Here is a 144179-nt window from a genome sequence, read left to right on the forward strand (position 1 = left end):
AAGTCATTCTGAAAAAGACAAAATTGCCAAGTGTTTGTGCGTAAACCAATAAGGGAGAGAAGAGAGCAGAGCTGACTGCTCTAATCTGAATGGTACTAATGCTGGTTCAGACGCACTGTGTGTGTGTGTGTGTGTGTGTGTGTGTGTGTGTGTGTGTGTGTGTGTAGCCTCTACTGAATGAATCGGCCAGGAGAAGGGGTGTGTGTTTGATAGGTGGCGTAGACACAGAGGGGTCTGCATGATTGGTTCCTTCCATATGCTTATCTCAGAGAACGACGCTCAAAATGATTGTTTTACATCCTTGCACAGATGGAATTTAGATACATATTTACATATATATAAACATATTTACAAAGTGTCTTGAAAGAAAAATGTACCCAGGTATACAAACAGGCATTCATACAAATAGCAGAGTATAATTTTTTTAGACATTGCTTTTTAGTGGTTTTAGAAATGAAATCGTGCTGCGTAAAGCATGATTGATGAATGGGTGAACGGATGGACGGATGTTGAGGTGTTTTGTACATGTTTAATGAAGATGGTTAAAATGAGAGAACATTCCAGAACGGTTTCCAAGGTGGATGAATGGGTATGTGAATCGGGGCTCTCACAGAGACCATCGAAGTCAGACGAAGACCAGCGGAATTTCGGCCTCGTCTGACGCCACGTCTTCCGGAGGCCCCCGGTGCGGAGGGGGGAAAAAAAAAAGGAAATGATTGTCAAGATTTTGTCATTTCTTAGTGGATGGCTTTTCAGAAGAGGTTGATTAATGATTCAAAACCACTTCAGTAGGAAGTTTTTGTTTTAAAATAGGGTGGTGTCTTACATCTTTTTTTTTTTTTTTTTTTAAAGCTCATATGTACATTCCTGTGAGGTTGTTCTTTTTTGTTTCGTTTTGTTTTGATTCTGTTGTTTAGTCTTGCGACTAGCATTCCCCTCCAGTCCTGTTAATTCACCGCCTTGCTGCTAATGCTATCGTTCACTCATCTGCCTGAAACATCAAACTGAGTCAGCCTTTAGAGCCACCCCGAGATGCTGCTTGTTCCAGAGGTGATCAGCCATATCTGCTCTTTTCAAATGCATGTTACACAAAACAAACAGAACAAACAAACAGAACAAACCCACCTTTTGGCTTCTCAAGATGACATATTAACAGTCTTTGTGTTGTTCATGCATATGAAATGTAACATTCAGTGTCAGCACTGTTTTCTCCTGTTATAATCAAAATAAGAAAAAAAAATTTAGTACAATCGTTTTTACATTTGAGAGGAATCGGCTTCTTTCATGAAAAAAACTACACCGTTTTGATAGCTATGTTGTTGTTTTTTTGTTTGTTTTAATTTTTGTTTCTTTTTTTTTTATATATATATATATATATATACAAAAAAAACTAAACAGCTTTTTTATAGTAGAGAAGCATGGTGGCTCAGCCCTTTTTTGGAGAGAGAGAGTAATGTTTCAGTATTTTTTTGCTGGAGTACTTCATAAACTACAAAAAGTAACAGACATTGTTATAATTAAGAAATAAAATGTGTACAGAAAACATGGGTTCTGGTTCTTCCTCTGGTTACTTTATCCTTAACATTTTCAGTGGTGAGCAGAATAATACAGAATAATTCCAGACCTGTGTGTGTGGTGTTTCACTGTTACTAGTCCCTTCCATTCTCATCACTAACCAAGACATTCTGCTCCTACAGAGCTGGGTTTCTTCGTAATCTTTCCCAGGTTCAGTTCTCTTTATCCTGCTGTGTGATGAGCATCTGTAAGATTCACAGAAGTGATGAGCTGAGAAGAGCCATGAGTTAATTCTCTCCCACTCATCAGCTTAACCCAAGCTTTGCAATGCATATCAATAGTTTCCCATAAAGAAGAATCATATATGAGCTTTTTTTCATCTCAGTCTTCAGTCAAGCAGGAGTACCCATAATCGTAGTCATTTCTGCTGCCTCTGAAACATTATGCGTCAATGAGCAGCATGTCCAGGGGGAGGAGGGGTTATGTTATCATACAAATGTATGTTACTGTTAATGATGTAAACACGGTCACCATCAACACTTTGGATTTGTTCAGTGGTATTTCTTTATTTGGGTACTGTAATGGCACGGGGTTTTTTTATGCAAATGACATTCATATTTGAACACGGGGTTTATCTGAAACGTGAAGTTGTAAGTTGAAAAACCACAGAGCTAGTGTTGCATATGTCTTTCTCCTCTTTCCCATGTTAAGGCAATGAGTAGTGTATTACTTCATACTGGTCCCTCCCTTTCACAGACCTGCCATTCTTAGTCAGTGGATCAGTTTGGGAGTGCACAATCAGTTGGCTTAAGGTACATGGAAAACAAAAAACAATGGGTTATCCATCTCTATCATCATTAACAAAACTATTATATTTCCGCTTAAATCCAAGAGATTTGCTAAACCCACTGGAGCAACCAACAATAGTTAAATCTACTGGAAGATCAATCTTAATTCATTGTCTTTTCTTCACTTTCTGACTGTCAAAGGCAGTGTAACAGATAGAAAGCATTGTCAGTCACTGTGGAACAACAGAGATTCTCTGCTGAACCACCTCAAAGTGTCAACTAATCCCATTCAAAACTATTAAACAGAAAAAAAAAAAATTTAAAAAGTGTTCCACTTCAATCATGATCTGGATTGTAAAACCTCTAAAGTCAACTGGAGGTTGAAAAAAAAAAAAATCAGTTACATTCATTAGACTTTGTTTTTGCTCAGTTGTATGGGCCTGAATAGTAAGAGGTATATTTGTGCTTAGGCCAAATGTTGCTAATGATATTCCAAAATTAAAGAAAAAGGTCTACCCCTTTGGGTTTATGCTCCCAAAGGGAGTCCCAAGATCATTTGTTGTATTGGTTGACGAAGTATTTTGTTATGAAGATTACACTGCAATCAGAGCTGACTAAACTGAGCTTTTTGCTTTAAATGTTAATGGCGGTAAACATTCTCGACACAGGTAATTCAGCCGATATGTGGATATTAGTGGTTTTACAATCCAACACTTCATTTCAAGGAATGAACAAAGAAATTACAGAAGGCAGATATCAAGAATCTGCAGACCACAGAGTTAATTACTTTTATGTCCTTAACATTAAAAAAAAAAGTTTAGAAAAAGCAAAGAAGTTCGATTAAAGCAGAGATTAGATTTCATCACGGCTGCATATTCTATTTACAGTATTTTAAGATTCTGTTATGATACAAAAGTAGGTACAAAAAAGAGATCAAAAGAAAAATATATATACCTTAGATACTTAAAAAAATGGCTAAATGTATTAAGCAATAATACTGTCAAAAAAAAGAAGGCACTTTCTTTTAGAAACAAGAAAAGACAAAGACAGAGTTTTGGTTTGACTAGCTTGATCCAAGCAGTTAAAGAACCAGGGGGGTAGAGGGGGAGCTCTTGAGTCTAGATATCTGCAGAGAGGCAAAGACAAAAAAAAAAAACAACAACAACACAGGCAAGTTCTTATTGGGACAGATATCACGATGACAATGTTTTTGTCTTTCGATATCCAGTCCCAGTCTTGCGTCGATTGCACAATATGAGGAAATCCTTGGAAATGAGAGACAATTTCAGGTTGGCAGGCGCTGCAGGGGTTAACTGGGTACCCCTCCCCTTCTGTTAGAGGCAAGTGTCCCTAGAACCTCAGGCACCCAAAAAAAAAACCCAACCGGTTCTATACACTCTCCTTCTCATGGAAATATCTCTTCCTGTTCCAACAGCGTAACACACTGATGCTCGCTGAATTTTCCATGTTTTTGTGAGTGTACGAGAGAAAGAGAGAGAGAGAGAGAGAGAGAGAGAGAGAGAGAGGGAGGGAGAGAGAGAGTCTGAAGAAGGAAAGGGTGGGTAACCCTAATGTCTGTGCTTTTTACGGTTTGTTGAGAGAAAAAAGAGAGAGAGAGCCTCCAGTGCAGTGTCCATACAGGATTTCCATTAATAAATAGCAGAGCCTTTCTCCTCATCTCCCTAAAATGAAAAACATTAGGTGAGTCCAGACTTCCTGTCATTCCGTTGTTCCGAATCGGAGGAAGACGGAACCTCAGAGGCAAGCAGGAGAAGGGGGAAGACCGAGGAGGGGGGTTTGGGAAGGGGTGAGTGTGTGAGGGGGGGTGACAGCGGTTTAGGGTCGTTTCCATCCATTCCGAATCAGTGCATCAGCTCGCAGGAAGGGCTGGCTCCGCAGATCTGTCAGTGGGTAACGGAAACAGTTAAAGTTAGACAAGGGAGCACTCCAGTTATCAAAACCTGACCCCGAGGCATCACACCACATCCAAATTAAACACCAAACTACAACACAAGCTCTGCATAAACACTACATCTCATTCTTTTGATTCTTAATATCTACAAAAATATCCATCACTTGATTTCTGTTCAAGGATCTAAAAGTCAGAAAGTCAGATGCGTGTCTGTGAAAGGTTTGATGCCTGCCAATGGCCTTGCATTTAGAAAATCAACACAGTGTCACAGACAAACAGAAAATCCAACGCAACGGTTTTTGTGGCAAGTTAGAGGAAAAAACATAGTTATAATTTTACAGACATTATAGGATGTAACATCTCTTTAAGAGACAAACAATAATAGCGATCAGCAAGCTCTTGAGAAGCTCCAAAGTTAGCGTTTTATACTCAGATAAGATACAACTCGGTGAAGAATGGGGAAAAAAGTGGTCTATGAAATTATGTCTCTGTGTTCCCCTTTGAATTATGCGGTTATGTGTAAGACAGGCCTTCTGTTCGAGCTTGTTGAACACCAGACAGACGTACATGCTGGACATCACAGTTAGCGTAGCACTGAAGCAGACGTTTACAGACATGCTAGCGAAAAATGACAGAGTGCATACAGCAGTTGGACAAACAAGATGTTCCATGCAACAGTGAGTTCATAGACCAGAAATGATATAGAGTCACTTCTGAACTATTTTTTCCTTTCCAAAAGGATCTGATCTCTCTGTTTACGCACGTACTGGCTTCATGCAGGAAAACCTTGTGGGAAAAGGCTAAATCAATTATTCAGGCTGGAGCCACAGAATTTGTCAAAGTCCTATGGTTATCAGTGTACATATTCTGTTCCATATAGCACTGTAACAGGCAGTAATACATACTTATTCAATAAATCTGTACGATTTTTACAATATACTTTCCTCGACTACACACATATAACTAGCTTGCGAGCACTAACATGCAAAGAAAGACAGACTAGAATCTGCACTTACTGTTGAGTAGTCCTGACTCGTTTAATGCTGATACTACTAGGGTTGGTATAACAGCAAACATTATGCATAACAGAGACTTTCTGAAGTGAAGCATATATATGCCTTAGTCTCTCTCTCTCTCTCCCTACTTTTATTATGTAACACGCTAGCTGAAGCAGCTGACACCACAGCCAAGGCAGACAGGAGCGTAACGTAGCCAACCTCCGCACTGCCTTCCTTACCCTTGGTTTAGTAACAGCCCATATTTACTCAGACCAATCCTCTGCTCTGTTGGAAAGGTATAAGAAACAGTTCAGGTGGAAAGAAATGTGACTGACATGTTTAAGAATGACAAACCCAGTGTATCGCAATAAGGACCAATAATAAAGCCAAACCTCTGAGATAAGTATGGGATATTTAGAATAGAGACACACTTTCAGCAAAAAAAAAAAAAAAAAGATATTTTCCATATTCTCTGTTCTGCCACTCTGACGAATGGAACTGGCGTTTGGAAACATTGTCTATTTATGGAAGTGAAGCTTGGAAAAATCCTCTATTTATGGACTGGTATTTTACCAATTCCATGTATGATGCCCAGCTCCACTGGAGAATTTACGGAATTTTGGATTTCGGCTGTGGAAAATCCAGTTGTATGCTCACTCATAGTTCCTGTAGGAGCTCTTCATTAAAATGCATACACTAAATACAAACATAACTACCAAATATAATTTGAGAGTGGGGATTGCCAATCATTCCCAAAGCAGAGGTTTGACTAGTCTGGCCCTTATTTGATAGCACCCCACACAAATAAAACAGGAAATCCCCATTCTTTCATATAAAAAAACGGGTTAGTGAGATGATGTGATGGTGGTGATGGAAGTTTTTCAAGGTCATGTGAAGGTCACGTGGAGGTCATGCGAGGGCTTTGGTTCATGCGGGGGAGGGGGGGATAACCGAAGAGAATATAGACAACCTTAGCATTAGGGGTGTTTTGGGGGGGGAGTTGGGTTGGGGGGGCTAGCAGTTGGACTCGTCGTACAGGTTGGTGTCACAGAAGAAGCGCGAGCCTCGCTTGGCCGTACGTGCTGTGAAGGGCACGCTCTTCAACACTGAGAGGAGGGGAAGGGGAACAGTCAGAGAGACAACACATCATGTCTGACACTGTGACAGTACATGTCCTTTGAGGGGAAAGCAAGACCTGTAAACAATACATATACCATTAGCCTAGAACATGGAGAGCTTTTTACTTTGGAAGTTTATCTCAGCTGTCCTTCTTAACACCAGTCCTATGCAACTCAGTAGACAACAGATTTTGATGTTTTGGCTCAGCGCGAACACATCTGATTCAACCAATCTATTAACAACAAAGTTTGTGTTTGGCTGAGAAAGCTGTGTTAGCATGTAGCTAACACAAAAAAGGTACTGTCTAATCTTCTGCCTGAGGGACTGGACTCCAGAATTACTGCAAGTGGACTATCAGCTAACAGCAGCCAATAACTCACCCCACTCCTTATCAGCACACTGGCACTGAGAAACTGAAAAAATTAAAAAAAAGGGTCATTTCTGTGGATTTAGTGGCTGCTGTTTTCAGATGGTACTTTACAGGTGGATAAAGGAGACAGTGTTCATCCAGTGTTAACCCTTTACCCTTAATGTGTTAACCAAAATCTCCCAGCCCTCTATGACATTGGAACAGGCCTTAATTTCCCATTCAGAGCCCAGTTAAGACACGCCATTAGAGCCATTCAAGAGAGAAACACACAGGGTCACAAGCTGCACTGTATGGGAGTATTATGTGTTTAGATGTATTGAAACACATACATTAATGCTGATTAATGAAGCCTCCCTGCATAATGAAGAGATAGGAAGAGCTGGTTACCAGTTCTATTACGACCCTGAGGTTAAATCTGTCAATACTGCTTCTCTATGACCTCATAATGCAGATTCCCCTGAGTTTGTGACACCAGATCATTGGCTGATTCGGAGGTGAAACGTGTCATAATTCTAAGCACTGTGGTGTTCTGAGCACGTAGCACAGTGTGCACTGCTGTTGGCTGGAGCAGTCAACCACCACAGTGATTCTGGCCCCTGCGCTGTAACCGTGGCAACGGAGATGGAGGCCTGCAGGGGTTCCGGTCAGCCCACCTGTGATGATGTCTTCGATGGTGCCGTCCTTGCCCTCATAAACGGGCCGGTGATCTTTGGCTTGGCGTCTGCGCAGCTCTGCAATCAGCTCCTGCTGCTGCTGCCTCTTTTTCTGTGCCTGCACCTGCACGGCATGCACACACACGTACAAACACACACACACACACACACACACATTCACCATCCCATTTTGCTGATCTGCATGTATACCTAGTTGCCAAGCCTAATAACTGCCAAACTAAGTGGTTTTATTGCTCATCTTAAAGTGCACTAATTACAGTCAAACATACTGATTAAGATGAGTTAAGTGTAATCTTTTGAAGGCTGTAATGAATATTGTGGCTTAAAAAAGAACAACAGAATAGCAATTAGCCTTGAGGGAACAAGCTCTGAATTAGCTTTTCAGCATGTAGGTACAGTTTAGTTGGGTCATTTTCATTTCAGTTCAGTCATTTTAACTTTTAACTTACTGAAAAAAATCCAGCAGTTCAATGGGCTTTAATTTTCACGTGCCATTTTTCATGGTTTTTGCATTATCATTAGTTTTGATGAACTGGTCCATATACAGTATTGACGACCCATCGTGTTTAGTCTTAAGGTCTCCTATAATATTTTTTTTTAGGGTTTTTTCGTGCTTTTGACTGAATGTGAAGGAGCTGGTACCTTGGGGTCCTGCTGCTTAGCTTCTTGTGCAAGTAGTTTCTCCCGCATGATTTCCTCTTGTCTTTTCCTCTGTTCATTCTCTTCCACTGCCTCCTGCAGAGATACACACACACACACACACACACACACACACACAGCTTTAATCACAAGAGGGCATTAACAACCCTGACACAACACCTTCCACATCAGCGGTCAGGGAACTCTGCACTTTTCTGAGGAAAAGAAGAAAATTACAATGACAGGGATCTAAGTCATTTGAACTGGATTTGAACGCGCACACACACACGCACGCACACACACACACACACACACGCGCGCGCGCACACACACACACGCGCACACACACACACACGCGCACACACACACACACACACACACACACAGATTTCCTCAGTCAGATTCATAAATCCAGTTTGAGAACAATCTGAGGAAGAGAGCTGTAGGTGGGGCGGGCTGGGGAGCAGGGGGAGAGGTCAGAGGGGTGGAGGCAAGGTCCACTCTTAACTGACCAGCTGCTCCTGCACAGTGCCCCAGCTGCTCCTTCCTGTTATTGGAACACAGACTGACTCTCTACACCTTCTGCTCCTCCTCCTTCTGCAGTTCAGAGAGGAGGACCTTCTCCAAGGGCTAAGAGCAGCCACAAACACACAGACACAGAGACACAGAGACGCACACTAACACACACACACTTACACCCTGCAGTGCAGATGTCCTCATAAACACAGGGGTCTGTACTGAGTAGTTTTGAGGTAAGACCAATGGAAATTATGTATCACGCATAGTTCACATTCCTGGAACTGTTTCTATTCCTATTTTTAAGTCGTCGACAACAAAAAAACAAATTATTTCATTCTTTGTGTGCTCAGGTGATTAGGGTGACTTACTGTTTGGAGTCATTTTCATGGTGTGTGTAGTTACCTTGTAGGATTTGATGAAGCGCACAAAAACAGGGAAGAACACGGATGGGGGTGTGGTCTTCGGACTCTCGCCAAAATAAAGCACCACATTGTTAAAGGCCTCCTGAAAAGAGAGGAGTTAACGTGTTAGTACAGGAACAGGGTGAATTTCACTGCAAATATAGGTCTGTCGCGACAATAAAACCATGTTAAGTGGAATACGAAATGAATAGTCTGTTGTTATATTGAACTGTGTTGTGAAAAACAAAAATCTTTCACAGTCCACAGACACCAGTCTCAAAAGTGTTTGGGCCCAGTGTCAGTTTGAGTGAGATCTATATGACTGTGTGTGTCTCCTGTCACTGAGGTATTGTGAACTGGTGAAGAGTGTCTTTGTCTGTGTGAATTGTGTTGTGGAGTACAATGGCTTTGTATGTATGCATGGTGTAATAGTGAAGAGTGACCCGGTGTCATGACATCTGATTGGTTCTGCTGTGAATGTCATCTGTGTGTGTATTGTAATGTATTGTTGTGATGGTCTGTGTCTGTGTATGAGCATTGTGGGCGCGTTGCGTGCGGTCACAGCACCTCTGCGGTCTTGGCGTCTTTCTGCAGTTTGTCCAGCTGTGTGTCGCTGGTCTGCAGGAAACCCTTCAGCACAGCGTGGTCATGGAGACTGCACTCTCTCTTAATCAAATCCATGCCTTTCCCCAATTCCCGAACATCCAACAGAACGTTCTCCAGAGACACTGCACATGTGCACACACGCACGCACGCGCGCGCACACACACACACACACACACACACAGGGTACAAAAATGAGATCACATACATTCACATGTACTCCTATGTCCATATATAAGCATGAATATTTACACTCCAGCATATTCACATACTCAAATCATACTCATGCAGTGTAAAAAGATCTCTCCAGTGGGAGATAATCACTAGCTGGCAGTGTATTGTTCTTCAGTGAAGCCTGGTTGTATGAGGGCGCTTACCTGCAGCAGCTTTGTCTACAAAGTGCAACTCATTATAGAAGTTAGCAAGCTCAGGGTACTTCTCCTTCACTATGAGAGCTATGTAGTGAAGCAATGTCATCTTCCTGTCCGTGGACTTAGTGTCCAACAGCTGAGAAAGAACAAAATATGTCACAACAGCGTTATTCCACTTCATAGGCGTTTAAGAAGTCCATCACAACGACCGTGAAAAGCTAGAACCGCATGTTACAAATCTGCTATGACATAATTACGTGCCATGGCACGCATTACACTGATTTACTGCTCTTAAGATAAACAATAAAAGCAGTTAATGGTAATATTTATGCATGTCGTAACAGAGTTCTATTGATCTTATGAAGGTGTGACTCTATGATAATCCTCTTTAAGCGGTTTGGTTCTGGGAGTTCTCTTACCAGATCCAGGCTCTGCAGTTTAAAGCCATACACAGATCCTCTCTTACTGCTGTTCATGTAGTTTCCCAATGCAAGAATGATCTGAACACACAGACGGAGAGAGAGAGGGAGAGAGGGAGAGAGAGAGAGAGAGAGAGAGAGAGAGAGAGAGAACAGATACAGTGGCGTTAAATTAGCATCCAGCTGTCATTCAGTAAAAAAAAAAAAAAAAACTAAAACAGAGATTCTCTGATCACTGATAAAGCAGGTAGAGATAAGAAAGGAGTTTACCTCAAGCATTCTTTTTAACTTGGGAGACGTCTTCACTGATGCAGATGCCGCAATAATTGCGTTGAGTTGCTGTAAAATAAAAAAAAAATTAATAATAAATTACTAAATCACAACCTGCTCATTACTTCATACATTAACTGAATGATACATAAGGTGACAGTCCTAACCACAGCATGTAAAAATTAGACCTGGTAATCAAGCCTATCTTACTCAGTAGTCAGCACAGAGACACACATGATCTTCCTCACAACTCAGAGATGGTCACACACTGACTGGCTGCTGACTGGCTCACAAGGGTCAACCTGCTGACATTCTGACAACTGACTGGCTCACCAGGGTCAACATGTTGACATTCTGACAACTGACTGGCTCACCAGGTTCAACATGTTGACATTCTGACAACTGACTGGCTCACCAGGGTCAACATGTTGACATTCTGACAACTGACTGGCTCACCAGGGTCAACATGTTGACATTCTGACAACTGACTGGCTCACCGGGGTCAACATGTTGACATTCTGACAACTGATTGGCTCACCGGGGTCAACATGCTGACGTTTTCGCTGAAGTTACCAACGAAGGTGATGATGTTCATTCTCTGAGTGAGCCGTTCGATCTTGCTGAAGTACAGCATGAAGCGATCCTCCTCAGCCAGCTGCTCCACAGGCCTGCGCTCCTTCTCGTACTGTTTCAGAGCCTTGCTCTCTGCTTCAGTGGGCAGGAAACGCATCAGGCACTCCACAAAGTCCACCGGCAGCGCCTTCAAGTCAAACCTGATCAAAACACAGCAGATGTCAGGAATTGGGTCGGTCTGATTTGAGGAGGTAGAATGAGTTGAATTTTGTTGACTTTGAAAAATCAACCAAAGAACCTCAGTCTCTCATAGTATTTCATTCACTGAACATTAGAGCAGAGCTCTGCTTGCTCCCAAATGGCCTGGTATTACCATAAACTGGTATTCCATATTGTGAAGAAGCGTGTGAGTGTGTGAGGATTGTCCTTACGTCTGAATGGCTTTGCAGATCTCCTCTGTGCTCTTGTTGGCCTTGCGCAAGGTGATGGCCAAGTTCTTGGAGCGGTTGGCATCCAGGAGAGTGACTTTGTTCATGGCCTTTTGTGAGACTTTGTTTTTAGTGGAAGACAGGTCCACCACTGGGCCCTGAGCTTTGGTCTTAAACAGATCCTCAAACTTCTCCAGATCCAGTTCCTACAGGTAACCAGTAAACACACATTCATACAAATAACACCAAAGAGCTTCTACTTGTACTTATGAAGACACTGCATGATTATATTTTGTGAGTTCTCTACTCAATGCAAATGACCACTGCAATTTCTGCTTGGATTAGACACGGTGATGAGTGACGAACTTCAATGCACCTCAAGCACGCGTTCATCGTCGATCTCGTTGAATACGGTGCCGTTAATCTGATTGGGTTTCAGAGCCGTCCAGTTGAACACCGGCAAACGGAACTTGGTCTTTATTGGCTTCTTAATGCGGATAGCTAAAGAACCATTAGAATTAGAGAGACAGACAGCATATGCCAAGTTCAGCCTTTAGCATAGAGTCCCTACAACACATATTATTGTTACACACACACATTTTACCCTAAGTCAGTTCTCACCTGACAGTCCCACACTGAGAACCACAGATGGAGATGGTCCAGGTAAAGGTGGAGCCGCAGGTGGAGGTGGTGGGACAGGAACGCCTGTGAAGCAGACGACAGCCAATGACTCAAGCATGAGAAATGACGTTAATTAGAGGTAGGAACTAAGTGCATTAACATATAGACAGGAACAATATCAGCTATTGTTGGGCACAGATGATCATTAATAAGTCCAACACAAGCCAGCTGTTTCCTCCATAGTGTGGGACTCAGTCCCTTAGCTGGAGTCTCTTGGCTCTGCAGAGCTGAAGGAAACTCCCTTTGCTTTTCCTTTTCCTGTGAAAACTAGTACAACCCTTTCAGAATAGAAAGTGCTGTTTCAAGAAGCTCTGGGACGTCTGATGAGCAAGAAACATCTTGATGAGATTTTGAATAAATCTTTTTTGAATAAATTTAATAAATCTTTGAATAAATCAAACATAAAAGCAGATTAAGGGATTGATTTCAATGCTTGACACGTATTACAGTTTGACATCTATCTAGTGGGAGTAGTAGCAATGAAACAGCCGAGACTCCGAGCCATGCCGTCCTCATTTGAACCTCAATGCTGTTTGAAGATTCAGGATCTCTGGCTTCATCATTACCTGAAGCAGGCGGCAGGGGTGGAGGAGGTGGAGGTGGAGGAGGTGGGGGAGGAGGTTCTGGGTCTTCGACCATGGCAGAGGAGCTGCCTTCAAGACCTCCAGCTCCTGCTGAACCCAAAATGAACTGACCCAGCTCTCCCAGGGGTATCCCAGCCCCTCCACCACCACCACTGCCACCTCCACCCAGGGCCTCGATGGAGATGTCTCCGTCAGGCTGCTTGCGCACACGGATGGTGCCCTGCTGTTCCAGCTCCAGCAGGCGTTTCTCGATGATGCTGTGCTTCTGGAAGGCAGCATCCTTCTCCTGGATCATCCGCCGCAGCGTGTGAACCTGGGAACTTGTTGATTCATACGTCTCCTATTGGACAATGGCGGGGAGAAGAGGAGTGAGGGGAGAACAGTGAGGTAGTGCAGAGTGAACCAGACTTTGATGTTGAGATATACATCTGACAGTGGTGGATGCCTGTTATTAACTGTAATAAGACAGCAATCTGATACCTCTAAAGTATTCAGTCACCAATGTTTCCAACCAATTAGTTTAAGATCAGTTAAACAATGCCATTAAACCCAGTGCTGGAAGCACTAATGAGTCTCAGAAAACACCAGAATAACGTCACTGCTTTTAAATCTGAACAAATTAAGTAAAGAGAAATCTTAGTCATTCTTATAGACCCAAACGAACATGTGTTAAAATCCTGACTGATAACATCTTAAATTACAGAGCCATATGATTGTAAACAAGACGTCCGACATGACATGATGAGTCAGCTTTGCCAAGTAGTGACTTCCATTATAAAACATCTTCACAAAGATCTTGTCCTAAACACATGGTCCTACTGTACGATACATACTGCCCATTAAAGGCCATTTGAGTGCGTAACAACACAGAGTTTGACTGATCTGATTACACTGATAATATATGATGCTGACAGTATAAAGACTTTTGACATGATGACATAAACAAGCAGGCGGGATGATTGACAGGTGACCTACCCTGATGGCACTGAGTTCCTTATCTTTATGTAGGAGCTGTTTCTCCAGCTCTGCCACTTTCATCATCGTCTCATTCTCCACATCCAGAAGCTTCTCCGTCACCTAAGCCATGCAGGGGAGGAACGAGAAAGTGAAAGAGTCAGAGGAGAGACTGAGGATAGGACGAGAGGCACTGGGAGGGAGGAGGGGGAAATCCAATTATTGATCTTGCAGTCTAAGTAACTATCCCGCATCTACTCTTCTCTTCCCTCTTTTCTTGCTCTTCTCTCTTTCTTTCCCTCCCTATCTGATTTTCACTTCTCTCTCTCTCTCTCTCTCTCTCTCTCTCACACACACACACACACACACACACTAGCATTAATAAGGGATGAGATTCAGCTGGTGGTATGACACAGCAGTAATGGGTGTGTCAGCAGTTTCACTTTTGGATGTGAAGATTCTGACACACTGCAGGGAATATTTGGGGAATTCTTTTCACTTATCCTCCCCCATAATGCCTGACAGTCTGAGATCACACAGGTTGTTTGGGGATATTCTCTCAGCGAATGGGAGCAACAGGCCCGTGACCTTTGCTACGACAATACGCCGTAGCTCTGAAGGCCAGCCCACAACTCAGACTGTCCCCACATTAACAATCTGAGGAATTGTTTTCATTTACTGGCATTTACAGCCCTCTGAAACAAAGTCTGACTCAGATTCTTAAACACACACACACACGCACACAGACACACATGCACACACTCGCCACACGTGTGAGTAGGGTAACAATACACAAGGCGAAGGAGAGGAAAGCCTGAACTAAAAACATGACCTATTTGAAAAGCAGAGTTGATTGCACTGGGCAGATAAGAGTACACTGTGCGTGTGCTACAGTGCAACGCTAGCCAGGAAATCTTGCCAGTACAAGTTTATCACAAAATAACTGTCATAATCTGAGAGGGGACATGGGGTAGCAAGACAAACGACATACTTCCTGTGACTACTGTTATAAATTCAGGTTGTTACTGAGCTCTTACATGAGACAGGTGCTCCTCCAGCTCCTCCACTTTCTCCAGAGCCACGTTTTTGGTCTCTGCGTCCTCCAGAAGTCCGCCAACATCAAACACGTTGTCCAGGTAAGCCTGGATCTGGACAGACAGCTTATCGCTCTCTGTGTGCTTGGATTTCTGTTAGGAGAAAAGACAAGAGGTCAATTTGGACTTCTCTCTCACTCTGATTCTTTTCACTGTGGCTCATCATTTAAAATATTTTTAAAAATCTTTTTTCTTGTTTTTTATGTATAAAAAAGAAATGAATCAGAAAACAATGAGTTTTCCTGATGAGCCTTTCTTTGTGCTGTTTCTAGTTTTAATTCTAATAAATATATTCATGCTTCTTTAAAGGCTCATGATAGTCAGACTTCATTTTTTTTTACCTCCAGGAACTCATCCAGGCCAAGCTTGGTAAACTCATACTGCAAATGGACACGAAAATTCATGTCCTCCACAGAATGGACCACAATGTTGATGAACTGCATACAGGCCACCTAGGACAGAAATGACAAACAAGGCTGACAATTACGCTCCACTGAAAGAAAAAGACCACCTTATTTATCCTTTGTTATTGTCTCTTACCATGAAGTCAATGTTTCCATCCTCACTGCGGAAATAGCCCATCAGCTTTTCAAAGCGATGCTTCTCTTTACACACCTGCAACAACATGACCAATTATATTTAGTCACCAAGATCTACCATGCCTTCCCCAAAAACGTCATCTTAGGGATCTTTCTTTTAATGGACGGGATATGAAAGGTATGTTTGAAAAATTTAAACTGTCATGATATTCAACTGAGAGGCTGTTATGTACTCATATATAACCATTCAAACACTCCACAGTATACAGTCGGTGCCTCTTCTGTATTCTATCATTTTATTGTTTTGTTGATAGTGGTGAAAAATATCGTCTCAGACAATTTTTCATAGTTCAAAAGCACTCGACTGGGTTGAAATGTGGTGACTCAGACAACCACAGCACACTGTTTTCATCTTCACTCAACTATCATCCCTCTGTGTTTGGATTTCCACTGGGAGAAAAAAAGAGACGTTTAAACAGAGGTCAACTTGGACCACTCTTTCACTGTTTGTTTTCGTGGTGGTTCATCATTTAAAATATACATATATAAAAAGAATCCTTTTTCTCATTTTAACAACGCAATGTGACCACCTGTGCCCGGTGGACGGGCACACCGTCAACCTGGAACCAATTCAGGTCATGGCTGAGGGCCACCGGAAAACTTCTCCATGTAAAACAGATACTCAGGCCTGTGGGTTCCTTTTGGTGTGAGCCACATACTCACCCGTCCACATGTTGACGATGAAGGATGACTCCTCTGACCGTATGACTGTTATTCAAACTAGACCACTGCCTGTGTTCCTTGCGACGCTTCATTCGTAAACGTGTATTTTTAGATTTCGAAACGTGTGCGGCCCCAACAATCACCTCTCCTGAAAAGCCATGGAGGCCTCTTCCCCTAGCCACCTGATACATGACCCGGGGCAGGATAGGATGCTAACTGCTCAATCAACCAAGAAACCACACCTATGTAGAAGCGTTTGTTCTCCACATACTTTGTACCACTCATTTACTCAGATTGCTCCATCTGTATATGAAAACGACTATTCTGTGAATTTTCGCTTTCTAATGACCCTGACTATTGTGTCGGGTTACTGCCCGACACTAGCATGTGTTCCACAGAGAGGTCACTACAGTCCAGTGGCAGAGAAAATCTGCCCTAATTATAGAATATTCATGGGAAGAGAACCGAGTCAAAATAGCGGTGAAGGGATAGAGATCTGCGCCAAAATTCTCCCACACGCGGCGAAAACAGGGAGTGAAAGGGACACCATCGTTGCTTTCCCAGCTCCAACTATGCTAATCGTGCGCTAAATTTAAATATGTACGCTAACCGCATATCTGAACAGCACATTTTCTTCTAGTCACGAGCCCCAGTGCTTTTCAGATACTCGCTTGCTTCCTGGAGCAACATATTCTGAGTTATGCCCTTTAAACTGTCCAGTTTCTGTGAGCAGATTCAGGTATGTAGAGAAGCGGTTCTCACGTTGTTACACGTTGTTATGACTGTTTGTCTGATTAGCTATACGGGCTGTTGGGAGCGACGATAGCACAGTAATTAGCCAGTTTTTCCGGCATTAAAAAGACTAGGCAAGCAGCGAATGTATGTGGTCTGCAGTAACTCTCTCCCACCAAAAACTGATTCTTATCACAGATCAGTTAGCCACATCTGTGCGTTTAATGAAACAAATGGACAAAGCAAGGGGTAGCATTTATAAGTCACACACACACACTCACACCACAACCACTATACAAATGCAGCTCTAGTCTCCTCAGTGCAAGGCCATTGTTTGTGACCCACATGCTGAACAGCAGGACAACAAGCAATGGTCACTACCTGACATATAAAAGCTTTAAAAGACACTCAGTGAAACTAAAATGTCTTTTTCTTTCCATGAGACACACTGAGGGGAGTTTTCTGGGGGCTGTACCTCTTTAAAGTTGTCAAATGCTGAGAGAATGATTTCATGACCTCCTCGAACCAGACACACAGCAGCCAGCAGCTCCAGAACTAGTGCTTTTGTCCTACACAGACCAAAAGAAAAAGAAAAAAAATCAGTCCATCCAAAGTGGGAGAACAGGATCCACACAAAAGCGAGGTATACCATTACAGTTCCAAGTGAACAGTATCCTCACACACAGCAGCTGGGACATGGTCTTTAACTGAAAACCAGTCCTTTGTGTGCATTGTCAGATTTTCCTTTCTTTTTCTTTCTTTTTAAATTGAAATATAATATCTAGGATTGAGAGCCATTACCCAGTTCCATCTCTATACTGGGTCATTCTGTCAGCAGAGTACTGAAAAAACAGGCCATAAAATTCACAGGAAACTTCACACTTTGAGGAAGAGTTTGTGTTCCTGTGTAATGGAGTGGTAACTGTGCAGTTTACTAAACTGCTTCAGTGAAATTTTTTTTTCTCCATTTGTGATAGTGTAAACCCAAAAGAAAAGGAGCTTTCTCAAGGTTCACTTAAAAGCTTATATGAGTCCTCATTTAAAGTCCCTTAGCTTAGCCGGATGCTAATCTTCGCTAAAGTGTTTATTCTGACAGCCTGAAAACGCCTCACTCAGTTACATTTAACTGGCTGATCAGGTCGTTCTAGCATTATTTTCTCACAGGTCTTTTGTCTGGTGGTGTTAAGGTGAGGTGTAAAGTCTTACCTGGGATTCTTATTGTTCAAGCTTAGGGCAATCTCATTGACTGCATGTTTGTGGGACATTACCAGATTGAAGCCATACTACAGAGAGGAGAGAACAGGAGATTTTTGTTTAACATGTGACTATATGAAGTTTCAGTTGCAGTGTAATTCTTTCACAAACCACTAGGGGAGGAAGACGAGACAAAGTTTGTGTGTTGTGTGTTAGTTTCATAGTATTAAGACACATCATTAACACTGTACCTGGTAGTTCATAATTGCTCTCAAACACATGATGCAAACATGTACATCATCCTTTTGACTGACTAGTCTGGAGTTCTTGATGGTTTTGCTGTTTGTGGCTGTGCTATAACTGCAATGGAAAAACACACACCAACCACAGAGTTTAATACGTCTTTTTTCATATTTCATCTCTCTGAGGTCAAGTCATATTTATGATCACAAAAACAAACAGAGTTCTGTTTAGTATAAAGCCTAAAGGTTTCTTAATGCATTCATCTCTTTTGACATGATTTGAATCTGCACACACACACACACACAAACACACACAGAGTAAGTCATTTCATCATTTGCGTGTGTGTCCCCAGCACAGGAAGTGAGGTTTCAGCTCAGTGCGCTGAATCTGGCGCACATGTGACCGGGGGTTTGAGCATACATCTCAAAATGTGTCAGCTCTTTACACACAGGATCCAACACACACGAAATGGAGCCATGTGGTTTTTTGGTGCGTGCTGGGAGCTGCAGAAAAGCCTCAAGCAAGAGGTAGATGAAGTCAGATTTCTGATATCAGTCTGAGTTTAAGGTGTCATAACGGTGTGTCATACAGTCTGTGGCAGCCGACACACACAGTCTTCCACATCCTCACCTTATTCATGGTGAATATATCACCTGCAGTAAAATGTTTTTTTTTTCCCTTGGTTTTTTTTTTTCTTAACCTAGATTACTCAGAAAGGAGCTTCCACCCAGTACTAAAGCACTCTCAACTTAAAACCTCCCAGTGCATGTAATGTCAATCACCTTGAGGCATATTTTGTCAGTAATTTAAAAAAAAAATGTAACATGTAATGTGCATATCCCACGACTGGACAACACGTCCAAATCCTGACTTTAACATTGTTTTCTATGGGTGAAGAACTATCCGGTTGAACAGGAACAGTATGTGTGTAGAGGAGATGAGCAGTAGATAATCTGAAGGAAGGAGATGAGATGGTGATATTCCGTGAGATTCAAATAGCAGAGAGACTCTGACAGCTCCTAGAGTCGCTCTACCTGTTGTAACACACACATAAACACACACAGACGTCGGAGATGCCATGCAAAGAGCACAGATCTGATGATCTGTCGCGTTCACTTTCAGATACTGATTTTAAAACAACAGACAAACCCATGAAAGTGGTTAAATGTGCAGGAAACCACTGACGTGCAGAGGAAAACCTGTGTCTGCTTTACTGCAATGTGACAAGCAAGACAGGAAAGGTTAAGGTCTGAAAAAGAAAACTCTTTCAGAGTAGAGGTCACTGATCCACTCTCTCTCATCACAGAGAGCAGAAAACCTTAGTCAGTGAAAAGTGAAAACACAGGCCAGCAGAGGACGGATAAAGGATCTCAGACAGGCAAGGGTGTCTCTGAAAACAGTTTGAATTTCTATGTATATTTAGGATTCTCCAATCCCCAAATCACACCAGGAAGAATGATACTGAATATTTATTACCCCCATATACACAATCATTCCTCCTGGTACTACCCCTACTTTTTTTAAGTTTTCCATTTCAGATTTTTGACACTTTCTAAAGGTTTAACATATAAGATATATAAGAAAAATACAGACACCCAACATTCCCTTTCCCAGCATTCAGAGGGCGGTATGGGAGAGCAGGCTAGGTTAACAGAGTTAGCATTACAGGCAAAGGAAGCAAGGGGCCAAGGCACAGCCAGAGCGTACGTACCGCAGGACCGACTGCCTCGCCGAGCGCACCAGCGTGTTGCAGAAGGGCTGGCCTCCGTTCTGGTGCAGATCCTCGATGGACCTGCTCCAGGACTTAGCCTTGTCCAGAGAGCCCTCCTCACCATTCTCCAGCCCCTCAAAATCCAACCTGAGCACCACACACACACACACACGCACGCACACACACACACAAAAGGGGCCGGCAGAGACGTGGGGTGGGACGGAGGGTAGAGTTAGCGACATAAGATCAGTAAGGGGAGGGGTCCAGGGTTACAAAAAGCAGGAGGACCAACCAAGCACATTACACATAAGCATGGCACATTATAGCATATAACAAGATATAAAAGAGCACAGCATATGTTTCATCCCAACCACAGTCCAAACAAGCCCCAATGCCCAACACACAGCAATGCGCGCACGCACACACACACACCAAGTCACCACAATCTCATCCTGATTCTCCATCAGCCCCTATCAGACACTGGTCCAGATGACTAAGGTGTTTCTGGAAGGATCCAGATAGACCTAGTAGGAATCTTTTGAATCCCAAAGTGGCAGGATGCGCACAGTTGATTATCATAAGCATTTGACTATGAGGTGCTGGATACTCACATGACGGCACACTGGGCGAAGGAGAGGTACTCCACCAGAATATCCAGACCTCTGTTCTCATCGTTCAGGAATTCCCGAACCCACCTGTGACAGAGGAGAGGTGGGGGTGAGAGTGGTGAATGGAGGACAAAAAAATGAGACAGAGAGAGAGAATATGAGAGTAAAAGAGAGAGAGAGATAGGGAGAGGAGACAGGGGATACGAGAATGAGAGAGAAGGAGAACTGTTCTTATTAGTCATTAATCAAGCCTCAACCTAAAGAAAGTCTAAATCTACAGGCATTTTTAAACTAAAGGCAGTCTAGTCTAGAAAGGACTCCCCCCTGACTGACTTGGCAAGACTGCAACGGAAAGAAGAAAAAAAGAGTCCAGCTTCAGATTTCCTCCATTTAGCTGAAGTTTTGTGAGGAGGGAGGGGGAGAGAGAAAAAGAGAGAGAAGGAGAGAACTCAAAGCAAAAGGAATTCCCATTGCGTTCAGCGAAAGAATGTGGAGGGCATATGGCTGAGAGGAGAAGAGGAGGTTGAGCCCTTGACGGCGGGTGTATTTAGTCTGCCTCCCCGGCGTGAGTGTGTACACACACACACACACACACACACACACACATGCACATGCTCACACTCACACAATGATTACTGAGGCAGACAAACTGACACCTCTGTTTGCTTAGTTGCCAGTGGTGAGTGGGGAAGGACCCTTCTTCACCACCGAAAGAAAGAGAAAGGGGGGCAAGAGAGAGGGATGGGGGATGGAAAGAGAGAGAGAGAGAGTGACGAGCAATGAAATTGTATGAAAGGGTGGGGTGGGGAGGGCTCTCTTCATCATCAGTTTCCTGTCTACAACCCCCCTCCCCTTCTCCTCTTTTCCTGTCCGACCAGATGCTATTTCAGATTGTCTTGGCAAAGTGCAGAATAACATATCGGAAAAGGGCCAGAGTTCGGACACATGCAATAAACAGTCCCCTGTTCTACTTCGTCCAGCCCAAAGAAAGTCCCTGAAAATAGCTTGTCTATTCTTTTTTTCCTGCGGATCTCTATGGGAAACACATTAGGGTTGGCTTTTTAGGCGAATAAAGAACAAGGACTGTAACAGATTATTTTTGGCCTCAGAGGACAAAGAGAGCTATCAAGTGTAATATTTATTTATTTGTTTGTTTGTTTGTCTGTTTATTTTTGCTGTTGTTTTTGTTCTTCGATTCAAACGGCACTTGCAGAGGAAGAGTGAATAATGGACTTACAGCATGCATGCATGTGTGTGCCTGTGCATCTCTGCCTGGCACTTGAGTCAGTGATGATGCCACAGTGAATGGGCATTCTGATGTAACACTCCGTACGTGTCCCTGTGTATAAAGCAGGCTATGAAGCCCATTGCTCGGATCTCTGGGACGTTTTACAAGGTTGTGGGTTATACAATATCTATTTGAGTACATACAGGTGTGTGCATGTGTTTGTGTGTGTGTTTGTGTGTGTGTATGTGTGCCTGTGCATTTCGTTTGTATTCATAAGCTTTAAGTCTTGAGCAAGTGTGAACTGTGTTGTGTTTGTGTCTTTTCACTCAGTCCATTGTTGGACGCCCAGGCTTCCTGGCCCTCCACAGCATACACAACAGAGCTTCCTGCTGGCTACAACTGCTGCTCGGGCAGCAAGGGGTTGGGGTTTGTGGGTTGGTGGGGGTGGGGGGTGGAAGAAGAGCACAATGAGAACCATCTGGGCATTGCTGAAACCTCCACACAGCTCTACAGCAGGGGAGACTGGCAGAGCAACGACAGCACAGAAGAGCTGTGGTCTCCAGCAGAAACCATGGGCTAGGTCTTCCCAATAGGAAACCCCAAAAGAAAAGAGTCTTTCTTTAAAAGGGGAAAAACACTCAACAATAGAACTGCTTTCCTCTGATATCACTAGTGGTGCTATTGTCAACACACTATCCAGTCTTAGCTGTGTAACTTATTTACAATACTGGTGGTGCCAGTTGAAGACACAGACTTGGAGAGGGAGGTGTTCTTAGCGTAACTTAGCTTAGCTTAGCGGGTGTTGTAAGACACACTTCTCTGTGAAAGGAACTTTTGAGATCTATGTAAAGATTAAGAGATTTAGTTGAAAAGGGGAGGGACAAAAAAATGGCTCACCCGATGTGATTGGTCCTCAGGGATATCTCCAGCTCCCTCAGGACTTTGGTGGATTCCTGCACTCGCCTGCGGAATTTCTGGAAAAGGGAGAGAGCTGATTGTTATCGTGCTGGTTGGAGAAATGGCTTACAACTGCATTTTACAACAGCGAGCACAAATTGCTAGCTTAAAAATGCGCAAGAGGGACAGCAACAACTACCATTTCTCTTTTCAGAGACCAAAGAGTCTCCAAACAGAGTCAGCATAATTGACCTCCAAGCAGAATCTGCACATGATACAATTACAAAGGGAAACAAGTCTACAAAAGTGAAATGTGTTACACATGAGTTTAACAGTGCAGTCAATTATAATGTACCATATGTATTAAGCTAAGAAAAACAGCCATACGGTGTGACAACGTTCCAGCGACCATAGAAGGGAGAAATATATGGGGCTGGATGTGAAGCAGCTGGTTCATTCACCTTGCGTGTGACTCCTGGATCTAAGTAGCCACGCAGCTTCTGGATGTATGTATGTGGAGGGTTCTTCACCTGGAAACGCTCCTAAAACAGCAGAAAGACAACAACGAGTAACTACAAACGGCCCCAAACGGCAGGCTTCAGCAACACTGTGGTGAACTGTTACGATCCAAACAGTGAGAAAATTTCAAAAGTTTGGTTTTAAATTCCTGTGCAGCGACATGTCATCTCCTCTCTGAGTCATCACAAATTCTTAGAAAATTTGGTCTCTGATTCATATGATGTAATTCAGTGGGTCTAAATATTGTGTCTAGGGAGTTTTAGTGTTGTATCACATGTTATGGAGTTTAGACTCCGAATGGAGAACATCAACCATACCTGGTCACAGATGAGGTCCCATTTCTTCTCGTTGTCGTACTGCCGAAGAAGGCGAGCTTTATCCGGAGGGAGGTTCATAGAGTTCTGGAAAACGCCAAGGGGGAAAGAATCAGTACGTGGAGGAAGTCATACGCTCCTTTCCGCAACCAGGGAGACGACCTTGCCCTTTACCAAAACGTCTCTGTGTTCCTCTGGATCAACACAGTGTGTCCTGAAACATGCGTAGTAGTCTATGACCTCAATTCCTGTGTTGATTTCCTAGCATCCTGGAGCCTGAGATCCTTTTTCTCTTCAGTGGCACACAGTCTCTCTCTTTAGAGCAAGGCTAAGCTCTCATCTTGCCACCTTTTCATGTTTATCTTTTCATCTCTATCTATCTTTATCCCGGATCTCCTCGCAAATAGAACACGCTTACACACGTCACACACACCGCCAAGTCCGGACCCGTAACAATATATAGTATTTGAAACTGTGCAATGGGTGCTACAAAACAAAACTTTTAGTTTACTAAGCTTTTTTGTTAGCATTGATAACACGAATGAATGTTTCAAAAAGGCAGAAAATTCAAGACTGTTGGCTGAATTGGTATCAGCTCATATTCTTCCTTATTACTGAGACTCTTCATTCTTAAAGAAAAAAAAAATCAGTTGTACCCGGCAAAACTTCTGACCATCCAAAAATTACCACCATCAGCAACTCTATATGTCTAACCCACAAAAATCTGAAAAACAGTCTCTGTGAAGTATAAGGTATGAAGTACTTCTGTCAGATGACCCAGTGTAAGTAACAAACCTTGAAAAAACCCATCTCATAAACAAGTTTAACCTCTGCTTATCTGAAACAGTATGTTATGACAACACAGCAGATAATGGAGACATTTTGTTGAAATTCAACAATGGCTATGCAGACTGTCACAGCGTATATCTCTGTGTATCTCTCAAGGCTAGCTCTCCTTGAAGAGCAGAAAGGGGTTGTTTATTCCTGAGATGCCAATAGCACACTGATCAACACTACCATTGAGACTCAACACTCTAGATTTCAAAACACCCCTTTATCATGACTCAACCCTCCCAAACACACACACACACACTCAGCCTCAGAGGCGAGACCACAGACAAATTCTCTGTAAGATCTCAAGATTAGCCTTGGCGCTAACTTTGCGCAATAGCTTGCCCCTTAGCAATACAAGTCTCGCATTGTTTCAACAATATTGCCTCCATGATTTGTGAAAACAGAATGTAGTCCATCAATTCTTTTTATGTGCAGTTTCCACTGTAAAGCGATTACATCTTTCCACAAGTCCGTACAAATCGCAATCATCCAGACAGTCTTGTGGGAAAACAACAGTGTGTTATCCCTCTGTTCATCAGGGCCACCACACTGGCTGTATATTAGTCAGAACTCAGGTGTCTGGTCAGTCTTAGCATGACACTGTTCTTGTTTCCCACAGCGTGATACAGTACTATACCAGACAGCCAGCCTTAGTGCAGCCAAAACAACTGGATAGTCATTTTGCATAGCTTAAAATCACATCAGTTGAAAAGACAGACATTTCATAATGGTTTGTAATGAATGTCAGTAAATCACACACCCTAAAATCTAACCAGAAAATAAAACCATGGAAAAGAAACCGGTAAGTGTGACATTTCAGTTTGGCTTTTTGCAAAAGCAGCAAGGGCTTGCTACGTTTACTCCTGTCTGTCGGGGCCCAGTTTCCAAAATGAACTTTATTTTCTCGTACTATTCTTTCTTTTTTTAAAAAAAAAAGAGAGACGTCATGCATTGCAGATGTCCACAATTAAAGAAAGAATGCCTACTGTTTATAATAGTAACAAATTGGCTATAAATTCTCACTCATTCTCTCCCTCTCTCTCTATATTTTTCTCTCCTTCCTTCTGTTTTCCACCCTCCCTTTTTCTCACAGGGTGGGATGTAGTTTAACCTCCCAAACTGTCTTTATGACCAGCAAGGTCACTCACTCGTGTGTGTGTGTGTGTGTGTGAGAGAGAGAGAGAGAGAGAGAGAAAGAGAGAAAGAGAGTTTGTGAATGTGAGTGTGTGTGTATGTGGTGTGTGTGAGGGAGAGTGAGTTCTCTCTTTTTCCACACTGAAATGTCAAAAATGGGGTGGGAGCCACCCACGGGCTCCAGCATTCTGTAATATGTCAGTTTATAAAAGGCACAAACAGTGGCCCACACTCTGGTACGCTCAGAGCATCCCAAACATTAGCACACCATTTTAACACAACAACACAGTCCTCCGCCAGACAAGGATGAACCAGCTATTGTCTATGTGGGAATGCAGACAGCAATTCCAATGAAAACAGAAAGAGAGGGGAAAAAAGAGAGAGAGAGAGTCTAGAGACGAAACTGTGAGAGCAAATGGATTCACACATGCCAAGTCAACACAAGCGCATTGAGAGACTGTGTAAACAACAATGCTAACGCCATGACAACACCAATAAGAGCCGACATGGCGACACCAATCACAGCCCAGACCAGTGTGATACAATGAATTCAGCTATCACGCTCCAGACTGGCTGAATCTAGACGTGTGTGAGTTGTTGCCCTCAGGTTGCTAAGGGGGAGTGTGTATTACTTAATTAAAGAGTTAGTGTACACTCAGAGCTAGTAGTTCCTTTTTCTCGGGCTGTACACAGTCCCCCGATGCAGGACTAGTGATTAAATAAATTGATAAGAGCTATAGAGCCTTTATCACGTCTTGCATCTGTCCCAGCCCAAACTCTGTGGCCGTTTGGTCTTCCACCCCTGCTATCAGTGCTAGTGAGGAGCCCAAGGGCTCTTGCCATGTAAGTCTGGGATACACTTTACTGATTCAGTTTTGCACAACGCGGTCTGAAATGGATTTCATAAGGTCTGCAAGGGTCCTGCATAGACATTATTAAATCAATCTGTGAAAAACCACACACCCCCTCACCGAATAAAATGGAAATATTTCTGTTTATCCGTTACTCGTTCGTCATCAACAAATGCTCTTTGCATGATCCAATTTGCACATATTTCTTTCTGTAAGAACTCACTAAAGACACATCAAGGGCTGAGGACCACTGGGTTTTAGCTGTGGTGTCTCAGATGTCCAATCCAGACCTCAGTCTGCTCCAGTCTGAAATAACACAGCTCCCAGTTCACTTCCAGCTACTGACATGGCACATGACTCAGCTAAAGGACTACGATTCCTCGCATCCATTCTCAAACCAGGGAAGGCCAGTTTTCCTTGGCTCACAGTGGTCTCTCCAGTCAAGTTTTAGCCCTCTAAATGACTACTTAGCGGTAAACATTAGTAGCCATAAGGCCACACACACAGGCATCTGTGTATTTCGAGTCTGCATAATTGCATGATGAGGAGCACAGAAAAGCAGGGACACTGCACTGCTTCTCTCCAGGTCTACAGATAACACAACCATGCTGCTGCAGTCCAGAGAAGGTTAGCTGTCCTACTGTAACCTAATTTCAATAATCTCATTTGACTTTTCTTATTAGAGATCTAATCTCTCTCTCTCTCTCTCTCTCTCTCTCTCTCTCTCTGTGGCAAGATGGGGAATTGAGAGGATCTCTTTGGGCAAGTCTGGCAGAAAAAATACGATCCTTTTTGACAAATTTGGAAGCTACTTCAGAGGCTTTTTCAGTCGAAGGATTACAGGGATACTAAGGTCTTAATCAACGTCAAAATAGGTTTTTCAGTTTCATAATAACACAATGCAGCCTACGACGTTGACGAAAAAAGCCTCTGTTGTTTGATCCCGTTTTAGTTCATGAAAAGAGTGACTGTTGTGGGTATAACAAAAAGCCATTCCCATCCTCTGACTATTTCAGTTCTTCTTTTCCAATATTCTAAACAAGAGACTGAACAATAGGCCCCTAATTCAGTGCTTCAAACCAGTCTATTCACTTTATCTTCCCTGTGTGCAATGCAGGGATTCAAATTCACCCTGACGTAAAAATGGCTATGCTGGTTCAGCCCAACTTATAATTTTCAGTAGAACGTTTATGTAAACTTGCACAGATTCATCATATTAGTGCTGTTTCAAACTGTTGTTTTAGTGCTTGAAGGGGAAATTTAGCCTTTAAAAACATTCCCCCAAAGTGATGACAGCTCTGAAAATGACTGTCAACCATGAAATGCAAAAAGAGAAGCAAAACAAATAAAAGTGGGTGGCAGAAAGGGGAATAAATTAGGAAAGTACAGAATCTAAACCTACTAAAAAAAGGACCAGTAACCAACTTGCTGCTTTCGCAAAAAGCCAAACTAGCCCACAAAGGGCAATATTGCACATTTGACAATGAAAATGAAATGAAAGCTGTTGTTCTCAAAGGGGAAGGAAGAGAAAGGGGAATTCACCAAGATCGCACGCTGAGGCTCATTCACATACACAAAGGATCTGACTTTCACAGCACGGCAACTCCAGTGCTCACTGGGTGTAAAATCACAAGAGATGAGGTGATAAGGGAGAACCCAAGAGACACATAGTCATGTACCGGTCAAAAAAAAAGAAAAAAAAAACCTCTCTGGACTCAGTAGAAAGCACTAAAGACGCAACTGTGGAAAAGAAAGAAGACAGGAGGAACTTAGTCTGGGTTTTCACAGTTTGCTTTACTCCTGGCTCTCTTATTGAGGCTGCTTTCCAATTAGTTGTGGGGTGTGTTTACAACTTGCAAGAGAGTCAACAATTTCCAAATAAATTGTTTAGGGCTGGGAATTTAACCTAAAAGAGCAACAGGAAGTTTCCCATACACATTTCAACAGATCAGTGCCTATGGATAGATATCACAAAGTGGAAACTAGGGACTGCCTTCACACTGTTTTTTTTTTTTTTTTTTAAAGAAAAATTTTGAACCTCGGAAAATAATTTCTAAAACAGGGCATTCACATTCCAACACACTTTTTTTTGGTATCGTCTCAGAGGGCAGAGAAAGTTTCTGTCAGCGAAAAAAAAAGTCCACGAAACATCCATAAACAAAAAACTACTCAAAGAAGGTTTGTTTGGTCTCAGTCCCATACATGGCTTTGGAGAGTTTTACATGGTGAAATCTAGATACTGGTAAACATCCAAAGTAAACTTCAAAAGAGTTTTTTAAAGTCCATCACCTAAATTCTACAACAAAACGGTTTAATATAGCTTTAATGGCATCCGCAAGCAAACAGGGCTAATGGAGACCCTGATTATTCAGTAACTGGCTGGACCCCACCTCCCTCCTGTCTCCAGTTTATAGGTAAAGCATACAGGCAGCCCCTTGTGGGGGGGGGGGGGGGTACAGGAGTCATATCTCTTAACCATTCAATGGCTCTAGCATGTGTGCATATTTGACCAGCCCAGAACTTCAGACATACACGTACACCCTTGGATCTCTACATCACTCTCAGAGGAGGTCCTTCAAGACAAGTCTTCACACAATAAAGCATACACACAGAAGGAATGTAACTCTCCACCATTGATTAATGGACATTGTATTTTGCTAAGAAAGCACTCTGAATCATAAAGTAGATCACTCACAAAATGTTTGGATCCTGTTTAGAAGAAAAAGTCCACACACACACACACACGCACACACACAAAAGTAAGAGCTACATTTTGGAAGCAAATATCTCCTTGAAATACACAATTACAAAGCAATAAAGCTCTTTGAAGTTTGCTTTTTCAAAGAGGGCGGTATTATTCTTGCTACATATAACATATGCTATTGTGATATCAAACTGAATCCAACAAGAATAAATGGTCTCTATTTCATTTATTTAAATTAATCTTTCTCATAAGTAAAAAAAAAAAAATAACGAGGAGGTGAATAACAGCATCAGGATAAAACCTGTCCCCAGATGCATTTATTTTTCTTTCATACATTTTCGCTAGGCATATCTTGGGCACGTCCGATGAGAAAAGCAAACCCAAATGAGAGAGACTGTTCTTCTATGTGCCAAAGCCGACTGGATCAGGCTCAAAATAAATGTCTCTTAGAACGCAAATCCAACAGGAGTGACATCCAAGAGGTCATCTTTTCCCTCCCAGGAGATGGTTAAACCCTTAAAACTCCCTTCAGCGCTTAATGTCTGGTCTGAGGTCAGTTCTGATGCTTAGCATACAAGGTCAGCAGGTTTGGGAGAGTAGTCTGTGGTAACTTTGCTGAATCTAGCATTTGGCAGCTTCACCAGTTACATTAGTAAAGTCTGAGTAACCCTTCACTAAGCTAAATGATGAAAAGAAATTACATTCACATCAGCCTGAATGTAATTTTTTTTTTTTATGTGTGTACCAGTCAGCATGACTCTGAAGTCTGTGTGAAATCTCAAGTACATGCTAATGTTTTTGTTCTTTTTACACTTTCCTAGAAGTCAAACACAGCATGAGAAACAAAGTAAAAGGAACTTTTGCTGTCACTGTCAACAGCGACACAGAGGGATTTCCTTGATGTCTTATTGGCAGATGTACTCCTCACTCTTTCTCATGAAGATATTTCTTGTGGGCTTTTTCACTGATATCATGCTGGTCACTTCAAGGGAATGCCAAGAACAGGTTGGGGTTTTCTTAGCGATTCTCAGGCCACTCTTGGGCAAGACTAAATGGGGTGTGAGAAAAAGGCTCTTCCTTTCTCTGCCCTGATACCTGATATCTGTCAGCTGTAACACAGTAACCTGAACCAGGCAATCACAACAAAGCAAAGCCACCTCCACCTCTCCGCCAGAATGAGAGAGAAAGACACAACAAACCTCTCTACCAGAATGAGAGAGAGGGGGTGTGTGTGTGTAAAGGGGTGTCGGTGGGCGGTGTCTGTCCCCTACTGATCCTTGTTTGGAGAAGAAACACAAACATGTTAAGAGAACTGAGGAATGCGGTTTATTCATTACATGCTAATCAATCCCACAGCCACAGATTCCTACCCTGAGTTTCTGATGCCATGACGTGTTACAATCCAAAATCTACACCCCCCCCCCCCCCCCCCCCCCCCCGAACACAGCTCTCACCATGTTCCAAATAAACACATTCATTAAAAAAGAAAATCTGTCAACCTCACACTGAGAGCACAATTTCTCTTAACCGGTCGAAGTGTTTTAAAGTTTAGTACCTATGAGTTCTCCCAGTATAGGCTACCCACCATTGTAACTACCTTTGACATATAGAGCTTTTTGTTCATTCCTGATGACTTGCGACGAGCTGTGGTAAACCGAAGTGCTAAAACCATAGTTTTATAAGGTCCTGTAACACTGAACAGATGACAAGTCCATGTTTATTACTTCTCTTACAATGTTTAGAAAAAGATACATAAAGAGTGAACTGGGGCGCTTTGTGCTGCCTGAAAGATTGTAGTGCACAATAGTTGCAAAAATTGAAAAAAAAAAAAAAAAGTGACCCGCTACTGAAGTTTCACAGAGAAACGGTGTTTAAAACCTGTTAATACGAAAACAAGAAACTGTGAAAGCACCGTGACGCTATGTTGATTCGGCCGTTAACGACTACACAGTTTGCAGCTGTGCTGTGAATCCAAGCACCAAGTCTTCGTCACTGCGAAGATCCGGCCATCCTAACTATTTTCCTCCCCACGCCTCCCCTTAGATGGAGCTAACCAAGGAGGTGCAAAGGAGGCCTTTAGAGATGTCTACAGCAATCTAATTTCTCAGGCTTGGAGACAGCCTTTATTTCCCTCCGAACGCCGAAAAAAAGTGAAAAGGATCACAAGACGTTGTGGGACAATACTGTAAATTAGACCGGTTGATAATTAACTTCTCTTATCTACGCTGGTTTCCTCGAGTTTCCTGGGGTTTAGATGTTTTAGAAATGACCAGTTTTTACCAACCTGTGTTTCATGGCAGGTTTATGCAGGATAGCCCCCGTACCCGCACCACCAAGAGCTCAAAAATAAAAGATGCAATATGTTTTAACTGACAAACGCACAGTTATGGTATAGACAATTCAGTCTGAAGCCCAACTAAGAACACCAGCAGTACCCTGAAAACTATAGCACATTTCTCGGTGAGTACATCTCAGAAAAAAAGAACTCTGTCAAAAGAAAGAAAGAAAGAAAGAAAGAAAGAAAGAAAAAATCATATTTGCTACAATATGTCAAAGCACAGAATGGACACCTTAAATGCAGGGTTGGGTATGTGGGTTGGGTATGTGTGTGTGTGTGTGTGTGTGTGTGTGTGTGTGTGTGTGTGTGTGTGTGGGTGGGTAGGTTGGTGGGGGGTCAGTGGTGTCTGTGTGTTCACCTATCCTGTAACTGGTCTGTGGTATGGTCAAACTCTCCATCTCCTCCCAGTCTGTCATGCTGGGTCCAATTTAAAGACTATTATCATTAGTGGCATGGGGCTTTTGAAGTCTGCCCTGCAATGAGAAAGGCTTATACCAGTGTCAGCCACTCAAGGTCATGCCGAGGCTGCCAGATGTGTGAGCGTTAAACTAGAGACAGTGCATATTCCCTTTCACCTCTCTGTTTTCACTGCTTTCAGCCACACAAATGACCTATTATGTGTAAAGAAACCTGGCACATACACCATCTTCCGCAATGAGAGGTCATTGTACTTTCAGCCTACAAAAGAAAATAAAAAAGTAAGTGGACTAAAAAAAAAAAAAAGGGAAAGATTTAATTTGACGTAGTGATTATGTCATGTGTGCGGATATGTACCGCTGTTGAAGAATGCGAAGTATGAAGGCGGGATTGTAAACAGTTTATTAATGTAACTGGGGGTGAGTAAGAGACCCTCATTCATCTCTGTAAAGAGGATGTCCTGTTTGTTTCTGTGGCTGGCCATACAGGAGCCTGGGAAGGGGGGGTTGGGCTGCGTGCATGTGTGTGTGTTTGGGGGGTTGGGGGGTTGAACAGCTACAGCGGATACAGGCAGGGCACGTCAGGAATGCAGGTACAAGAATGCTTCAGTGAGTCAGAAACACTCATCCTCCCACACACTCCAAAACACACGAATACACACGCACTAACACACACACATACACCCCCCCCCCCCCCCACACACACACACACGAGCAAATACCTGCAGATTAAAACGACTCTGCCAACTGTCACTGCTCCATCCTAAGGAAAAGAGCCAAAACTATCACATTTTATTTGGAGATTTGTGTAAATGTTTGATAAACTAAATCATTTGGCATCGAAGGCCTACTGTAAATCCACATTAATAACTTTCTGTTAACAGTTTATAACCTTCTATTTTGACAAGCGTTCATATCATGCAACCTTTCCTTTTTGCTTACAAGCAGAATCTCTACAGAGCTGTAACGGGAGCCAAGTAATTTGGAATCAGGGCTCCCAGAGCTTCTGTCTTTGGTTCAGGCGTCCGTCAGGCTCTCCAGCTCAGAAGAAGATCTTCTGAACCACTGGTTTTCCAGGGAAGGAGTAAATGAGGCAGGAATACTGCCATACACCAAATAACTCATGACTGGAAAACTACTTCATGGATTAAGATGAGTAATGTTTGAATGTAACCACCGTAGTTGTATGAACAGTTTCCCTGCATGTCATCCTTCAACCTTTGACAGAGGGTTAGAATAAAAGTAAAAAGCTGAAGCAGTGACTATGTCCCTCTCCCATACACCCCCCCCCCCCCGCCCCCCTGTGTGTGTGTGTGTGTGTGTGTGTGTGTGTGCGTGTGTGTGTGTGTGTGTGTGTGTGTGCACGTGCATATAAAAATAGAGCAAGAGAAAGAGAAAAAGAGGATGTTTTATCTTCCATAGTATCAGCACATAGTTTTTGCACATAACTCTTTCACCGCATGCAGATTACTAATGCCTGTCTGTCAAGATGTGTTTATTTACAGGTCTGTGTAAAAAAAAAAAAAAGAGCGTACTTATTCCTATAACCATTAAGAACAGCGACAGTTTTACTGCGACTTCTCAGAGCGTAAAAGAGTGAAGCACAAAAGGCACAGAGGGGGTGAGGCCCACTTTTTAAAACAACACGAATGGACAGAGCCCTCATTGTACTGGAGAGGAAACCACTGCACAGAGTAGACCCTGCAACACAGCTGCATCAATGCAGAGCAACACATCTCTCCCTCTGTTATCCTCACAAAAATTTGTCCCCATGCATGCCCACACACACACACACACACACACACACACACACATACAGAACATATGCATACACGGACAGATACATACACACACACACACACACACACACACACACACATACAAAACATATGCATACACACACACACAGGCACAGACTCAGACACAGACAAAGACAAACACACACACAGAGAGAGAGAGAGAGAGAGAGAGAGAGAGAGAGAGAAATCAACACAGCAAAACATTAAAACAACAAAAAGTTCACATCTTGTACATTTACCCTGTAGAGCATCTATATTTGTATTTATTAACACAAGGTGGCTGGATTAGATAGTTCTAATGAGAGTATAAAAAACACTCCTCTTTGACTACGTGAATTAAGAACCATGTTTTAATGTGCTTGAATATCAAGCCTGTCAGAACTCTAGGCAAGATAGGTGAAACTGTTGGAACTAGACAACATTGCACCTCTGTAACATGAATTTAGCATGGCATCATCTCCTGACACTTTACACATTTAACATACCAACAAACCTACACTGGTTTGCTGAGCGAACAGATTAAAGCCAATGGCTTGAGTTTGTGGCAAAACAGCCAAACAATGGTTTATTCCATCTTATTCGTGGGTTCTTCTTGACCCACATACACACGCACTCAAAAACAAATTAAAAAAAAACAAAAAAACAAATAAAAAATTGGCCCAAGTGATAGGGTCGTCAGACATGCCAAAGCAGAAACACGAAAGGCGAGCCAAACAAACGAAAATGATTTAACTTCAATGTCCCATAAAGCAGACGCACAGCTTGGCTCCATTAGTTCCACGTGAGTGGCATCTATCAAACATTCTGGCTTTTGGTCTTGGGTCCTGTGTTTGGAGGTCAGAGAGAAAAATGCAAAGGCTGAGAAGGTCACTGTGCAACTCATTTTTTCTCTCCGACTCTCTGGTTAAACATTACATCATGAATCTCGCACGGACATGCACGTCACATATGCATACACTCGCAGCAAACTTTTTTTTCTCCTTCAAAATAGCAGCCATGAGCCCATTAAACTCACACTCGCAAAGTGTCACAATCAAAACGACAACAGACACTGGGCCACTACATCGCTCTAATCCTGTCACTCAAAGGCAACAGCAAGTATATACAAGAAAAAAAAAATTAAAGTGGCATATCCCCTGGGTGGAATACCAATGTAATCAGGCAGAGAAAATAATAATGTCCAACCCTTTTTTTTTGTTTGTTTGTTTCCAAGAAGTCTTTTAAGATTATTCTACTGTTAGAAAAGTTGGTAAAGTCATTACAAAGCAGCAGAGTGGCAGGCAGCCAGTTCAAAGGGAATTTTCCCTCTCTAAAGTTCTCCAATGGCCCTCGCCGAGAGTCGACCGCAGGAATCTGGTGCTGCGAAGCCATGCAGGGGCCACTCTGAAAGAGGATCTCAACACACACACACACACACACACACACACACAGACCTCTGCTCCTGCACTACACCTCACTGAATCCCCACCACTACATCCAACCAATTTCACTGAGGAGTGGGGAAAAAAATGTCTGTCTGTTTGAGGAGAAGTTTAGTTAGCGAGCCAAAGCCCTCACGACAGAATCCGAGGCTAGATGGGGTAGTAGAGTAAGAAGTTCCATTCACTTATACACTGTCTCCATATGGATATACTCTTCCACTCCCCCACAAAGACAGCAACTGCCTAATATACCCCATATTAAGAGACTGGAAGGGGGGGGGGGCTCTGGGATTCAATTCCACTTGAGTCCATTGGAATGAGGAGGGGAACAGGAAAAATATAGTTAGCTTTTGGAACAAAGGACGTTGTTTGTCTTTGATGTGAAGATGGGTATAGATGTGTCTACACGTATGAGTGTATGAAGCCTAAGTGTGCCAGTGTAGATTTTTGGCTCAAGTTAATGATGTCTAATGAACCAGCAGTCTCTCTCTTTCAACATACTGTGTACAGTCGGGACAAAAAAAAGAAAAAGAAATCCACAGCAGCCAAGTGCCGACAATGCAATTTCCTTTCTGAAACGGGAGAGCAAGAGAGAGAGGGAGAGAGAGAGAGGGAGACAGAGAAAGAAATGTCAGGCAGCTGTCTCTAGCCAAAGAAAAGTTGAGACAAGGCTGATTCTGAGGAAGCTGAACAAAAAAACGAGGGAGAAAAAAAAAAGCTAGAGAGATGCTTTTAGCACATGCGCTTGGTTAGACCTGACCCATACGTTTTATTAGTGCACTGCATGAAGGAGTCTCATTTAACCCTTGGGTCTCATTGTCCCCTTCAGCATCACCACCCACCAGCACCGTCAGCAGACCTTGCTGCTAAAGCCATTAGCATTCAGCTAGTCTAGTTCTGGCACGCCTTGCCTCTATGACATCATAATGTGCTGGCATTCTAACGGGACATCTAAGAACAGTATCGAAAGACTAGAGAAGCTGCATCAAGACACTCACACACACAAAACCATTCACACACACACACACACACACACACACACGCATACACATAACTACAGTCACATGTGTGGTACACATTCTCAAACAGGAAATCTAACCCAGCCACCACAGACTGGTACGTCATTGACTACCATTTCTGTGTTTGTTTGTTTGTTTGTTTGCTGGTGTGCCTTGCTGGGGGAAAAAAAAGAAAAAGAAGAAGACCAAGGCTTTGCAAAGCCAAACTCATGGCTTGCAAAGTTGATTTCTCTCTCATATACTGTACTTAACGGAGGACATGACAATGTAGATGAACAGAGAAAGCCATGTCTGTGAGAGAGGAAAGTCACACTCTGACCCTACACATAGCCACAACTGAAGGCACATCCCTCTCTTCCTGCTTACTGTGACCTCTCAGAGAATAGCTTTCATCTGCACTTATCTCCCAGCAAATCCCAGGCAGAGTTCAGCACAGGCCATTGTCCGATAAGAGGACTGAAAGACACAGGCATGTTTTTCTTTCCCACCAATTTAAACCGATGAGAGGAAATCTGGAAGGTCTGTACTAAGTCTGAACAGACCCCATGGAAAAGCCACTCACATTAAGGAATGGTCTAAACCCAAAGGCACAGGTCAGATTTTCCACCCTAGAGTTCACTATGGAACCAGTGAGGTTTCTTAAACATCACTCAGAACTTCTACTTTAGTTTTTGGTGACCATAGTTGCTGTAATTACACAAGCTCTATATGGACAAGCTCACTGATGTATAGTAAGAGGCAATTTCTCATCAAATGATAGCCATTTTTGGCACTTCAGAGATGTTATTTTAATTAGGAATATGACAGTGTTTGAACACAGGGTCTGTAATAAGTTTTCAGATGACTCAATAAAATTTACACAGTAGGACTTCCAAGTCAAGGCTCAGGACATTGATGTTTTTTAAAAGTATTAGAAAGCTGGTTTCTGACGTGATTTTTTCCCCTGGCTGTCTCATATTATCAATCAGATAAGTATGGAAAACACTGTTTAGCGAACAGTGTTACCAGACTTTCACTTATGGTTAACCGTCATATGCAGAGCCTGTGACTTCAGTTGTTGCAATCAGTGTTCTGTATTGTAAAGGGGTGTTACTGTAATCAGGGAAAACAAGACCTTTGTGTGTGGACATCTCCAGCCCATTCTTGTTCACAAAAAAAGGGAAAAATTGGATTTGTCCCTGACATAGACTTGGCTATATCTTATCGGGTTTATTTTCAATCATGAAAGAAAGCAAATGGTGAGGAGACCATATTTTTTTTTAAAGCGCCCTCTTCGTGTCTTATATATGACGACTGTTGTGAGTGTATGCGGTGCAAAGTTACGTTCTCCTAACTACTTTGAATAGAGTCTGCAGTACGGGATGAAGAGCTGTGTGATGGAGAATGAGCGGAGGGGGTGGTGCTTTTTCGATCTCACGGGCGTAGGAGTTTTGGGGGAATTCAGAAAATGTTGTGATGCATGAGGCAGACAGTAATGAAAAAATATATTAGACAATTTCATGCGTAAGAATTCCACGCTGTCCGCCAAAAATACTTGAGCGACGCTAAATATAAATGGCAAATAGCCTATATCTTTCATTTCCCTCTTAAACCACACTTTCTTTAAACGTTAGATCGTTCTCTCCTCACAGACTGCAGAAAATAAGCTAAAAGCCTCGGGTTGACTTTTGGGAAACAAAAGACACGCGGAGGAGGGGGAGAAAAAAGCGACAGAATTGGGGGGTGGGCAGAGTTGACCGAATTAAGAATATTAGCAACTCATCAACTGACAGGAAAAGTGATGACGTTCTTTCGTACGCTGTGTACTTCTTGATGTTAAACATGAGCACAATCTATAAAGCGTGTCGCAACGTCTTTATCAGGTCCTGTTGTCAGCATTTTTGATGGTCACACACTTTTTAAGGATTTATTGTTGCCCGTCTTGTTCTACGCGTTGTGTTAGCTTCAGCAACTGTCAATATAGTACTCACAACCCAACCGGACACGAAGTGAGCCATTGTTGAACCTCAGCCAACAGCCTAAAATCTATTGTCCATAATATGATTGTAAAAATGTTGGAATTGACGACCCACTAAACATCTTAACTTTGCTTTACCAACGTTAATACAATATTGTGTAATTTCCTATTTTAATTGACAGTTAATTTATTTTAGAGACACAACAAAATGAAAAAGCTATAGTTCATGAGATAATATCGAGGGAAAACGATATCCAGACAGTTACGTGTCTCCAGAATGTACTCACCAACACTATAGCAAATCTCTCCTCTAATTCCGTCGGGTCAGGCATGGGCACTTTTAACGGCATTATATGGTGCTTCATCTCCGGTCCGTCCACACTCTCAATATTCCCCATGTTTAAGAAAAAGTTAAAAGAGTATCCAAAGATAATAATAAGACGCTGTGTCTCTGGTCCCTGGTTCCACCTTCCCCAAGACGCACTTTAAATCCACTTCGGACGTCTCTCACATTCCAGTTTTGTTTTAAAAAAAACTTCAGTCTTGAATTGTCTTAACACATTCCTCCCTCTACTACAATTATTATTCTGATTTTACCCAAAGATAAATCACATCCGTTTAACTTTGTGGTGTAGCCAAGTGACAGACATATTTCAAAAGCTACGAGGTATCAATTTGTTTCTTTTCCCAGAGTATTGTCTGAGAGTTGCCAGACCAATCCATCTCTTGCCGTGAGTCCTCGTTTTAACAGAAATAGTTCTCCTTACGATGCAGCTACTTTTTCCCCTTACTTTGCGGGACAGTTTGTGCCTCCATTCATTATTGTTGAGAGATCCCGATTAAAACTCTTCGATTTCGCGTCCACTCAGAAAGCAAACTGTGTGTCATTGTCCCACCCATTCTCAAAGACAGGTCCTGCCCAGTTAGGCGGTGACTTATCCGTCTCGCAACACACTGCTGGTTTCAGCGTACAGCGGATGGATTGTTGGGTTTACTTTAAGACCATTATCGCGACCTGCTGGTTTGCCACTGGAATTTCAGCGTGACTAATTAGGAATCCCGACTACTCAATTCGAAGAGAACTGTAATTTTTTATGACCTTAATCATGTGTTCACAACCACTCAACTTTACAAGCACCGAGTTACAGTAAACGTGATTATTTGGTCGTTTTGTCCGCCTTTTTTTGCCACGAGACCCTTTCGATAAATTGTGTGCAACTGGTGTGCAAAACGTTTGGCATTTTTGATCGAGTGGGCTTATGAATGCTATCCTTATATCTGTAATAAGAATAACATTAAATGTAAGACTGGGGGGCGTTGAGAAGACTCCATTCATAACCCTTTCATGTTATCTAAGTAATGTGTAATATATATTAGCTACTCTGATATGCAGACGTTTCACACCTCTTCTTAACGTGTGGTAGCCTACGTGTGTCAGAAATGTTACGCTTTCCCTACCGAACTCCAATTGCTCTTCAACCATCAAAGTAAGTAAAACTTCATTTGTAAGACATAAACACATCATGTAATGTGAGCTGATGCTTGTATACAGTGTAAACAACGAGTAACTGACTCAATGTTTTTGTTTATTCTTTCAACCTAACAATGTGCCTTCACTGGCAGACAGGTTTGTCTTTTACAAAAAAGTTCCACTAAGGCATTGTTTAAAGTGCAAATATTTATTAAAACCACTGCACTACAGACTCTCAGTGATACAGTGTTAAGTTTTTCAATGCTGCCTTTTCTCTGTAACTTTCTCTCTGATACAAGCAAAAAAAACAAAAAAAAAAACAAGCAAAAAACCACCTCTTTCAAGTTTTAGCACAGTCATATTATTGCAAACTATGAGGATAATTGGCATCAAAAGCCCCACCCCAAACCCCCAAAAAATGCTGTTGTCAAGGTAGACCTCATATACATAATAATACTCAGCTGTCTATGTAAGAACTCCGATTTAACACAGTGATTAAAACAGCTTTGATATGTTTAAAATCATCTGGAATTTGAACATTTCACAATAACACAGCATTTAAGGCCACTCTCTCAAATACTTTTGATTTCCAACAAACAAACAAAACAAACAGACCTTTTCATTTGAAACAGCACATACAATGCAAGGTAGTACCTTGATGTTATGCTTTATAGTAAATGAATAACACTTTAACAAAGTAAAACTTTAACATTGGTTTAAAAGGTGAAATTTAAGACAGATGATGTTGCTGTTAGTAGGTTCTTACAGAGAACGGAGGAAGAGGAGATATGATAATTATGTTAGAATATAAAAATAAATCATAGGACAAATTGTAACACATTATCTGCGTGCACAGGTGTAGTCATCATACAATCAAGACATCTCAAATGGAATCATTTGCATCTCAAATCACTCTATACCTGAAATAATTTCAACTGGAATCCAATCTCAAATCCCTCTACACCTGAAATCATTCCAAATGAAATCAATCCAATCTCAAATCATTCTATACTGAAATCATTCCAAATGAAATCATTCCACTCTCTGTGAATAAAAACATAACAAAACTAAATGACATTATCATTTCCTTCCACTAGCATCTTCCATCATAATTCATTAATGACACATTAGTTCTGTCTTCATCTGAACTGTTTTTCATGCTGGTTCAGTGCAAGTCACGCCGCTTAGCTGATGAAAACAAATTTAAGCCATTTAAAAAAAAAAAAAAGCACAAAAGTGCTATTTCAACATAATGCCATTCTGAGATTAGAAACATAATCTTCATTTTAACTGCACACATTGCACATAAGCCACAAAAATAAAACAAAAAGAAAGAAAAAAACATAAAACATTCACAACAAAGAGAGAAGTAAGACTTGCAAAGACTGCAGTAGCATAGGGAAAGCTGTCTGAGCTACAATAAGCTGATTGTGAAGGCATTACTGTGCAAATGGAGGTGCTGATCACTTGGTATCCTCTGTCAGATTGAACCTGAAAAAATGAAAAAGTGCACACAATGACCTGTTACAACAGTACAGAGAAACAGACGTTTATTTAGAGGACGTTTGTCTGAGTTTTAGCCATACTTACCACTGTGTCACTCCTGATTTGAGGTCCAACTGATTCAGGTCCAGCAGAAGCTGAAAAAGAAAAAACAAACAAACAAACAACAGACGGACAGACAGATGGTCACACATACTCATATTTAAAGATATGAATACCAAAGAACAACATATTGAAGAAGAGTATTGCTAACATTTTGGTTTTTTTGTTTGGGCAGTGTTTCTCAAAATGAGTATTGCTAACATTTTGCTTTTTTTGTTTGGGCAGTGTTTCTCAAAATGAGTATTGCTAACATTTTGGGGTTTTTTTGTTTGGGCAGTGTTTCTCAAAATGTTGCGTATAAACATGTTTCTCCAGACTATATTTTGGAGACCTTTGCTTAATATCCCATATTGTTAAACCTCCATTGGTCATAACCGTTGGTTTACATAAATCATCGGGTGAGTAATATTATATAAAACACGATGTAAACATGCTGACTGACCTTGCCAACGTGCTCTTTCTCTCGACTCATGAAGGAAACGCTGTTTTTCACAGACAGGTCGAGGTGTCTGTGCATTGACTCCTCCAGAGAGAGGTCAAAGTCAAACCTGAAGATGATTGAGAGCAGACACTCCTGTTGACTGCGTAATCACCTCAAATTACTATAATAGTGACACATTCCAAACAGCAAGACTAAAACCTCTTATTACAAAACAACCACAGCTTCCAGCTCAATAATCCAACTGACAGCCCATCGTTAACGAGTCTGACTAATTGGAAACACTTGTATTTGCATGGGATTTGAAGGCAATGATTAGTTCTCACCTCTCATTGAACTCTGGGTTGAGGTCTCTCTTCTTGACACTGGTCTTCTTTTTAGTGGCTCTGTTCTTGTCTGGCTGAAGGCTGAAGGAGACATAAGCATCCAAACCGTCCTTGGAGCGGGATGGCAAATTCCTACAGAGGAACAGGTCAAAAGTGAGCATTAAACATGAGAAATATTGCCAACGTTTAATTGAATCTGTTGCCAAATATATGTATGTGAATGCTTAAATGTCTGACGACAACATAACATGAATGGCATATTTCAGCACCAGGACTATTTTATGTTTGATACCATATGAAAAACATGCAACAAATGTAATAAACAACTAGAAAATACACTTCTGAAATGCTTAAAAAATCGATAAAATTTAAAGGACTTAATCTCTAAACCCTGTTTTCCTGGACTCCTCAGGCATGTCATTATTGTTTACAGATCGTTCCCGTCCATCTGACATAAGATGTATTCAGATACTGACCTGCAGGCGTGAACAGTGATGACCAACCTATTCTCTTCTGTGGAGTATTTGACTGACAGCTTCACCTGTCCCCGCCCACTCTCATCCGCCTCAATACTTCCGTATAGAAACATAAATGCAGGCAGAGAGATGGAGAGTTAGAAAGACTCTGCTGGAACACAGCAGCCCAGTTCACCGTATACCATATGCCTGATAGTGTGTGTTATCATAACATTTGATTTGATAAATACTCTTTTATATAGTTGTAACTAAGTACTTTGTCATAAAAAAATAATACTGTCAATTTAATTATGAATAATTAAAAATCTATTACAAAATAATCACTGTGATTACACTGCAAGTGAAAATGGGATTTGAGGTAGTGCTCACCCATGGGTGGGTGCTGCCCTGTGTCGGAACTCCTGATTGGTCGAGGTAGCTGTCTCTCTGCTGGGGACGATATGTTCCCCTTCCCCTGTCCCATCTTGACAGTATACCAATTTGGAGTCCAGTAGCTGTCGAGCACACAAGAGACCTTAGAACCGTTTTAATGTTCCAACATCCGTTTTTGGTTGTAATTCAACATATTGTAATGTAAGTATGAGTTGTTTTGTCACCTTGAGTTCAGCTCTGATTAGTATCTGGCTCTCTGGGAGAGACCCTTCCAAAGGGAACCAGCGGTCCAACAGCATTCCCTCCTCAGAGAGCAGGTCTCTCATGGGCAGCTCCAGTGATCCTAGGGCCTGACCCCAACTGTGGGAGAGCTGAAAACACACACACACACAAACACACACGCACACATACATGCACACGCACACACACGCGCCCACACACACACACACACACACAAACACACAGCAAACTCAACCTTACTCAGTGTGGACACACAAAAAAAACTTTGTTTCTCCTGAGCTTGTCAACTATCTGAGGGAGCAAGGAGGAATGTTTTGAGCATGCAAAGTAAAACTATTTCAGAACTGGTTTAAACTGTAATAGTGATTAAAGGTGACATCTAACAGATAAGCAGGCCTTTTCTATTATGAAGGTTTCCCCCACACTGCCAAACTGTCATACAAATATTACAACTATGAACGCTTTCCTCACATAACGAGAATCTCTCTATGCTGTCAAATCAAGTTTATAATGATTCCTCATTCATAGAACATCACCACATCTCATCTCACCTTCACCACGATCACGTCCTCTTTTGGGTTATGAACCAGAAAATAAAACGCTTCATCCCAGCGTGGAGAAGTAGAGCGTTCGGCGATCTTAGAGACCGGAAAAAAAAGACATTGATCTCTGTTCCCATAGCAACCCAGACAAAGACTAAAGTGTCACTAACACCTTTGTGTAAATTTGTTTTGAGACTGTCTTACTTTGGTGCGGTATGAGAAAGATTTAAGTGAGATCTCAGCCCCTACTTTGGGCTCTTTCCCACTCTTCTTCAGCTGTGAACGACAAACAGTACACGACTATCGGCCAGTGTATTTTCCAAGAACTTTGCACATAATACGCATTAAACTCTGAAGTGTTTCAAAGCATCAAAAATTCAGTGAAACTGCAAAATGTATTAAAAAAATTAAGGCTATAACATGGTAGATGACAGGATAATAACAGGCTGCGTTATCATAATCAGTTTACATTACAGTGTTGATCATTTATGAGGTGACTTCTGTGGCTGTTACAGTCAGATAGTACAGGACAGGACTTACAGGCAGGCCGTGAGCCCTCTCCACATACACAAAGAGCAGAGCAGCTGACGGAACTGCTTTGTTCCGATAGGAGAGCAGGGACTGATAGTGCAGGATCTACACAGAAAATAAAACGGGAACATTAAACACGTTTTAGTATGCTTTAACAAATAAACAAACAAACAATCACCATCACACAGACAAACATCTCTGGAATTATTACAAATGAAAGTAATAGTCTTAGCCTCAGTCTTCAGACCTCTTCAAGTCTGTTGGGGTCTGTGACTCTGGGCAGCCATTCCATCACGAGATGAACTCGTCCAGATTTCACATCATTCAGCGTGTACCACTGTAACAGAAGCATCGTGGTTCACATTTCACTCATTCAAATACAACCTACTCATACGCACTACAAAACACATTAACCAGTTATTGGGCTATGGTTACCAAAAGTGAAGTCCAGTTAAAACTGACAGGGTCAGAAATGTGAGACCACTTCATGAGAAATACACATTTACACGAGCCTGAGAGACAGAACTCACCTCATCAGTGAACTGTGAGTCAATGAGGTCTCTTAGACCTATCTTAAATCTTCAACAAACAAAAACAAACAAATTATATAAAAATTGCATGAATTCTTTGTTACACAGAAAGAAATGCATTTTATTGCTTAACTTCCTAACAATATCAAAGAGAAACATCTACACTTTAGCGGATGACTGAGAAACGGGTAAATAGGTGTTACTTCCCCACCTGCCCAGGAAGTCGTCCTGGTCCAGATCTTTATCAAACAGCTCAAACTGGACCTCCTGACCCGGCAGCTGTGTCAGAACCACCTGACAGAGCACAGAGATGTCTCACAGTCTCTCAGATTAAACTGTATACTGCACACAAGTCTCACATTTTAGAAGAGGACTTTCATTGTAACAGTGTCACCATAGATATGGGCCAGTACCTACTCATTTGCTGTAAAAAAAAAAAAAAAGCAAATAAAAAACGGTCACAGTTAGTCAAATATTAAAGTTGAAATACCTCATAGAGTTCATTCCACGTTGGATTGAGGTTCTCTTTGACCACATGACTCTTGAATGTGATGCCACCCACACGCACTTTGACATAGGGGTCACTCTTGCCTTTCACAATACCACCCATCAGGTTGTCCTTGGCAACCAGGTTCTCGGCCTCGACGAGGTTAATTCGCAAAACCCCCTGGTGGAGAGAAGATGACATGCAGTCAGAATATATGACGGTGAAAGCCAACTGATCCTTAACGGAGAACTGGGGCCTGTCTGGATGTATTATGTGAAAGCAAATACTGACACCACACTGACAAACGTTAACCCCCACTGACTCCACAATGTCCTCAGATCTATCTCATTCTACATGGACATTTTGTTGTTTTTCCTAGACTGTTTTTTGCATTATCACAACCAGTAATCACTAACAACTGCATTGCAGTCACTAACCTAACTGCAATCAGCTCAGATACATTTTACTCACTCTAGACTGTCAGTTCATATCTCACTGACTTTTACATATTCTCATTCTGTTAAATAATTGAATGATAATACAGCTTTTCCAGCACCAGTCAGAAGAGGAGGATGGGCAACCCCTTTTGAGTTTTCCTCTTAAGGTTCCTTTTTCAGGCAAAGGGAGTTTTCTCCTTGCCACTGTCACTTTGGTCTTGCTCACCAGGGTCTCTGGCGTGGTACCCTGTGAAGCTGCTTTATTAAATTGCCTATTGTAGAAAAAAAACTATACAAATAAATGAATTGAGTTGACCTGAATTGAATTGCATTGAATTGAACCAAATGGAATTGAAGTGCTTTGAATTAAACCAAACTGAACTGAAGTGCTTTGAACTGAACTGAACTGAACTGAACTGAACTGGTAATAATAATGACTGGGTAAGTGGCTGGCGAATCACAATTTAGTTTTTTTTTTCCATCAAAAAATGAAATATCATTACATCATGTGCAGAATCAAAAGCTCCATGAGAGCAATATTTAATTGAGGAGCTGAATGGCACATGGCACCTCACCTCAGAGGCAAAGCCAGGGTCTGGGCTTGTGTGCTGGGGTCGTGTGGGTGTCGGAGTGGGTGTTACAGTAGACCCCCCCTTCTCTGATGTCATGTCCCCCTCCCCCTCCCCTGGTATGGGATCAGAGGGATAGGGAGAAACTGGGCTGGTAGGAATCGCTTCTTCATTTAACCACAGCAACTGGAAAGAGAATACAGTCAAAGGTCACTAAATGACAACAATCCATACTACATGCTAAGTACTAAAAGCTAAACACTAAATGCTGTGTTACTGGTGTCATAGTTTGTCGAATGACGAATAAGGCAATGAATTGCCATAGAAGATGAAAAAGGAGTAATCCTTGTGATTAGCTGGTGTAAAAACTCTTATTCTCTCATAGATGGGAGTTTGTCGCATCCCTCCCTCACCCTCAGTACAGCTTTCATGTAGATGCGACTGGCAGGTCCTGATCTCTCCAGCTGGAACCACTGGTCCATGGTCAGTTCAGGACTGGCCAGAAGACGAGGGAGAGGAATGGACAGAGAGCCCAGGGTCTGAGTCTTGTCTTCATCCTTCACCTGGAGGACAGGAATGAAGGGAGGAGAAAATGACAGAGAGTAATCAGGGCTGAAACGGAGCCTACCACAAAAACAAAAAGAAGAACTTGTTCTGTCAATGTATATAAACACCAGAGGGCCAGAGTGGACACAGCCCAACCTGTTACAACACCGCTGAAAGAGAATAAATGTCTCATTTCACTGTCTTGTTATGGCGGTAGGAGTAATAACTGAACAAAGACAGAGGAAAAGAAATACCTGAATTTCAATGTCTTGTTTGCCAGGGTCCTGAATGAAAAAAGTAAACGCATCTTCCCAGACTGGGTTGGTGGTGCCATAAACAATCTAAACAGGAAAGTACACATGAGAGATCTTTGTGATTTTCAGAGTCATGGGGAACAAAGCAGATTCTGAGACAAGGACAGAAGACTTTTAATCAGAAGCTGACCTTGCTCTCTTTGGCAGTGCTCTGTACGGACAGCTGGACCAGGGGGCTTGGGTTTTTACTGCCTTTTTTCATCTGCATCATAAAACATTTACATTACTACATCATAACATACCATAATTACAACACATATACACACGCACGTGCGCGCACACACACACACACACACACACAAACACACACACACACAGGCACACATACACACACACACACTAAAACATTCACATTACTACATGATAACATACCATAATTACAACACATATGCACACGCGCGCGCGCACACACACACACGCACGCACACAAATACACACACGCACGCACACACACTAAAAAATTCACATTACTACATCATAACATACCATAATTTACAAAACATACGCACATGCACACGTACACACACACACATGCATACTAAAACAGTCACATTACTACACATAACACACCATCATTACAACACATACACACACGCGCGCGCGCACACGTGCACACACACGAACGGTCTGTGCGCTGGAAGTGTGGACCAGACTATAGCCACAACCTGGCAGGAGGGACAACGTCTATGAGTAAAACTGGAAATGTCTGCTTCAAAACAGGAAGTAGCAGAAGAGATGCTCACAGGTAGGTCCTGGGCTCTGTCCAAATACACGGCCAAGATGGCTGACGAGGGCGATTCTGTAGTCTTACTGGTGATGGTGATGCTTTGATTCCTCTGAAGAATCTGTAAAAGGTTAAAGAGATAAATAGCATTTAGAAACACATGTGTAAGTGTGTTAGTTGTCAGGAAGGGTTGAACTGGTTTTGAATTAAGCTGCACCTCACTCAGGCGCTCAGCAGAGGGCAGCAGAGAGAGCCACTCCAGTCTGAGGTGGACTTGGCCAGATGGAGCATCTTTCAGGGTGAACCACTGAGAGACAAAAAAAGAGAATACAGGTTTTCATGTAGTGTGCACTCTACACAGACTGTACCACTGAAAATCAGAGGTGGAGAGTTAGTGCCTGTGTAAATAGACTTCAGAGAGAGAGAGAGTGAGAGACAGAGTCAGTCTGGGAGTCAGACAGAGGGGGACAAAAGAACAAAGGCATGTTGTGTGTGTAAACAAACTACTGGACCTCACTCAGGGAGGGAGAGGGAATGTGCACACATGCACAAAGACAAACAAACATACACTCTCTAGATCTCTCTCTCGCTCTCATACACTCTCACACACGCTTACACTCACACATGCATACACACACTAACACACTCACCCACCCACACACACAAACAAACACGACCACAAACAAAACCACACACACGCGCGCGCGCGCACGCACGCACGCGCACGCACACACACACACACACACAAATAGAAACATAGACACACACAAATACAAACATATTTAAGTCTAACCTCATCCAGTATTGTTGCTTTCTTTACGATCCCCAGATCCAACTTGACTCTTCAGAGAGAGCAAAACAGAGAGGGACAAGAGAGAAATTAATTAAAACAGACTAAAACAAAGAACTGACCAATGAAAGCAGGAGAAGAATGAATTCTGAGAGGGTAACATATGAACACACATAAAAATGGAAGTCTACCTTCCCAGAAAGTCATCCTGATCTGGGTCTTTATCAAAAACTTCCAACTCCAACTCTTGACCAGGCACCTCATGGATAATCACCTGACACACACACACACACACACACACATATCGACAAAGACACTCATAGAAACTGGTCATGACATGCTAAATAATGAGTGACTGAGTGGTTGCCATGAAGATCGTCTCAGCATTCTGACATGTCACAACAGCACAGCAGTGACGTGGTTGCTGTGGAGACCACCTCAGTGTTCTGATATGTGTGACACCAGTACAGCAGTGATGTGGTTGCCATGGAGATTGTTTCAGTGTTCTGACATGTGTGACATCAGTACATTAGTGAAGCAGTTGCGAGTCCTACACTTAAAAAGTTGTTTTTCATTTTGACTTTCTTCTCTGGCCCTCCAGCTGTCACCTGATCTTCCCTTATGTCACTCACACAGTCATATCACATCCTATTGTGACATTAGACAGCATGCTACAATTTAGGCTGATTACAACTGTTTTGAAGCTGATAAAGATCAAAAAACATCTTAGACTGTTGTCTAACTGTTAAAACCACAACTTCCCTATCTACAGATCATGTTGCAACACAAGCAGCGTGACACATCCATGTTAAGGGTGCTTTATCTTGATTAAAAACTAAAAAACATAACTACTACAAAACATGCTTTATGGAATAATAACTCATGCCAAAAATTACGCACAATGTCAAAGGTATTTGAAATATTTCAATAAATTACATCTGTTACAGATCCTATTTCAGCAAATCTTTATAGTTCTGAGCTTTTTTGTGTAAATACTACTATTTGTTTACATTATCACCACTATTAATGTCTAGCTGGTTTCTTCAGCCGTAATTGCACACTGTAAATTGACTCTGCATTGTAATACACAGCAGTATTTCTCTTTTACATTCTATGCTTTTTACCCAGCAGGCATCTGATGAACCTGCTGTACACTGTTCTAGTTGGACAAGTTCAGTCTGATGCTCCGCAAAGTGTTTCAACAGCTGTTGCTGTCACACTCTATTCCACACTCACACACTGTCCTCTCACACTCTATTCCACACTCACACACTGTCCTCTCACACTCTATTCCAACCTCACACACTGTCCTCTCACACTCTATTCCACACTCACACACTGTGCTGTCAAACTTCAGTCCACACTCACGCAATCATTCGCACCCTTGCTCACTTACTCACTCTCTCACTCACTCACCCTCTCACTTTTTTCCTCACCGGCTCATTCACTCACACACTCACTCCTTGTCTCTCTCACCTCGTACATTTCCCTCCACTGTGGGTTCAGGTTATTGTCAACATGGTGGGAGACAAAGACCTGGGTTCCCACACGCAGCACTGCATAAGGGTCAGATTTCCCAGTTAGCACTCCCTTGATGTAGTTATCCTTGGCAGCCAGGTTCTCTGCCTCCAGCAGGTGGATACGGACAATACCCTGAGTAAAGACACAGAGATTTCATATCCCAGACTGGGAGACATTTCGGCCATTGTGTGTGTGTGTGCATGCGTGCGTGCATGTGTGTGTGTTAAATAGAGAGAGAGAATATTCAGTCAAGTAACTGTGTGTGTTCATACACTTTATGCTGCATATTATTGTGCATACAAAACTGAACAAACACAGTCAGGGTAAGGAGTGTGCACTGCCAGCCTGAATTTTCTTTTCTTAATATTTGGCAGTTACAAGGTAAAATTGTGTCTTGGTACAGGCAACTTGCTGGATATACTTTTCAGAGTTTGCTCAACTTGTGGCTAAACAAGCAATTTAAAAAAAACAACAACAAAAAACCCTCCCCAAAAACCCAAACAGTAATCTTATCTCACAGCTAGTTGTGCAACTCAAAAAAGTCATGTGGCCAGCTGCCTTAAAACCATTTTATTTTAACACATAAACCAAGTCAAAAAAAAAAAGGAGATCAAATGATGGATGTCTTAGTTTAGGATTGACACTTTTTACAATGAGAATGTGCTAATATCAAAGTAAGCCTTTCTTCCTTTTTGAGAAACGGCACGGCTGATTTTCTGTGGACATAGAGTGAGTTACCCGTGGGAGGGGGGAGCGGAGCTGTGCTACGTGCAGGTCAGCCACCAAAGGGATGGTGAGGCGGTTGGGTAGGACCAGGTGAGAGGCGATTGCATCCATTATCAAATTGTCTGACAGGGCACTGTAAATGAATGCAAGGGTGTTTGCCACTCATACAGAGATGGGAAACGCAGACACAGATACACAACAGCAATGTCACGGCATTTGGGACGATATGAAAACCCACCGGAAATGGGATTGGGGAGAGATTACGGTGGGAAAATATGAATCTTATGGGTGTGAAAATTTTGTGATTATTGTCTGCGAATGTTCCATGTTTTAGTTAAACAGTGGAACGCCCATCAGACCATTAATAATCAGGCCAAGGTTTTGTCGATAATTGCAACATAATCCACAGGTCGGGAAAAAAACAGTATGGTAGACACAATATAATCTCATTCTGCTCAAACAGAGCAATAGCACAACTCCACTTACTTAAGTCCTGGGATGTCTAACAAGTTAGTCAACCCCGTCCAATTGATGTCCAGCTTCTGCAAAAGGCAGAGGACAGAAGAGGACAGAAGGAGAGATAAAAGGAGACAAAGAGAGAGAGAGAGAGAGAGAGAGAGAGATAAGAAAGAGCTAGAGAAAGAGTGTTGTAAGCTGAATAGGAAGTAGGTGTGTGAGCATAGAGGATAGTGAAGAAGAGGAAACTCACAGGTCGGGTGATGAAAAACATGGTAATGGCACCAACAATGGGAACATCTCCAATCAGTGGTTCCAGAATAACCCTTAGTTTTCCATGCAGCTGAACAATGAGAGAGAGAGAGCAATTAATGACATCACAGAACGACACAGTTAATAAACCATAATCAGTATGGTTAACTTTTTTTTTTCATTTGTCTGCTGTTCTCCCATTTGTTATTTTCCTTACATGAACGCCCTTCACTCCAGCTTTGCAGAAATATTTCTTCACCTCCACGTTAATCTCGACATCTCCAGCATAGCTGTATACAGCGGAAGAAAGGAACAAGCATCAGCAGTTTTCTCTCCAAATGCCTCTGCTGTCAATTTACTGTGGTATTTTTTTTTTTCTGTTTGAGTTGAGTGGTTGAATGTTTAGGAGAGAATACAGTGAGGTGAGGCCTCATCGACCTGCCTAATGTACAGGTCCAGAAGCACCTGACGTTTATCATGTTCTGTGTGTGCCTTCACACCAACTAACTTCAGGGCCTGGGAAACAAACCAAAAAAAGGAATCAAATATTACACAGACTGATCAGATAGGGTTAGTATCTGCACTGTGAGATCAAAGAAGAAAGAACAACAGACCTCTAAAACTTTAAAGCAGTACGATGCAACAGTTTTTAAACTGACTTTGAGGTAAAAATTGTTTTTACAGCGTTCTCCATCCACCATATTCAAAAAGGCTGCGCTGCCGTCTGAGACCAACTCTCCTTTCGTAAAGTCTCATCTTAAAAATGAAAAATAAGAGTACCGGACAAGATTCTTCCTGCTTATACCCATTTAATGCCTGCAGTGGTGCAGTGAGTGGACCCCTTGTCAAACGTATTCATATGAATGTGTAAGATGCCTCTTTAAAGAATGGTCATGAAGTTGTTACCTTCTCTCCCAAGTCAACTTTGGTGAAACTGAATGTCTGTAGGTGGGTGTTTAAGGCTCGGATGGTGGGCGCAATCGTTTCCACCAACAGCTTCTCCAAAAACTGGCCAACAAAGGGCCAGGCCTGAAGGAGAATCTGTAATCCAGAGACAATGCAAACTCCATATAAGAGTGTGATAGATCATTAGCCGTTGATATAAAACATGTTGATGGTCTCCACCCCCCACCCCCCCTTCTTCAGTGTTCCTCTCACATGACTTGTCTTGTGGTACTAGTGACACTTATGTTTTGACGAAACATATTTGAGCGCACTTCTCTCAAACACCCAGAGAGACAGGATACATGTGCTGCGCAAGCTTTATTCCAAAACACAATCCGTTTCCAAATTCATAAACAGCCAGAGGACAGTACGTGGCTATCTGACTACCAAGGGCAAAACTAGGAATCGGTAATGATAAGAGGCTACTGTCAGTACATGAGAACAGCAAGGGAATCAGAAACAGGGAGTCTAAACAGGAACGGGGAACACCAAACAAGAACAGGGAAATCTGAAGTGGAGCAGAGAATCCAAACAGGATCAAACACAGCTTGGTGCACTCAGAGTAGTTAGAGCCTTTGCAAAGCATGCAGGGAAAATCAAATGTTTACATACTGTAAGATTATAGTAACATCTGAACAGACATGGTTCATGATAGGAGAATTGTTTAACCTGATGGTCTTATTACCATAGATACAAAGAAAGCTTCACACCTTTGGCGCCACGTTACAGTTGGAGCCAAGAGCAATTGATTAAGTCAAAATACAACCGGTAATGGGCAAATGGCAACCATCAAAGACAAAAGGGGACTTTAGCATTAACACCTAGGTTCTGATTTGCATCAAGCAACATTGTAAACCTATTGTCTTTTGCCATTTGCTTCATGGTTTAAAGGGCAATCACGGTAACAGTTCTCTGAGTTAAGTTTCGCTGGCAGACATGCTGCCGGATTCCATCACCAGCAAATAAAGCTTTTCTCCAAGCGCACTTTTGGTCCGGTTTGTTTACTTGTAAAATCACAAGAAAATCCAACAATACACAGGGAGAACCAAAAGAACTAATACACACAGAGTACTGGTGAGTGACAAGACACAGGTGTACCATCTGATGATCAGATGATGAGCAAATGAGCTTGAGGCTACTGAACCCGTATAACAGAGCGCTGATTGGCCAGCAGAGAGGGAGGCGGAGACAGAAGTGTGGCAACAGTTCAGTTAAAAGGGAAGATATACTAAATTCACAGTTGGTGTCAGTAACACATTGGACCATGGCTATGGTTTAATGACAGGGCTATTTTGTTGAAACATGGAGAAATAACATCCTTAAAAACAAGCCTGCTGAAGATTCTTGCTTATAGCAAGGACACTATGTTTAAAATCCACAAAGAGCAGTTTTGTTTGTGTCAGTTTCTGCCTTAAGGCTGACAATCCCTCCATGTGTGGCAAACAGAAAAGTTCACAGGAGAGAGACAAACAACAGACTTGGAACAACTGTTGCCAGCCAAAATGTTTATCTGCTGATTCGGGCATGAATAATTTAATACGGTTACCCTCATGAATGTTAATTCTATGAGAGCAATCTATGCAAAACTATATGACTGCATTGCTGAATGACAGGTAAACATAAAACTAGTGTATCGTTTAACAATATGTCATTGCATGCACTTGTGCTACTATCCAGGCGCAGCAGGGATAATTCTGCAGTGGATCGTTAACCGTATATCAGATATGGTTATGCTCATTTTATGAAGAGCAATAGTCTTCTGCTCTCGTAAACTGACAAGACTCTCACCGACTGAGAGAGTGTGAAATTTGATGTGTCTGCATGAGTTTTCAGACCATGTTGCTACCAGTCTCCCTAATTCCTCATACACTGACCTAACACAGTCACAAGGTTGTCCAAGTCTGAAATTCACCCCTCAAATACCTTACGCTCACAAAAACAAGCTTAATACGTTTCGAAATTTCCTTTAATGTACTTTTTACCCTCCACGCTCTCATGGAAAAGCTTTGAGACAGAGAATAACGTCCTGTTTTGATTTTGATTGTTGTGGCATGTAAAGCCCTTTGAGACTGTAAACAGTGATACTGGGCTCTAAAGAAACTTGAATAATGGACAAAAAGACAATATAAGTGCAGGTCATCCTAATTGTCCTTTGTCAAGCGGATGAAGTGGAAGGGCTGGACAGATGAAGTGGAGGAATGGGCACTGGCTAAATCAGACGAAGCAGTGACTTTGCAAAACGATCATGCGCCAAGAAGCCTTGAGCCAGAATGTCAGTGCAAAACAGGCCCTCTTCTCCTGGAGAACTCCTCACAATCTCTGTTCTGAGTAAGACTCAATAACATTCTTGTTTGATGACTTTAAGGAATGCAGGAGGATACAGATAAAAATATCACATACAATCCATTTAATTCCAGGTCCTTAGGTTGTTTAATCTTTGGAGCCACTTTCTCTGAGCATGACCACTGAAACTAAGGTTTGTCTGAAGAACACTGACAATGGGACCACTATCTTCTGAGGTCACCACCCTCCTCTGTCCATATCTGAGAGTGTGTGTGTGTGTGTGTGTGTGTTTGTGTGTGTGTGCGTACATTTCTGAGGGTGGAAGGTCATACCTTGTTAAGCCATTCAACTTTCTCCACATCTGTGAAGTTCACCTGTTAAAAAAAGAAAAGAAAAAAGAAAGAGAGGACAAATTTAAACCTCTTTGTCAGAGATACTAATTACAGGAAACTGAGTAAGAGTGAGGGACTGCATTCAGAGGGCAAGTTAAATGAGTAGATGGCCAGATAGAGTTGCCGTAGCACAATCCAGCTGGATTTTCAAGACTATTTAAAGATAAAAATAGAGCAATTGTGTGTGTGTGTGTGTTTGTGTGTATTATTTCTTCAAATGAATTTGTAAATTCATTTGAATTCTGTAATCTCAGAGAAGGCTCTTTTTGCTCTGACCTCAGATATTAGATTAAAGGGAAGAGTGGTTTGAGAGTTTGGTCATATGAGTCAAGATAATGTGTTTTGTGATATCCTGTTTACACTGCTCTCCATGGTACAGAGGGAAACAAACTCAACCGTTAAAAACATTTCACTGACCACCCCACAGAATTAACACTTCTCTCCTTCAAAAGAAAAAAAAACTTGTATATGTAAAAGACTGACTCTTTGACATCATACATTCACCTAAACACATGCATGCATTAGTGAATCAGAATATAAGAGGGAGCAAAACAGAACAATGCCAATTCTAGTATTTCAAAATTACTGAAGTGAAACAGATTTTGAAAGAGGAGCATGAACCCGAAGACAACAGAGCAGTGTATTATTAGTGTCAGAAAGCACACACATGAGAAACTAACGTCTATTAGTCTGTTCAGCCACAGAAACCTTGTTTCAAAGGACTTCCGTTTGATTAAATGTTTTTCCCCCCTTTTCCACTTTTTTTTCGTTTTCACTAAACTCTTGTCGTCCATGCTTTATTTTTCTTACACCACCCTTCATCATTTCCACCACTGACTCAGCCCGTTAGATTGCACATAAAAATTTCCAAATATAGCCAAGGCCAGGACAGTCCGAGGAATGCTATGATGTTTACGAGAGATGGGGGGGGGGGCGCACTGGTAGCAGAGATGAGAGAATGACAAAGAAATTGACAGTAACTATGGTTTACTGCCGAGAGAGAAGAGTATGTACGTGTGTTAATGTGTTGAAAGACGCAGGGAAACCGTGCTGCTTTAGAAGCAGATGCTCAACACTTTTGTCATTTTCCCCGGTCCACTGTGCATGCACTCCGTCTATACGTATGTCATTTAGATCTTGCTACGGACTGACGGTCGGTACGGTATACTCAGACTTGTATACCAGATTTTGGCTCGTGAAACTGGCACATTCTAATGTCAAACGCAACCTATCCGCTGTAAAAGAGACGAAGTTAACATTCTCACAAGTTATCAGATTCAATAAAACGCCATTTCACGTAACTGTAATATCAATCTCAATGCGGGCAAAAGCGAAACAGGACAGAATATGTTGGTGACATATGGCTCTTCTTGTAACTCCTTAATTATGCAGCTGTAAGGGTTAAACAACGTTACCAACCGTCTGTCATCAGCCATATTCATCCCACACGCAGTCTCTTGGCCAGTTGTGTCAACAAATGTAATGATTGTCTCTGGAAAGAGGTTCACCTTTTATTCCAATTAGAAGACCAGTTTAATGCAACCTTATTAAAACTACTTCAACTGTAGCATTAAAAGGTAGGCATTTTCGAATCTATAAGAATGGACATCCGTGCTCTGAGATCTGCATCGATCTAGAGACCTAAGTTGTATTTCTTTCTCTCTGGCGCTCAGAAAAAAAAAACGAGCAAAAAGAAGTTCATCACATCTTCGACATTAAATGCTATATATCAAGCTGCATAAGCGGTAACACTGAATGAAATTATAAGGGTAGGTTCAAAGGCAGGAAACGCGAGCTGTCAACCAGAGAGATATTACTGACATGTGGGCAGATGTGAAGCAGATGTTTATATATAACACATCATAAAATATGCAGATTACCAAAAACCTTACAATCCAAGCAAAAAGCGCTCACCCATGCAGGTAAATCACGTTTACTTCTGAAGACCGCTGAAGTGGTGAAAGCTTTTTCGTTCTGCAATACATACATGGCGGAGTCCAGTCGCGCTTGCTTGCCATCACGGCTGTGTTTCCATGCCATATAAACAATGAGACCGAACGCCACTAAACTGATGCTGAATCCAAAGTAACCCGCCAAGTATACAGGCAGCAGTGCACCGAGGCATTTTCCAAACGACCAAAGAACTGAGACGGCGTGCTTCCCTGGAGGACTGTGAGACTGCATGTCTTCGAGCAGGGCCGAGTCCGCAGCCTCAAAGTCAGCACCAATACTCGGCCCCGCATCACCAGATGGCATCAGTAGGTCTCTCTCCATAGAGCCGCAAACACTATCGAGTTCCGAGTTAAGATTCAGCCGTTGACAGCTAAGAGTAAATAGACGAACTGAGGCTAGAGTAATTCCGTCGCTGAAAAATAGGCTGTCTTTTTAGAGGAAACATAAATAGCGCATTCGTAGTAGGAAACGCCAGGGGCTTTGGGCAGAGCTGCTTGAAAGTGGCATGCGCGCACTTGCACACGAAGGAAGAGTTAGGTTTTAAATTTTCTAAGACCAGACTTGCATGGGCGTGTTTTGTACAGCCCTCTTCGTTTGGTACCCAAAAAATTAACTCTGCTTTGCTCCTGTGGTCTGTTCAGTGCACAGCGTGGACTACTACATCGCAATAGCGAGTGGCTTTCAGCGCACAGTGAATAAATTTGTCCCCTACTTATTTGGCCGGTTTTATCTGTGTGTGTCAAGGCAACTGAACGCGTAATGTGTTCTATGAAGATATTGTCGTCGTGAACAGCATATACAGAAGACCTTTCGTTTTCTTACAGAAAATGACCTCAATGAGTTCTCTTTTTCAAAATAAGGAGGCGCTCATGGAGTGTTTACACAATATCGACATGTGACAGTCAAAGCTGTTCTAAGTGTACTTTAGAGCAGGTTCAGGTAAAGTATAAAACATGAGGGGAGAGGTGGGACTGCGAACTACTCTTCTCCACTGTTTGTTGTGTGCTATGTTTGTACAGGGAGTGAAACTGTTATCGGCATTTCTCTGGTGAACATCGTGCCATAATTTACATTAAGCCGTATCCAAGGTGACTGACTTATCGCTTAAAAGCAACTGCAATTACGGATTTATGGTTGCCGAGTTGATGCAACAATGTGGCATTTATGGGACATACCTGCAACATCATATAAACTACCCATGTAATTTTTGTATGTACTTCTGTCTCGGAAGTGTTACATGACACTGCTCCGAGATTTTAAACATTTGTAGGGGTCTTCTTTTTTTTTGTCGAATATATGAATTGATTTTCAAATGTGGTTTTCAGCTTGTCCTGGATTTGCAAAGGACATCAGGAACCCTCATGTAGCAGCTTTCCTCGAGTCCTTGGGGACAAAATGTAAATTTAAGATTAACATTTCAGTCCCTGTAGGAGCCTCTCAATCCAATATTTTGATGCCATCCACTAACAAGATGTGTGACTGTCCTAACCCTGAACCTAAAACCATCAGCAGTTCTGCTTATAGTCATGGCACACAACATACTTGAGTCTACTGAGCAGTCGGGTCAAACCACACACATTTTCACCTATTTCCTGTCAAACCCTCACCAGATATTATGACTCCTGTCAGCAATTCACAAACCAGAAGTGTGCCCTGTCTTTTGTGCTGTTACACCTGCAATTCAGGATATGCAAAAACTGGAGAAATGAACCAATATGCCTTTGCAGGATGAACTCTCAGGCTAGCCATTTTCAGTAGACGTCAACAGTAATGTCCGAATACTGCTGCGATAGCAAAGTCACAGGATGCGGTACTTGCACAGAAATTCATATTCATATCAACTTAAGACTCAACTAAGTTGGGGTTACATGTGCAGGAGAGGGTTTTACAAAAAACATGCACAAAATACTCAAATCTGTTACCTTTACATAAAATACTGATCTACAGCTAAAGCTAATTTTGCCTGCCTTAAATTCAACAAAATCAGAAAGATCAGAAAACAACTAGCGTCTTCTCCACTTTGGCACTCACAACCTTTTTTGAGGAACCATGGTATGAAACAAAACAAGGGCGGGCACTTTTGAAAACCAAAAAATTTTTTTATTGAAGACATATAAACAAAAGGAACTGCTGAGCTCAGGACTCCAACAGACACCAAAGGAAAGTTCTTTCAAGGTCATCAGAACAAAGATCCGACAGCGTAGCCAAGCAAAGATGCCTCTTCCTTCACAGCATACTGCGGCTTGCTCCTCTGGTGAAGAATGGAGAACTCTTTGACCGACTTAATCAGCGAGGAAGAACATATCTGTCACTGGCATCTCCATCGACTTCTCACTGAGAGGATGAAGTGGAGGAGTAATCCCAGCTGCAGCAGTGTGGTGCAGTTCACTTGGACCTCTGCCTCATCTTTCTCCTTTTACGCTTCAGCCTATGCAAAAGAAAAAAAAAAAAAAGTTAGTGACATTAGCACACAATATGGGGGGAAAAACTTGAATCAACATGCTTAGTCCTCTGATAAACAGACTCACCTGCGCATGCGCTTCTTTCTCCACTGAAAAAAAGAACAGATGTTTTAAATGGATGATTATTATACTGTGGTGGAATAGAACCAAAATATTCCCACTTCATAATTTGACTAACTGCAGCGCTAATGACCAGACATGTGCAATACGAACGGAATTGTGTCGCAAAATACTGCAAACACAAGTCATGGAGACACTCTACTCATGAAATCGACAAAAGCTCATCTCCAGTTACAGCACAGAGAATAAACAAAACGCATTTTTTTGTATAGTTGTGGATATTAATATGGCATGTCCCGGCGTCTTTCAGGATTTCTCGCATTCCACACAAGTTCATGAAAAATAATAGGTCGCACAACCGCTTCCGCATGGGAAACACAGTTAATCTAGCATCTCAACTCTTCAAGAAACGCCCAGCCGAGCTAATTTACGCTGCAAGCAGGACCCCTAATGTCCAATATTCATATCAGTATAAAAAAAAATGTACACGCAAGACATTACGATAAACATCTACGCTAAATGGTGTTATATATTCTACATCTCATTCAGTCCCCTTAGGAAAAGCTAAACAGTATTCGCCGATGTGGTCTACCTGGTTGGCCATACTGGGCGCCGTGTAACCAAAGCAGCGTTTCGAGAAATACAGCCTTAAAAAAAGATTTACTTACCTTCGCTCTCATCTTGAGGAGACGTGTCTATAAAAGAAGAAAGAGAGAATTAGATAACGCGCTGGATGGTAATTTAAGTCAAAGATGGATTTGGATTTTCATTAAGGGCCTACACGACAACGAGCTCCTCAGAATTTCGTACCTCAAAAGCGACGGCAACGACTCCAAGAGGACGTCATGTTGGCGACAGAAGGAATTTATATACTTCATCGCATCATAACCACGCGACACTGACCAACCAAGTCTATGGGAGATGTATTCTTTGAGGATGCTTTCGGTTTGAATACGTGCCGAGGGGTTTGAAAAGTGAACTGATCGCTAGTTCCATACCCTTGAGACATAGAACACATAAATACTATTGTGCAGAACATTGGAGTTGTTTGGTTACGATGTTTCTAAATAGCATCGTTACTTTCCGGCCTTATTACAAAGTGTTTCTTTTTCTGCTCTCATTGCGATTCCTGCACTTGTCTTACAGTTACTTCTTACTTTACTTTAGTGTCACCTGTCGGTTATTTGTCTGGGCTGCTGTCTCCCTGTAAAATGAATAAAGTATATGTAAATCCTGATATCTATCTCTGTAGTGAAGGTAAAATGCCATGCTGTACAGCGTGCTATAGACCATGTACTTGCTTTCTGCAGGGACAGAATCAAACGTAAAATATCACAGAGGCACACCGGGGAAAAACTGACCAAGATCAAGAATCATTATTATAAAGTTTATTTCAAAGTGAGTTAAGTGAAATTCAACGACCTCTTTCACCCCAGAAATGAAAAATCGTCCACACTTCATTTTGACAGCAACAGTACATTAAAATCCATATTGCTCTATTCCAAGTGGAGTAAGACAGCAAGAACACACATATTCCAATGAGAGTTATCAATGGGTGCCATGTCCACTTACAAATTTGATCACTGCCTTTTTTCCCTCTCCATGAAACTGACTTGGGCATGCAATACCTATTTTTCCTAACTGCTTTTTGTTAAAATTCCCCATTTTAATATTTTCAAAACAATCAAGTGCTAATGCAGCTTTTAGCTAAATACAGGTACACCATCAGAAATGCATCCTTTCATTTTCTTAATGGTAGGGGACACATTTCTTTCACAATTTTTAACCCCCCCCCCTTTCAATCCTTATTTAAATGCTGCAAAAAGGGGAACAAAAGAAAAAATAAACCTTAAAATTTTTGTTGAGCAGTCCTAAGCAACATCTAATACCAAGGTTATTACCATACACTTCATTTTTCATTCAGTCTAAAATGCTTGACTGAGAATTTTTTTTGTCATTGTAAATTCAAACAGGAAGCGTGAACTAACAATTTGACACTCTCCAAACTTTCTGTGAAGAGAACAGTGGAGTGAGAGGTATACTGGCTTCCCTCTAAAAGGAAATGGATACAGCTTTTATAAAAGGGAATTTTTTCTTTTTAATAGGTAGAGCTCCCTCCTTCAAACAGTTTTGGAGTATTACCAAAAAGAAACATTTCCTCCAAGGACTACTGGCAGTGTAAGTATGTGCATCATCATCACACCTCGAACAAAGAGAGCGTGTGCATGTGCAAAAAAAAAAAAAAAAGAAAGAAAGAAAAAAAAGAAACTCCCCAAAATTCTCTACTTTTGTTCTACTCTAGCAATAGTCCCATCTGTTAAAAAAAATAAAAAGGGGGGGGGGGTGCAGATTCGCACATTGTGTGAGTGTGGCTCATCACACTACTGGCAGTTAGACGTGAGCCTCGGGTTAAATGATTAATCAAATTAAATGCGCAAAAACTACGAGGAAAAAGTGGCAGCATTATGTATGAGCCAATTCAGCTGATTGAAGCCCAAAGCATTTGGACATTTTTTTGGGGTTGGGGGATGGTTCATTTAATTGTAAACGGGACCCCAAGGCAATCGTTTCTCAATTGGGAACCAAAACTTAACGTAGAGTCTTAAATATGTGATATCTGTCGAGACTGAAGAAAGGACCATTCGGCAAAAAGGTCTTCAGAAGTCTCGTTAAATATAACCAAAAGACTGTCAAACTACGAAGGAATTACACTGAGGGTATTATTACCAAATTTAGAAAAAAAATTATCAGTTATTTCCCAATTGACAAACATTCAATGAGAGGAACACAAAATTAAACAAAGAGCTGAAAACAGGGTTCTCACCACAAATTGAAATGATTGGCACACACTGCAGCAGTACTGCTTCAATGAGGCCCCTCAATTCACTTTTTTATTGTCTGTGAATGATGCTTTTACAAATGACAGTTTGGTGAAAATCCACGAGCGAGGAGCCTTGAAACCCCCAGCAAACACCCTCTGTAAACAAGGTTAGTCATTATCAGCCTGAACATCCCCCCCCCCCAACCCACCCCCCCTCCCCTTTTCCCTCCCTTTCGAGTGACGAACACTCTGGGGGAGAACCCGGTCACAGGGACAACAAGACTCTGAAAAAAAGAGTTTTTGGGGGACATGACTAACGTGCGAACTGTACGTGCCCTAAACCCAGTCTTACACATCTAAATTTGTTTTGGAGGTATTCAGTTAAGGAGGCTGCGAGGCCTGTCGATGGGGCAGGTTGTAAAGAGCTTAAACGGGGAACTGTTCTTTGGGCTGTCCGGAGGCTCGGTCTATCAGCGGCGTCGTCAGTGGTGGTGGCAGAAGGCAACTACTCAGCGGCCTCGTTCTCACCCTCCGTCGGTTGGCCCGTGGCGTTCTCGGCAGTCTTGGAAGCCTGGGGTGTCAAAAAAAAAACCAAACGACCAGACTTGTTCTTAATTCACTATAACGTAAGAACAAATAGGTATGAGGTTCAATTTTTTGTTTTTTACTGATTGAGAAAAGAGGAATGCATAAACGATGAGTGGGGAAGACAAACCAACCTTCTTTTTTTTCTTCTTCTGAGCCTTACGGCTTGCTGAGCTTTGCAGCAAGGTCTACGAAAAAGGACAACAAACAAATAAAACACAAACACAGTGAAAGCATTAAACGGCTGTAAATCAGTTCTGCTCCAGTGACTGTAACAGTGCAGACAGAGTCACTGATGCATTAATGAGTGAGCAGTAAGAGTGCCTTACCTTAAGCTCAGGATCCTGGACTTCGTGCTCAGACTTGTAGAGATCTGGATCAAACAGCCCGTTGGTGATTCTGAGGGGCCCGTTGGCCATGAGGAGCACAGTGAATTTGAACTGAGCCACATACTCCCCTGAATAAGAAAACAAAACAAAAATAAGAATTACATAGCTTTGAGTTAAGTGGGTGGGTCACCTCAGATTGAATGAAAGCAACATACAGGTATACGTTACACACATCTGCCAGAAGACCTGCCATTTCAATCTGGGAGCCATCTATTGGGACTGACATATTGAGACTGGTGCAGGGAAACCAGTGTGTGCTTAACTGCTTTCAGTTACATAAGGCCTTTATTATTGTGCCGACGACTCACCCTCTTTCTCATGCAGGACATTAAAAGGCTGCAGCAGTTCGTGTTTCGCACACTCTACCACGCCCAGACGAGCCTTGCCCTCATCCTCGAATGCCCTGAGAGACAGACAGACACGAGGCGCACACACACGAAAGGTAGGAGAGAATACCAACGAGGGGCCACAGGAGCGGGGAGGGAGGATGGGAGGGGGAATGAGAGAGAGGTAAGAACAGACAGTTTGTAGTGAAAGTGTCCCATAGAGGTGATTGATGAGTCATTTGAGAATGGGATTTTCATTGCTTTGATAAACTGCATGCCAAAGTCTCTGGTCTGTGGCCGAAAGCCTCTCATTTGACACGTGTGCATGAATCGTAAACTAACCGCAGCTCCTCGAGGATTTAAATAATTCAAAACGACTTTCATTTGTCACAGATAATTAACTGCATCAAAACCCATCTATTGTGGCAACCCACGAGCGACTCATACATACCTGAGAGTGAAGGGCATGGTGTCAAAGCGCCTCTCCACCTCGCTGAAGAACACTCTGGAAGTCTTCATCTTCAGGCCGTACTGCTTGCTGGGGTCTCTCTTGTAGATGGTGGTCCTCTGTCCGGAGTCTTTTGCCTACGTAAACAGTTAAGAATTGTGACTGAGCTGTAAATGGTTTGATGCTGAACGCTGTGAAAACGTTCGTGCCCATCATGACCGTTCGTTCCTGTCTCACCTTCCCCTCTCCCGTGCTGATAAGCACGTCCACAGCGTAGACTTCATGCACCTCAAACTCTGCCTTCTCATGGTCCTTCCTAAAAAACAAAAAACAAAAACAGGGACATGCAGCAAAAAGAGGTAATTTCTAATTAAAAATAACCATTGACAGGCTGTTTGCATTTCATTCAGAAATCTATTAGTGATTCATCCTCACTTTTGCTGGTCTGTGGGGTTCTGAATGATGGTCTTCTCTCCGTCAATGACATGCTGCTTTAGCTGATGGGACAACATGCCTGTGGAGGAGGGTGGGGGAGAGAGACAGGAGGACGTTGGTACAGTTATGTGAGGTCATTACTATGTTGGCATGTAGCCAGTTCAGATACATTGTAGTGTGTGTGTGTGTGTGAGATGTAAAGTCTGAGTGCACATGGAGAGCGGCCCTACCCTCAATGGGCGTGCATTTGAATGACTGGGCAATCTTATTCCAAGCCTCAGTGACCTGCGTGTTCTGGCAAAGAGACAAGAGGCAATCAATCAGTCTGTGAGAGAAGACGAACAACTGTGGCAATGGCGGGGGGGGGGGGCAGAGAGAGAGAAGTAGACACCACTGCCGTACGGTGACTAGGGACATTAGCTCATAGAACTAGGTCTACTTTAACAGAACTGTCAAGGTCAAATGTGGTCAACATTTCAGTGTCAAACAGAATGCATTATTTTGGGGGGTTTGCTCATACTTTTGTACACTATGGCCAGAAGCTAAACTTGTGATTAAACTAACTATGAATTGCCACTTAAATCAATATGAGATTACTCGCGCTTTGCTTCATCAACCAAATCTAACAGAGACAAAGCTTGAGGTCATTTAGCTGGGGATAAGTGGCCTCAATGTGCTCTGAATATGACAAGGGGAGGCAACTTCTTATTCATGTTGCTCGGTTACAATAAAAACTCCCCTTCAAACTGAATGAAGCTACTCTCTCCAGAACTGTCAGATCCTTGACAACATTATCATCCATAAGTCTTCCTTTCTGGCAGTGGGATTTCCACAGACTATCACTCTCTCTGACTGACCTGGTTCCCAGGCTTGACAAGACGCAGAGCGGCCTCAGCACAAAGATGAGCTGCCTTGATCACATCAGCCTTTCGGCCAGTCACCGGGGCATCCTGCGAAAACAGTAGAGCTTCATTGGACGGAACAAAATAAAAGCTTTAACTGCAATACATCTTAGTTAAACCCACAGGGAGAAAGAGCATGTACAAACCTTGGTCGCGCCAACCACAAAGCTGTGAGCAACGTTAGAGATAAATCCATCCACGTGCACTCCCAGATCACTGGTGGGATGGATGGCAGGGAAAAAAAAAAGAGAAGAAAGAGCAAGAATCCCGTTTAACTTGGCAGAAATAAGTATTCTAAAATGTCATATGGAGCAATTTACTGACAGACAAGAAATCATGCACATATATGCCCAGCATATACACAGAAAAGGTGTGTTGCTCCTACATTTTAACCAGGTCTCCATCTTTTAACGTGTAGTCAGGGTCACTCTTCAGAGGAGATAAGTGACACACACAGTTATTGACCGAGACACAAGTAGGAAAGGCAATTCCTGTTCAACAGAGAAAACAAACATTGTAAGAATCATTAAGATAAAAAAGGGAGAGCAATGGTAAAAAGAACTGAACTTAAAATTTCTTTAGCACCTCTGTAATTTTAGGTTATGAATGAGGTCATGGCATACCTTTCTTTATCTCTTTCTCCCTCTTGAACACCTTGCTCGTCTCTGTCAGGACGAAGGCATCACCCTTTTCACACAGAGCGAGCACGGACGCACCAGCTTTTGCCGCCTCCACAACGACCCGCAAGGCCTCTGGGGCAGGGGAGAGAAAGGGTATAGGGAAATGTGAAGGAGGTGCACGCACACATGACTGATACATATCCCCGGTGTGAGGGTCAAGAAAACAGGCGAGTAAATCAGTAATTACGCCTCGGCTTTTCCAATTAGCTGGCGCATATTTCTGAATTAGTCAGCTATTTCCAGACTACATTCATTTTAATAAGAATGGTCTTTTCATCTGACATATGCAACCAGTCGTCAGGTTGCTTCGTGGACCGGACGGCAATGCATGCGATACAAAAGCGATAATTGTTGTAAGGGCTAGCAAACTACGTTTATCTTAATTCAACCTTCCGTCCAGATAAAGTGACCAGTAGTTGTCACAATCTAGCGATCTACTGTTCTGTACACAGCAACAGAAGTACGTACTTCACCTGATTGCCACACCAAAGCGTGGGTGAGGGACTTACAGACGCTCTTGAACTAATCTTAGCTAGCAAAGTTAGCTACATCAAAGTAACGGTGGGCGAAATAAGCGTCCAAAGGGTGAATTTGCAAATGATTGCCGAAACGGTTCAACGTCAAGCAAGTGAACCTCGTCGTGGCGTAAGCTATCGTCAATATTCCCGTTATCGTGCTTACAGGACGTAGCCAGCTAGCTAACAGGCTCATGTAACTTTGAGTTAACGTTAGGTTATGAACAAATGTCGTTAGCCATGGCCACACTAAGCGAGCTAGCATGTTAGCTACGATAGCTAGCTGGCTACGTTAGCTTAGCTCGCCAACATACCGTCACAAAGTATGAGCTGTACAAAGCTAACGTGCTGGCCCTACTCAAGTGAAATTATATCGCTGAAGCAAGGGATCACATTTAAACGACATTTAGGAACGGCAGATATACTAACTACACACTTTGCATGCAGTCATATCCTGGTTAGCCCTTTCGGTTCGTGCACATATATTTCAGTTTCTCCAGCAGCACACGACACATGGCCGCAGCATCTGGACGTCAGTAACGACATGGCTGGGTTCACCGCTAAAACTACAGTCTTTTTAAATATAATTTCTAATAAACTTACGGTTGGCAATGTCAGCTGCCATTTTATACTTGGTGACAACCAAGTCATCAGCGATGGTCTGCTCTTGCTGGTCGTCGTCTCCTGACATCTTTTCGGTGGCTCTCAAGCAACTTTTCTCCCCCTGTAGAAACGATTAGCAAGCTACCAGAGAACCACGTTACCGCGTACGCTTCCTCCACAGCTCCCGCTCGGCCCACCGCCCTGACGTCCCTGCTCCCACGTGCACAGTCAACCCAATCCTGAAGCTCTCCACTTGTCACCGTTCTGTTTCAATTCAGTCATGTTCAAGTTATGAGGGGTGGAAGTAACAAAAAGTAACTGATGAACGTGGAGCTGGTAAAAACACGACTGTTTTTTTTAACAAATAAAAATCGATAAAAGTCGACAAAATTACATGTGAACTGACAATTTGAATGGGAAATATCAAAGATGACCTTTATTAAAAAAATGCGTAGGTTTGATAACAAAATATGCGCTGTGGTAATTACAAGTCATCACCATCTTCTCTTAATCATTATTTATTATTCATAACATAAAACTACCATTTTAGGTTGTCCCATATAAGGGTGGAAGTAAAAAATATTCCATAATATTCTTGTATGTGTGTGTGTGTGCGTGTGTGTGTGTGTAGCCTACTTTTCTACCACCACTGAAGACTACTATTAGCCATGCAGATATTGTCCATAAATAATGAAAATTCGTAAAAAACTGATTATCTGTTCCTATTGTGGTGTTACTGTGATACCTAATTTTCTTCATAGAGGCAGTTATCCTCACTTTGTCCCATGTGTGTCGCCAGTGTGACTTCATTAATTACCAAGACTTGAATAATTATTCATTTTCAAGTGAATCAAATTAATCATTTGTTGTAATAAGGAATAGACCTATATTTTTTATTACTAACAAGCCCAGAAACTTTAAGTTTTTGGAGAAGTTTTTGACAATTGTCAAAGTTTCAATAATTAGCAAAGTCACATAGGCAAACCATATGGGGAGAAGTGGAGAGAACTGCCATGATAAAGGTACTGCAATAATGTGATTGATTTTATTCCCTTTTGAAGAGGTAAGATCAGTTGATAATACACAGCTTTAGTTTTCAATTCACAGACGTTTTCATCACCTTTCTTTTTATCCCATTTCATCACCTTTCTTTTATTTAAAAAAAAAATTGTTATTTACGCACTTATACAACACTGCCTAAAATGATAACTGCAGTTTTGGGGTGTGAATGTGAAATGATGAGTGACTAAAAATGGTGATGAATTATAATTGAATGAATTATATTTGTCACCACAACATGCACATATTTTTCATCAAGTAATCAATTTGTTACATGACTATTTGTCACTCAAATTTTCAATTCACGTTCATTTTTATTGACTCCATCTTTAATACACATGTGTTTTCACCAACTTCAATTTCGTCAATTATTTTTTGTTATTATTTTCTTTCACCCCTCATACTATGTTTCCTTATTCACATGTCAGAATAAAGATTTTTTTCCGTTCATTTCCCCCTATATTTAAAATGTACAGAATAACAGAACACTAGGGAAGTACACACAAAACAAAATTATTTTAGATGATTTATTTAACATAGGTAATGATGATAATGTATAAAAGTATTCAGAACTGGTGATTTTTTTTACATATTTTTCACAAAGTCAGCATATACTACCACAACCAAAAGAAAGCCTGCCTTTTTTATATATATATATGAGAAACATTGTTTTCACATTATAACATAAACACAAAACTTGTGTATTAACATAAACTTCAAGGCCTTTTAAAACCTCTTAAAAGTCAAGTAAGTACAACTAAAATACTGAGGGTCCCACTGGCCATTTCATTTGCTACTGTAAAACTTCCTCTTCACTGGAGGTTTATGATAAGAGTACAAAATAGGACGTAAGCACGGGGATATTTAATGGATATCCTTTGATAGCGTTACATAGTCCTGAGGGAGCTGGTAAGTTAACCAGCAGTGCATTTCCTGTCGTCTCACCCTTCAACATTTTGATATAGCTTCAGTTATATGTTAGTGTCTTTTAGGTCCAGCCTTAGTCCTATGTGCGCACAGCATCTTGTTTGAGTAACAATCTGCTGTGCCAGTAGTCTGGGTTGTCGAACGACGTGTTGCTGTTTGGTTCCCCAACTCCAGCTCGTACCTTCATGTATGCACCCAGCCCAGATCCCTTTACCCCTTCACCCCTAAGTGGTCTGCCCTTGCCCTGCACGTTCTGGTACTCCACCTCGTCCCCCCCACAATCCAAGACACCCCCACAAGCATCCATGTCCTCATATTCATCTTCTTGCCCCGTGCTGGTTATTTTCCCCTCTGCCCTGTGTACAGTTGAGTTCTGATAGTCACCGTCATCTGTGAGTTTTCCCCCTGCCCTGCTCTGAGTTTTGTCCTCTCTGTCCTGCTCGTCTGAATCTGTTACATCACATTCACTGCTTCTGTCCATCTCCTCTTCATCAACAGCAGGTGAATCTGCCCTTCCTATGTCCATGTATTCATACTCAACCACAGAATCCTCTGATGGTTCCTCACTTGGAACAACTCCACAGTTCCCATTCTCCACCTGTTGTCCCTCTGCCTCTTTCACAGGCTGACCCTTGCATTCAGGGCTTCCTCCTGTAGGGGAACTGTTGCGTTGACTCTGCTGCTGAGGCTGCAAATACTCACCGTCTCCCTCATGTGGTGGGAGGCCGGTGCTGCAGTTTGTAGGGTTGGCAGGGGAAGCTGAGCTATCGGTTGGGGATTTCAGTGAACGTGGAAGCAGAGGGGGTGGCTGTTTGCTCATCAGTTCATAGTCTTGTGTGGGGTCCGTGACTGGGGTTGACGGACCTTGTGGACTCCTGGAGCCCTTAGAGGCCCAGCCGTGTGAAGAGATTGTTCTGGAACCCTTGAGACCAAGAAGAGCATCTGAAAGAGATGTACAAAAAGAAGCTTTGCAGTAAACAGCAAAATTAGACAAAATGAGATAATATTCAAAATTATTCAGTTAGAAATATGTAGCAGTTTCACCTTTAAATCTGCATTTATTTGTGCTCCTTTCATTATATTAACAGATAAAGGAAAATGTGACTATTATTTAAACCATTCAAAAGGATGAAGTGAAAAAGAAACTTAAATATTTGTTTTATGACACACTAAATGTTTTATGACACACTAAATGAAGCTGATTTCACGTTGACAGTAAGACATCACCTCTCTCCGGGCTGTGAGTTGATCTCGGTAGTACATATCCGTTAGGGTCCTCGTCTGCCCCCTCGTGGCCAGGTGAGGACATGTCTAAGGCCACAGACATGGAGGTTGACGTGTAGGCACTGTCGGCTCGGTTTCGGCCTCTGCGTAGACTACCCATGTGACTGGAGAACTCAGTCATCTCTGTGTCAGTCAGCGTTCCCCTGCCCTCTGAGCACTCTGAGGTTGTCCGCGCTGACCCACGCCGCGGCCTCTGCTGCCACAGCTGCCCATGACACATATGGAGTTTCAGTTGAGTGAGAAATGACAGTGTGTTTCATGCAAAAACATACCTTTTAACATCATTTTAACAACATTTTAACATCATTTAACATTCTCCCTTTTAAAATACTCATATCTGCTCAGTCCTCTCCTGACACACACTACATAAACCAAGACCTGAAATTTAACAATCAGAGACAAAGATGAACTGTTTGAAAGAGAAAAATGTCCCCAACTGTATATTGTGTAATATGTATGAAATGACTAATTTTCCACGAACATCGTTTTGTGGGTCATTACACAGTAACTGACCTGTCTAGAAATGTCTCCAGTGCTGGGGGTCATGGGCAGGTACCCTACTGGTGCAGACTGGGCAGAGAGAGAGAGAGAGAATGAGAGAGAGACAGAGAAGAAAGAAAGAAAGAGAGAGAGAGAGAGAGAGAGAGAGAGAATGAGAAAGAGAAAGAGACAGAGAAGAAAGAAAGAAAGCGAGAGAGACAATGAGAAAGAGAGAGAAAGAGAATGAGAGAGAGCGACAGAGAAGAAAGAAAGAAAGAGAGAGAATGAGAAAGAGACAGAGAAGAAAGAAAGAAAGAGAGAGAGTTTGTGTGTGTGTGAGAGAGAGAGAGAGAGAGAGAAAAGAAAAACATGTGAATAACACCTTTATAATGGATCTTGGTCAGGGTGTGAGGATATTCTTCATGGCTTTATTCTTTCATGAAAACCCTATCTTCTCTCTGTGCACTGGTTAGAACTCTTACCCTGTAAGAGTTAAGGCGAGAGAGACTCCTTGAAGGTGAGACGGGGAAAGGAAGAGTGACAAAGCCATCGGTCAATGTTTCTTCGTCCTCATCCACCAGGTCAGCCTCTATCCGAGCCAGTTTGGTTTCTCTCTGCTGATTTTCATCTAACACAGGGCTGCTACAGTGCGGCTGTAGAATGAGAGACAAATTTAATCACGTCAAAATGGCGCTTCAAACATAGTAATGTAGCCTCTCCTCTACGCTCTGAATCATGCCATGTTCTTTTCTTACATTTATCACGAGGTAGCGGGGTGGGTCTCGGGCCATTCTGGTAAACTCATTGGCCAGCTCTTTAAAAGTGGGTCTTATATTCTCATCAATCATCCAGCCTAACAGCAGAAAAGAGGTGAAGAAGGAGCAAATAATGAGTAATGAGGAGTGTGAACTAAATTTGAGGATGGAGGGTAGAATGTACAATGCTGAGTACAGCACAGAAATTGCTAAATACACAATAAACAAAACACTTCAGTGTGTGATTTAAGAAAAATCAGCTCGGTTATCTGTGAAGTGCCTCTTTAGCATTCTGTTAGTAATACTATTCAAAATAGCTTATCTCATGTTATGATAAGGTACACACCCAAATTTAGATAACGAATACTTGAATCAATATTTATAAAATGAACTGTGAATAAAAATGTAAAATGTAAAAAAAGGTTAATGGTTTAGGTACTGTACACTGGACCTACATTTAACCATGACCATATAGACGTCGATGGTGCAGATTGGAGGCTGAGAGAGTCGCTCTCCTTTCTCCAGCAGGCCGGGCACCTCCTGAGGATGCATGGCAGCATAAGGCTCTGCCCCGTATGACATCATCTCCCACACCGTCACTCCTACAAGAGTTACACAGAGCTCAGCCAATCCCTCTCAACTCAACTCCACCTCCTAGTTCTAACCACACCCCCAGTCAGAGGGAATCCATGTTATACTCTACTCATATGAGTTGTGTAATGACACAGTAATTATAACAATAACCGTTTGGATGTAAGAGGCATTGTTTAACATATTCTGTTCTTTTAAACAGACTTTGGTACGCAGAAGACTGTAGATAAAGGTGCCTACGAGAATAGCCATCTGAAGATGGGTGGATTAATACACAAAGTTATGACTTTGGTTAAACAGGATTATGTTGATGTGTTGACATACTTGTGGCCTTGACTGAAGAATTATTTATTTTTTACCCTAATTTACTTCACTCTATATTGAGAACACGCCCCTAAAGCGCACACACAGGTAAGAACACCGTCTCACCGTAGCTCCAGACGTCACTCTGGTGAGAGAACCTTCGGAAGAGGATGCTCTCCAGTGCCATCCATTTGATTGGAGTCTGAGAACAAGAAGAGGAAGTTCCTCACTTTGCATAAAAACTTTGAGCATCTATAATAATGATGGTATGACCTATGACAATTCACTAATAAAATATGAAGTGGTAGAAAAATATGCATGTTCAAATACATATTTGCTATGAAAAACACAAACAGCTTATCTTTGACATCTCTGACAAATAGATTCTACAGCATCCCCCAGTAACCCGCTGTATTGCGTAACAGAAAGGGCGTGTCCCTCGCACAATGAACAAAAGATCGGTTGGTGTGTTTTGTACCTTGACTTCACTGTACACATATTTCTTATCATCTGGGTAAACCAGGTCTGCCACTCCAAAGTCTGAGACCTGGACAATGTAGTTGCTCTTCAGTAGAACATTTCTCGCTGCCAGATTCCTATGGACCATACAGTGCTCCTCAAGATAGTACATCCCCTACACAAAACACACACAAATGCCCACATAGCCTTTTCACACACACATATCTCCTGTGTCACACTTCAGTCATGTGACAATATGTACATGTGTTTACTGTGATTTTACTGTGATATTACTCATAAAATACACACACACACACACATATGTGTATATAGAAAGAGAGCGAGCGAGAGAGAGAGACATATAGACAGATAGACAGACAGACAGATAGATAGATAGATAGATAGATAGATAGATAGATAGATAGATAGATAGATAGATCTAAATCAAAAGATAAACTGCAGTTCTCACCTTAGCAATCTGCACACACCAGTTGAGCAGACGCTGGGGATCCACGTGCTCTCTGTGCTGTCTGAGGTATTCCAGTAAAGAGCCCTGGGCACTCAGTCTGGTGACCAGCTGCAGACTGGGCCCAGGACAAATCCCCAAATACCTGACTATATACGGGTGATCCAGACTCCCCATAGCAAGCATGTGCTGTAGACATATACACACACACAGACAGATTCAGGACTGACAGACAGACAGACAGGTAAAGACAGACAAGCTCAATCTCACAAACCGAGAGTGTGTAAAGACACACTGTCTGAGCAGTGGAAGTGAAGTGATCTGGCAGTATATGAAACTATGCTGAATGAAGAAGCTGAAGTGTGTCTGATTATGGGAGTAAGTAAGTGTGGCTGTGTGTGTGTGTGTGTGTGTGTGTGGTGTGTGTGTGTGTGTGAGAGAGAGAGAGGAACGCATTTATGTACAGGGAACAGAATCTCACAGCAAACACTAGCTGAAGTAGGAGGAGACATTGTCTGAAAAGATAAGTGCTTGTACTTCACACTGCGTTCTCTTATACACCTTTCTGGTCCATCATGCCATTATATGGCCCATACTAGGCACATGAAGATACGAGACCTATTCAACCTTACGTCAACATTACATTTTACTACTTATGTCATACCTCTGTACACCTTCTTTTTTTGCCTTTACACCTGTGACATTTACACCTGCCACACAGTACAGATATTATAAAGCTTAAAGGACCTTTTACAGGGATGATTCAGAGTGAGGTTTTGCTGTGTGTGTGTGTGTGTGTGTGTGTGTCTCACATCTGTGATCTCAGTAAATGTCTGTCTGCCACTGTGATCTTGGATGGTCTTAATAGCCACAGGGATCTTCACCGAATCCCCCTCAGGAATCCAGGAACCCTGTGAGACAGAACCCGTTCATCTCAGTCATGGTCTTTAAAGCTGGAATTTTCTTTACAGCCTGTTTTTTAAAGACAAAGAGAGAAACTCGGCTGCCAGCACAAATAATGAAGTTCTTATTGTCTTACCTTATGCACTGTACCAAAGACTCCAGAGCCCAGGGTCTTGGTCTTTCGCAGTTCTGAGGCTTTCAGGACCCGGGCGTGAACCTTGGACCCTTTCTCTCCTGGATCCAAAGGCTCGATACTCTGTGAATGAGGAGCGAATTGTAAAGCTCTGAAAATTTCAGCTGTCAATCCCAGAAAACTCTCATGTTTCAAATAACAGTGGGAGATAAATAACCATATCTAAGGCAGGTTGAGGTAGTTTAGACAAACATTTCTGAGCTCACCATAGATCCTGAATGTAATATTGTTTAAGCAAACAGTGACCCATCTGATTTTGCTCTCACTAACCTCTCCGCTCTCCAGGTACCTCCTGAGGGCTCTCTTTCGGCGAATAGCCAGGCCTCGGTGATAGAGTAGTCCCAGTACGCCCAGAACAAGGCAGATGAAGAGTCCACCCAGCACACCACACACAATGCCTGCCACAGGAGGCCTGTGCACAGTGAAAAAGAGCAAGATTGTTTGCGACTATCTGTGACCGACCACTGCACTAGCATTTGGAAGCGTTAGTGCATTTACATATTCACACCAGCAGAGGGGGCTACTCACCCACTGACAGATCTGCTTGGGTCCACACAGTCTCTAAGGGTTGGGCCTGTGCAGCTGGGACAGGAAGGACAGGATGTCATCTACATGGTCAACAAACACACACAGACGCAAACACACACACACAGTCCCTGTCACACTCGCTCTGAATAACTCTTTCTCTCTCTCTCTCTCTCTCTCTCTCTCTCTCACACACACACACACACACACACACACACACACACACACACACACACTGGGCTCACCCATTAGTACAGTTGAGATGGCAGAGCTCACAGTGGCCCTGTTTGTTTGGGTACTTAAAGATGAGTCCTTTCTCTCCCATGACTCCGTTAGGACAGGAGGACACACAGTGAGGGCCGTCCTTCAGACTGGAACAGGCTACACACTCATCAGCACCCTGTGGAAGCCCAAACATGACAATATGCTTTACACTCGCTTCACTTTTCTTATGATCAAGTGTTTCATTCATTTCATTAACATTTTAGTCAACATATGAGTGTGGTTTGGGTTTATGTTCTCTATCTATCTGTCTGTCTGTCTACATACATACACACACACAGTTAGTTTCTATCATACCGAATATCATGTTATATTTTATTATATTATTTCACTATATCAAATACCTCACACAAGGCTAGATAAGACATGACATGTCACAGCATGTCCCTACACTAGATCTGAAGTTACACTGCCTGTCACACAACTGAGCAGTAAATCTCAGAGTGACAGCCCGTGATAGGTGAGTCACTGCCTCTGTAAACCTTGAGGACTGACTTGGATGCAGTTAATTTAGTGTGAGTATATGTGTGTTCATTCCAGACAATCTGAGCCTGTTTGGCCAGTCTTTACACTCATTTGAAAAGTAGTGTTACACGCAAAGAAAGAGAAAAGATGTTGCAAAATCTTCACCCTAAAAATACGAACGCTCACGTCATGAGAGAGCCAAAAAAATGTCGACACTGTCCTGTAAAAATGCTTCACATGTTTGTTCACCGCTTCACCAGCAGCCAAAGACAAAAGCAGAGCAGATACGGGAAGTAAGAACAAGGAGCAGATGGCCAGAAACCGAAAGAGAAATGACCCACATCAAACAGTGGATCTAAACAATGGAAAACTAGAGACTCCACTAAAGCTGGAATTCTGACTCTGACTCCACGTGCCAGATCAGAGCAGGCAGACATGACTCGCATTTAAAGAGAACAAGACCTTCCCATGACTCAAGGCTAATGCTGTAACTGCTAGGAAGTAAAAAAAAAACAAGATGAAAGACAAGACTAAAATCTAAAATGAATTTTTTTTTGTTCAGGAACTGAACTGTCATTTCCTTTCATTTCACTTTTTTTTTTACCATAACATTACCTCCTATGTAGTCATATCACAGCAAACAAAGGCCAGATACGACAAACAATAAATATTTGATCTCAGATACTTGACAAGTTGCTAATATGCCCATTTATTCTACATTACAAAAGTACTAAATATGGAACAATTTTTTTGATGTAATTCAAAATCAGCTTAAAATCTTGTTTTAAGGACGGTCGGCGTATACATAAAGGGGGAATACGAGTGAATAATGTCATTTGAAATTTAAATAATTTGTTTATCACTTCATTTATTCATCTGTTGAGTTTGCTTGAACAGGCTGTATATTTGTTGCCAGCATCAGGGAGAGGGAGAGAGAGATATGTTTATCCTGGTCTATCAGAGAGAGAGAGAGAGAGAGAGGTAGAGAGATGTGTTTTACTCTGGTCAATCAGAGAGGGGGAGAGAGAGAGAGAGAGAGAGAGAGAGATATGTTTTATACTGGTGTATCAGAGAGACACACAGAAAGAGATGTGTTTTATACTGGTGTATCAGAGAGACACACAGAAAGAGATGTGTTTTATACTGGTGTATCAGAGAGAGGGAGAGAGAGATGTGTTTTATACTGGTGTATCAGAGAGAGGGAGAGAGAGATGTGTTTTATACTGGTGTATCAGAGAGAGGGAGAGAGAGATGTGTTTTATACTGGTGTATCAGAGAGAGGGAGAGAGAGATGTGTTTTATACCGGTCCTCGGCAGCTTAGCCTTCCCTCCTGTGGTAAACACTCAGAGTGACAGGATAGACACTCCCCATTAAGTCCTGCATACTCCCGCGGTTCTCTGTAAAACACACACATACACACACACATACAGACACATACACACACATACACACACACACACACACACGCACGCACGCACGCACGCACGCACGCACACACACACACACACACACACACGCACGCACGCACGCACGCACGCACACACGCACACGCACACACACACGCACGCACGCACGCACGCACACACGCACACACACACACACACACACGCACAGACAAAGGTATAAAATCCTCCGTAAACACTTCAGGTGGGAACACACTGTCATATCATTCACTCATTAGACATGCACACACACACACACACACACACATACACACACACACACACACACATACACACACACACACACTGCCAGCACATCCATGCTGTTTGTAATGGAGACACTGAGAGCTTCACACTGACCCAGAGTAAAAGTTGCAGTTAGCCACACAGGTGCCATGACGACTGTGGTTCCTGCAGGACAAACACTGCTCTGGCCCTGGACCCCAACACCCTGAGTCTGAACATAAGGGATCACACACGTGTCCCTCTGCAACTGCACACACACACACACATGCACGCAAACACACACACGCACATACACACACACAAACACACACGCACACACACACACAAACACACACGCACACATACACACACAGTCACAAAATAGAACGGAACTTTCACTGACATTGGCTCATTCACATAGTGTTACTGAAGTTTGACATACACTGTATGTAGTGCCAGAATCTGAGAGGATCTTCTTAGGGTCCAGAGTGAGATGCTGTACTCACCACATTGGCTGAGGGGTTTGTTAAACTTGACGTCATTGTGTGAATTTCGGCGATTCGGACGGTTTCCTATGAACAGCTGTCTCCACTTAATGGTGTGATGGTAACACAGGTTTGTGTTATTACTGATATACACACTGCCATCACTGATCTCCCGCAGAGAACGCAAACCCAGAGACTTCAGAGAGGGCACTTTCATCACCAACAGAGAGAAAGGCCTGAGACAGACAGACCGAGAGAGAGAGAGAGAGAGAGAGAGAGAGATAGAGAGAGAAAGCAGAATAGATACAGTGTAGTGAAGCAATCAAGATGGAATGGAAGTTGGTAAGTTGGACAGAGAAGAAAGGTTACCAAAGAAAAGATGAAAGCAGGCAAGAAAAGGAGTAGAGAGTAAGATGGTAGATTGCATGTGAATGTGGGTTGAAGAGAGAGAGGGGAGAAAGAGAGAGAGAGAGAGAGAGAGAGAGGATGCAAGACAGAGAGAGAGACAGAGAGAGAGAGAGAGAGAGAAGCGAAAGATAGAGACATTTCAACAGTTCTGCTAAAGCCAATCACCATCATAACACAAATTTTGGAGAAAGCAAAGATACCTGGAAGCATGTCAATGGATAAAAAACCAAAGAAAACATAATACTATCAAGCCCTTTATCAGGATTACAAGTCTACACCTCTCTCTTCACACACACACACATAGACACTGATTTTCGATTACAGATATTTCACAATCCATTAACATACCAGTCACAATGTCGCCAATATGTTAGAGACAAATGGATAATGACTATGCTCTCAGACAAGGCTGGTTTGAGGGAGTTACATACCTTTTAGTACTGAGGGTAGACACACGTAGGGGAGGAACAGAGAGTTGGAGAGGTGACGGGATAGAGGGAATAGGACGGGAGAGAGGGATAGAAGGATACAAAGATAGACATACAGCAACAACAACAACAACAACAAAAAAAAGCACTGATGAGATGCATGCACAGACCGTTCAACACAATAAGCAGCAATTTACAGTGAAACAAACGAGATAAACAAACATCAAACAAACATCAGCCGCACTGAGTTATAGTCACAGTCAAACAAACATCAGCCGCACTGAGTTATAGTCACAGTCACAGGAAGAGAATGTACAAAGTTATTAGAGTTGGGGCACACACACACACACACAGACCCGCTGTTTGCCTTACTTGTGGAGGGAACGTCCACGTATGGTAGTGAGGTTGGAGAAGACAGAGAGATCACTCAGTTCCTCAGGCCATGACTGGATGCTCAAAATGTCTACATGCCACAGACAGAAAAATAATGTTAACACCCCTACACAGAAACACACACACACACACACACACACACACACACACACACACACACACAAACACCCCCCAACACACACACACACACACACACACACAACCATACCTGTTATCTCTCTCACAGTACTGAAGACTTTGAGTTTCTCTGGGTCAAGAGCTGATATATTGTTGTAGACATCTCTGTGGAAATAAACAGTGAACACTTATCATAAAGCATGCGCATAATCCAATATTCCTGTCAAATATGATTTACATAAACTACTGCATTTCGGTATTAAACCAGCCAATTCATTTACTCACTCAACAATAAATTACAGTCTAATGTTGGGGTGACCAGAAAAAAAGCCTCTCTCTCACTGAGCAGGGAGGCACTCTGTTTATCACATGTCAACACTTGGAAAGGACTTACTGATCCTCTGACTGGTTCAGTGCAGTTTGGTAGAGTGCCCTGCAAACATTTATCTTACACACTCCTTAGAAGTGAAGGACTGTGTGTGTGTGTGTGTGTGTGCACATGCGTGCATGCATGTGTACATTCGCACATGTGTATGTGTTTGTCTGAGTGAGTATGTGTTTGTGAGTGTCTCACCCTTTGATGCCCATCACCAAAAAGTGCAGGCTACCCTGAATGGTTGTACAGTTGATAAAGGTGTCGATGTTGCTGGAGTCCACTGTCTGTCTGTGACTGGAACCAGTACCCTCACACACTGGAGAGAGAGACAGACAGACAGAAAAAGACAAAGACAAAGACAAAGACAAAGAAAGAGAGATGCAAAATAAGATAAAGTCAAAGTCAGGCACCAGCACACACTGACACATTATGAGAACTGTGACATTCCACACAACTGCCTTTACATGTTCAGTCCTCTGAACGTCAGGGTAATCTGTCCTGGGCTTTACCCAGCTCTCTCTGCAGTTTAATCTCACTCTAGAACTGATTAGATTCACAAAGACAGTTACCAAAAATTTGATTGTCTCTGACTGTCTGCCTCTGTCTGTGTGTCTGTCTTTGTCTCTCTCTGTATCTTTCTGTCTGTCTGTCTCTGTCTCTATGTCAGTCTCACTGTCTCAGCACTCAGACACTAGCCATTATAAAGTGTTTGGTGACTGAAGGCCTGTGCTTGCTTGCTTTTCTGTTTCAGCTGTCAATCAAGTGGCAGGGCCTCCAGAGAACTCTGGACGTCAGACAATGACTGTCGTAAACGGTCAGTAATGGGTTGATTGACAGCTGCCTGTTCTTGATCAAGAGACAGCACTTTGATTGCCTGAACCACTGCCTCCAAGCCACTGAATGACGATAATGAACATGACACTAAGGAATGATGTGAAAATGCATGATTCTTCCTTGTACAGCATAAAGTATGACACAAACACCTACACACACACACACGCACACACACTCTTTACGATTTTACAATATGGCATTTAGCAGACGCGTTTATGGCAAAGTGACTTACAATTTGTGCAAGCAAATACAGATACACACACACACACAAAGACACGGAAACATGCACAGACACACATACACATACTCGCAAACACTTACTGTAAGAATTCCATTTGTTGGATATAAGATATGAAAATCGTACACATTTACAATCTCTGGTAAATATAACTCCAAAGGTCCCCAAGAAATATCTCCTGATTCCTAATTTTGCTTGACGGAAAATCAAAGCTGTCATTTCCCTACCCTGGGTCAGAGCTATCACAAGTCTCTGAGAAAAAAACAGGTTCTGTAGTGTGTCAGTCTATACATAGTTTCCTTTTATACACACTGCCTGGTCACAAAAAAAAAAGAAAAAAAAATCTGCCCCTCAAAACTGTTACCTCAAATTAGTGCCTACAGCAGGGTGTGTCTGCGACTCTGCATTAGAAATATTACAAACAAAAGCTACAGGGAGAATAGCCTGTGGCAGGGCAGTTTTAAGGCCTCTGTATATGTGTGTGTGTGTGTGTGTGTGTATTTATGTGCATGTGAGGGTCTGTGTAAATGGTAATACATTTATCTGGGTACAGTGGGTACGGTAGGCTGGTACCTTTTTGGCAGAGTCCTGCACACGGTTCACATTGCTTAATTCCATTCTTCTCCACCTCCATTTTACCTGGAGGACAGTTACTCACGCATGCACTGCCGTCCACCACAAAGTGAGCTGTGAGAGGGAGAGAGAGAGAGAGGGAGAGAGAGAGAAAGAGAGAGCAGAGTTTAAAAAAGTTCAAGTTTATTTTGGTTCAATTCCAAAGTAAAGCACCTTTAAACAAAGCTAAGACTTTTCCCAACAAAAGACCAACAAAACTCTAACATTGGATTCACATGAGACACTCAATAAGGGTTTGTACGTGTTTGTCTCACACGGTTTTCCCGTGACTGGACATGTTCAGTCTGTGTTTGATTGGCTTTTTCACCCGTCAAACTGGTGTGCACAGATTTTTGACCAACTGTGTTCCAAACTTGATTCTGAATGCTCATTTCTCCATCAGCAGAGCCAAAGATGGAAGGCATGAGTATAGAAGAAATGCATTACTGTAAACAAAGCAGCTCCTTCATTATCATTCACAAACATTTCTGTCTTTAGTAGACACAAAGGCTCAACACAGCTTATTGGAAAACATTTTTCTTAGTGGCGTTGCTTAAGAGATCAGAATCCATATTCTACACCACCTTTAAAAGAAGAACCACAAGATCTTATAATCAGTGATAGAACCGTTTGTCTCCATCGTCATACAGGTAGGTCTGTGGAGTGGGTGTTCATTTATTTCTGTGGAGTTATTTCACTAGATTGTTAAATTAAAAGCAACACTCCATCAAAATTGTGGTTAATAGGACAGAGGACAGTGGAGCATTGCTGTGGCATTCTGAACCTGTCAGCCTTTTACCGGAATATTCTTAAGCAAACTGCTGACTGTGGAATGTCAGCATTGGTCAGGTGAAGAGAAAGAATGTCTGACGGACGCAGAGCAAAGACAAAAAGACTAAGAACGCGCTCTTGTGCTTCAAGGAAATTTGACAATAGACGTCGTGCCTATCTCTTTCACAACGGCATGAACAAAAGTAAAGTCAAAACACAAATATTTATCCACTTAATACTTTCTGACTGCTAAGAAAATGACAATTATGTGATTACTGCATGTGACAGATATATTGAGGGCAGAGCTGTCAGATCAAATATAAGACCAGGGCACTTCTAGCAAATTCTTCACCATCACTGCTGGACTAATGGCACAACCAAACTCAGTGCACACACACCTCTTCTCTCCACATCCACTCTAACCTTCCCTGTGCCCACACCTCCTCAGCACTGGAGAAATCAAAACGTGGTGTTATGAGAAAACATCCCAATTACTCTGCTTTAAATAGAGAAATATGTTAAATGGAAGCATTTTCCCAGAGAGGAGATTTTACCTTCTCTGAAACTTTATTTTAATTGGCTCAAATTCTATCATTAAAGTCGTTCTCAATACTTCCTGTTTTTACTCACAGAAAAAAAAAACACTATCAAACATTGATCACAGTGTGACATAGCACTGACAACACCAACCTGTAGAAACACAGAGGTGCACTTGATGGAAAAAAACCACCAACAACAACAACAAAAATATTTTGCATGATCACTAGTTAAAAGAATTCCTCGATTCACTGTCTATAGCAGGGTGTGGCTGAAATGACAAACAAAAGCTCTGGTCAGAATAGCCTGTGGTTAAGCCCTGTGTATATTTGGGTCTGTGTATAGGGCAACAGGTTTTGTGGAACATATGCTATATTTAAAAACATGTTTCAAATACTTGGAAACCCAACAGTTGCTAGATGCATATATAGATGATGAATGTTACGCTGTAGAAAAGCATTATGGTCTACTGGTCTGACAGTGAAAGGCTTTAGCTATGTCGGGGGTGGGTCAATGAAGGGGGCGGAGACTCACCTGGACACTCCTTCACACAGTAAGAGCCATACTGGTACATTGCATTGGGGTTGGGCTCCAGCTGGAAAGTGTGTCTGTTATAAATGTGTGGCTGAGGACAACGGGATACGCACGCTCTTGATTCATTCACATGCCTACAAGCCTGTGTGGAGAACAGAAACACACACACACACACACACACACATACACACACACACACACACACACACACACACACAAACGCACACTTTTTAAAATAAATTAATCATTTAGATTAATTTAGAGTCATCTGAAAACTCAGTAAGCCTGTCTGAGCCACAGTCTGGAAACTTCTCTCATAAATGTTCACTCTCTTAAGAGGAAGAGAGAAACAAACTAGCTCACAGGCTAATATTACCCCAGATTTCACATAATCATATCTATCTATCTATCTATCTATCTATCGGTATTTCCCAATCATGAAGCTGGAGAGCTACAACTCTGCATATTCAGAGCTGCTTCAAAGAGCAAAAGTGTGTGTGTGTGTGTGTGTGTGTGTGTGTGTGGGTGTGTGTGTGTGTGTGTGCGCGCATGCAATGAGGCTTGACTAGGTGTCATGCTGTGGGTTTTGTCTTTTAGGAGGAGTGGAGTAGTAAAGGTGATTTAGGAGAGGTCTCACTCACAAAGCAGTCTGTGTCCAGAGGTCCAGTGCAGCCTCCAGCACACTCCATATCACAACACTCTCTGGGACTGGTACCAAAGCAACGTCCATTACACTGAGGTGCACACACTGTCTTGGTCACTGTCTCACACACCCACACACACACACAAACACACACAGAGAGAGAGAGATAGAGAGAGAGAGAGAGAGAGAGAGAGAGAGCACTTAGCAGTCACAGTCTTATACAACATACACAGAACGACTTTGCTACACTCAAAAATGTCAGTCTAATAAAAATGTCAAACCCTGAAACAACACAATCTGTGCTGAGAAATATAACTTGGTGAAATATTTAGCGTAAGCCCATGGTGGCATAAAATAAAGGTCGCAAAGCAAACTGTAAAAATATGAACAGTGTACTTCCACAGTTTAGTAAACACAACAGTTTGTGTATAGCCATGAGAATAAGAGGATATTTGTTTAGATGTGTTGCCATATAGTGTATATGTTTAAATGTGTTGTCATATGACATATATGTTTAATTGTGTTGTTATATGGCATATATAGTATATTTAAATGCATTGTCAGGTGGTATATATGTATAAATGCATTGTCATGTGGTATATATGTTTAAATGTATTGTCACGTGGTATATATGTTTAAATGTGTTGTCATATGGTATACGTATTTAAATGTGTTGTCATATGACATATATGTTTAAATGTGTTGTCATATGACATATATGTTTAAATGTGCTATCATGTGGTATATATGTTTAAATGTGTTGTCAAATGACATATATCTTTAAATGTGTTGTCATATGGTATATATATTTAAATGTGTTGTCATATGACATATATGTTTAAATGTGTTGTCATATGGTATATATATTTAAATGTGTTGTCATATCTGCGATGGACTGGCGACCTGTCCAGGGTGTTTCCCTGCCTTTCGCCCTATGAGCACTGGGATAGGCTCCAGTACCCCCTGCGACCTTAATCAGGATAAGCGGCTTAGATAATGAGTGAGTGAGTGAGTGAGTGAGTGTTGTCATATGACATATATGTTTCAATATGTTGTCATATGGTATATATGTGCAGAGGAGACAGAGAGACTGTGAGGATGAAGAAGGAGAGAAGTGTTTTAAAACTCACAGGTCTGACACTGGTTCTCAGAGGGACCCCAGCAGTGTTTCCCACATGAAGGGTGACACTGGCCTGAACACACACACACACACACACACACACAAACACATACAAAGAGATCAGACACACTACACCTTATACCATGTTGAAAAGTCTGACATGAATACACTTAGTGGTTTGTTTATCAGGGAGCACCCAGCCCCTCCTTTTTTGTCTTGAGCGCAGCCTGGATTCTGAGGTACACTGATTCTGTTCAAAAGCCCATTCCAGCTCATTGTAAAGATGACGTATTGAGTCAGGATCTCAGGACTGCCCAGGCCGCCTATCTAAAGAGCCATGCTGAGTGTTTTGTAGTTTGCTGGACTAACATCAGTTCTCTCCTTTTCCCTCTCTCTCTCACTCTCTCGCTCTCTCTCTCTCTCTCTCTCTTCATGTGATGAAGGATACACTACAGCCATGAGGGGTAGTGGGTTAGTGACAATACACTGTGACACAGTAGTAATCTCAGCTGGTATCAAATGAACCTAATAATGTGTGGCAGGAAAATGTTCTCCACACAGTTACATGACTGTCACCAGTCTGTACCACCAATACTGGGCAGGATGGGTCCACTGGCGCAGAGCTGTTTACGCCAAAACCTGACTCTTATCGCTGGAATGACGCCTAAAGGCTACCACTCAGTTGTTTTCATGATTGTTGCAGTTAATCTTTGACCTATCTCGTCAAAGAGCTGTTTTCGCCCCCACATGACTTTCACTGGGTGGGGCAAAAAGCCTTGAGGAGGACGGTGACATCCGAATATCTGGAACCAACATTGTACCGCATTCAAAGCTGCTTAGGTCACTTGCTTTGCCCTTTCTAACGTTCCAGTGATGACTGGATCCATTAATGGCTGCCTGTGTTATATAGCAAACCATGGAGAGATTCATTTTTGTAGGGGCACTGGAAGATTTAGTAAACAGAGCACAGAGTGCATTTCAATTCATTCAGATAAACAGCAAATGTACAACACTTAGAAACAGGGAATTTTTTTAAGAGTATGCCAGAAGTGGGGTTCGAACCCACGCGGGCATCTGCCCATTGGATCTTAAGTCCAACGCCTTAACCACTCGGCCATCCTGGCACACTCAGGAATATCAACTGTGAGTATATGGTCACAAATACATATATTTATATTACAGAAGGAAATTTCAAGTAATACAAATGGCACAGATCATTAACTTACATACTGTTACCTATACAACACTGTTATCTTCGTCTGACATACACACACAGACACAGGCACATGAACAGAAACACACACAAACACACACCTTTCTCTCCATCATCCTGGATCTGGATTTGGGAAGAGCTGTTGTGGACAATGTCATGCCAGTTTATACTGGGAGCATATTTTAGGTGCTTATTATTGACGATCTGCACCCCTCCTTCCAGAATCTCTGTAAAAAGTCACACACACACACACACACACACACACGCACACATACACATACACACACACACAGTGATGTGAGTGTGGCCAAGCCAGGTGTGAGGTAACGTGTAAGGTACTCTGGGTCAATGGGAGTGTAACAGCACAGAGTTGAAGTTGACATCATAACTCTAATGAAGCATGTCAAACCTTTCTAAAAAAAACAAAAACCAACGCATACACATGTACATGCCTGTATTGGTTTCCATGGAAGTTTGAGGTGACAAACAAACAAAGAGAGAGAGACAAAGTGATTGCTAAAGAAGAGAGACAGAGAGTGAGAGAGAGAGAGAGAGAAAGAGGGAGAATTTACATGAAAAAGTATGTGTGTGCGCTTACTGGAACTGTCGGAGAATACAGCTTTGTTTGTGTGAAGAAACGGAAAAGATGATACTGATCTACAAAAGCTGAGAGAAATGATTTGTGTCTTCACAGCTCTGCCAAAAGCTCTGACGAGTCCGAGCATGCTCCAACTTCTACTTAGTCACATGTGTACACAGAACACTGCACTCCTAGCTAATCTTCCCAGTCTGCCTGCAGCTGGGAGTACAGAAAATGTTGACTACTTGGTAAGTCCCATGGACTTTCTCCTCCTCTCATCTGGCTCCTTCTGGGTGTAGCCAGCTCCTCAAACTGGATTCCCATGTCTCCTCACTCACAGGGCTTTTAAAGCTTGGTTTTAACCCTGCTGCACTGATTCACATGTTCAGTTACATAATACTGATTGACTGGAAACATTCAATAGAAAAATGTGTGGAGGATAGTGTAGACTGGCGTGGAATGCAAAACCCTGTCACTAGTATGCAGTGTCTCCAATCTCTATTGTTGTTCATCTCTATTGCATTGTGTTCCTTTTTTTTTTGCAGAATTCTTCTTATCATTTCTCTGTTCTCCTCTCCTTTCCCCTCTCCTTCTCTTTTTTCTCCCTTTTTCTTCACTCTCTGTCAAACTATCTCTGTTTTCCCTCCCTCACTCCTCTCCCCTTGCTTTCTGTCTTCCGTGGCTGACCTGTGAGATTCGTAAAGCCTAGTTCCTCCAGGCCGTTGGATCCCTCAAAGTTAAGGAAGACGGATAAGGCCCATTCTTTCTCGTAAAGCGTTTTCCCCCTGATGACGCGTAACCGCTCCAGAGGAAGCCGGCGAAACTGGTTCATGGCGATGAGAATGTAACCTGTCACTTCTCTGATAGTCTGTAGGAGGACAAACAAAGAACACCACATGAACAGGAACCAAGGTATAGCCAAAACCGCTTTTGGCCGAAGCTTTTAAAATATTCCTGATGTATTCTGTAATTTGCATAATGGGATCAAAACGGTTTGATATAACAGCCAAACATGTCAAAAGGTATGTTTCTCCAAACACATTAATGTTCTCCTTTCCACTATGGGGATTCTTCAGTCTCATTTGTTTGCTATACTCCTACGAAAGTGATGCTGAGGATTCTCTTACATTTAGGAAACTAAAATCCAGGTGATCCTCCATATGGGTGATCTCCAGGTTGCCAAGGATGATCTCACAGCCGTTGTAGCGCTCCTTTAGGTTTCTGTAATGTTGGTCTGGGTTTCCTGTGATACTCAACGCGTTCATGGTACCTGGGCAAACTGTCAATGCAGGAGAGAAAAAAAATTACTAACTGTATTTGATCTGACAAGTCTATCTATCTATCTATCTATCTATCTATCTATCTATCTATCTATCTATCTATCTATCGGTCTGTCTCCATCCAAGCATCCACCCATCCATCCTTTAATCTATTTCAATCTTTCTGTCAATCCTTTACATTCACTTATTTATAAATACATGTGTAAACACACAACATACACCTGTGGCCGGTATAAAAATATGCCCTATCTCTGTTTGGCAAGTTTCATTTGAAGGAAGGAGGAGAAAGGAGAGTCATCAAGACAGAATGGGACAGGCTCTTTGAAGTGGCCATTTCAACACAAAGAGCCCACTCACAGGATGCACAACACACACACACACACACAGAAGAAGAGGACAGACTAATGGCTCGGTGACATGGAGTGAGAGAGGGCACAGATCAGAGAAAGTGAATGTCACTTAACGGAGATGAAGCAGACCTGGGTGAATGAGGGGACAAGGAAGGGAAGGACACAATCGTAAATGTTAATAAAATTAGGAATTCAGTGTTAGCTGCCTGAGGTGAGACAAAATGTCCCTTCCCATTCAGAAGCTGCAAACCAACAGAAAGCGTTTTGCTGCTGAGGATGCATTCTCTCTATTTGGGCACCTGTCTGTCTGCTCCACACAGACAGACAAACACAGAAACTTGCAATTACTCTCATCTTATCATGTTTTATCTTGTCCCAGTCATCTGATGAAACATATCAGGCAGGTAACCATGAGCATTTAGAGACACCATTAGCCTCATAGCAAGTTAACATCAAATCCAACTAGACAAATACCAGAGTGGGTGGGTAAACAGTGAAGCATGGAGAGGAGACCAGATGCCATTTGAAAAAGTGATGAGAGCTGATTTCAGACTTAATTCAGATTTAAATGCTTGTATCTAATCACAAGGTATTGTGAATCCGTTTGGTTGACATGGAAAACTGGAATTGACATGGCTCTTTTGGAGGCAGCGTGGGGTGGGGTGGGTGAGGGTGTTGTGGTGTCTGATGCAAAACTGCATGTTGTGGCCCTGGGGCTGTTGACCGCCTGAAGAACCAGAATATTCTGAGACAAAGCCCAACATTGTCCCACTGCTAAAAATGTCGACTCTGTTAATGTGTCGCAATAATAGACAGTGGTACAAGTGTGTGTGTGTGTGTGTGTATGCACCCACACACATTTGTATTTGTGTTGCTCTGTGACGTGCCTTGTATGCAACTTATTGTGTCATCCTGTGTGCAATATAATGTATATGTGAGTTCCAGTCATCATATATATAATTTAAAATTATACTATATATGTGTGTGTGTGTGTGTGTGTGTGTGTGTGTATGTGCGTGTGTATGTATATATGTTTATGGCTGTGTGTATGTGTATGTCTATGAGAGAGAGCCTGAGTGTTTGTCTGTATGTGTTTCTCAGTGTATGTATGTGTGTTTGCAGTCAACCGGCAGTTGGCAAAGCTGAGATCATAGCAACAGACAATAGGCTGAGTGTGTGAGGACCAGTCTATGAAGAGAGATGGAGGAGGCGAGGGTGGGGGTGAGGGTGCGGGTGGGCTGGTGAGGGGCTTGGGGGGGCAGGAAGAGATAGGGACCCCATGTGTGTCTGAGTGACCACTGTTCACACTCACATTAACCATAGCCAACACTCGCTTCATTCTTTACACCACCACTTCGATGCTCTCCACACTGCTCTTCCAATTTACCATGCAATTCAAATAGCCCCTGACTTCTGTATGTATCTGTTAAAGAATGTATCAATAGTGTGATGCATGGATATAGAGGGGTTTTTCCAGCACTGACACAAGCACAGAGCCTCCACACAATTCATGTATTCTCATCATCAAATGACAAAAAAAAAAGTCAGGAGAGGATACATAAGTAATAACTGAAAAAGGCCTGATTTCCGAATGAAGGTCTGTCCTTTGAAGAACCAGGACCATAAGAAACTATAACAACAGTATTATATCACTTTTTATAAACCTACAGAAAAAATGCAGCATTAGATTCATATTCTCTGGTCTCCTCCAGGCTTCAGAGCATGTTCAGCATTACTGATAAAACTACTATTAATATTGTAGCAATGCTATGAAAAAACTATAGCGGCGTCAATGGAAGCTACTATTAAAGGGAGTGATGTAAGCCTATTTGTCTACAGTGTGTGAAATTAGTCATTCAACTTCAACTGCTTTCTTTCCTTTAGTTACTCATGTAATGTCAATAAATGAGAGATCTTATTGGATTGCTTTTCTCAGTATGGTGAATGTTATCTGTAGAAGGGGCAGTAAAATTGACTTTTGTGTGTTGGCAGCATTGTGTGCCAAGAGTTCAGAGTTCCCCCGATTGATGCAGCGCACACACACACGTACAAACACGAAAGCATGCACACACACACACTTACATATGCATGCATACACACACACACACACACACACACACACAAACACAAACATGCATACAAACACACAAATACACATGCACGCGCGCACGCACGCACACACACACACACACACACACACACACAAATCCCATCCATACATGTTCATTCATAACGGTGACCTAATTATATTTTGTGTTTCTCTCTCCAGAAAACACACTGTTACATTTCTTACAGAGACACACATTTGTACGTCCTGTATCTCTTGCATGAGCACACAGAATCGTATTCATTTGATCGTGCAATCTTGGGTAAATATTGGTTCAGAACAGAGGAGCTGACAGTAAATGGAGCATACTGTCTTCAGTTCAAAGGCCAGTAAAAGCTTAAAGATAGGGTGGGGACCTGGCAGAAATGACAGAGCAAAAGGAGAAAAGCAAAAAAAAAAAAAAAAAAGCAAAAAAAAGGAGAAAAAAAAGCAAAGGGGAAGTTGTGAAAGGAATGGGAGAATCCGTAAGGCAAAAACAAACAGGGGTCCCTAAGAAAACATAGGTTTTCTGCCTATAGAACGGCAGCTCTGTATCATACCTTTGACGGTTTCATTTTTGCCTCGTCCGACTATGCGGCAGTACCAGTTCTCCGTCCCTACAGTAAACTTCATAGACTTATGACTAAAGCTCCACATTTACCAAATCAACCACTGGTCTCCTTAGATTTAACACAGACCGTTTCCGCTAGCTTAGTGTACTAAACTATTGCACTCCTAGCCTACTATTGCAACATTTATGACCGTAATGAAAAGATGAACGAGAGAAGGCGTTTTGTTTGTTTAGCAGGGCCTGCGATTCCTTTGATCCCCTGCCCTTTTTTCCTCCACTGTTCAAGAAAGACCGTTAAGAACACGCATGCTCCCAGGTGACGATGTCAGTGACTTCTCTTAACTTTTATAAAACTCCTTCCGAGCAATTAACGGCTAGCACTTACAGAATGGTATGCATGACTTATGACTGTGAGCGCAAACAATTTTGCAAGACGTCTCCCATTGACTTTACGTTATAGCCTATATAAGGCAGCGTCTAACGTTAATCTTAGAGGAAGCTCTTATTCTGAGAGAGCTTTACTGAGTACACTTTTATGACAGGGCGCTTGTGTCGAATAAATTCCTGCTCATATTTACGACTCGGTAGTGCACCGAGGCCACAAGTGAATAGGTGACACATTATACCAATCAGAGACGCTCGCTACCACAGAGACGACCCGCATTAACCCTATACTCCAAGTTCTCTGACAGAGTTAAGCGCAACAGAGAACAACGTGTAAGTAGAGAGGAGGGGAGGGAGGGATAGAGAGGATTAGGTTAATCATTCAGAGATCACTGATTTATGAAGTCAGCGTGACTCACACAAGGGTGTTACCTTTAATGTGAGGTTAATAACGTCCCAGAGTTACGGCCTGAACTGAGTGTGAGGTAGTTTGATAGTTTAAGCGGTCTGACCTGCTTCTTGGTTTGATTTTTTTTAACATGTGAACGTGCCGTCAAATTGAGCCATCTGTAAAAGTGTTTGGTGCGCTCATGAGTGTAATCAAAACGCACTCTTCAGCACTTCACTGTTATGATGGGAAAGGGTGAAAACAGCAAGGGTTGATTGCTTACAGACCAAAGTACTCTTTCCTCCTGATACGCTGTGTGAACTTGTGCAGTTACGATGGTGATGGTAAATGTACAAAGGTGCAGGTGTATACTCACTCTGATACCTCAGCAGTGATTTTTTAAAGGGAGATTTGTCTACCGAAAATGACAAAGAATGCGTTAACACACCTATGAGGGTGCAGAAGAAAAAGCAACTGGATATTGGCCAACTCCAACAGTCTGTTAGAGACAGCTTTCCATGACAAGGAAACGCAAGAAAATGCATACCTTTTCACCAGCCAAACAATTTTTTTTATCGGATTTCACACTTCATATGCAACAATCAATGCGTGCCACTCATCCATGCACAGACACGTTTTCCTTATCCTAATTCTTTTTGTGTTTCACAACCTTTAACTAGTGTCTGTGATGCCACATATCAAAGCAAACATAATCTCATGAAATTCATACAGCGTGTGAAAATACAGAAAAGCACACACACACACACACACACACACACACACACACACACACACACACACACACACCATAGTTCATTGAACATATTATTTTGTTAACGTGTTCATGCATAATGTATTCTTGGATTGTTGACTGAGGCCTATCTTGTATTTTATTGTATTTTATAATTTATTTAAACAGGCAAAATAGTAACCATCAGCACATCCGACTTGCTAGATGTTTATACTACTGAAAAAATGCTCAAAGTCAATTCTACCTTAAATTTGACAGACGAACAAACACAACATATTTAGGAACCGAACAGATCTTCATCGGGTCCTCAGGTTCTTCTTAGTTTTTCACAATAAAGGTGTTTGGACTATGTTCCATGTCTTATAACAGTTCAAAAAGTTACAGAGAAGTCTCACCACATATAATGAAGCCAATCCTACCTTCAGGGGTTTGGGACGTGATGGTCTGTAGCAACCCCATCAGGAACACCGCGCACAGCGCGAGCACCTGCCGTCGCATCCTGGTCTTTTCGCTCCTGGCAGAGCTCACAGAAGCACAACCATGAGGTGCATTCACTTCAGGAATTACAGTTAGGTTACTTAAAACCGGTTGGACGAAGCTGCATAGATTCTAGAAGTAATCCTTAAATTATTCTGCGAGGAACAGACTGCGATATTTAAAAAATGACGACAAGTCCTCAATCGATTGGTAGATTTATTCACAAAAGTGAATCGATTCATCCGCGATACTTGTTTATTGTGAAACTATAACAGTATTGCGCTGATGAGTGTTTCGCGTAGGGTATTGCATGCCAGTCAAAATTTTCTGTAAAAGAGTTTTCAAAGAAAAGAAATTTGTCAAACAAAATAATGCCGATTCATAAGTACGCGGACCTAGAGGCAGCTGAGGCGCGTCAAAGTTGGAATTTGGGCGCAGTAGTAAAGTGGAAGTACTCTATGACGCGCCTCCACCACTCCCAAAATGTACACTACACGATGTTGACGCTTGATTGGTCAATTACAGCATATTTACCAATCACTGCAGTAGAGCCCCGCGCGACCGTTTGCTTGCGGCAATGGAACTTTCAGATTTGCGGGATAAATCTCTCAAATTTTAAGGTATGTGATATTATAATACAGAACAGATCAGTGTTATCATCAAACAGATGACGGTTTTATGTCATTTTCCCCTCTCCATCCGCCTGCATTCACGTATAGGCATTGTGTTGGCTGACTTTTGTGTAGTGTCCCATACCAATGGGATATTGTCGTTATTTATCTGAAAAATAATAAAATCCCTTGACGCAATAATTACATTATTAAATTCACGTAGTCTATAAAGTCCCTCCTCCCTCTGCGGAAAAAAAATCCACACTTAAACATTTATAATCACAAAAACGGTCATGATTCCACTCAACAGTCTTAACAAATGCAATAAATGATTTATTATATTTCAAAGGATGTATTGCTACTTGAAAGATAATATTCGCATGATTACAGCATGTTATATTATTCATTCTTGACATTGGCTGTAAACTGGGGAGAAGACGTCCTCCATCCTACAGCACTGACTCCTATAGACGTACAGTGGCCTTCCAGAAATAACAGAAACTGCAGCATCTGTGGCGTTTTACCGTGGATCCCCTGCTTGCAGGGGGGCCTGCATAGCTGTCTTGTTCACACTGAAGAGCATCATTGTGCTCCAGCCATGTCAACTGCTTAATCCCCCCATTGATGCATATAGACCAGGCTGTTACAATGAGCACATTGTCAGAGAGCTAGCTGACTTCTGAACCCGGGCAAGAACATGCCTAGATCCAACAGAATGTCCAGTGTAATATACGGAGCGCAAAACATTCCCAAGCTCACATCAATGAGTGGAAAGAAACTACATTAAAAGGAACGCAATTATACATGATTACAGAATTTTCCATTGCCACTGAACAGTGTAGTGTGCATGCTGGTAGGTTACCGCAGACCTTCTTATACACAAAGTCGAAGTAAACCCGCCTTTGTTCTAGGCCGGTTGATATTACGCTTTGTTTTAATCCTTAACCTTCAACTGTCAAGACAAACCATATCTCTACTGCGAATCTGTCCTTTATTATTTGAATCTGTCTGCTATAGTAGCATCTCCAGTTCTTACATCCACATTTACATTCCTATATTCACACAAAACTTCACAAAAGAAATGTCGCAACTTATGTTTCCTTTTCAGTCAATTCATTTTAAAGGTTGACATTCACAGGTGAACTTAAGCCTTCTGTAACTAGTATAATAGAATTAATGGCATGGCAACAAGTAACTTTAACGTAAAGACATTTATTATATTAATAATATGTAGGCTAACACCGCTTTACTAAGAGATCTAATCAAACAAATCTAATCATGGAAGAAACACTCCAATGAAGGACAAACGTCCTGTGTATTTACATGTTGGAAGTCACAATTTACCTTTAGATGCGATATCGTTGAGAAAGGAGACCTCTAGCGGTAGGCAAGAATATTACATTTTACCTAGGCGCAACTGCAGTTTACATAGCAGTAACCTTTTATACTTCATTATATGAAGTTAAGTAAGGATTTTCTGATGGACGTTATCCTCTCTAAATTAAATAAAATCAATAAGTAATTTAGGATTTGGTTAGTAATCTGATAACTACTCACTGAAGGAGAATGAAGTCATTAGAAGACAAAATACAATTTTTTTATGCACAGTTTGATGTTTAACACCATCTTTTATTTTGATTAGTTACAAAACATAAATAAAATCAACAGTTGAATTAGTTACAATTTTACAGTAGCTAAATCACCAGCAATAAAAGTTTAGTCTTCTAGATTCTTTTTTTTCCCCAATCAAATAACCTTGAATCATTGGTGCTCAGTCAAGCAATTTTAGGGGCCCCCGGAATAATAATAAGAGCTGAACTCAACAGTTGCTAGACTGCTGAAACAATTTGTCACATTTACCCCTCCCCCCCATTAAAACTGGTCAAATTAAAATTCTTATTAAAAATTCAAACTTTATCACTGATTAGAATGTCAAAACAAGGGGTTTGGAGCCCAGTTTGAAGCCAGGGGAGTTCCAAGAACATAGTTGAGGACCAATGTCTTCTAGTCTCAGATAACGGCAACCTTCTCAACAATAATCAGTACACAACTTTACATTTTTTACAACCCCGTTTTAAAATACAAAAATAATCCTTTCTTTTAGATTACATTTTGGTAACACTCCAGGATAGGATGAGTTCCACTTTTCCTGTCATAGGTGTGAAGAAAATGACATGTGGCCAAGATGTTGTTATTGTTTGACTTGACAGCACATAAACTCACCACCACTAATGATGTGCTATTGGTTATTGTGAAAATATGGGCTGTTTCACAGAAAGAAAAAAAAAGGAACACATATATGAAAAAGGTTAAAAGCATTAAAAGCCTCTGCACTCATCTTTAACTGTCATATTCTTCCCTCTCTTTTAATGTCCAAAAGCTTCCAAAACAACGGATGCTTCATAAAAACAACTGGATTTGTACGTTTTGTATACTTTTTGTTTTCTTTCTTTTTTTCATTCCTCTGTCCCATTCTTTGTCCATGTGCACATTAAAACACACTAAACATTCCCTTGTTTTTCACACTTTCACTTTTTCACTCATCCACTTAAAACAAAACATTAAATATTACTCCAAACACAAATCCTGCTGTGCAACACAGAGACTTAAGTAAAAAAAGTCTTTATTTCACTATCTAATTTAAAAAAAAAATATGGGCATGCAAGACTGCATCTGTGTTTCATGGGCAAAACACGACTATGACAATGAAACCCAGAGAAACTGGGCTGGTTGGACACTTTTTGCGTAGACCAAAGTGAAATGGTCTTGTTTTGCTGTTTGACAACCGCTTTGAGTGTCCAACTTAGCCCTTTCCTCGAGTTCTTCTCTGTGTGGAGTATGTGTAGAGGCTGATGAAGCTTTCCTCAGGTTTCTCTCTGTGTAGAGGCTGATGTTCTAGGAGTAAACAGGACTGAAAAACAGTGCTAGGTGCTGACTGAACAAGGTCACTGGCTTTTGAAGCTGCTCTTACAAGCGTCACAACTGACGGCATTGTTGTGTACAGTAGCTTTCTGCTGAACATTAAAAGTACGTTTCTAATGTAGTTTCTATCAAAGGCAATATGGGGACAGACAGACTCTACGTTTTCCCCCTTTTTTTTAAGATTCATTTGGCAGTTTTATTTGACCTCTTCAACGCTCTCCTCCCAAAAAGATGTTATATGAAAACCTTCTCCTACTGAATGAAGAAAATAATTATTTTTAATCACACAGATGAATTATATTTGCTGGACAATATCAAAATATATACTTGTATTGATCAGTCACAGTTTGATGTGTGCTGTCCGCACATATGCAGATGTTTTAAATACTATAGGCTTTGATTATTTAAGATACTGCCGAAACAGCTCTATAGACCCTCTGTCTACCAGTGAGAACTGTGATGATGCTGTAAACCTCAGAGAGATAGAGACACAAAGAATAAGAACAAAAAGTCAGAGTGAAAATACTGTCGTCAGATTGGCTACATTAATTTCTGATCAAGTGAAAAGTTTCAGGAGAGTTTCTGGCAGAGTGCAGTGTATCCAATGTATCTGGTCCGTAAAATAAATAGAAAGAGCCACTAGCTGTTTGGTTGCAGTTATTTCTATAAAAATCCTAATCTAAAATGTTACCCTCTATGAATTCATTTAAAATATGATACACAAAGCACATGCCCTAGCCGTGCACTGCACTGTACAACAGTGTTCTGACTGGCATTGTAGCTAGATAATGGCTGCCAAGGTAACTGTTACCATGCTCTGCAGTGTAACATGCTATTTGCTGTAACCGCTCTGAACCTCACAGTCCAATATATCTTGTGCTATATTCTCTCAAGATGGCCAGTTTATGTTTATGTCTGGTCTTTGCCTCTGTGTGGGTACTAAAAATATTTCCTTTAAGCTATAAAGACACACATCACAACAACACAGAAAGATGAATTTAATTATCAGATACTAATTGCACTTTTTTTTCCAACTTCAAATAGTCCTTTCAGGAGAAGCTTTGATAAATTAAAAGAATATAATACTTAATGTTAAAAGGTTCTTTTCTTTCTTCATGTAGCAATATAGGGAGAGTTGGATATAAAACTCAGTGGTGCAGAAACACATGTAATAAGTACTGAAAACAACAGGAATGGACACACACACACACACACACAAACACACACACACACACACTCGCTCGCGCGCGCACACACACACACTCGCACACATACACACACAGGTAAACACACACTACATCATTTATACAGCCCAACACCCCTGCACACCAGCACTCTTAACCCTGTCTCTTCTCCTAGTTCTTACTCTCCTTTTCACTCTGTGCACTGGTATTCTGTAGCTCCTTCACTCACGTTCTGTAAGCTTTTAGCCTTTAATGTCTGCACATTCTCTCTTTTCACTACCCTCAGACATTTCTGTGCGATCATCTCTCTCCTCTTTTCATCTCCTTCCATTTCTCCTTCCCTCTCTTTTTAAATGTTTCTCTTTTTCTCTTTCCCTCCCTGCGACTGCTCTCCTTCTCTCCATTGAAGCACGTTCTTCTGTCTCTCACTGCTGTCCCAGGGGCAGGGTGGAGGTGGGCGCAGCGGGGTGAAGTTTGGCACTGGAAGGCAGAGCAGATGTTGAGCATGATGAAGAGCAGGAAGAGGAAGAGGAAGAGGAGGAGGAGGAAGAGGAGCATGAGCAGAAGGTCGGCACGGCGGCGGAATCTGGAGCTGTGGCGCTGGGGACGCCCGCACCCGACAACAGGTGCGCTGGTGCGGGGATCTGGGAGGAGGTGGTGGGGGTCTGGGTGTGGGTGTGGGAGGGCAGCGGCTGTGGAGTGCTGGAGGCCGGCATGGTGGAGACCAGCGGGGGTCTGGGCTGCAATGGCAGTGGTTGGGCCTGGGAGAGGAGCTGGGGCTGACTGTGGGGCAGGAGCTGGATCTGCTGCAGATGAATGGGAGACTGAGTGTACTGGAGAGGCTGGAATGACTGTGCATGGGCGTGTAAACTCTGCTGGGGTAGAGAGACAATGTGAGCCAAGTGACTCTGGCTTGGTTGTTGTTGCTGTTGCTGGGCTGGTGTTCCAGCACTGCTGTATGGTGGGGGGGCCAATGCGGGCAGGCCAGCCGATACAGGAACCGTCTGTGGGTTCAGAGAGGGAGTGGGGAACCAGCCAGGATGGACTGCCTACAAGATTCAGAAAATCATCCACATTATTTTTTCATTTGCTTCACTGAAACTATAACTTTTAGCAGCATTATATTTGCCTCATGATCAAATATTACAGGCTGTGAGAGGAATGGATGCATTACCTCAGGAGGCTGCCTCCACCCTCCTAACTCCTGCACTTGCTGGATCTGTTTGATTTGATTGAGTGAAGGCTTGGGTTGGGCGGGGCCAGTGGTCTCTTTCGTCCAATCGTCTACCAGTTTGTGCAATTCGTCTGTGAATGTGCTCTTCCTGTTGGCCGAACCCTGGGCTGGTGGACTGTGATCTGACAGAGAAGATGTGTGATCTGTGTTAACTGTTTTGCGAGCACACATTAATGATGAAAAATATTGTCGGAGAGCTGTCTGCATCAGGGGTTTTACCTCCTTTGGTGGTCTGGGAGGGCGCTTGCTCGGTGCTGCTGCAAGACTGCAGCCTGTTCTGTTCTCCACCAGAGAAACTGCTTGACTGCTGAAGACTCCCTGAGAGGAAGAGCAAGCAGAGATATGAGTGACTAAATAAGGTCTCACACTGACAGGGAAGTAAACAGTGGATTGGAGTGAAATCTCTGGCACTGAAATGGATTAAGTGAGACAGCTGCAGCCACAGCCGTACCGGAATGCATAATTCCGTTGTTGTCCATGTGTGAGTGTGGGCGAGGACGCAGCTTGGTTTTGGCAGGTCGGGGTCTGCGCGGGGAGACGACCAGGGGGGCGGTGGGCAAAGGAGGAGTCCTGGCCAGGGGCAAGGGGAGGGGCTGCCGGCTGTCTTTGAGGGAACGAAGCTGTCTATACAACTCCTGCAGTTCTCTGTTCTGCTGCGCCTGTAATGACACCACCTCTCTGATGTGTCTGCAGAAAGACAGAGAGAGAGAGAGATAGAGAGAGAGGGGGAGAGATTGAAAAAGGGAGAACATATCAGTATGTGAGACTTCAAAGGTGACGGTATATGCAGAAAAATAAAAATTAAGGATCAGTATGGAGGAGGTGAACAGGGACAGACTGGAATAAATTAAACATTTGTGAGGTACAATTAAAAAAATGTCATCTCACAAAAAAGCCACTTCTTTCTCTTCCCCTCCCTCCCTCCCTCCCTCCCTGACTCTTTCCCTCACTTCTCTCTGAGCCTGTGGAGCTCCCTCCTCAGGTCTTCATCCTCCAGCTCACTCTCCTCATCACTGCTGCCCACAGGAGTGTGGGCGTAAGCCCTGGCAGAGTGGTGGCTGGGAACAGGGGTCCTCTTCAGCTCGTCCTTCTCTCCTTCCTTCCCTTTCGGTTTCCTCCGCTCTCGCTCCAGGTCAGGGGACACTGGAGAGCTGTCAGTCAGACACTCCTCTTTTTGCTCGGCCTGGGTGACAGAAAAACGTCCCACTTTCCTTTGCACACTGCTCTGCTGGCCTCCTGCTGGGGCCTCAGCTTGGGGAGAGGGCACCTGGGGTACTGGAGTTACCTGGAGGTGTTGGTGTTTACAGAGACACTTAGCATTAGTTCTCTTCTCCAACTGGGCTATCGAATCTATAAGAAGATGCTGGCATCTTCCACTGACATACACATTCAGCCAGATATGTAAACAACATACTTACCAGTCCAGTGATTCAAAAAAATTACATTTTTTTTCTTTTAACCAAATACCCTACTGCTGTGAACACTGGCAGCATAAGTCAGTTTTCTTTTCACTCTGAAAGCACGACAGTTAATTAGACAGAAACAGACTAACTGATGAAATGATAAACCGAGTGGACAACTGACGAATGTATCGTACCATGATTTTCTATACACATGGGAAAAAAGCAAAGAAGAACGCAAGAGCACAAAAAAAAGACTTATAAAAAAGATGATGACACAGTGGCTGTCAGGTACCTGGAAGCGTCCTGTGCGTAACTGAGGCAGAACCGGAGGAGTCCCCTCTCTCTCCTCTTTAATGGCCTGTCCACTTGAGCTGACATCTGATAAAATGAGGGAGGAAACAAAAAAAAAGGAAAAAGAAAAAACAAGGACATAGGGGAACACACGAAAACAAAACAACAAAAAAATCAACAACACCCAACAAAACGGGATCAAAAGACACAAAGACACAACAGCAGACACAACAAATGAACAAACAAACACAAACACAAACACACAGAGGAACACAGACAAACACAGAGACACACCACAGACACAGAGAATAGGTGTTAATTACATTCTCTGAATTACAATGCTTTTCATTAGCATGACATGTGACATTTGTGACTTCCATGCATGGATATGGGACAATGTGACTCTACCTTAGTGAGTATTAAAATAAGCAAATCACATCAGCCGACACCTTAACGAGTACAATACTCCTCTAAGTGAGAGTGAGTATGTGAGAATAAATCAGTTGAAATACCATGCTGAGGAGATGCTCAGTGCTATAGGGAGTGAGTGTGAGGAGGGGAGGTGGGGAACTGCTTTGAAAGAAAGAAGAAAACAAAAACATTGCATGGAAAATGCTCAATATGAACAACACATGTCAAATAGCAATAGGCCCCATCTGTACACACACACACACATTCATTCACCTGACACTCTGTGCACTGGAATCACACGGGCATCTGTGTATTAGACTAGTAATGATTTGGGAGGAGGGGGGGGGGGGGGGGGGGGGGTGTTGGGTCATGGAGTGTAATGTCTGAGAACATTGTGGATCTAGGTTAAAACAGTGTGTATATAACATATACTGCATCATTTAATGAGTTGAATTTAAAGGTTGGTGACAACAAATGATTTTTTCCCCCTAATGTTACAGAATCATATATATATATACACACCAGGGATTCTGTTAGCCAGTAATTACCTTTTTTTGCCTGGTAAATTTATAAAAAAATGACAAATTAAAAACTTGCCAGTAAAAATGTCCAGTAATAATGCTCATAAAAACGTAGCTATAATGAAGGCTATCCCTCAACAGGACATTTGTGTTTTGACCGCGAAATGGCCTGGACGAGGAGAGAGTGACGTGGCTTATGCACACTGCAAGCTGCAAAGACACATTGGACACATTTGATTTCAAGTTGGCAGCAGAGGACTTTGCCGCAATGAAAAAAAAAGAGAAAATAAAAATGTCACCTTGTAGCCTATAGGCTACATTTGATGCCATATAGGCCTAGCCTTTTTTAAACAGGTTACAGATGTTTTGTAATAGCCTGGTCTACATTTTAGCGGTAAAAGTTGAGGTTTTTCTCAATCGTTATTGTTCATTTTGCTTAATAGTTACTGTTCATTAAATAGTCAAACTGATTTGAGGTCGTTGTCATTCTTTTGTCAGCCTACTTGTATATTATATTTGCGTTTGTAACATAGACTGTTATGAAACGTGACCGGTAAATTTAGAATTTGTCTGGTAAAATAAATAAACTGGACCGGCAAGAAAAAATCCTGGCAGAAACCCTGGCACACACACACATATACACATAGAACATATACACCAAACATGTATGTCCATGTACTGTATATATGGAATATTATATATATATATATATATATATATATATATATATATATATATATACACACACTCACACTGTGTGGCACTGAAACATGTTGAATAATGAAAAAAAAAACCTGTCAAAAGCCTACCCAGGTAGGGAAGAACAGGATATTTTCTAAACCCTATCCAATGAGAATATTCTGCAGTTTTGGACTAGAGCATTAACAAAGAAGGTCTGGACCACTGGCTATAGCTACTGAGATACATGCAGTGTAATGTATAGAACAGTATATAAAAGTACACACACATATATAACATATACTAATGAAATATTTCAGTAATCTGAATGACAGTGCTTACACTGATAATATGCTGCATGTTACTTAGTCATCTGGGTTTTGTACTGTCCCAGTCTGAACTAGAGATACTGAGGATTTCTGCCCATGTAGAAAGCTTCTATGCAGGCAAAACAAGTATCAGTTGATCTTTGTCAAATCATTTCCTTTTGTACTGAACTTTTTAAAATGGACGTCAAACCTACGTACACAGGTCTTGATCGAATCAACCCTTTAGATAATTTATCATATGGTTTGAAATTACACATCACAGCTGCAAAATGTTCAAACAAGTACCAATTCTGTTGCAGTTTCTTTACTTAAACCCTAAAATGTAGATCTTGTTCTTTCCATAATAATGGAAAAGGTAACTCAGACATAACCCAAACCGGAACAAAAGTTCCAAGTGTTGTTGTGATCTGGGCTAGAGACTATAGGTACAGAGGAATGAGTGGTACAGTACAGAGGACCATAGGTTTGACTGTATAGTGTGATACTGTGCAGGTGATTGGTGGCTCAGATCCTGGGGAGGAAGGGGAGGCACTGGCTGTGCTCCTCAGCGCCCAAGTTTGGTAGCACTGGATTCATCACTCCCATCTCTCTCTTCCTACATTCTCTCCCTTCTCTACACTCCACTGTTCTTACCCCTGGGTAACCCATGCAAACACAGGAAAAGAAGCTACAACATAAAATCAATGTACAACATAGCAATTTCTAGAAAATAATAAAAAAAACCCAAATATATATATATACATATATACGCTAGAAAAATAATGCATTATGAGGTGATATCAATATGGACAAACTGGGAACCAACACAATACCACTTAACAGCAACTACAGTTAATGATTAATTATTAATACTAACAGTGCCTTAGATATTAGGACAATCTCTTACTACCAGGGTGCAAACTACATTAATGCTGCTACATTACTTTCATCTACACATTCATTTAAAATGATACCTCACACCCCATTCTCTCTCTCTCGCTCTCTCTCTCTCTCGCTCTCTCTCTCTCTCTCTCGTGGTTTTTTTTTTTTCTGTAGACGCTACCTTGCTGGACTCTGGGCTTCTTGAACAAGCTGGCGGAGTGGCGCAGTTTGCATGCCCAACTTTTGAATTTGCGAGTCCAGGATTTCTTGCTAACAGGATTTCTGATACTAGGACATGTCAGGTTTAGGCCAAAATATCCACCTCCTGCATTGTGCTGCTGTTGCTGCTGCTGCTGCGGCTGTGGCTGCGACTGCGGCTGTCCCGGCTGCAAGGGCTGCTGAGAGAGGGGGGGCCACACAACATCTCCAGGGACACTGGTTTCAGAGAGGGAGGGGGCGGCCTAGACACAGCACAGAGGGCAGGGTAGGGGAGGGTAGGGAGATGTAAGAATTCCAGAATGGGGGAGGAATATGTACAGACAGTGTAGAGTTAACAAGTAAAGAACATAACATGTTAACACTACAAAACAAGAAGTGCATACATCACTAAGGTAACAGGAAAGGGGAAAAGACATCTAAATCAAGGTTGGTAAGATAGTTGATTACTAGGAAAGCTCATACTTTTGATAAAAATTTTGAACATATACAATTATATGACAAAACATACATCCGGAAAACACGAGAAATGACAAGTGATACACACAAGCAATGAACTGGACAGACTCTATATAAATAATGCACTATAATTCACATGAGGAATGTTTAGTAAACAGAAGGCCTACAATGCAAAGAGATCTGTAGAAAGCACTCTTCCCTCATTGTTTGTAAGCCTTACTTACAAGGACCATGGGTTCACCAGGCAGAGGCAGGGGCCCAGCTGAGGCTTCCTGCGTAGGGGGCAGGAGAGAGGTTGGAGAAGACGTGGAGGGGAAAGATGAGGCTGGCTGGCGCTCCACTGCAGCGGAGGAAGCCCTTTCCTCTCGTGCATGCTCCTTTTCCCCATCCAGAGAGGAGGAGGATGAGTGTGGGGTTGTGGAGGAGGTGGATGAGGCGGAGGAGTGTGGGGAGGTGTCGGAGGAGGAGGCAGGAGGCTGTGTGATGGAGGAAGGGGGAAGTGAATGGGGCTCCGATGATTCGTCTCCTCCCACCGAGATGGAAGCTGCTGATGTGGAGGCGGCTGTGGAGAGAGGAGGGGCAGTTGTGGAACTCCCTACCAGCGCTGCCCCACTGCCACTGTACTCCTGATACAACAGAGTCCTCAGCTTCTCATCCAGCGTCTTTATACGGTTATCTACAAACTCAATCTTGGGCGGCCCCTCACTGTCCGACTCTGCTACAGAGGAGGGTTGGACAGGGGAGGGGGTTAGAGTGTGGGACAGGGCTGGCAGTGGCGTCTCAGAGAGCGGGAGAGCAGGTAAGGAAGAGTCAGAGGAAGGGTACAGAGGAGCAGGGTGACTGAGAGTGTCCTCTGTGACACTAGCCTCGCCTGTGGAGAGCTCTGACTCAGAGTGCTGAAACGATGACTGTTTTTGTAAGGGCTGGGACAGAGCAGGCTGAGGTACGTTTGTCGCCTGAAGAACTGCTGTCTGTTGCACTGGCTGCTTGGAGACCAGCTGGGAGTGCAGCTCAAGCTGCCTTACATCTTGCGACACCTTCTGAAGCAGCGTCTGGGACAGTGCCATATTCTGCTGAGTCTGTTCTACTGGAACTTGTGATTGAGTTGCAGGTTGCACTGGTGCTCTGACCTGCTGTGGCTCCAATTGCTGGAGACCTTGCTGCTGTTGTTGCATGACGGGCACTACAGCAGGCTGCACGGTTTCTTGCAACACATAGTGCTGCATGGGAACTGCCTGCTGAGGCAAAACCACATGCTGCTGCTGCACCTGCTCCATACCAGGCTGTTGGACAGTGTGCTGCTTTTGCTGAAAAGGTGCAGTTGGCCGAACCTCTGACTGTGAAGGTTGCAGCATCGCCGACTGCTGCACCTGGAGCAGCTGTGGCTGTTGGATTTGGAATGCCGTGTATGGTACGTTCTGTTCTTGACCTGATGGAAGCATTTGCTGAAGGGACTGTGGAATCGTAGTGTCCACCTGCTTTGTTTGGGAAAGTGTGTGTGCCATATGCTCTTTTTGGTTGGACTGCTGTGGGGTTGCATGTGAGGGTATTTGAGGCATGGTCTGCTGCACAGGCTGCTGCTGTTGTTCCGGTTGTTGCTGATGAAGGAGCTGCCGAGGTTGCTCAATGCTACCCTCGGCTGGCTGCGTTTGTGGGGCCTCTTTTGGTTGATGTGGAGATAACCCATGTTGGGGAAGTTCTGGTCTGTCTGCAGGCTGCCCTGAAGCTTGCGGCAACATCTGCTGCACTGCATCAGTGTAGCCAACATAGGGCAAGGAAGTGGAAACTTGTACTATTGGCAGAGTCAGCTCAGTCCCAGACAAGTTCTGGCCTACACTGACTTGGTCTCCTGAACTGAGCCCCACTGAGGAGCTTACGCTGGAGGAATGGGGTGAGAGGGTAGCTTCAGGAGCAGTAAGCGGAGTGGAGGCTAAGGCCGAGCTGGGGTTTGAGGCCTGGGTTAAACTAGCACTGGGCACTTGGCCGACTGCTGTCTGAGCAGTAGTTGTTGAAACTGGCATTGTGCGTTGAGTTGTCGGAGTAACACTGGCGGACTCCGAGGCAGCAGTGTCAGGAGCAAGGGCAGCAGCGGCTGGAGCTGACATGGAGGCAGGGGCAGAGACAGTGGAGACGGGGGGAGAGGTTGCAGACTGTGAAGGACAGGGGGAAGAGGCGATTCCAGGCAAGGATTCTGACCGCTGGGAACCCTCATGCTCTGCAGTACCAAAAGAGACGGAGAGATGGCTATCTTCAGTATTTTCAGGCTGTAGTCAGGGTTATAGTATCATTTTAGGTATAAGACAGAGCAGAGCTCTATCAAAGCTCATTCAGTGGAAAATTATTCAGCTAAAGTAAACCTCATCAAATTTAACTCGAGCTCATATTCTTGATGAATTCACCTTAGTCTTATGAGCTAAAATGGATTACAGTGAGCCTAGTTTATTACAGCACACTAACAGAATGTGAAAAATAGTACAGAGCCTCACAAACAACCAGCTTGCTTGAAACAACCTTGCTCGAAAGGGGCCTTACCTTTATCTGCGTCTGCTGATCTGGGAATACGGCTCTCTCCTGCAGGAGGTGGGGTGGAGGCTCCCTGGTTAGAGTGAGAATCCCGATGACGGATTGTCTGATTGATGAAGAATCGCCACCGACCCACTGGAGAAGACTGAGGGGCAGAGTCCACTGAGACGAAGAGAGAAACCGGGACAAAGGACAAAGAAATAACAGAGCAAACAAGCAAGATGAAAAGGGTAAGGTGAACTACTGGCTTCTAACAACATTTCTATTGATTATTTACTATATTGTTCATTAAAACTGAAATTTATAAAAAGAAACTTAGCTGTCCTGCTTAACCGACCAGAACACTCACTTGTTGTACTTGCTGGTGTGGTCACATGTAATTGCTCCATAGATCCAGACTAACAGAAACACAGGAAAATCAGAATCATTGACACAGGGGGGTACAATAAATGTGCATCTCATTTCACATAAACACATGTTTGTAGATTAGACAACAACAAACTAATGACTTTCAATTTGAAGAAAATTAAACATCAAACAAACTAAAAAGCTTGTGATGTGTAATGTTATTCGAGTATCACATAACAAGCTGAGAATCATATAGCACCATAGACTGCAGGAAACATAATATAAAAACCATTGAAGACAATGCTATAGAAGAGCTTAAAACCCATTGGGAATTAAATGAATACAAACTGCACATAAAAGAGAAAATATTGAAAATTACAGAGAATTTATTTAGTTTTAATCTTGGAATGGTATTGAACCTGAAATGTGATAAGGTAGAGTCACAGAGACCTGGGACTGAGTGTGGAGTATTTCTAGAGCTTTCTTCACTATTGCTCTCAGCTCTTCCACAAATTTCTCTTTCTCAGACTCAAGGACGAAATCCTCTTCCACCTACGCAAGAACCATTCACTCAGAATTAACAGGGGGACAAATTTATGAAAAAAGGTTGTAATTCATCATTTATGATTCATAACTGAAAGGCAAATAGAAAAAAAACAGCCACTGAGGCTATGCTTGTCACCATGTAATCTGCTATGTCCTCAGGTGCATCACCCTCTGTATTGAACTTGAAGGTGACCATCTTGTTACTGTGAGTTTCCAACTGACATTCCACCATGTTGTCCCCAGTGTTAGACACCTGAGAGATAGGAACCAGCAAATTAGCCTGTTACACACAAGTCAGATGTTACAACAAAGTGTTTGCTGCAAAGTGATTTTTTAAATGGAAAAAACTCCTTGGCTTGCCTGCAGCATGCTGAGCTGAAAGTGTGTTGCTCTTTCGGTCCTCTGATATGATGATCTCCTTTGAGATTTCACCTTATCCAGTTTCCCGTTGGCCAGGAGCAACTGGGATTCTTCCGTTCCTCCATTGGCTGGAGCAGAACTGAAATACAATGGTGAATAATATAGCATAATTATGTTTAATCATTATGGTAGCAAAGCCTGATAAGAGTAACAAGTGGTACACTTAATGTATTTTATTTTATTACTTAATCAGATAGAGGAGTAAATATCAAGAATATACCCTGATGAGGAGTGTCTATTGACAGACTGGTTCAGGCCCTCCTAATGAGTCAGAAAGACAGGCATATCGTTATGAGAAACAAACATTAATACAGTGCAGAAACCCGTACACACAATATGAAAAAAAGTGTTGAATGAACACTTCTGACTGAAAAAGATAATTACAAAGTTTTGGACCACATAAAAATCCAACTGAGAGTAAATATGAAATGTTACAAAATCTATTTCAACAGTTCAAGACAAGAGTTACTTCAGCCAATTTCATTTGGAGGTGGTCAGTATTCATTAAAATAAAAGTAAAGTCAGTATCATCTATGATACTCATTACATTTCAGCATAGCTTAATCCAACAGTTAAATTCCCTGGACCTTCAAAGGGGTGGCAAACTATTATTTCAAGCTATGTGTTTTCTATCCAAGCTAGATTCCAACAATTGTCCACAACATTTCAGCTTATGCCAAGGCGTTCTGTGAATAAATTCCCTTTACAATGTTCAGATGGTTGATTTTTTTGTGTAAGCTTCTGTACCTGAGCAGTGCCCAGTAAGGCAAGGTCACAATCTGTCAGCATGGCTGGGGGCAGCGAGGGGCCATTAGAACCAAGGGGCTGTGAAGCGGGGACAGGAGGAGGGGAGGTAGGGAGCACATCAACCGGCCCTGACTGCGTTAGCGTGGCTTCAGCTGGGGCAGGGTGCTCTGAGGATAGGGCAGAGGACTGAAGAATTGGCAGGGTAGTGGAGGAATAGAAGGAGGTATGAGATGGACTGGGGGGTCGTTGTTGAGAAGGTTGAGAAGTAGTGTGGGGATAAGGAGGTTGCCCAATGTTGCCCAGAGTCTCAGTGTGTGTCTGCGTTTGGGAATGAGCCTGTGTCTGGATTTGTGTCTGCGTATGGGTATGCATTTGAGCTTGTAGGTTAGTTTGAGTATGTGTATGGGCAATTAGAGTTGGTTGTTGTTGCTGGTGATGCTGAGGGGAAGGTGGTGGACCTGCTACTACCTGACTGTAAAGTGGAATGGTTCTAGCTTGGCTCTGTGGTATCTGATTTAATTGAATCTGGTTTGTAGGCATTTGTTGCAGAGTAAGTTGAGGTTGACAAGGCAGATGGATTTGATCTTGGGGAACTGTAGCCTGCTGTGGTGGTAAGGCTTGTTGTACAGGTGACATGACTGTTGGAGCTTGCTGTGGTGGATGCAGCTGCTGCACTGGCTGAATCTGCTGCAGCGGCTGCTCAAACTGTTGAGGAGCTTGAGGTTGCACAGGTGGGATCGGCTGCAAGACTGGCTGCTTGGCAACATTTGCAGGTTGTTGCTGTGCTTGGATGACAGTCTGGCTCTGTATCTGGCCCTGCACTTGTACTTGTCCTGCCTGTTGCAGAAGTTGCTGAGTACAGGTCAGGTTGGGGTCCAATGATGCAGCAATTGAAGTTCCTACAGATACTGGAGACAGCACCATTTGCTGATACTGCACTGGTGGAGGTTGCTGTTGTGGTTGTGAAACTTGGGGTGAGTCCGGTGGGACTGACTGAATAGGTTGCCCAGTGAGATGTTGGACTTGGGCATACTGTGTTGACAAAAGGGTAGGAGGGGCCTGGAGTTGTTGCTGCACTTGACCTGGTATTTGGGCTGTAGGCACCACTGCTTGGGCTTGACCTTGAGCTTGAATTGGAGTTGTAGCCTGAGTTGGCATCATTTGAATTTGAAGAGGAAGGTTTTGTGATGGTATCTGACTAAGAGTCTGTGTTGGGGTGAAAGACTGAGGCTGAAACTGAGGCTGTATTGGTGTTTGGTTCTGTAGTGGAACCTGAACATGTTGAACAGTTTGAGACACCTGTGATTGGCTAGACTGAGGAAGTCCTTGAATAGGAACCATGGGTTGTGGGACTGACTGACTTGGAGTTTGGATGAAGGCCTGTACTTGCGCCTGTGGTGGAGCATGGCCATGACCTAATGGGCAAGCATCACCCTGACTCTGGATCTGTACTTGGGCTTGAGGCTGAGTAGTTGCCTGTGGTGGCATCTGTGGTTGAATCTGAATTGGAGCTGGGGCACGGATTGGGATTTGGGGGTTCACCACTTGTGATGTAGCTTGTGCTACAACTGGAATGTGTGACTCCACCAGTGAACTTCTATGTTGCTGTTGGGATAAGAGAGCTTGTTGTTGCTGTACCAGGGCCTGTTGTTGTTGCTGTTGCTCTATGTTTTGTTGTGTTAGACTTACATGAGGTTGTTGTTGTAAAGTTGCCACTGGCTGCTGAGATACATGTGGCAGACTCTGCCCAATCTGTTGAACTACCTCTGGTTTTTCACCCACCTGTGCTGCTAGTGTGGCTATCTGCTGTTGCCCACTAGGATGCTGTGGCAAGGGCGACTGTTGATCTAGTTGTTGCTGTTGCTGTAACAAAGCTTGCTGCTGAAGCTGCTGTTCTGCATGCTGTAATGCCTGTTGTTGTTGAAACTCGAATTGTTGCTGGGGTTGATGCTGAAGATGTTGCTGTGTTAGCTGCTGTACAGCTGGTGTTGACAATTGTTCTTTCTGTTGTAATAAAGCCTGCTGTTGTTGCTCCAGTTGTTGTGGATCAATTGGTTGTTGAAACGCTTGCTTCTGCAACTGTTGTTCTGTTTGGCGTTGTTTCAGTAAGGCTTGCTGTTGCTCTAATTGTTGTTGCTGTAGCAATGCCTGCTGTTGTTGTTCTAACTGTAATAGCAGAGCCTGTTGTTGCTGTTGTTGCTCTATTTGTTTTTGGTGCAGCAGAGCTTGTTGTTGCTGTTGCTCTAACTGTTGTTTCTGCAACAGCGCCTGATGCTGTTGCTCAAGCTGCTGTTGTTGTTGCTGTTGTAAGAGAGCTTGTTGTTGCTGGTGTTCCAGTTGCTGTTGTTGTCTAAGAGCCTGTTGTTGTTCTAACTGTTGTTGCTGCAGTAAGGCCTGTTGTTGGCGTTGTTGCTCAATCTGTTGTTGTAATATGGCCTGTTGTTGCTCTAACTGTTGGTGCTGTAGTAGAGCTTGCTGTTGTCTCTGCTGTTCAATCTGTTGCTGTAAAGCAGCTTGCTGTTGTTCTATCTGTTGTTGCTGTAACTGAGCTTGCTGTTGTTCCATCTGTTTCTGTGGAGAAGCTACTTGTTGCGGTTGTAATAAAATTTGTTGTTGCTCAATAGGTTGTTGTTGCTGTTGCTGTTGCTGTTGTTGCTGCTGCTGCTGTTGCAGGTAAGCTTGCTGTTGAGGTTCAATTTGTTGTTGCAGCAATATAGCCTGTGACTGCTGCTGCAGCTGTGCAGCTTGTTTCTGCTGATCCATCTGATGCTGTTGTTGTGGTGGTGGTGGTTGTGGTTGTAGTTGTAGAACTTGATGTTCTATTTGCTGCAGTATAGGCTGTTGCTGGACTGGCTGGGATACAGGTGCTTGATGTAACACATTCTGTTCCTGTTGTTCTGTCTGATGTGGTGCATAGACCTGTTGCTGCTCCATCTGATACTGCATTACTAGAGTTTGTTGTTGCTGCTGCTGCTGTTCCATTAGTTGTTGTTGTATTGTGGTTTGTTCCTGTGGTTGAAGTTGCTGTTGTTGTTGTTGTTGCTGCTGCTGGGCATGCTGCTGAGCTAGGGCTTGTTGATGCTGTGGTATTCCGACATGCTGCTGAGCAAATACTTGCTGTGTTTCAGTCTGTTGAAGGTGGGACATGGTTTGGTGTTGCTGTTGTGGCATGGACATATATGTCTGCTGGGTGGAGCCTGAGTGGGCTTGAGTAGCCGTCTGTTCTTGCAAAGCCACCTGTGACTGTTCGATCTGTTGTTGCTGAGACCCTGCTGACACATGCTGTAATAAAATGCCTTGCTGCTGCTGTTCCATCTGTTGAGGCATTACGACTGCCTGGGGCGTTGGTATTACATTGGCCTGCTGTTTCTGATCTTGCAGCAAGGCTGCTTGAGGATCCAACACTTTTTGTTGTTGTTGCTGTTGTTGCTGCTGCTGCTGAACTATTGTTTGTTGTGGTGATACTATTTCATTTGGTTGCAAAGGTGCAACATTAGGCTGGGTCTGTTGGAGGACAGGAGCTACACCCCCTGCTAGACCTGTGGTATCTCCAGCAGAGATGGTTGCTGTGAGGACACTGATGGGGGCCTGGGGTGAGACTGGGGGAATGTATGACTGTGACTGTACAAGTGATGCATGGGGAGTCTCTCCAGGTTGAGGGAGAAGCATTTGTGAAATATCTGTGGGGTATGGGGGCAAGGACTATGCATGACAAATGCATTTGTCGATGATTTGGTGAATTTTTGTCACATAAGCACACAGAGATGAGATGTTGGATATATGAGATGGAGGAGGATGGCAAGGGGAAAAAAGATTGAGAGAGAGAGCAGTGGTTAGCATTAGTATGGGTAAAAAAAATCATTCAAGGTACACTAACAGGATATTTTGACGCAAGTGCTAAATAAGAAGTTCTGTGCATGCCTTTGTGGGGTTATTTATGACACAGCAAGATTTAATAATTTGCAAATTTCATCTGCAGTTCAGTGCCCACAGTGTTATCTAACATACATCAGCTTAGTTTTGTAGCATTATGTAAATTAGAACAAGATTATACAGAAAACTACACAGATAACCATCAACATTTCAAATTTAAGTGTTCTTAGGGATATGGTTTGTTTAGGAAATAATCAAATTGCTGAAAGCACTGATATACCCTTTAGGAAGTGAAGGATTCTGAGCATGCCATTGCTCTTATTTAACAATGAAATACAACATAATTCAGTTTATGCACATATTTATTCATATTAAGCCTACACACATAGCAGAAATATGGAATTAGAAAATGCAAGCAGACTTGTCGGGTCAGAAAACTTCAGCATAACAGAGTTTGTGTTTAGGTAGGTAGACAAGTGATACCAAATGCTCTATAGCATGACATGAGTTATTACACGCCTGCTCCTCTCCTTCTATTTATATAGTGCCTAAAATACTTTAGAGGTGGTTGTACAGACCTCAAGAGGGACCAAAACCACCTTTGAATGAATGTTTAAAGCAAAACTTTGGAAATCAAGCAAGTTTCTTTTTTACAGGTGTACCTGTACTTTCATGTAAATTAAGTCTCCCTGGATAAGTAAAGTATGTCTATGGTGTGTTACTGTGTCCAGTTTAAAAAATGCATTGAGAGAATGAGAGTATTGAGAGAAAACCAGAGGGAATCCAGAGACTGGACACGAGGGAGACATTCACCTGAGAATACTGAAGAGGTACACCTGATGACACCTGTGTTGCCATAGAGACTGGCTGAATGAAAGTCTGAGCCACAGGCATGTTAGGAGTCCCACCACCACTTTGGCCAATGGACATGCCAGAAATCCCACCACTCTGGCCAATAGGTATGTTTGGAACCCCTCCGCTCTGACCAATTGGGAGCATCTGGGGACGCGAAAGAATCCCTGCACTGTTCACTGCCTGATAAACGAAGAAAACAAAGCTTATCCAGAAACATACTGTCGTAGTTGTCAACAGCTGGCATCTCATGTTTGGCGCCTAATAAGAAGGTTTGTTTCCCAAGAGTGGTGGTTTCTGGTAAGGGCAAGCATCATTAAACACAAGCAGAAGACCCAAATGACCCAAAAGGAAAGTCAGATGGACAAGCCATTCACTGCAGCGTTGTAAGTGGGTAGTACTTACAGAGGTGCTGGTAGGATAGCTGTGCTGTGTATGTGCATAAGGGTTTCCAGACTCGCCAGGTAGAGAATAGGCCTGGCTTTGTCCAGCAGCAAAAGATTCAGCACTGATTGCAGAAATGCTCTCCACTTCTGAATGTGAGAAAAGACATGTTAAATAAACGCGGACTCAGTTGTCATAGACAGGAGTCTGACAGTGATGCTGCTACAACGTTCTCAAAACAGAAGTTCTCAGGCTCAACGAGAAGCACATTAGGTATCATAAGCACTGGGTATCATAAGCCTTATTTCAGCTCTTTACTGTACTAAGCTTAAACTGTATCCAGAAAACCGTCCCTCTTTATTCCTCCATTATTATCTGCTCATCACTGTATGGACCTCCAACAACTGAGTCTACATCAAGTTTCACTTATGAACAACTACATGGTAAAGTAAAAATTTTTAACAGTTTCCTGTGTCACGATAATTTTGTAATACAGTAAAAGGTTTGAGATTTTGGGAGTGTTCTGACTCTCAAACTGTTTACATTCTTACAGAGTCAGGTGTCTGTACCTGGGAGTCCTGGAGCAGGCCCGCTGGGGATCTGCTGCTGTCGGACAAGTTGGTCTAACTCTGGCACTTCCTCAGCTTCGCTCTGGCCCCCTGTTGGACCCACTGCCCCGGACACTGCAGGGCCCACAGAGGCAGGGCAGGGGGGCAGGGCACAGAAGTAAGAGGAGGAGGTAAGGGCGGAGGAGTCTCTGCGCTCCTCCAAGCCCTGCTGCTGTTGCTGGAGCTGCTGCTGTCGCCTCTCCCGAGACTTCTTAATCTGATTGACCCTGTCTCTGATGGACTTGCCCACTACCTTGGCATCACTTTCGTGAAAAAAGCCAGATTTCACCTAGAAAGAAAGAAAGAAAGGAGTAAACAATGAAGACATATAGAGGTTAATACAAAAAGGGAAGAAGAAAGAGGTAAAGAGAGAATGTAGATCAAAGAAGATCTGGATGATGAACAGTCTGAGACATAAACTATTAGATTTTTTTTTTCCCTCTTTTGGCAGTATGAAATCTCTCTTTCTCTCTCCCTTACCATCTCCAGAGCCACTTCCTCAGCACTGTCATTCTCCAAATCGTAGCTGAACTCAATGGCTTCGTTGTCCTTGTGTTTTCCCTTCAGTTTCTTAGGCTCTTCCACCCAAATGCGCAGGGCCAAGCAGTCCTGACAACCTGTGTCCTCCTCGGCCAGCTCCACCCGCACTCCTGTATCCTCACCAAAGAACGCATGTGTCAGGAGGTCCTTAATGGAAAGCCTGCAGGGGGGGGGGGAGACATTGTACAAATGTACAAATGCGCCTTCTCAAGGTTTTTTCTTTTCTTTTTCATAACAGTGCAGAGAAATACTTACCGCTCGCCTCTGTTCTGACGGATACAACCTTCAATGATCTCCTTAATCTCTGGATCGGTGACTTTTTCAAAACTAGCCGGTTTGATGCCCTGTAAAGAATGGAGATGAGCCATGTAACTTACCGTAAATCTGGCATGTAAGTGTTGAAAAAAGTTATTAAAAACGGTTCAGGGCAACAAGACTTCAAACGTTAGAAAATGCAGGACAGTGGGCGTGGTAAGGGGCCTTACGCTGGTGACTTTGCGGTAGATCTGTGCAGCATTTTGGCACTCTGAATAAGGATACTCAGAGGTGGCCATCTCCAGCATACACATGCCGAAGGCATAGACGTCCACCGACTCGTCATAATGCTCCTCATACATCTCCGGAGCCATGAACTCAGGTGTGCCTGAGAAGCAGAGCCAACAGATGCAGAGAAATGACAGAGATAGAGAAATATCAATCAAACTCTTGATTCTATGATATCTCTGTACAGCTGAACATTCATTTGGACTATTCAGTCACACTAAATACATTATAGTTCTGTCAGATTGATGGTGCAACTATAAGGTCTTTCAAAGCAAGTAATGTATTGCGGGGAGCGTGAAGAGCTGTTATCTTACTTTTCCCGCTGATTCATTTAACTTTGAATTGAAGCTCTGTTTGACCCGTACGGCCTCTATCCAACACAAATATTTTCACTTTTTGGACCCTTTTAGCAACAAAAATTAAAGAACATTCACTGTCCGAACTGGAAAACATTCAAGGACTATGATGAGCTATTCACAATGCAGTGCGTGGTAACAGAATTGACTTTTCCAGTTCACATTCTTACCCACATGGAGAGAAAAAAAATGATGGGCAGGTAGAGATGGAGAGTCTGCTAAAAAATTCACATGGTAGAAAAAATAATGCCCATCCAGCCAGAATAATTAAAGTGTTATTTTACTACCATTATCCTCCCCAACCCCTGTATCTTTGTATAGTTTCAGCATGACCTTGGCAATCTAGGATCCACACCCTTTTACTCATGTCATGTGGAGAAACTCACAGCAAATATTTATTGCTGACAATCAATATACATTGACATCTCTATGTGTGTCATCAGTACACTGGAATTAGGATCAGCACAACCCAATTGTACACAATAGAGAGAGAGGGAGGGTTTAGCCTGAAGAGCATAATGACAGAGGACCATTCAAAGCAATGCCACCTCATATTCAACAGCCTTTTGTGGACGATAGATCAGCATTTCATGAAGCCATTCACTCTCCTTATACATCAACGCTTTGCAACCCTCCATGACGAATTCATAGAGTTATGGGGCTACAATGAAGCATCACAATGTATTTTAATTGGCTGTGTAACAGAGAAACAAACTGTGAGCACATACCTATGACGCTCTTGGCAAAAGACGTCCTCATCAGTGTGGCGAGGCCCAAGTCACCAATCTTAACAGAGCCCGTGGGGCCTGTGATGAAGATGTTGTCACACTTGAGGTCACGGTGAACAATGGGGGGCGTGCGCGTGTGCAGGAACTGTAGGCCTTTCAGGATCTGTCTGCACCAGCTGCGCAACACTTTGGGCTTCATTACTTTAAAGCGTTTAAGGTACCTGCACCGCATGCACACACACACACACACACACACACGTATGCACAAGCACACACACATTATCAGTAATTTCAGTGGATGAGACACAGTATAAGTGCTGCCCTTAAGAGCAGGAGTACTGATTGCCTAAAGTGTGTGTGGCCATTCAGATACACGCTACTTTTTTTTGTTTGTTTGTTTTAAAGAGGTAGTTGAGTAAAATTGATTCCAATTGATGGTGCCCTACATCTGACCTCTACTTTACAGAATGAGCTAATGTCCCTCTTTGGCACAGTCAATACTCTGTGTGTGTATGTGTGTAGTTTGAGTCACAAATCTCTTGTTTAAAATTTCCACTGTACGATAACTGAGGCACTGACGTTTTAAGTGTTCCCGAGGTCATAAGTTCAGTAACCAGGACGATGCATTTCTTGCCACGGAGTACGGACTCCCAGGAGTCATAAAAACGCACGATATTGGGGTGTTGCAGCCCTTTCAGCATCTCCGCCTCCTCTTTAAAACGCTGCTGCTCCGCCTTGGTCAACTTCCGATCCTGAAAAAAAAAGAACCCCACACAAAACTTCATGAGTATTATTACCTTATTGTTAAATTCTATACCACTATAAACAAATATTAACGCAACACTACTCTTGAGCGAACAGTGTTAAATTATATGAAGTCTAATGTTCAAACGTGAATCACTAGAAGACACACCACAAAAAAAGGGGGGGAAAAAAGAAAAGAAAAAAAAAGTCAAGTTCTTCTGCACTGCAGCTCCTCTGGAAGAGCTAGCTGTTTCACATCATCCATTTTACATTACCACAATTACAATCAAATGAATCAAAGTAACATCTGAGTCATGAATATTAATGACTCTTCACTGGGAGTTAATATAAAAGGATCATTTAAAAACACAAAGAAAGGATAGCACATAGTCTAATATTCATAACTGTGAGCATACCATAAGATGGAGCAGTAGGAACCAGAGACACTTGCAGTGATTTTTAATTGGAGTTTCCCCTTTAAAGAATGTGCTGTGACAGAGGAATGTGAGATGCTTTGTGTCCATTCAGGTTTACTGCAAGAATGTAACCCTCCCAAATACAACTACATCACACTGGCCACCCGCCAAATGCTCCATCTTTTGCCGGACAGTGCAGGGAGGTGGGGGTGAGAGCTGGAGGGAGAATGGGGGTTGGAGGGTTTAGAATATTTGGGGAGGTATGCCTGTTGATGCCGGGGCTGACCACAGCAAAAATGTTTAGTCCAACACTGGCGTTCAGGCAGTACAGGGTGTTCTGAACAAACTCAGGGGAAAAAAGTCCTGCTTCTAGTGTTGCTGAGTTTCATAGTGCCTCAGTCACCAGCAGGTGGCGCTGGTTCAGAGACATTGCGTGACTGAAAAGATGAGACAACACCCAGGGTTAGTCGGTAAAGTACATTTCTGCCGCATCTGCTACCACCAGATTTCCCCTGAGTGTTGAATGCTGCAGAAGTCGGCTCTGTGGCACCGACTGGCATTGGCATGAACTCATGGCAAATACCAGAGCTGGAGTCTGTAACCTATTGACAGTAAATGCACCAATGCACATCGCTAATGTCTCACAACAATGCAATGCTGACATGAAACTTGAATTTACAAGTTTAAACACCTGCTGTTTAATGTTTGCAGACACGGAACAGGTTAAGGAAGCAAACCGCTAGGCTAAGGCTACAGGTTGGCTGTCATTTCAACGAATTCCTCTCCCTTCCTGTACCCTCCTCCTTTTCTTCAACATTACTGCTCTGCTGTAAAGCTAAACCATTTTTCTTGTGTAAGGAGCTGTGCGAGTTGTGAGCGCAGTTTAATAGGAACTCCTGACAATGTAGTTTTTCCGGACCACACTTATTTCCTGATCAGCTGCTTGGTTAGTTCTGTGGTAAAGCACTAATAGTGAAACTGTCTTAACGAAACTTAAACATGTGAGGAGGTACAAAAGATCAACAGGACGACTGCAAAACACTCTGAAATACACCTGACAAAAATTACTCATAAATTGAAAAAATTAAATTCGGATATAAAAAAAAAAAGACACTGAAATTTACTGAACAATTACTCTACACTTCAGTGACAAAGTCTAATTAAAAAACACTAGCTGAACCTCTTTACTGTTTAAGAAACACATGCTAGCTGAATGTCATTACAATGTAACAAACACACACAAGCTGTTCTTTACTGTCTAACAAATAGACACTAGCTGTTCTTCTTGACTGTGTAACAAAGCACAAACACTAGCTGTTTTTCTTATAACAAACACAGACACACACACAAGCTGTTATCCTTTACTTTGTAACAAACACACACACATGCTGTTGTCCTTTACTGCATAACACACACACACGCGCACACACGCAAACACATACACGCTGTTCCCCTTTACTCTGTAACAAACGCACACACAAGCTCTTCTCCTCCACTGCGTAACAAGCACACACACATGAGCTGAACTTGCTTCCTGTGGAAAGAAAGTAACCTGATCTGATGACTTTCTCCTACACCTGGCCTGGTTTATGTTTAGAGAAAGACAGAGGAAGGCCTCTACTCACATAGCCCATTCCCATGGTGCTGGAGCAGTAATGAAATGGGACTGCTCTGGGTACAGTTATTACTCTACGTGATGCAATTATAGCCACAGAATACAAACCCATTTAAATGACCAGGTGGTACAAATGGGATATTCCAATACACAAACACATTAACATCCCCCATGCTCATCTACATAGATTTGGAGGTGGTTTCCTGAACACCAGGAAGAAGCCACCCCAGAAGTCATCACTTAAAAACCAAAGGTTTTCTTGTAAAACACTTTAAGACACTTTAACTATGTATTGCAATCATGTGTGACATTCATATGCTGTTCGGCCTTGCCATATTTTTGTCTACCTGCTCACCATGCCAACTGACTGAACTCTTAATGAAATGAACCACTGTGATTGGTTGTGGCATCTGAGTGTAAGTTAGCACTCAGTCGCTGTGCTAAAATAGCAGTTAACACAGAATGTACAAATAACGCTTTGGGATCAGCTGACCTTAATGACCTTAGGTTTAACCTGACCTGAGTGACACAAACCAAAGGAGAATAACAATGGGCATATAAGCGGGATGAGCAGGTTTGACCTCTACTACAACATTCTCTGGCTATTCCACAGCACAGGTCAAGATGACTTGACATTAAAATGCAACTATGAGACTATTAGCCTGCAAAGAAATAACCCTTATTCACACAGAACATCGTATTATGCCTGATTGACCTTTGTGCTCTGCTGTTTGTATCACTTCAAGCTGAGGTAATTCCTTGAGGATATGCTGTGGCGAGATCTATATAACGAGTTCAGTTTTCTCTCCCTCTCTCTCTCTTTCTCCCTCTATTTCTCTCTCTCTCCTTGTTGGTGCCACTGATTCACACTGTATGCCCTTTTGCGGAAGTTTTGCCAAGGGTCTCTTGTCCAGCCCCCCATTTCGCCCCCCAACCCGTCCTTGACTGTGAGATGCTCCCTTCCTTTGGTCTCTGTAACTCTCCGTGAACACTTGGATTGCTCCATTTCCACTGCTAAAAATAAGCTCCCATAGTACCTCAGCTCCCCTATAACACACAGAGACACTCAGTGTGTCAGACTACAGGCCTGGAAGGCTGACTCTTTTAAAGTGTTGTGTCTGACGGTACAACGTGTCTCAAACGGTCTTCGGACTTCTATTTCTGTTTAAGGTGCTACTTTCTCTTTCCCTACGTGACCAGATTTCTCTGTTGTATTGAATTGAGAATGCAGCATTTGCAGAGCAGTGTTTCATTTCTAAATGCGTGTGTTTAAAGATTATGCAATGTTTTGTTGAGGCGAGTATGTCTAGCTACAATAGCTGAAGTCATGGTCTTTGCAGATTACATGATTATATGAATGTGTATGTGAAGGCTAAATTCTGCTGCACCTTGCTGGTAGTCTGGTCTGGCTCTGCTGGTGCAGTTAGTGCTGTGCTCATGTCTGAGACCGTTTTTTGTGTCAGCATCTGTGTGTGTGTGTGTGTGTGTGTGTGTGTGTGTGTGTGTGTGTGTGTGTGAGCGTGAGCGTGAGCGCACATCCCTGTCTGGCTGTCTGGGTCTCAGCAGCCACATGTCCTCTCTCTCCCTGACCAGCTCCTGTCCTGTGCTGTCATTGTGTCTCTGTGAACATTGGGCTGCAGCTGCCTGTGTCAGCCAAGGGCAGGAGTGTTAATTATGATCATTATTGGTTATGTCACACACACACATGTACACACACACGTTCACACACACGCACACACACACACACACACAAACACACACACATACACATACATATACCCTGAGAGATAGCAATCGTGACTGCCAGTCATTGTGACAGTCTTTCACAACCACTTTAACAGACTGAATTACATAATAACAATTGACAATGAAAAGCAGGGGAAGAAGAAAAACAACAACAACAACAAAACCAAAAAATCCCTCATAATGGCTCATAATGAACTGATGGAAGCAAATAGCTCTCCGCCCATTCTCTGTGTAGAACAGTACCATGTCAATACAAAAATTCAGTGTAATCCTATCTCTGAATTAGCACGTCCATAGTGTAACTATGGGGACATGTCGTCAGAGAAGAACTTAAATGGAGACTTAATTGGATTACACAGTACACAGTTATCACAAATGGTGAGGAAAAGAAAGAGTCAGTATGGAGGAGGGGACACAAATGAGGGACAGCCAAAAAAGAAAAGAAGATGAGGAGAAGAGAAGAGAGTAACCTTTAAGTTAACCAGCAGAGAAAGAACTGAGAAATCGAGGGAGACGGGGCGACAAAAGGGGTCAAAATGGAGGGAGAGAGAGAAAGAGAGAATAGAGAATGATTTGTTTGAATGAGCTCTATTGTGCTCTGTCAGTGGGTGTCCTCAAATATGCTCAGAGTGAGGGAATAGTGCTCTCACTGAAATGAACACACACACACACAGGACGAGATATGTAATGTCTGTATTGTTAACTATAACTGTATTGTTTATGTTTTGGACTGGCTTTAAGGCAGACAGTGAGAGAGACAGAGAGAGAGAGAGAGAGAGAGAGAGAGAGAGAGAGAGAGAGAGAGAGAGAGAGAGAGAGCATAATTTCCAGATTAAATTCAAGTACTCATGTAATTCCAGAATATGACAGGCACTTTTCGTGAACTCCTTAAGAGCGTCAGAGCTATTTTCAACCTTACCCAAACATCCCTGTCCTGGTTTTCGCACAAGAACAGAGACACAAGCCATTACACAAGGTGTGTTTACTCGCTAAGAGGCCTGGCTGCCTGTTTTGGTAATGTCTATGGGCATACACAAGGCTAGTGTAAGAGAGGTATAAATCTCGTTCACCATAAACAGACACAAAGTCTAGCCTGGGCTGACCCTATCCACACAAGGAAGTGTTTTTGGCCGGAGCACCTGTTGGAAGTTAGGGTCATGCTATGGCTTGGGAAGGGTCATAAAACCTACTTACAGAGTGAGGGGAAAACTTCAGCCAGCCCTCTGTGAATGTGGTGTAACTCAAGCTATGCATGGTGGACTACTTAGTGATGCATTTCCTACTGAAACCATCCTCTGACCTCTCTCTCTCGAAAACACATGCACACGCACACACAAACGTGCACATGCGCGCGCACACGCACACACACACACACACACACATTTTAAACATATAATTGAATCCTCTAATCCCAGTAGATTTGTAAGTTAATTGTGCTGGCACACACAGAATCCTTATATCATTGTGTACAGTCTTGAGGGTTTCACTGAACAGACAGCAGAGGGGGGTGTATGGAGATCATGTATCAAACAAACTCCACTGGATACACCAGTCAAGTCCAAGCAACACAGTATCAACAAGCCCCAGGCCTCGGCTACACTATACTCTACAGAAACAAAATCTCAGATGAGCGGCACCATGTAAGTGTGTGTGTGTGTGTGTGTGTGTGTGTGCGTGCGCACATGTGTCAGTATGTGCATGTGAGCTGTGTCGGAGCTAGCGGGTAAGCGTTTTAACAGTTGGGAATGCGAGGCGGCTGGTCTCTGAGATTAGATTACGGTAATCTACGGGAGCTCAGACTAACGAGATGGAATCACCATTGAAAAGGGTTAGATCATGTCTGGATTAATCCTGGCTGGTGGACCAATTCAGACACCCTCCCCCTCCCCAACCAGTGTTTTTATTTATCTATTTACTTACTTACTTACTTTACTTTACTTTATTTACTTGGTGTGGTCTTCCCTAAAGCTCTGAGAACTGAAGCCTTGCTTGTAATATCGCTCACATTAACCTAATGACAGCATAGACAGTACTACACCAGTGTGTGCTCATTAGTACTACCATAAACTGTCATAAAAGGATAGGTCTTTGAGTAAAATGTCTGCCTTCCTTGACCAACAAGGGAAAGAATGAGAGAAGCAATTCATGACAAGAGAGAGGGAAAAGGCTTCCTAACTTTTACTTATTTGTTTCCGATGTGACCCCCAAGGCAACGCCACAGCAGGGTAAAAAAAAAAAGGAAAAAGAAAAAAAAAAAGGAGGGAGGATTCTTTCTGGCATGGTGTAGCAGTGTTTTGGATTCCAATGCCAGCGCTCGGACTGCAGACATTAATGCTGAGCTTTTTTCAGACGCTCTCTCACTAAACCCCACATACTGTGGCAGCATATTTCACTAAAGGGTTTCACAGCAACGTGAAGTGGCTGGGGAGGAGGAGAACAGGAGGAAAAGTAGCCTTGATTCTACAGTGCTATGAGCCAAAAATGTTACACATGCCTTTCAAACAGAAACCGAGTGTTTGGTCCCGTGAAACAGACGGAGCTCTTTCCAAGGTGTTTGAACAAAACATCAAAAAATAATAGGTAATTTACTTTATGAAAGTATCAGTGAGCATGCCTGGGATGGTATTTATTCTGTGTCATCTGGATCAGTCTGTTGTCCTTCAGGGGGCTGAGACACTTAGTGTATTTACTTTATATTATAAAGAGGAGTAAATAGGTAACTGCATCTGAAGTAGTAACTGAAAGTAATCTGTAATCTATCAAATAACTACACTGTGAGGAAAACCAAATGACATTACATAACAGTTTCTCTAAAACATTTCAGAAGTAACACTGTAAAGTGCAGTGACAGTAGGTTTGCTATGCCTGTCCAGCCCTTCTCCTATAGTGAGTGCGTTAACTTGTGCGTTGTGGTGTAGACTGGTGTTGTGTCAGTGAGTGGACTGGGCCAGACAGGTTTGGGCTGCCTACATTCAGCCCAGTTGTGTTTCTGCATGAGTTGTGCTGTCTATGCAGGCTTTTTGTTCCAGCCTGCCAGGCAGCCACTGTAATTAACTCCCTGGATCCCTCTGTATACTCACTGACAGAGACAAGAGCTCATCTCCCTCCACCCCCACTGTACACCACACACACACACACACACACACACGCACATATGCATTACAAACACACTCACTCATGCTCATATGCCTACACACAAAAACACACTCACACATATACACACATATATGCACTCTGTCTCTGACACAAACACATACACTCTCTCTCTGAAACACACTTACACAAACTTATAGACACACATAAACACAGGCACACATTCTCACACACATCTTGTTCACACATGATTCACATTGACTGCACACACTGTCTGACTTTGCGTGATAACGCTTTATGAAGGCTAATGGATGAGATTCATTACAGCTTTGCATGTCATGGAAATATAGCTTTGGCCTTTCCTGGCTAGATGCAGGTTAGAGAGAGAGAGAGAGAGAGAGAGAGACTGAGAAAGAGAGAGGGACAGACAGACAGAAAGAGAGAGGGAGAGGAGCGTGGACACACATACTTTTATTTCCAGTTCTTTCAAACTGGAAATAACAAATTACAAAAGTTAATCCCATCCTCTTACATACCTTCAAAGTGACCAAAGGGGTATGGTTCAAGGTTTTGTATGTGTGTGTGTGTGTGTGTGCGTGTATTCTCACAGATATCAGTTTATAATTAGAGAGTGCCGAGAGCATGATTCTCAGCACAAGTTTATGCATTGTTCAGTGTAATGTGCTGCTGGTTGAATTAGGAGAGATGAGATATGGTATGATATGGTCACACATAACATTTATGCTGTGGATTCCATCTGTTTAAATGTGTGTGTGTGTGTGTGTGTGTGTGTGTGTGTGTGTGTGTGTGTGTGAAGTTAGCATTAACCACATGGTCCTTCACTGGGAGTGAAGCCATGATTATCCTCTGTTTAGCTCATCACTTGTCCAATCCCCCCCCTCTCTCAGTCACTCTGTTCTACTCTGATTTAGTGTGGACTGCAGATGTACACCAGTGTCCCCTAATAAAAAAAAATCATTACTGCAGTCTGAAGATGCAACAATACTTTTTCAATTACCTCTCCTACTTCCTACCATGGATATGTTTAACACACATAGAGACAGTGGTGGTGCCACACAGCTCCTGTGAGTTAAGAGAGAAGACAGGTTCATACACTGGATCTGTATTTACATCCTCAGCCTGACAGTGTCTCCACTGTGCCTTTGTCTGATTGGAGTGAATCTACGCCAGCCCAACTCACAGTCTTAGCCAAAGAATCTGACCTTTTCCTTCATCTGACGGAGCAGAAAAAGCCTTAAAAGTTTTAGTCCGGGCCACCTCGCTTAGGATGGAAACAGTCCAAAAGGCACACATGCAGTAAGGGGCTAGAGATGTAGAGTGTAGAGACATGTGGAGACAGGTTTTATGGCCCTGAAGTGAGACGGGGTAAAAGCTAGGAATGTGAGTGAGTGGTGGCCGTGAGGACAGGGCATGGAAGTGTGACTGGCTCTCTGAGAGACGGCTGGTGGTGAAGCTGAGGCTGGAGGAAGGCTTGGTACTGGAAGAGCTGTGTCAGCTGGAGGCCAGAGCTGACAAGGAGAAGGAGGAGTGCACTCTTCCAGCCCGCACACGCACACACACACACACACACATATGCACAAACACGCACGCACCGAGCACGCACGCACACACACCGTGCTCCGACACAGAGATTAGTCAAGACTGTTGTGTAGTATTAGCTCTAAGCCAAACACATGACTGCCTTGTTATAAAAAAAAACAAAGCAAAACAACCAGACAAACTGGCTGGCAAAATGTCACTGAAGACCTTTTAACAGCACTAACCTCAGTAGAATTCTTTTTCATTTTTTACCTGGGTTACTGCTCTACAGTTGTTTGTCTTTGGCTTTTACAGTGCTATGAATGTTTAACCTCTGGTTTGTTTCTTCTCTGGGTCATTCCCGTTTCATCTTCCTCTTATAACACATTATGACATTATGTTTTCTTTTTCCTTGTAAAGACATTCTAACCCAATCTCCACCATTTGTTTCAGTTGGAGTATTGGAATATGGAGCTGAGACTCAGTCTCTCTGATCTCAGCAATGAGGTCACATCAGTCAATAGGTGAGACTGTATTTAACCTGGTTTTACCTCCTTCAGACCTTCAGATAAACCCTGTGTTCAATAAGACTAGGATTAAATAAACTCACATACAGCTCTCTAATTACCTTTACTTGCTTTACAATGACATCATTTCTTCCCATCCAAACTCAGTATTTGACAAAAAAAGAGAAAATTCTGAAAATGTTCTGTGTAATATTAAATTATAGGCCTAGTAGTTCCAGTGAAAGTGTATGGCTGCAGGACTGTATATATTCAGGACAAACTTACAGCTTCATAACACACAAAACCACACACATACCACATATGACCCAGAGTGCTTAATGAATGCACAGAAAATGATCTTTAAGACTTTCAGACCAAACACTTTGCATGAATATGCTCATCAGATGAGCCCAGTAACTGGTTGTCATTACAGACTCAGATCGCTTAACCTATTTATGAGGGTCTTTTCTTCTTCTTCTTCTTCCTCTCTCTCTCTCTTTTTTGTAATCCAAGATGCAGGGCGTGATGCTACCACCGAACCTTAACGGTTTGTATGTTCCAAGTGACTGAACCTCATATTTATGATGAGTTAAACATTTGGTATTGCTGATGGCTTTGCTATCAAGACACAAACTATTGTAACACACATTCATGACAGAGAGCAGAGTATCATTCCACATTTACACCTACTGACAGCCATGTTCTGCGGTGGCCTGTGCCCTTTGAACACAACTGATTGAGTGAATTCACTTATGCAACAGGCGTGCATAGTCTTGCATACACATTCCTAGAAAATACAATCTGCTGAGGGCGACAGTGCATTTAGCATATGAAAAACACAAAACACATCAAATGTACATAAAAAAAAAAAGAAGCACATTTATGAACTCCTATTGTTTGTGCAGTTCACTGTGGTAAGAGCAGGCTCCATTCTGTTCTCCCACGGTCTCCTCTATAGGGCTATTGAGCAATGTCTCTGACTCTCTTTCTTTCTTCTTCTCAGTGTTCTACTCAGCTGATACAGTTTCAAATAGAGAGCAAGAAAACAAGAGGCTAACATTTCACCATCCTAATTCACATTGCGAAACCCAAAGAGTACTTTAGGTGGCAAAATATGATCTTCTTAAAACCTATTTCCCTGAAACTGTAGGTTTCAACAGCAAAACAAAGCCATTCAAGACTCCACTGTGCTAATCAACACAGACAGTCCAGTTTAGATCAGCTACAACACTCTGGATGCACTTTGAGCTGTGACAGTGGTGAATGGAATCGTGACGTTCAGTGAATTTTATTTAATTGGCAAGTGGGTGTTGTTTTGATTTAAGTGGTTGGCAGCCTGAATTCACCAAGTCTCTCGATATACCAGTCGTGTAGCTGCACTAGTGTTTAGGGCTGCAACTAACAACTATTTTTCCATTGATTAATAAATCAACTATTTTACCGATTAGTCTATTTATCTGAACGATTAATTTTCCTCCAAAAAATCAAATTGACCATTTCATTTAAGTTAATTTTATCTTGACAACAATAGACTGTATGTCATTGTATAATGCAGCACAAAGCAAAATGTAAACAAAGGTTTACATACTAAAGCGAAAAACTGTAGGTTTCAACTGGCAACTCCAGCATGATTAAAAGAAATAAAAAAGAGGGCTTAGCATAGCGCTAGTGCTGCTGTGGTATGCCATTGAAACTCTGCACAGTGCACAAACCACATTTTTGTTTTGTGATAATTTGACGTACTCCCATACTTTCGAGGCCTTGGGTCTTTAGAAACTTTTACACTGACTCTGCTGCAGCCACCCTGATTTTTTAAAACTGTAGCTTTGACTGGAGCTGACCAATGACTGGAGCCAAAAACGGCTGACGTCATGCACACAGCAATTAGTGACATTGAAGAAAAACACTTGTTATGATGAATTGAAGTGTTTTAGAAATCAAAAAGGTAAATTCATAAAAATAAAAAAAACAATGTGTTGGTTTAAAATATTGATGTCAACGCATTTTCAGCGTCAACGTCATCAATTACTTTGACTAAGTGTTGAGCGCGAATTGAGGAGTTAACTCTTTTTTTGAGTGGTTTCTTTTTTTTTTCCAGAATGTCTTAATTGTAACACTATAGGAGTATATCTCTCACCTGTAATTCACACCAGGCCACTTCCACCCAGGTCTCTGTGTCCAAGCCTTTGTAAACAGTTTTGAAGGCTCCTCTGCCAAGCTCTATATCAAACTTCAGAAAGCGTCCGCCGGGCGAGGTGGCCACCGCCTTCATTTCCGCCTCCTCCTCCTGTTCACGGTCTCCTTCCTTCCCCCTTTGGACCGGTGCAGAAGAATGGGCTCCCTTATCTGGGTCCTGGGTGTCTCTGTGGGTACCATCCTCGCCCAGGGCAGCTGAGGCACTAGCAGGTAACTGCTGGGCACCACCGGTGAAGACAGAGTCAGAGCCATGCAGATCCAGGTGAGGGGCACTGTGAGGGGCAGCTGGGTTCTCCTCTATCTCGTCCTCCTCCTCACAGATCTCCACGCTTTTGCGGAAGAAGCGTTTGTTCTCGCGCCTTAGCCGAGGGCCGTGTGCAGCTGGAGAAGAGGGCGTGGAGAAGGACAGGGGCTTGACCAGGTTCTCGGCTTCTTTGCCTTCCTCCCCTCCCCGTCCTCCTCCTCCTCCTCCTCTTCCTCCTCGTCCTGCAGCTCTCCTCTCCTGGGTCTGGGAGGAGGGGAAGTCGGAAGGGGTGCTGCGTGTCCTCTCTCTCTCTCCAGCGGCCCGGATCCCCTGGTCACTTTCCTCCTCCCTCTCTCCATCAGGTTTCTCTCCAGAGGACTCCTCCGTGGCAGTGGGCTCTCCCGGGTCAGTCGCCATGGCGATTGACCTTTCCCACTCCTCCGCCGCCCCCTCCTGTGATCTGGCTCTCTGTCAGTCCCCGTCTCTCTCCCTCTGTGGTCACCCTCTCACCCTTCTTCTGGATCTATCTAGCCCTGTTCTTCCAGTGCTGCCCAAGGCACAGTGCCCTCCACCCCAGCGTGATCTGCCCAGTGTCCCTCTCTCTGTGTATCCTTCCGCCCCTGTCTCTGCTGGATTCACAAAGACCGTACTGGAGGTTTTTTTTGAGATCTGCAGCTTCCTGAGCTTTGGGTTAGTTTACGGTCCTTATTTTCCTTACCTCCATCTCCTGCTTACATTTTCATCCAAAGACAATGAACCTCTTGAAATCTTAAAATTTGAAAATATATTTAGATATCTTTCAATTACTCCTGGGAAGAAGTTCTTCCTTCAGAGGGTGGATCTTCAAGCGAATCCTACAAAAAACGAAGAAGAAAACAAAACAAAACAGAATGTTAGAGCAGAGCATGAATATACAGCAAGAACAACCAACATTGCTTTTTTTAACTTCTCATTGATCTTTTTAAGGGGAAAACATCACAAGCCAAGTCACAAGATAATCTTATGGATGTCACAGAAAGGTGAGAGCCGGAGCGAAGTCTGCACAAAGAGAAGAAGAACAACAACACATGTCTGTTACTATACATCCTAAAGAAATCTTTAAGCAGAAATCACCAGAATGCCTTTATAAATATGTATATGTTCTTTAATAGGGCTTTTGGGACCTGATCAATTACTCAAGCGAAAGTTATGGTATAGCCCAGAAATCAAACTTGAAATAGGTTAACTATTGTGATAGGCCACACTAGTGTATGGACAGACAGGCTGAATGCTTTTTACTCTAACACTTGACATTAAAGGTGTATGGTGTATGGACAGACAGACTGAATGCTTTTTACTCTTACACTTGACATTAAAGGGTGACAGGACAGAGGGGTCCGGTCAGCTCCATCCTCCAAGCCGACGGCCCAGATACAGAGACTTCGCTCAGTGAGGGCTCGGTAGAGGAAATCGGTGCCTGGCATATATGTCAACAGCGCCACTTAAGCTGAGTCGTGTGGGTGAGTTAATACGCTAAGGTGATTAGGTCATTGAAATTTGGTGTGGAGGGTTAGAGCACGTTGCTCTTAAAATGACCATAAATGGCTATAGGGCTCAATGAGAGCACTCAACTTCTAGGAGAAAGCAACCATTTAGTCCTAATCCACTAATTAAGTCATACATACTAATCTTTGGCTCAGACCTTCTTGAAAAACTCCCTGAGAAAGGGATTCAGACCTGTGCCATCAGATCTGGTCAACAGTGAGATTTTGCAATGTGTGTGTGTGTGTGTGTGTGTGTGTGTCTGAGGACCATTAGTCAATAAAAAACCTAGGCATAGCAATTGCAGATTTAACTGATTAAATATGGATGATGCAGTGGAGTCCTTTTGTTGTGAATAATTTAAAAGTTGGGAGAATGCAAAGTTGAACTTGAGTGAATGGCATAGATCAGAGCTTGGGGAGGGCATGCACTGCATCATCATATTAATCAAGGTCAGCAGTATTCCCAGTCATATACCAGTTACTCACAGTGGGAAAAGCACTTTAGCATCAGAGCTCTGTTTGAGTCATATTTACACTGAGAGAATATTCACTGATCTTGAATGGTCTCAGAGAGAGAAAGCAGTCAGCATCTGAGAGTCAAATTCATATGTCTCTGCTGTTATCATTTGTAATCAACTCCCTGTCCCCATCTAGCTTTCATTCTGTTTCTTTCACTTTCTTTCTCTCTCTCTCTCTCTCTCTCTCTCCTGTCTGTCTTTCACTTTCTCTCTCTCCCCCCCCCCATCTCTCTTTCATTTTGTCCCTTTCTCTCACTCATCCCTCTCTCTCACCCCTCACTCTCTGTCTTTCTCTCTCCCCCTCTCTCCCTCTGGTGACATCTTTATCTCCAGCTCTGCTCTGCCACTGTCCATCTGTTGGAGCCTCTGTCAGAGGCTGTCATGTCTGGGCCCTTGCTGACAGCCACGGTCAGCAGTAACACTGTCTTCTTGCTCCATTCTACTCCTGCATCATTCTGATGGAATACCTGCCTCCTCACAGACGATACATGACCACACCCTAACCACCTTTAAAGCTAAACTTATTTCACTCTAATAATGAGAGTGACTAATGGCTTTTAAACTTGCCACAGAGACCATTGTTCTGGTCTTCCTTCTGGTTGCAAAACTGCCACTACAGATAGTTATGCTTAGAATGTAGGTGGACTAGTTTCGCTAGTATGATCTGTAGTGTGATATCCAACCCTTCAGTGTCAACTAGCCTAACTGACGCTTTTACATAACAATCATCAAGCGCGCGCACACGCACACACACAAAAAACAGAAAAAAAGAATACCAGGGAGGGACTGCTGTGAGAGCATAAACTCCTACAGCACAGCCTCCAGTAGCTGCTCCACTTCATACTAACTAAGGGATGAGGACAGAGCATTAGAAGAGTACAGTGGATTTGCTCCACAGACAGTTCAGCTAATGCAAGCGGTTAAATTCAGTTAGTTGGGGAGATTATACTCCAGTTGAGTTACATTTCTCCTGGAAATTTAAACACTATAAAATCATGTTGCTAAGCATAGTAAAAGCTAAGCATTCATAGACAAATGTTACAAAAAAAAAAATCTCCAAGATGATTTCCTCAAATGTCACGATTGTATGTTGAACACTCAGTAGTACAGAGTGACAATATTAACAATACAGTTAATAGAAATCTATGTATATAACTGTTTATTGTCAGCATTACAGATTTCAGCTCAAATAACCCATAGGTTTAAATGAAGGGCTGCTATATAGATATTGAGGGAGCTTTGCACTTGCCTACATGTTTGCACGCATTCCCTCATCAGTGCAAGGGGGAAGTGGGGAAAGCAGTCAAACTGCGCAGTGGGAACATATTTACAGGCTGGCGAGGTAAGGATCACAGGAACAAGGAACAAGGGGCGAAAAATAACAATCGATAAAGAGGGGGAAGTTCTCCTTTAAACAGGAGCTTATTTGCCTGTGTCCCCAGGGCAAGAAGGTTCCCGTGTGAGCCACATACTGGACAGAGTTATCATAGCACATCACACACAGTCCGGCCCATTTCTGTCTCTGTCACACACACACACACATGCTCTATACACACACACACTCTATACACAAGGCACTCGTATGAGCACACACATTCTCTCTGGTCATGCACTCTTGGATGATAGTGCAACTAATTCCCTGGGCTGTTTCCAGAGAACTTTAGGAAAATGTTTTTAAAGTCTGATCTAGGATTTGAACATGCACAACTTCATTAGTTTAACATAATGGTAATGACACGCTCTGCTCTGCCTATGCTAGAGGCCTCGTCAGAGAGCCATGTGTGTATGGGTGGAACACTTCAGAATGCATCTATGCATTAATAATATGAACATATCAAATATACAAAAACTTATTCATCTTGACATTTTCACATAGCTGATGTTCAGGTGTTGGGAGAGAAATGCTGTGCTGTTTACACTGAATAACCGCCCTTTCTCCCAGAGTCACTTTACCAAACTCAGCATTTCTTCAACTTATGACGCTCTCCAATACTACATTTATTCACTTCACAGCCGCTAAACCCTGCATGTTTCCTACATCTCTACCCCCATTTACACACACACACACACACACACACAAACACACACACACACAAACACACGTTGTCACACGCTCCCACAGAGTTCTGAAACTCCAAACACAACAGCCGCAAAATAACACTGAGCCCTCTAACACCTCTCCCATTTTTTTGATCCCTCTCGTCACCGGCATACACACATTAATCCCCTGGGACTGAGCAGGCTCTGCCGATTTACTGAGGCAGACAAAGAGGGACGTTTGTGTGTGTGTGTGTGTGTGTGTGTGTGAGGGGGCAGACAGAAGGGTTTGGGTGTGTGTGTGGGGGGGGGGGGGTAGACATGATGTAGCTAGATGAAAAAGTGTGTATAAAAAGGGGGGACAGGAAGGGACAGAGGGTGGATGGATGGATGGGTGGGTTGAAGGGAGGGAGGGAGGGAGAAAAGAGGAGGTTTCAGACAGAGAGTAGAGGGGGCAGAGAGAGTGAGGGGAGAGGAAGGGGGTGACTGGTGGAATGGATGGGAAAAATGTGTGTGTGAAAGAGAACAAGAGAGGGAGATAAAGAGAGGGGGGTGTGCAACACACAAAAAAGGGAGTCGGGGGAGATTTTCCCCTGATAAAATATGTGGCAGTGTTTGTGTGAATGAAAGCAGTGACTATAGCTAAATTTCTGCCTCCACAAAAACAACTACAGTTTGGGCAGAGTAGAGTTAGAGAGGTAGAGTGGCACACAGAGAGAGAGAGAAAGCGTGTGTGTGTGTTTGTGTGTGTATGAGAGAGAGAGAGAGAGAGAGAGAGAGAGAGAGAAAGAGGGGTGATAAAACAGTGTGCATAAATGAAAGCAAATGCACTTTCATTTGACTGGTTTGGTGAACATGAAAACACCACACATGAGTACTACAGACAGTTATTTTTAAACAGTGCATCAACGAGTTAAGGCAGAGCTTGAAAGGAAAAGTTCAGACTGAAGTAGATCACCACGGGGTCATCACAACAGACGAAACGTCTTGAGGTCCTCCCATTAAAAACAAACAAACAAAAAAAAAAACGATAATCTACCTTAAATTAAAAAAGAAAGCAACAACAATAACAACTTTGGACATTGTTTAAAAATACATTTCTTACAGAGTTCTCTTCACTTGGGTAAATATGGACTAAATTCATCCTGATTATTCCCTCCTTGAATATCATGTGAGCTTAGCTTCACAAGGAGAACAAAGTTCTTTGACTGCAGATTAGGATAATTTTCTGACAGTGTCATTTATGTGTTAAAAACCGAACATAAGAATTAAAGGCTTTAACTTTCTGGCTTTACACTGAACAGCATAACAATCGTCAGGCAGTTCAGAAAAGTTCACTCACCATAACTGCATCATAGATCACACAATATGATTTCAGTGAGCAGATGGGGCCAAGAAAATTTGTCACAATACAGAAACGTCTGGACCCAGTAACTTTTCCTCACACTCAAGATCCAGACTGAACTTTGAGCTGTGTTTGGCAGAAAAGCCCTGATCAGAGTCTGATACACAATGAAAGTCCTCATCCCATTTGGAAAAGACCAAGGCCAAAAACACAACAAACACTTTTGTTCAATCTAGGTCAAGCATGTGAAAGTGAGAGTCACTCTGGGTACATAAGGTAGGGTACAGAATGGGCAATACACTATATTAACTTCTTCTCTCTTTCTTTCTTTCTCTCTCTCTCTCTCTTTTATTCACAGAATGCGTTTCCTCACTGAGTGGCCCAAATAATCCAGGTGAGCAGGTTTATTCAGTGTGCCTTGGTGATGATAACCTGGGATTATGGATTTCTAAAGTGGCTTACTATTGTACATCTGGAGCTCAAATCCAAATGAGCTCTCAGTATTTTATCATCTCCTGACATACTGAGCTGCTTACCTCTGAACTCAGAGAGAGTGTAACACCGAAAAAAAGAGCTCATTTGAACTCTAAAGTCGAATCATGTGCTGTCTCTTAAAAAATTAAGATAATCTACCGTTGCCAAAATTCTGATGCAGAATGCAGTGGAACACAACATATGATACAATAATTTCACTCAAATTCATACATGATCCTGACTTATGTTGCATTACTCCAATTGTCCTGAACTCAGGCCAGACTTGGTTTGATTCAGTATCCTGTCAGGTAACCTACTGTATATACACGGTATATAAACGTTCTTCATCAGAAGAAAAACTGCAGATAACTTACAATACAGCACCGTGCTCTTGAGACAGAGGAATATGTAACAGTTGTATCAATATCCAGTCATATCCTTTTTGGTAATACTGTCATTCAGCCTGATATCGCACGAAAGACCCCATTGATTAAACTCCGTGGCTAGACCCAATACAATGTGACTTGATTTAACACGTACTGACACTCGGTCGTGTAATTTACTTACTGATGGTCAAGTGTTAGAGGACATAATAATTACTGGAAATCTTCCATACACGGAATTCTCGCCAGTCAGGTCCACGGAACAATGTAGATTGGAACACTAATCTGTCTGTGCCTGTCGCGCCGTAATTATGTTCATATGACTTCTTCAATTAGCCTTCATATAACCTGTATTTTTGGGACATACCCTAATATCGAATATGCCCAGCAATCAAAATATATTAAACGCATGATCAAAAAGCGGAGGATGATGCGGTATATTTGGTTCCAGCCTTTTACAATATGATTTCAGGTACCGCCTTTGCAATTGACGGTATTGCCTATGTCCAGTGAAGAAATGATGAGGACGAAGGGGACAGCTGAAAAAATGTCATTGCTGTAGCGGGTTTGACAAGTTTATCGCCAAGTGAACTGATAGCAATCAGATTATGTTCGCATCAAGGCGAGGAGCGACCACCCACCCCTTTGGATTCCACAATACCAATAATCAGTTACAAATAAACGGCGTTCGACGTTACTTTAAATTCGCGTTAGAGTTAATCAGAAAAGGAAATGCTAAAAAATATGGTTCAACAACGGTAATCAATTATATGCTTACGTTTGTAGTGACATCCAGTATTTTGTTACAACTGCCGAAACCGTGACTAGCTACACAGATTCTGTGGCTATGCTAGCTATTTACATTAAATTATTGAGTTACGTTAGCCAACTGTCTTGGCTAATAAATAGTTTTCGAACTAACGGCTCAGTATTCGATACGTCGTAAATCGCTAATTTACCATGGGTATAAGAGAGGCATGGAACCTTAACATTTTCTTGAAATCTGACACTGTGACACATTCAAACTCGGTCTGGGTTGTGCTTCCCCTAGCAATAACATTTCAGCACCTTGTACAGCGAGCTAACCTGCTGGCTAGCAATTCATCCGCTAGACTTGGTCAACAATAATGCAGCGGATATAGCCGTAGCGTTTAGTATTCCTGAGAGAGCGCAAATAAATTGAAATTACATAAGAAACACAGCAGTACGAACTGCGTAATGAATGTTATTATTTTCTCTCACAAATATGTAACATTGCGCCGTTGCCGTTCATTCTCGGGTATTATAGATTTGGCCAGGTCAGGAACACAATGCGTTCCGTTATTATCGCATGATACTTCAACATATTATTCTGTTTACTACAATGTTTCTGTAATAAATACCTGTGGTTAAGATACTCCGTTCCGCTTGGTGATGAAATCTCTTGTTTTGGCGTCGTCAAATCCTCACCAACAAATCCCCACTCAACGTAGAAACTGATAGCTGAGGTTGGTTTACGTGCCTCTATGCATATAATGTATAATGTTGCGCTTCGCTTCGGTCACCGTTGAAAGATTACTTTATTTACATTTACATAGTAGGTGGTCCAAATGTAAACAAAGATAAACACTTTAATACATGTATACATTATCTACAAAACCAAGCCCGTCTCCGTAAGGTTATGTTATTGTGCCTCTACGCTGACTCGCCTCTTCTCGTTTCTCGGTCGGCAGCTGAGAGACAGTCGCTTCAACCAAGCGCGCGCCACCGCAACGCTTTCACCACGCGAGGACGCGTACACGCGTACATATTTCAAATAATACAAAGCGAGTTTCTTTTCGTTACTGAACATCCAGTCATGCTATTTTGAATCGCAAAATTTGTTTAAAAAATACAGCTGACTAATGCTTAATGAACCAAGCACAGGATTCTCTTTGGCGTAAAACTGGTATTAGAAAAAAGGCTGAAAAAGCATATCTTTTCGATAGGTGTTAGCTTTGTTTATCACTTCATTTTTCAGTTCTAACGGTAAAATATGCCTTCTGCTTCTCCACTCGCTGTCTTAGGCGCTGGTTATCTACCGTCATTTCTCGAAAGTATACATTTAATGATTGACCGGGCAAACAAATTAAATAGAAAATGACAGGATCTCAATCACGTGAGAAAGAGCTGGCGAAAAATCGGGGGTTACTCACGCACTTTCCTATCATGACAATGAGGTAGCTATGCCTTTATGTCGCCTCCTAGTGAACAGTATACGGTATTGCCGCTGTCCATGGTGCTTGTCGATTTCCCTCTACTTGCACAAGCTGGTGGTAGAGCTTGCAAGTTAAGATGATGTAGGAACCGCTCACCTACCTAAAATTTAACCTTAATGGCGTTCACCACCAGAAATGAAAGTTGTTAATGTTACTTTTCCATTCATCCTCAGACCTTTGGAAAGTCTTTGTCTGCTGGTTTTCGAATCTAAAGATATTGCTGGAATTTAGTACAGGGTTCCCACGGGTCATGGAATTTGTGGAATATCATGAAATTTTAAAAAGTCAGACATGGAAAGTCAGGGGATTTGATCATTTTTTGGCCAAGTCATGGAGTATCAGGGAATTTTGTTTGTAACGTGTTTAAATTTTAGTTTCCATTTATCAAAAAGTAATATTTTCCATGCAGTATTTTTCTCTATTGGGTTATTTCACGTGTTTCCCGTATTGCGTGAGTGGTTGTTATGGTTACTTGATTTTTAGCGCCCGTTTATCCCCTTCCAGCTCGTCAACAGCTGGCAGTAACTTCAGTCAAGATATGCAGTCTCCTGTACCTGCTAACGAAGGCAAACATGCCAGGAAAATGTAAGTTTCAAGAGCTCTGGCTACACAATGATTACTTCAAGGACTGGGTGTTAAGAGTAGGCGACAGAAAAGCTAAATATAAAGTTTGTAAAACTACTATCGATCTATCAAATATGGGAGACAGCCCCCTTCGTAGCCACGCAAACATTTTGTTAAAAGTTTGTTGAATAGGGGCCACTGTGTGTATATGGGTGTATAGGCCCAGTCGTATGTGATCATAATTGTGCACTGTGTTTAATCAGTGAAAACTTTAAGCTTTGTATACTGAAAACGTCTATGAACTAGTAAATAACCTTCGCAAATTGATGGGATTAAAATACCGTGGCTGATTTTTGTCTGCTCAGCAGAGATGGCAAAAGTAGAAGCTCTTTTGCTTAAAAAAAAAAAAAAAATTACTCTTGGTAGAGTTAAAATAATCCATCTGAGAAATATTTAAGTAAGAGTAAAATAGTCACTCACTTACACTTTACAGAAACGGTTGTCAGTTTAACTCTACTTAGAGTACTTTTTTTTCAGCAAGAGTACTTCTACTTTTACTTTTGCCATCTCTGCTGCTCAGCACAAAGGTGACCTGTTTTTCCGTTCATTAAAGGTCATGGAAATTCAGCTTTTTAGTCAGTGAAAGGCAGGGGATTTGACATTTGACTTAAAGTGGGAACCTTGCTATTAGCTTGCCCCAAATAACTGTAAAACGGGATCCAACACAGGAGGTTTAAAAAGTGAGTAAAATCTGTCAAAATCCTTTCCAGGTGTCAGGATTATGTAGACAAACGATACCATGATGGCTTCAAATAGTATATATTTAACAGAACAAACATGATATTTTTCCAAGAACAAGAGGTTCACATATGCTAACCTGCCTCCATCTCATTCATTCTATGGATTTTGTGCTGACATTGCTGTCCATCTGGTGGCCCATTACATTGGAAAGGATAACAGCTTTAAGCTGCTGCTGCGTCCTTGCAGCACATAGATGCAGAAAACATATAATGATATAGAACAACAACTTAAAATGTATTTTCAGTGGAACAACCCATTAAGCACTAAAGGAGAAACGCCAAACTTATATCAGGTCACCAATATTAGCAGTCAGATAGTATTTGCAATCCAAATAAGACTCCACAAGACACCTTACTGGTTTGTCTTTTCAAAATGCTAGATTATTGAAATCATAACCAGGCCTTTCTGTTCAAATGACAGCAGATGACTGCCTATTCAGGTTTATTATCAAAGTAGATAGACAAAACATTTCAAGCAAAACAAACAAGCAAAACAAACAAAGAAGCAAGACCACATCACCTGAAATCTGGTACTTCACACACCCCCACACAAAAACACTTCCTAAAAGCAAAATCTAACCCAACATTAAGACTGTATCTAATGGAAAACATTACTGCATTACTCTAGTACAGCAAGAGAAAAGAGATTTGATCTATGGGAAGTGGAGTCTATTTAAAAATATCCTTGACATGAAACGTGTTTAGCAGGGACAATCAGTGAACAGAAAATCTAAACCACTGCAGGTCAAGTAAATATATGATCATTGGTCAAATAAAGATTGGCAAAGTACACCAAAGTATAAGATAAAAGATGTATAAGGCCATGGGAGTAGTTTACTGGTGGACGTGAGGGGGAAAAATTTAACATTGTTCCCCTGAAAGTAATTAGCATGATATTACAGCTCTACACCATCATCTCAGATTACTAATATAATAAATATTATCCTTCTTGACAGAAAAAAACGTAGTGACATTGATGCATTATTTTTGTACAAGTAACATCCATTAATTTTGTGCTCTGACAGGTAAAAGTGTACTTTTCTTTACAGTTTATAAAATGTTTTTTTCTCTCTTTCTTTGTCTTTTTGCGTTTGTAATAGGTTTGGTCCAGTTGTTCTGTATCTGGAAGGCAGTCACATGTTGCAGCAGAAAAAAAAAAACCCCTCTGTTGTTTCATTCGTGTCATTACTACTGTTATTGCAGCATAAAGTCCATACAGAGGCATTCATTCTGATCAACCACCGAAAGACTAGTTTGACAAGAAAAAACACAAGTCTGTTTCATGTCATTCTGCCATCTGTGTCCTGGAAACACACTGTGGTAAAAAAAAAAAAACGTGGATGGCAGCAGTGCAATCCATGAGATGGCTGGCGATTTATCCTATCTGTACAATTTCCTTCATGCTGGTCTCATCTGTGTTTCTGAGGGTCTGTGTCCAGGTTAACGGTTTAGTTTTCTAAGGGGGGGGCGCAGAGGAATACAGCCATCCATCTCCAACGACTCCGGCCAGCCCTCGTATTTATTGGTATTTTTACTATTTTTCATTCGCTGAAAGACAGAGGGAACGACCCAGTCAGTTTTACAAATAAACACACATAGGAAGAAGAGGGGAAAAAAAGTGATACACCAATTCAAATTTATAAACAAGTCAGACTGATTGAAAAAGCACTACCAGTCGAATTAGGTGCAGTGTTCTCTAAGTAATTTACAATTTATTGTACAAAGGGGTGACAAAGTTGAATTGGTGACAAATGTACTGGAAACATGTACAATGAATTCAGTGCTGGGGGGGGAAGGCAAGAAGCACATGCTTTACACTAATTTTAACTCATTTAGCATAAAAGGCTGAACACTGATGACTCTTTGTCTCTGCTCTCTTACCTGTTCAAATGGGCTCTTATTTTCTATCCCTTTGGCTCCCACAAAGACCCAACTGTCCCTAAAAGCCAATTCCTTCACAGCTGTACTTCCCAGTTCTTCAAAGAGTCTACGAGCCTCATCATTTAACCTGCCAGGGAGAGATGAATATACTTGAGTTACTTGTTAGGCCTGAGGGGAGAGAGGCCTGAGTCATTATGGACATACCAAACGAAGAAGAATGACAAGAAGTTCTGGTTTCTTTTTTAAAAGCTTTTCAAAGAAGTTGATGACTATGTTAATAAGAAACAGACACTTACTTGGTGGCTGGATCATCAAAAGAGGCCACAAAGACCAATGTTCCCTCATGAAGAGGTCGCAGAAACTTCAGCAGATCTGTCACATCTGAGCAAATGAGTGGGTTAAATGTTACGCAAAATCTCTCTCACTCACTCATGCTTAATAATGCAAATTTTCTTTCACTCACTCATGCTTAATAATTCAAATGTTATATATACATACATATGTGTGTGTGTGAGAACACATTATCAAATCAGCTCACCTCCTGCCCACATGTCAAAGGATTTTGTCTCCAAAAGCTCTCCAGTCACCCCTTAGGGAAGAAAAACATATTTACTCTCAGCAGGATGCAAAAAAAAGGAGAAACAAGATAACTAGACACTGGAAAAGTATTAGGATAATATATGCGGCATAAGACTATTACCATTTACTAAAGCAATATTGAGTCCCCTGCCAACGTTGTTCTTGACGCTGCTGGCAAGGCTACATGAGAAATATGAGAGATTGCACAGGTGAGCTGACAGGAACTTTAGAGAAGGAATATCCCAGTACGCTACATGGCTAAAGATATCCTATGCTAGACAAGAACCTGTAGCAAACAGAGATAAAACTACAGACAAAAGGAGAGTGACTGTGGACACAGAAGAGTGTGAATGGGAAGATTAATGAATCTGAATGAGAACGGATAAGGTAAGCAACACATGATTTAAAAACAAAAAAACTAGATATGGTGAGAGGAAAATTTCTGCAAAAGGAATGTTGACTCACATTTTATCCTCGAGACAGATTTTGGGCCCGATGACGTTGGCAGCGCCAGAGACCACACGGAAAGCCAGGTGCTTTGGAGGACAGGGTGCGGACAGACCACATTTGTACTTACGTGGTCTTGGCTCTAAGAGGAGCCAAACAGAGTGATTGCTGATAAGCTTTGACAGAGCCATTACCTCTTTGTATATTCAGTCAATCTCATCATCTTACCTGGTGTGGGCTCCTCATGTCCGCCTACAAACATAGATGTTGTTTGTTTAGAGAAAGCAAAAATTTTACTGTGATATGTTTTATGTTTTGTTTAAGATGAGTATGATGCGGATTGCTGGAACAGTCTGTCTCACCACTGAAAAAGAGCCTTAACACAGAAGTCCCATCTCCTCCCAGCATAGAACTTGCAAGAAGCCAGACAAGGCCCACAAGTAGTAAAGCTGCGACTACACGCAGTGGTCCTAAGGGATGGGAGTTGGGGGCAGAAAAAAGGAATCAAGGCAAAAGTCAAATGGACCATGACAGAGCTTTAATAATACAATATCCACAACCTACCTGCCAGCCTCATGTTGGCTGAATGTCCAAGCAGATCTGCTAACAGGTATGCTGAGACTTCACTGTGGACTGTGTGGTGAGACAGAGCGAGAGAGAGAGAGAGAGAGAGAGAGAGCAGGAGCTGGAGAGGGGGAGAGAGAGACAGAGAAAGAGAGAAAGAACATAACGTGTTTCAAAGAAAACGCTCGTCTTAAGTACAATGAAAGAGGGCATTACGTTGTCGCCACTGAAAGCTACGTTCCACAGTAGATACTTGTGCATAATGCAGAGTCTCTCAAGCTAATGGATACAGCTGTACAGAATTTGAATGTGCGGTAACCTGCGATGTGAGACTTTCAGTGTCTTAATAAGTGTTATTCATAACACACGTATAAAGATATGGAGTATTTGGCTGATCAAATGCGCTCGTTTTGTTTAAGCTTGCTTTTACTCTTTGGATGTTGGGCACACGACGCAATTCAAAATTCTTACGCAAAAAAGAACTGTCAAGGCTACAGTTCCTGCGTCGAGTTTTCGCGGACTGTGAGGAGCTGATGCGTGCGTTTAAAAGTTACTTAAGGATAACAGGTTATCGATCAAACCTTGCAACATATAGAGTTTAAAAGGCGTTTGTTCTTTAATTCAAAACCACAAAACAATCCTTCAGTGGCATGAATCCTAATGAGAAGTGATTAAGCAGAGCACCATGGAGATAAAAAACCAACACCCATGAGACATGCTGCTAAGCTTGCTAACAAACAAATGTTACAAGCTAGGAAAAGTCCAGGCCGGCCAGTTTTATCCACCTGACTAGAAGACAGAGCAGAATGACGGGTTACACGCGATGTTACCTTTAAAACGCCGAATATTTGTAGTATGTCCCCGCTGGCAAGTTTGTGCTGATGAAAAACTGTTGCTCATGCAGTCACCAACGTAGCTCACTGTCACCTACACTAGCGAACACTTCAAGACATCTTGAGTGTGTCCTTGGATCTTCAGTGTAGCAGAAAAATGAAACTAAAGGATATAACTACAAAGTCGGATATAACTACAAAGCAGGACTGTTTACCGAATATTGTTCTGGCAATAAACGCCTTTGGGAACACATCACTTCCCTGCATTCACGTCTTCCGGTTCAGCGCGAGCAATTCGGTAACGCCCCCCAGCATATGAGTTTACACACGTGGTTGGAAATGACATAACGAATGAAGCAAATAATTAAACGATTTAATTGTCGAATGCCGTGACGCTTTCTCTTTACCGTTTAATCTGTGTACCTGTGGTGGAGCTCAAAATTAACATAACCTATGTACGCCACATGTCACGTCATCTCACCCACGTCGCGTCATGCCAAGGAGAGAATGTGTGTGTAGGTGACATTTCAGTGGCAATACAGCCACACACGAAAATGAGCTTCGTTGCTTTTCTCTCAACAGACTAAACCGTAGGAAAACTGCATTGGCCGGATCATTGTAGCTTACATCTATATGAAACCGTGTAATTATCGTCCTTTTAGGCTTACCCTAGTGGAAATTCCAGTTCAAGACCAGTAGATATCCAGTTGAAATCCAGTAGAAAAACATTTGAAAACCAATAGCAATTTTAACTGGTTCCTATTGGTTTTTATAGGAAAATTGAAACAGTTGAAATGAATAGCAGACAACACCAGTTACATCCTATTGGTTTCAACTGGGATGAACTGGTGAAGCAGCCACTGCCCATTGCTCTGTTGGTCTAAATGGGGTTTAAATGGTTTCAACTGGTATTCTTAACTGGGCTAACCATTAGAATCTGAAAACCCATTTGGAACCAATTGAAACCAGTACAGACCATTTGAGACCAGTTCATCCCAATAGACTAGCTACTGGATTTTCAACTGGAATTTCCACTAGGGTACCCAGGTCAATTTGGATCCACATACAATCAAAAACAATTACTGTCAAATTCACGACTCCCTATTAATTGGCTGAACTTTTTTT

General features: G+C 42.4%; 6 protein-coding genes, 1 long non-coding RNA gene and 1 other non-coding gene across 9 annotated transcripts in view; 1 reads left to right on the top strand and 7 right to left on the bottom strand.

Moving 5' to 3' along the window:
• lrp1ab (low density lipoprotein receptor-related protein 1Ab) overlaps positions 1-511 on the top strand; it is a 108691-nt gene extending 108180 nt beyond the window's left edge. The window contains exon 89 of the mRNA XM_030767967.1: positions 1-511. This exon is cut by the window's left edge and continues 523 nt beyond it. The gene's annotated coding sequence lies outside the window, so the exon portion shown is untranslated.
• A 2785-nt stretch (positions 512-3296) lies between these two features.
• Positions 3297-38908, bottom strand: fmnl3 (formin-like 3). Of its 2 annotated transcripts, XM_030767976.1 has the most exons (28): positions 38381-38908; positions 23624-23707; positions 23249-23329; positions 22788-22864; positions 20666-20749; positions 20055-20201; positions 18352-18460; positions 18113-18189; positions 17382-17475; positions 15453-15527; positions 15254-15364; positions 14856-15005; positions 13840-13941; positions 12854-13204; positions 12499-12517; positions 12221-12304; positions 11976-12100; positions 11603-11805; positions 11137-11371; positions 10599-10667; positions 10329-10409; positions 9916-10045; positions 9503-9663; positions 8937-9038; positions 8019-8111; positions 7356-7479; positions 6184-6319; positions 4127-4204 (listed from the first exon to the last, which is right to left on the bottom strand). In XM_030767976.1, the coding sequence occupies exons 1-27, from the start codon at positions 38489-38491 to the stop codon at positions 6228-6230; spliced, it is 3171 nt and encodes a 1056-aa protein (XP_030623836.1). In that variant the 5' UTR covers positions 38492-38908; the 3' UTR covers positions 4127-4204; positions 6184-6227. The 2 variants fall into 2 exon arrangements, with proteins under 2 accessions (XP_030623837.1, XP_030623836.1); XM_030767977.1 differs by lacking the exons at positions 6184-6319; positions 12499-12517 and having other exon boundaries at positions 3297-4204; positions 7356-7473; positions 8013-8111; positions 12811-13204.
• A 2119-nt stretch (positions 38909-41027) lies between these two features.
• On the bottom strand, positions 41028-57341 carry esyt1a (extended synaptotagmin-like protein 1a). Its single transcript, XM_030767687.1, has 31 exons — positions 56982-57341; positions 55008-55049; positions 52354-52488; positions 51890-51963; positions 51665-51737; positions 51449-51538; positions 51226-51281; positions 50752-50872; positions 49969-50145; positions 48684-48766; positions 48496-48544; positions 47920-48009; positions 47722-47823; positions 47109-47180; positions 46919-47005; positions 46532-46681; positions 46125-46304; positions 45116-45292; positions 44837-44919; positions 44626-44674; positions 44343-44432; positions 44105-44200; positions 43769-43840; positions 43574-43660; positions 43007-43153; positions 42780-42904; positions 42411-42506; positions 41935-42066; positions 41612-41717; positions 41155-41204; positions 41028-41055 (listed from the first exon to the last, which is right to left on the bottom strand). The coding sequence occupies exons 1-31, from the start codon at positions 57339-57341 to the stop codon at positions 41028-41030; spliced, it is 3279 nt and encodes a 1092-aa protein (XP_030623547.1).
• Positions 57342-59096: 1755 nt separating this feature from the next.
• Positions 59097-60381, bottom strand: LOC115807509 (uncharacterized). The gene is made up of 4 exons (XR_004025200.1): positions 60353-60381; positions 60211-60237; positions 59549-59571; positions 59097-59448 (listed from the first exon to the last, which is right to left on the bottom strand). It is a non-coding gene; the product is annotated as an uncharacterized LOC115807509 (long non-coding RNA).
• A 2395-nt stretch (positions 60382-62776) lies between these two features.
• On the bottom strand, positions 62777-67444 carry pa2g4b (proliferation-associated 2G4, b). The gene is made up of 13 exons (XM_030767501.1): positions 67247-67444; positions 66072-66200; positions 65834-65939; positions 65595-65664; positions 65404-65496; positions 64777-64840; positions 64547-64625; positions 64349-64427; positions 64115-64248; positions 63646-63740; positions 63278-63405; positions 63083-63136; positions 62777-62934 (listed from the first exon to the last, which is right to left on the bottom strand). The coding sequence occupies exons 1-13, from the start codon at positions 67332-67334 to the stop codon at positions 62869-62871; spliced, it is 1185 nt and encodes a 394-aa protein (XP_030623361.1). The 5' UTR covers positions 67335-67444; the 3' UTR covers positions 62777-62868.
• A 1601-nt stretch (positions 67445-69045) lies between these two features.
• On the bottom strand, positions 69046-93238 carry erbb3b (erb-b2 receptor tyrosine kinase 3b). The gene is made up of 29 exons (XM_030768592.1): positions 93125-93238; positions 88023-88174; positions 87583-87763; positions 86417-86542; positions 85113-85175; positions 83981-84099; positions 83340-83481; positions 81459-81572; positions 80012-80129; positions 79529-79602; positions 79300-79390; positions 78931-78939; positions 78113-78327; positions 77742-77874; positions 77243-77336; positions 75437-75591; positions 75195-75248; positions 74937-75078; positions 74610-74729; positions 74383-74481; positions 73574-73759; positions 73124-73279; positions 72772-72847; positions 72207-72353; positions 71752-71849; positions 71479-71649; positions 71030-71101; positions 70460-70721; positions 69046-70174 (listed from the first exon to the last, which is right to left on the bottom strand). The coding sequence occupies exons 1-29, from the start codon at positions 93201-93203 to the stop codon at positions 69312-69314; spliced, it is 4311 nt and encodes a 1436-aa protein (XP_030624452.1). The 5' UTR covers positions 93204-93238; the 3' UTR covers positions 69046-69311.
• On the bottom strand, positions 86144-86226 carry trnal-uaa (transfer RNA leucine (anticodon UAA)). Its single transcript has one exon. It is a non-coding gene; the product is annotated as a tRNA-Leu (tRNA).
• Positions 93239-139823: 46585 nt separating the features above from the next.
• fam3a (FAM3 metabolism regulating signaling molecule A) lies at positions 139824-143286 on the bottom strand. The gene is made up of 10 exons (XM_030769029.1): positions 143052-143286; positions 142222-142342; positions 142020-142127; positions 141886-141909; positions 141676-141799; positions 141332-141390; positions 141170-141220; positions 140928-141012; positions 140632-140758; positions 139824-140298 (listed from the first exon to the last, which is right to left on the bottom strand). The coding sequence occupies exons 2-10, from the start codon at positions 142232-142234 to the stop codon at positions 140191-140193; spliced, it is 699 nt and encodes a 232-aa protein (XP_030624889.1). The 5' UTR covers positions 142235-142342; positions 143052-143286; the 3' UTR covers positions 139824-140190.
• Positions 143287-144179: the final 893 nt, after the last annotated feature.

Source organism: Chanos chanos, chromosome 3 (genome assembly GCF_902362185.1).
Source record: "Chanos chanos chromosome 3, fChaCha1.1, whole genome shotgun sequence".
Classification (NCBI taxonomy): Eukaryota; Metazoa; Chordata; class Actinopteri; order Gonorynchiformes; family Chanidae; genus Chanos; species Chanos chanos.

Coding starts and splice junctions, on each gene's coding strand:
- fmnl3 (XM_030767976.1), bottom strand. CDS start 38,491: ATGGGGAATATTGAGAGTGTGGACGGACCGGAGATGAAGCACCATATA. Junction 20,750..22,787: donor CTGAGGACCAATCACATCGG/GTGAGCCATTTT, acceptor CCTCTGTCACAG/GTGGGTTCGGGAATTCCTGA. Junction 10,046..10,328: donor AACTGCAGAGCCTGGATCTG/GTAAGAGAACTC, acceptor GTTCTTTCTCAG/CTGTTGGACACTAAGTCCAC.
- esyt1a (XM_030767687.1), bottom strand. CDS start 57,341: ATGGAGAGAGACCTACTGATGCCATCTGGTGATGCGGGGCCGAGTATT. Junction 50,873..51,225: donor TTAGACATCCCAGGACTTAA/GTAAGTGGAGTT, acceptor ATTCATTTACAG/TGCCCTGTCAGACAATTTGA. Junction 44,433..44,625: donor ACTCACAGTTCACTGATGAG/GTGAGTTCTGTC, acceptor CTTCTGTTACAG/TGGTACACGCTGAATGATGT.
- pa2g4b (XM_030767501.1), bottom strand. CDS start 67,334: ATGTCAGGAGACGACGACCAGCAAGAGCAGACCATCGCTGATGACTTG. Junction 65,940..66,071: donor GGAGAAAGAGATAAAGAAAG/GTATGCCATGAC, acceptor TCTGTTGAACAG/GAATTGCCTTTCCTACTTGT. Junction 64,428..64,546: donor AACCCCACAGACCAGCAAAA/GTGAGGATGAAT, acceptor TTTGTTTTTTAG/GAAGGACCATGAGAAGGCAG.
- erbb3b (XM_030768592.1), bottom strand. CDS start 93,203: ATGCGACGGCAGGTGCTCGCGCTGTGCGCGGTGTTCCTGATGGGGTTG. Junction 79,391..79,528: donor TACTGTGAGAGAGATAACAG/GTATGGTTGTGT, acceptor TGTGGCATGTAG/ACATTTTGAGCATCCAGTCA. Junction 71,850..72,206: donor CTATATGGTCATGGTTAAAT/GTAGGTCCAGTG, acceptor TTCTGCTGTTAG/GCTGGATGATTGATGAGAAT.
- fam3a (XM_030769029.1), bottom strand. Junction 141,910..142,019: donor GTTAAGGCTCTTTTTCAGTG/GTGAGACAGACT, acceptor CTATGTTTGTAG/GCGGACATGAGGAGCCCACA. Junction 141,221..141,331: donor CAATATTGCTTTAGTAAATG/GTAATAGTCTTA, acceptor TTCTTCCCTAAG/GGGTGACTGGAGAGCTTTTG.